Genomic DNA, 144,108 nt, shown 5'->3' on the forward strand with positions numbered 1-144,108 from the left:
TCTTCCCTCAGAGGGTGGTTGGGCACTGGAACAGGCTGTCCAGGGAAGTTGTCAGCAGCCAGGCTGACAGAATTCAGGAAGCGTTTGGACAATGCTCTCAGGCCCATGGTGTGACTCTTGGGGTTGTCCTGTGCAGGGCCAGGAGTTGGACTTGATGAGTCCCTTCCAACTCAGAATATCTCTATGTTTCTATGGTTTATACACAGAAGCTGTGTCAATAACCTTCCAAGTGCAGCCCCTCCATTATGGCTTAGTTGTAATCTGCATACAAGTTACATAACCCCAGCTGACTTCTGTGCATGCTCAGGGGAAGGGTCTTCACCTGTGCAGGGTCTTTTTGACCTGTAGGAGTGATTTTTGGTATAATAATGAAGATAGACCAACTATAAGGATACATGGACCTTGAGTCTTTTGCTAAGTTGGCAACATATGCATAGATATACATCAACATCTTGATTTACTGCATCCTTAGAGCTTGTAAGTTCCAGGATGTTCTGACTAAGGGATACTAGCTGCTATCTGTTCTACTGGTTAAGTCTCCTTTCTTGCTGATTGGACTTGAAAGTATATAAAGACCAAATATCAAAGTACATCCCAATTTAAAATAATTTTATATTATATTGCACATTTTGCAGTACTACCACATACCTTGAAACCCACCAGCTTCTCTCAGACTCCCTTACAGCCCAGATGTCTGAGCAGCTTTATGGGTATTTTGAAAATTCCCCTCTCAGCCCAGGCCAGGGTGTGCATGGCTGCAGCTGCCTGATACCATTCCCAACATTTTCTTCAGTTCTTCCATCAGTGCTTTCAGTGATGATAAAATGCACCCAGTGACTGTAAAATGTCATTTCCATCTTCAGCATTTCAGTCTGAATCCATGATCATGGATGCATTTAATTCATTTAGACAACTGCATGAGAGATGATCTCTGATGACTACAGCAATAACATCTCCCCAGGAAACCACGGAACCTTGCTTAAACCCAGGATGGCAACAAACCAGCCAGGGAAAGGAACATAGCCCCCACATTACTGCTTATTTCTGAGGTTACCGATTTTCAAGGGTCAAAGCATAGGTATAATTCTTTACAACACTGAGATTTTCAATCTTGGTAAAGAGCCATGACTGTTTGCTTCTTAAAGAAACATCTGACAGGGCTTCCTGTACACCCCAAATACTTACAAACCAGAAACCATGCAGCAAGTGCTTTGCTCACTCTTAAGCATGAATTCTCCAATGACCTTAAGAAAGTCTTCACACCCAGATAAAATATACAGCTTCCTTACATGCTCTGAAGTTGTTAATACAAAGCAAAGGCACAAGCTGTGAAATTCAAAAGCTAAATCCACTTAATCTTACACCAAAACACTGTTTCAGCTGAAAAACCGGGAAAAATTAAGTACATAAAGCACATTCTTCTTCTTTAACACCTATTTGCAGAAACGAAATGTGGACAAATGGAGGATGAGTCCCTGCAGCTAATGTGGGGCTGAAAAATGCTCTCTGTGCCACCTGAACATATGCATAAAGGGCCACTACTCAAGGAAGAGTGGTCCCGATGCTTCAGGCACCCATATAATCTTATGTACCTAAGAGAAACCACAGTCTGATAAGACTGCCTGTGTTAACCTCTTAAGGTTTATAGATTTTGAAACACTTTCAGGATATTACTCTTTTTTTCATACTTTATACAAAAATATATATTAGTATCTCACTTCATGATCTCCCATCGTCCAAATCCTTATTCCCATATCATAGTGTTCCCACCCATCAGGTGTTAGCTGTGTTCTCACCATGCAGCTACAAATTTCAGGCAAAACCAGTAGCTCCTTCCCTCCTGCATAAAAAGAGCTGTACAAACACCATGAACATGGAAGCAGAAAAGACAGTTTTCTGTATGGTCCTTCACTATCACTCACTTTTGTTACAGATGGATCCAGCTCCTGATATCCTTGTGCTCTTCTAGCTTGTACCCTATGCTTAGATAAGGAATAACACTTTCCCACCAGTGACTAATTCACATAGGCACAGTGCAGTTGTGGTTTATTCCGTTTGGAAAGATCATGTGCAGCCCCCATGGAGAAATAACTCCTTTGCTACTATATATGACCATCTTAAGAAGAGCTGTAAGATGTGCTGCCAAACCGGACAGATCTCCAACTCTCACCTAGTAAATAGGTTGAAGATATCTCCCCCTAGAACTACTTCTGTATTCTATGCTGAAACATCCTGCATGTTAGCAGGAAGTTACTCAGATGGAACTAAGTTAATTATAGGCACAGGAAAGTATCTGCTGGCTTCAGGATGCTCTTAATCATGACTTTTTCTGTGCAGTACCTTAACAATTTACAACACTTAGTAGCAGAAAGCTGTGCTTCATTTTAATCTCTTCAAATGAGTTTTTCACTAAATGCAGCAATGTTTAGTTCATGAGGACACTTCATACTCATGACTGACTCTGTTGTGAATGCGTATTTGAGAAAGCAATTTCCATTGCAGCCTAACTTCTGGTTAAAATGACAATATTTACCAGAGCTTCTAAAATTGCATCTGTAGTCCTTTGTGTTGGAATGGCAAGTATTTTTATCTCCTGTGATACAGATTGCTGAAAGAGAATTCTAAACACACAAGGCTCAAAAATGCTATTGCTACAGCAAGGCCTTTCAAGAGAACACCACACATTTCAATATTCCTCTAGGGCTGGATCCCTGGCAGAAAGAGATCTGTATGAAGATGTCTTCAAAAAGTTACACCATCTTTACAAAGTTTGTACCAAAGTGGAATTAATACCAGATCAAAGAAGAGAGAAAATGATGCAGTGTGAGACAGGAAATGATGGAAACAGCCCCTCTTTAGTAGTGGCACATCCCTTCTTTTCTCTAATAACCTCAGCTCACATGCTAAAAACCTGCAGGTCCAGGATTCTCAGCCAGCTCTGACATACTGTCACCAGCCAACAGAAACTGCCTTAGCAAAGTCCTGGTAGTCAAGTTTCAAAGAGAAAAAAAATGTGCACGTATGGTGCACACTTAGCCCTGCTTCTTTGGAACCGCCAGTTAAAGCAGCAGCTTCTTCAAAGCGCTGAATTTGATTTCTCAGTTATGAGGTTTCCATTTCTCAAGCTAAAAATACCCCAGTTGCCATATTCAGAAGTAGCACTCATCGGGCAGCAATATGCTCTGAGATGGAGGATTTAAACTGCTAAGCACCTTTCCCAAGTAACAAGAGGCTAGGCTTGAAATACTGTCTACCAGCTCTACTGAAAAATAATTATATACATATACTTGTATATAAGCTCTAGAAAACAAATTAAATAAAAGCGATTTTGAAGTTGAACATTCAAAATAACAGTGTAAATGCATGCAATGTATATTTCGCAATCTAAAAGGAGAAACTGCATTAAAATAATTTTGTTCTTTATTAAAGACAGACACCAAAGAATTCAGAAAAACAAGTTCACTTTTTTTAAACTACAGTTTAATCAGATTTAAAGACACAAATTAGAAAAGAACATTTATAGGCAAGTTAAAAACACCTTTAAAACATAACAGCATGCTGTTTCTGCAGCACTGCTGAGACAAATTAGAAATAAGTAATTATTAAAATATCACAATCACAGTGTAACTAACAGTGGTATTTTAATTTTACCATACACCAACACTTAGTTTATGGATCTGTTGAAAAATAACACTTTTTAAAAAATATATATTTTGGAATAATAAAAATGAAATTCACTGACAATGTATTATAATCTGAACCAGGAAAGGCAAATTTAGGAATACTGTAGCTATCCACTTTTAGGGGTGTTCTCTCACCTTAACATATGGGTGGTTGGAGGCATAACTACTTCTGCATTGAGGTAAAACTATTCCCTTGAATGTGTAACCAAGGCAGGAAAGAATAAAGTTCCATATTTAAAATTCTTAAATTGAATAACTTATTACAACATCTTTGAATAATGCTATATTACCCATCTTAAAGTATTTTTCATCCAATACATTTTGAACATTCTCTTCTAACTGATCTAGAACACATCTGAGGTCTGGGATTTAAGAGTAACTACCTAATTACTATTGTAGCATTTTGACACCTTTGTCACAGTAAGACACATCAGCAGATTCTTCATAGAAATAGTCAACACCACTGGACAAAAGAAGGTACAAAGAAGAGATGTAAAGAGAACTGAAAAACAGAGAAAGGCAAAAGATGCATAGGCAAATACTCCTTAACTTATTGTGATAATTGTTGCACCTTTAACACGCGGTGTTGCACTTTTCTGATTACCAGTCTCTAGGCACCCTGTTTCTCTATTTTTTTGTTTCAGGTTACATTGTCCCAATTTTCAAGTCTAATCTGGCTAGAGCATGGATCACAGCTATCTATTCATATGACATACTGTAGTGAAACCTAAATGAAAATCCAGCCTGGGGTACTCCTCCCTTAGAGAACAAAAGGAAGGAAGAAGATTGTGCAGAGGTCTCTTTTGCCAAGAGGTTTGTTTCAATAAGGTGCTGGATTGAGTCACTAGTAATACAAAACCCTTCCTCCAGAAGTGGCCCTACCTCAGATCTCAGTCTGAAGTCAAGTTTTCCATCATAGCCTGCAGCAGAATAACCTATAAAAGTTGGTTTTGCAACACTGTGAAAGAAGCCTTTACTTGCCACTTAAAGTGTAACCAACAGATTCTGTTTTCACTTTAGAAAGCAGGAAGCTCAAGTACTCCGAGAATAGAGCCCCACAGCCTTCAGCTGTAATGTACAACTGGAGGGCTCAACACCAGCCTCATCTGAATATTGATATAAGCTGTTTTAAGTGTTTTTATTCTTATTATATGTAATGACAGTTTGTCAATTCAAAGTTTACACAATGTTTATATGGATATGTACACGGGTTCAGAAAACCTAAGATCATCTAAAACCAAGACCAGGTCTAAGTCACTGGACACACAGCTAATGCACAAATGATGATAAAGTGGCAGAATTTACTTTTGCACATTTGTATACTTAAACTGAGCAAAATTATGTTTTAAATATTTGATGTGACAAAAATTGATACATTTGATGGTTAGATTTTGTAAAAAACCTATAAAAAGCCCATTCTGAAACAAGTGTATAAGAAATCTTTTTTTCATTTAGTTTTGACCATAATAAGCAAGTGTTGCAATATTTGTAGTTGTAACTTTGCAGGGTGACTTTGTGGATGCCTGGATTTCATGGTGTTTGCAAAATGCCTGGGTTAAGACAGCAAACATGTCAAAAATCCAGCCAGATGTAGCAAAGAGCAGCTGCAGCCTGGGTCACAAGCAAGTAGAACCTCTGTCAAGCTCTGCACACAGGGTTAGCTCCCTGCAGGAACTGTGTGACAAACCCTTCCAGCCACAGATGGGACACGCTCTGACTAGAGACTTCTCCACTGCCATCCTTTTCCACCGTGGCTGTGAAGAAGATGAAGACCGACAGTGCAAACTAGCTGAGATGCAGACAGATCTGGTAATCTTATAAGAGTAGGCTCAATTGACTAGTGTCTGCTTACTTATTCAGAATCACATTTAAATACTTATTAAAGTACTTATTGTCAATTGATTTTTAATCAGGAAAAATTAAAAAATACACCAAGTGCAGTTCAGAGTATTATTGGATCTAAATAAATAAAGGTTAATCGTGTAGTGAAATGCTGTGATGAATCAGCACAGAACTAATGTGCATTTTTTTATACATAGAGTCTGCATCATATTAAAATCCTTAAATTTATTTTCATCTGTTTTTCTAACACTGACCACTTTTCAACATAGATGGTGTTATTTCAAAATTTTCAATGAAAATTAAATTCTCAAGCCTGATTTCAGAACTCAATGCAAATTACAAAGTGAAAGACTTAAAGATAAGGGAAATGAAAGCCTAAATTACAGTAACTTGTGCTTTTAAATTTCTTTATCTTTCAAGGCCAACTTATAAAGTTGAACATGTGAAAGTTTACATATAAGCAACAGTTACACATTTGAATGCAAACGTGAAGACACATTTGACCATGAATTTAAACAAATTGTCAACAATTTGTTTGCAAAGCTTCTGAGAGAAAAAAAATCTAGATTTTGTTAAAATTACTTTTGATATTAATTAGACAGGAGGTGATGATCTCAAACATCTCCTCTGCATCAGAGGACATTTTACCACCATCCAAATCACTGCCATCGAAAGAGGCAAAACTACCTAGTGTGCATCCTGTCATACAAGCCTAGCATTTATATTAATATTACTTATTCCCCTTGGGGAAACAGAAAAAGTCCTTTAAGTGTAAAATTCTTCTAATAAATAATATACTATATTGGTAAATCTTACACCATATGTCAGTGTAGAGTAGGGAATATACTAAGGTCTCTTCATGGTCTTCTCACTATAGTGTGATTTGTAATCAAGAGCATATTGAAATGCATACCAATATTTTTAGATGCAATGCATTTTCAAATGTCACCAATTATTGAAATCTTGTCTACATGTCACCTTAAGGGATGGCCAGGGAAGAATAAGTTTCCTGAATAAGAAGGACATATCTGTAACTGCAAAGCTAACAAAGCCTTTTTGATTACAACAGTAGTGGGCACCACTGAATGTATTATTTAAATATGTAATATAAATCTCTCTCATTAGCACAGAATCATAAAAGTTAAAAAAAGTTAAGCAAGCAAATAGTTACTATCAGGGTGACTACATTTACTAACTAACATTAACTCATTAAGTGCCTGAATGAACTGTTCACAATAGGCATATATCTGCAAAGCACCATAAAATTATGAATGATATGTTGTATTTATTTTTCATAGTGTGCTGATCTGCAATACAGGAAACACTTTTACCTTTTGGATATACATTAGTTAATAAGTGAAAGAATACTTAAAACCATGTTTCCTTCATGTCCAAAACATTTATAGGAAATATACTTTCTACAGTTTTTCTCAGGAAGAGGAATAGTAATCACTACCATCCTTTCAAATTCACTATTATCAAATGATGTGTGTAAAACCTAAAAACTATCTAAAGCATTGGGGCTGCTCTTGACTTTCCGATCGAATGGATAAAAAGGATCCGGTGCGATAGCAAGGCAGAAAACGAGTAAAGCAGAGGGAAAGAAACATCAAAACCCCAGTTTTACTAAAATCAGAGTGCTGCCATTAAAACAAAACACTTCTTTCCATAGTCCCCAAGAGAATTCATTTGCGTGAAGAGCAGATTTTTGTTCAAAGTACTTTTATATTTAACAATAGCATTTAAAGGGTAAATTCTAGGACATTATACTTAAATTCTGTGCAGAATTAATTGTCATAATTTTCTTGTTTTGCAATTACTTAATGAGTTCAAATAATGAAAAAAGTCATGTCCAATTTCGAAACCTGTATTTTGCCACTTGTGCCCAATGAAAGCATAAATGTATTTTCTTAGTTGTTTTAATTTCCCTATATACAAAAGTTCTGAACAAAACTGTACCTCTGAATTAATTCACACTGAAGTACCAGTCTGCACTACCCTAAACCTCCTTATTTTCTGGGAGCCCTGACAACTGTTTCCATATTTCATTAAGAAGAATTAGGAAGTCTCCACAGCACACATGGGCATGCATGCCAACACAGTAAAACAAGAGTACCAGAACATAAATAGGAAAACAGCACATTACACTGGCATCCAAAAGTGTTTGTTTGAATAGATTTGGAGACTGCACCAATAAGATGAATTTATATTCAAGAGTAACAAATGCTGAAAGAATCAACCATATTTCTACTTACCCACCCAGAAATGTGCAAATCTCATTTTTTCTTTTATGTAAATGTCCCTTCAAGTACAGAAAGCAAAAAAATGTCTTTCCTGATTCTGTATTTAACAAGGATGATCAAACAAACTAGCATGCCCTTACTTATTAGCAAGAAGAAAACCATAATGCGGTGTCAAAGAGGCACATGACAACCACAACCTCATGTAAGAGGAAGTCTACCTGGGCAATCAAAGGAAGGATTTAGAAGTCAGATTACTTTATCTTAAAGATAATACAGCTGGCACGGAAACAATGAACATCCCTGCTCATCTAAACAGACTCATCCACTCATTTCATATTCAGTTCCCCCTTTCTGAGTAGATTAATTAGAGCTAACCTACATATATGGGAAGTTATGTTCTCCTCCTGTAGTTTTATGCAAAGAGCCAAGGGCCAGACACAGAATTATGTCAGCAAGGAAACAACTCTGACCTAACTTAGGGTCTGGTTCTTTAGGGAGTTCTGTGATGATTTTTGCATGGCAATATCCCCAAAGCTGAGGACCATCATTGTACTTCTGGTAGTAAGAATACTCATTCAACTGGTGCTAAATATTTGATGAAAACTTAAAAGTTTCAAAATATTATGACAAGATTTCCTCAATCATTTGTTAGTTATTAATCTACCAGCTGCATTATTTTTCTCTGGTATTACTTTGTATCTGGTCTAAAATTAAAAATAAACCCCACATGGATAAACAGTTTGTGTTTACTTAAAAAAATTATACGAAAATACAGAATATATGCAATTAAAATATAGCCCTTTAACAGTAGTACTCTAGCACTGACCATCATCACAATAAATGGTCGGGAATAGATACAACCACTGCACTGTTTCCTTGACACACTGCCATAATTCAGACAGATATTCTGAAGGATTTTCTTTCATTATGTTACCCAGAAATATGACATGAAATTTGCATCTAAAATTCTAATTCAAAGAAAAAGCTTTTCCTCAAATTCACACACTTCTTTGGATAAAGGTTCATCAATTATCAAACATACAGAAATTGGTTATGATAGTCATTTCATGTTTGACTACCTATGTGCTGGAGCTTCAAGGTAATTTTGCTATTTTATACTGAAAGCATCATCAACTAACTGATGCCTGAAAATTCAAAATAACTTTAAGTATTAAAAATCACTTTTTGTAAAACAGTTCTATTCTAGAACAAGTATTTCTGGTATTTAAGGGCAAAACTGCACTTTCCTTGAAATCCCACTGCTTGCACATTGTCTTCTGTGCCTTGTGGCTGCCTTTCTCCCTCTGGCTGCAAAGCCCACTTGGCAGTGTTTTATTGGGTTTAGGTACTTTAAAGTAAAAGAAACCTACATTAGAACTAGCAATCCCTGGAAAAGGTAAATCTTGAGGTGTTTTTAATCCATTCAGAAGGGCCATTTTAATCCATTCAGAGTAATTATACTCTTTATCAAAGAAACCTAACTATAATTTGGCATCAATGTTTACAGTTCTGTGATGTACTCTAATAGTTTGAGATACTTTAAGAAAACCCTCCAAATACTGAGATGCTTATTGCAATTCCCTTTGAAAGATTCCAAAGTCTTCTAGTGACTTTGCATTTCCTACTTTACCTTCTTTATAGCACATAGTGTTATATATTTGAAACACTTTCCACATAAAATCAAACTTGAAATACCCACTTAGAAACAATATTTCAGTAAATAGAGGGTTTAAGGCAAGTCATTCAGTTGGAAAAATTAATTTCCATTTGTTAATCCTAGATTGACACAATTTTGTTCCACCCCATCAGTGCCTTGGGATACACAACGTACATTCAGCAAAGGGCACACATATGACCCTATGGACATACGTTGCAAGTCCTGAGTGCCCATTGAAATAATGGTAATATCTTCATATAAGGCGTGACCCACAGGGACATGGCATGGGAGGGGTTAATTTGTTTTGTTTCCAGTCTTGCTATTGTATGTGATTTTCCTAGGTAATGCATCCTTTTCTTACTAAATATCTTTGCAAACAAATACAAACCCCTTTAAAAGGTGCTAAAAATGGGTTTCTGAAAACATACAAAATATATTCATCATAATATTTCCTCAATCACTGTTTTAATGCTTGATATCTGCAGGTTATTTCTTGTTTCTGACTGAAACTATTATTTGTTGTGGAATAACTGTTCTTTTGCAAAAGACTTTCTCCTTCTAGTTTTCTGGACCACACGGGCTGGACATTTTCATGCTTTTTACTTCCTTTTTGAGTTCTTTTCAATGGAAATACCAACAACACCAAGATGCTGGCAATATGAAGACAGAAATAGCAGGAGCTAAAAAAACAAACAGAAAAAATATATCAATAAAATTCTGACACTCTTACAGAATACTTTGCATGCAAGATATGAAAACATTAATATTTCCTTTACAAAAAGTAAAATAAGGGGAAAATCAGAAATTAAGTCTTCCCTCACACTATTTAGTACTGTAACAAGGGGTAAAGTGAACAGAAGTCTGCTTTCAACTTTTTTCACAAGTTATTTCTGGGAAGTCAGTATCTAGCCTCGCTGTAAAATAGTTCAACGGCATACAGGAATGTCAAAGGTATTGTCTGCTTTTGGTTTTGGTTAGGTTTTTTCCCCTGCCTCCTGAAAAATAAGTCTGTTATGACAGGAAAATGTGAACACTCTTTCGTACACAAGACACACTATGTTTAAGCACTAGAACAGAAATACAGTTTGCTCAGCTACAAATCTATAATTATATCTCTAAAATAGCTTCAGAAATCATCTGCCACTGCAAGTACTTCTCTTGTAAGTTAAAGAAAAGGAAACAGGTAGAATGTGCTTACCTGTAAAAGGTGAAAGAGGGTTTTACAGAGAGCAGTACAAATGGCACGACTGTGTAACTTATTGCTGCTTGAGTTGCCATCCATGTTACAATATCATAACATAGTTTAACAGCAGGAGATTCAACAAAATAGTGTCTGATATTGTTTCTGATCTGAAAAATCAGGTAATACTACGTTAGCTGAGGAAGAAACCTTGAGAGCTCAGAGTTTGTTGCATTGGCACAAAAGTCACAGGATGAATTTAAATGCTACAGCTCACTCAAATATGTTTGAACTGTTCCAAATGTGCATCACCTTCAACAGGAATTGGCTCAAATTCCCTGCACTTCTTTCAGCATGGGAATTTAAGCATTTATCAATTTAAACAGAGTTTAAGTAAATTAATTCTACCCTAAATCCAATGCAAATTTGCACTGCTTGTCTGAATAAGGCAGACATTTTATTCTATCAAGCCATTCTATAAACATAGAGGTTTGGAGTAAGTGAAGGCCAGAATGCTTCTGATGAAAGCTTCTATATGGTAAGCCATTTTCATACACTTGTTAGTAAAATATATTTTAAGACAAGCAGGGTATAAATCAGAATATACAAAATATCCATTCTGATTACACATTTCAGGAGTCTTAACTTCTAGCAAGTGGAATTATTACAAAATGACTAAATTTTCTATGCTAAGTCTTCTTTTGTTCTAAAATTCTGCTCAAAAGAATGAATACCAAAAGTATTTAAGAAACCCAGATACAAAACCCACACAGGTTTGGGTTCAGTTTTATGTAAGTCTATAATTAAGACATCAGCAAATCTTTGCCTCTCCTTGCTTTGACAGAATTGTTATCATTGCTCACACTCTTAAGTGCTGACAAGCCAAGATGGGCTCAATTCAGCCTTTGACCCCAACGTGATATCACAGTTGCCACCTCCTGGTCACCTGCACTAAAGCAGTCCTCTCTGAAAAGTTGCACACCAGAGTAGACTGTTCAGCTTCCACAACCCTCAGTTTCTTTAGAACTCCTTGTTCCAAAGAACATATCCAAGGCTAGCTCCTGCTGATTTAATTCTTTACATTAAAAACCTTTTTTTACCCTTCTTTTTCTTCTTATTCTAATTGCCCTGTAGATACCACATTCCCACTCAGTCTTTGCTTAGTTAAGCTAAGTCAAACAAGTAATTCTAGCTACATGTCCTTCATTCTGCCATCTCACTCTAGTTTATTCTTATGGTCACATGCAAGGACTTGTTCCTGAGTTTAGTAGAACTCAGATGAAGCTTCACAAAAGTTCTTGTAATCTATATTTTAGGACTTGAAGAACAACTTTTAATATAAATCTATGACTGCCACTAGTAAACACCTGATTATGAAATGTGTAATGATTAAAGGCGGCAAAATAAATTGGATACATGCTTAGGCATAATACAACAAAGCATGAATCAGAGCTGCCAAGCTCTGCAGTTAAAGGCTAGTAGAGTTAAATAATAAATATGCTGAAGTACCTCTAACATATCTTAGTTAATATTAAGTACCCGTTGATACAGAAATTCAAAATTTTTTTTATAGCCTATTGATTGATACATATGAAACATTAATACAATGTCGTCTACTAGAGAGGCCCAGGATGAAGGGCAGTGAGCACTCCAATTTACTGGACTCATCTCACTAAGCAAACAACTTTTATCTGTGAACCATCCCCGAACCTTGGTTCCTGGCTGATAAATGTCAAAAGTTCCCTGTGATAGAGTCTGGAAGGAGAAGAAAGCTGTATCTGTTGTAAAGAAAGGAGTTCATTCTGTCAAACAAGGACTATAACCACATCTTCTGAAGAAAGAGAAGCATCTGTTTTATTGATGTAGTAACAACCTAAATCTGAAGTACCACCTTCCCCATGTTATTATAGAAACCATAGAGCAGTCTATTTAATTTCTCACTCTCCTGGTTCTTTCAACAAAAAAAGTGCTCTGTTAGGCTGCTCTGATCTGAGGTGTAATTTGTTCCTCTTTTCCACTGAGTGACTGATAAACCTGTCTCTGTTCTTACACAGCTTTCTAAGGCAGAACTGTGAGAGATTTCTTGGCAGATTTGCTGGTTCCATATGGTTCTGAATAGCAACTGCAAAAGCTTGTTAACGTAACTGCACTACTGGCTGGACAACTTGAAATAGTAATTGCACTAGAGATTTTTATGTGCCACTTGAGAGGGAACATTCTTTAGTTACCATCCTTACAATAGTACTGGACAGAAATTAGGAATGAGGCAGACTCTAGAAATATATAGCATTGACACCCGAATTTTAAGCTACTCATCATCACTGATTTTTTCCAAATTATTTTAGATTACATCAACCTGTTCAGCATGCCACAGTAACACACCATCAGTTAATACACAGGAAGAGCTTCCACAAAAGATATGCTACAAAGATGTTATAGGCTGTGTACAGTCTTGTTTGTTTCCACCAATCAAGCCCTCCTTTTAATTAATCATTCCCATTGCTCTCATAACTAAAAAAGTAAACACCACTATCAGACAGATTGTTTATAAACAGTAAAAGACATCTCTGGACTACAGAACATGATCAATTTGCTTTTACAAAACTTACTATTTAAGAAGATACTTGGTTGGTACTTACAGCTCGTGCTGCTAGTGTCATTAGTACTCCTGTTAAAAATGTTAAATAATATCCTGGATAAACCCCATGCCAGATGGCAGAAAGGATGAAGGTTTGGATCGTTGGGCTGAAGGTGGCTCGCTCATAGCACACTCTAGCAAGTCAAAAACAACTCAAGATAAGTAACACAAAGCAAATCACCCACAATCTTCTCAGCTATTATTTATACTTTTACCAGTTTCATCTGCAATACAAAAGCTTCAATGCAATTGCAGTTTTCTATTATTTAATAATGTTGTCACTATATTATGGCTTACAGAAAATGCTTAAATCTATTCACAGCTCCTGATTCCAGCCCTGAGTGCTAAACTGTGCTCAGTGCCATCACACACGGTCCTTATTCCTAATGAAGTGATACACAAGCATCCAAAAATGGGTGTTGCCATTAATAAGGGATCTTGAGCCATCCAAGAATGTGGAAAAGATCCATTGATCTTGGAAAACATCCAAGAATGTTGAAAAGCTGCACTGGAAGGCACAAACCACCCCCAGACTCTTGGGATGAGTCAGGTATGTTTTCCATAAAATAAGAGCAGCTCATAGGAGCAGGGGAAAACTAACAACCACCTTCGATTTTGAATAATAAAGAAACAACAGTTGAAAATGTGTCTGTGTGACAATTAGGTGAGCATGATGATGAAATTGTAATAAATACTCTAGTGCCAAGAGAGTATCAAATAAGGAGAATGATGAACTCTGTGTTATTTTAAAATTGAGATGCTGAATTACTAGACAAGGACCTATAGTAAGGAATTCTAGAAGGAAGAAGGGAAAAAGGAATCCAAGAAAGGTGGTTTCTAGAAGACAACATTATATGACACAATGACAAACCATCATGATGTGGAAGAATGATAGGAAACATGGTAAGGTCCTGATATGGCTTCATCAAGAGTTTTTTAATGATCTGAAAACTAAAAAGCAATAGAAAATATGGAAACAGATACAAACTAACAAAGCAAAAATAAACAGCACAAGCATGCATAGCAAATCTATGGCTAGCATACAAAAATGAATTTTAACTAAAAAGGCTATAGGCACCAATATGTAAAAAGGTTTTATAACCACATAGCAAGTAACAGAGAAAGAGAAGAGAATGCACATCTGTTATTCAAAGATGACAACCTAATGATACAGAGAGCCACAACATCCACTACTAATCTAACTACAGCAACTACCACATAAAGGAAAGCTTACTGAAAGCTACTGATGGCAGTGGATGTTGAAGAACAGAAGGTAAAAAGACAGGATGTGAATAGGGGCAGATTGAAAGAGTAATTTGCTAGTTTAGTCCAGTCAAATAGATGTGGTAAGTTTTATCTTATGAGGTCTTCAGTGGGATATGTACACAACCCCCTCCTCTTGCTAAAGGGCTTCACTCACAGTGGCCATTAATATGAGAACATGGGGCTGGTGTAATACTCAAAACTATCTGAGGACATTTGCCCAAAACAGATCACCTTAAAGAGGAAAGCAACATTGGCCAGGGATGAATAGTAAACAGAGACATTTTTTACAAAGAATCTGTCAGCCTCGGGTATAGCAAAGCATTAGGAAAATTTGCAATGAGTTGGGGAGACATCTTGGAGCAAAATACTTTTCATCAAAACCTGGTTTGACACTGCCAGAAGTCCGCCCACCAACACCATGACCTCTGCCTTTGCCAAAACAGAGCATCCCTGGTAGACACAGAGTAGCTGCATCCAGACAGGGGACTGTCAGTGCAGTGCATCATGCCAGGGAGCAGTGTCTCATCCCTGTTGGCTGCTGGCACATGGATTTGTGCCAGGCTTTTCTAGTGGGCATGTGAAATCAGCGGGTTCACACCAAGCTGGAGCACCCACATCTCCCACAGGCACTGCATGCAAGCAGGGTTTTGTATCCCACACATCCTTGGGAGAGGAGGCGCAGTTTGCATTAATTGTCTACGTACATGTGTGCTTTTTAAACTGCTTGGGATTAGTTACAGAAGAGTGTTTAAAAATGTTTATTACACCAGAGCACTAATCACATACAAAATGTTATGTGTTCTAGTACTGCTATTATTTCTAAATGTATATGACTGGTGGTTAATTACATCTCATTAATAAAGTGATACATGTCTTCAATCTTTATTTGATTTAAAGTACTGAAATTGTCCCCTGAAAAGCATTCAGCAGCAAACAAAACTCACTAAATTAACTAACCAAATTTCAGCTGTGTCAATGCAAGTGAGGAAAGATAAAGTACAAAAAACCAAATCATCAGACTTCAATTTCAAAGGATAAAAAGAAAACTTGAACACTTCCATAGATTTAGCAATAATAAATCATGTTCAAATGCTTCAAGGAAATATGGTCATCACAATAGGTTGAGAAAATCTATTCAAATACAGGTGGTTCCGGTTATCTTATCCATAATGCTCTGAAAGTGGGAAGATGCATCAACTGTTCAATAAGGTACTGTCTTTGGTCTGGTTCTATAATTTCTTTAGTAAGTTAGGTGGTAGACTGAGAACTATATTTTTCCACCTTGTCTTCCCTTCCTTTGTTGGTGGGGATGGATGAGATTGGCATTGTTTTCTTAGTAGAGAGCACTAGAATCCAAAATTATCTTGGCAGACTTGAAGGGTGTTCTGAAATCAACAAGATGAAGTCCAAAGCATAGAACATCTAATAAGAAAAGTGGAAGACACAAACCAGTACCATTCCTGTAACATTACTGAAAAAGTGTAGCCGAGTATGACTACGGATCAATAGTATGAAACACTGAGTATCAGCTAAGCATGAATCAACAGTAGATTGCTGCTGCAAAAAAATTACAGATGTAACATCCTTTCTAATACATCACAGTATTACCCAAAGAAAATAATGATAACGAATCCACTCCTATTAATCAACTCTGCTTCTAAAATGCCAGGGAAAGATTTTGAAGGTCTTAGCAAAAGTACTACATCCACTCTAAGAAGACAGAAGTTTGCGAAGATTTCAGAATTGAGCAACAAGAACCACAGAGGTTTTGCAAACATGACCAAAGACAAATGAGATTAGATGGTTTCTTTAGAAAAGAGAAAGAATAGGCTGAGGGGGAACATAGAGCTTTCCCAGTCAGGAAATGTTATAATGATACATTTTGTTGATATATGGTACTATGTAAGTATCTATTTTCACTTACATGCTTGTAACAATAATGCCTTTGAATTGCTGTATATTATTATCTACACTAAATATTTACTAAACCTCTTTGTGATCTGTAGGTCCATTAACTGTGTTTTTTACAAGTTTGTTTTTACACACAATCAGGGGTTAACTGATGGTTCAGTTTCTCTTTAGGGAGTATCCAAAAAGAACAGAACAAATGCTGATGTCTGGCATTTCATGTGAGATAAATGGCTAAAGTTTTAGGTACTTCTATAAATGGTAAAAAAGTGAGGTATTAAAAGTGGATGTTTAAAGTAATCCATGAGCAAATCCTCTATGCAAATTGTTGGAGCATTGCAACTAACCAAATGATTACTAAAAAAATATATATTCTCTACCACTATTTATGGAGCTCATATATAATCAATTAAAACGATCTTTTACTTGCAACAAAACTTTCACCAAACATCCACCTTTCCACACCCTTTCACTTTGACAGAATCAATTTAGACTATCCTCAAGGATTCTTCTACTATTGTTTTAAAAAATACTTTTTAAAGAAGACGCTTTTTCTTCATATCTTTCCATTGTCACCCTGAGCAATTGATTTGCATTTTTTTTTCTTTCAATTATCAACAGAAATACTGTGCCCCTTCACTAATAATTTTTGTTTAGAATCATTCAATTTAGGAGATTTGAAAGTCTGTTGAAATACAACCTTTTCCTATTATGTTTTAATACTGTTAAACCTCTGTTCTCTAACTAAATTAAAATAGCTAAATGACGTATTTGCTTTTTGAAGTGCTACGTTTTATTACCTGCAAATATACAATTTTTTGTTGACTGTCCTAGCAATAGATTCCATTGACTATTGAGCCAACCAGAATAATCACATAAAATTCAATTTCTTTTTTAAACTGAGTGAGCAAAATATTTAGGGATGAAATTATAACACACTATGAAGACATTTGATGGAAGAGACACCCTGTTGCCAGCTATCCTAGAATAAGGGGTAAAGTCCTCTAAGTGATCCCAAGATAGGGTCTCAGTTAAACTTGCACCTATGGATAGGAGATGAACTCAACAGTCGGACTGGAAGAAGGGAAACTACACCCATGCACTACTCAGGAACACTTCCACTTTCTCCTTACCACAAAGAAGCAGAATGATGTAGTTCACAGGGCACTGTACCTGTTCCCCAGGCAAGGAAAAGGAGTGCAGCTGAGAGGGATTAATTTGGAAATTTTGCTGACAGCACATTGTAGGGTTTGATGTCTGTCATGCACTCATAATGGAAGGAGTGCAGAAAGTTCTCTCACAGAACGTATGGAAGCTCCTGTATCACTCTGTGGCTAAAAATAATGCAGAGCTTTCAGAGGCTGAGATGTACATTTTGCCTGCTGCTCTCAGCAACATGCCCTGGTTGAATGCTAAGAGAGGGAAAAAAGAGACCTCTGCAGATTAACAGTTTTAGGTTCCCTATGGCCGGTGAAGAAAAACAGTTTCTATCCTAACTTGATAGTTTACACTGAGAGAGAAGTCCTAAACTCAGAGGCTTTAATTCAAGTATTACAAGAACAATGTCCCGTGCAGTTGCTAAGCAAGTGATGTTCTGTGGGGGTTAGCTTTAAATGCTATACCATCTTCAAAGAAATATTTATCTAAGAAACTTCAGTGGAGAAAAGCTTTCCTTTAAGAAATAAATACCTTTTGAGCCAAAGAGCTGTTTGGATATTCCAGTTATCAAGAAACATCTTGAAACTCGTGGAAAACTGTAAAGCAAAACAAACTTATTATTTCCATGATTGCAGTGTGTCACAATGTGTTTCAAATTTCTTGTGTATAAATTATAAATCCTCCCACCCAACTTTGTGATGAGTTGAATAAGTTATTTACTCTACTTATAACTGCAAAATATTTTGGAAGTCAACTGACAAGTAGAACATGTTCAAAACAGGCTATTGTCCACCCTATTCTAAAGGTGTGAACACATCCTTTCTGACTTAGAATATATTCACTATCTTAACAAATGAACACGTAGGAAAAGTTACTGAAATTAAGAGCAACTACCTACACAGGCATGTGGGGTTTTTTCAAAAGAGCCAGAAACAAACCTCTATTTGCTGAATTCTCAGATTTGATATTAGATCCCAACGTGTAACTCCATTTTTATCATAGCCTCTAAAACCAAACCCTGCTGCATTATTAATTGCATCTGCTGCAATGAGACAAAAAGAAACAAATTATTAACCGTCTGTATTACAAATGGTGCATCATGTAGTTTGTTCAAAACATTTATCACATTTTAAAGACTACATTTATTTTTTCTTTTAAATACTGAGGATGACTTGAACAAACAGAAAACAATCCAAGCAACACCAGCTTCCAATTCATAAACTTGTACAAAAGCGTAAGAATGAGAGGTAGCAGTAGCTACTTCACAGTACAGATGTTCGCTGTCTCCCATACCACCTACTTGGACTTGCTTGAGCAAGCAGACAGAAAAACAAACTCAATGAGATGCATCAAGACCACAAAACAGTGGCTGGTTGTAATGATTTGAGACAGCAGCTCAATGCTCAGATGCATGACTTTGGTCTTCATTATGCAGCAACAGTGATACTTAAAGCATAAAGATTAAATTGTGTGATTCCCTCCAAGCAGGTGCACATTCACAGCACCTCACACAGAGCAGCACAAACCTAACAGAAGAAAACAGTAATTTTTTACAATTTCCTCAGCTGTATTTTTCAAATTAGGATGGCCACGTACAAGGCAGTGAGGTGTTTTTGAATTTATAATATTTTTACTTCCTTGTGAAATTTTTTTTAAAACATCTTTGAAAGCGACAAAATTTGCTGCCTTACATCTGATGTCATTATGTCAACTTCAAACACTGGGCAATAATTTTATGCTCAATTAGAAACAGCTGGAGACACAAACTCCATAATGTTTTGCAAGCTAGAATACAAAGATGATAACTAGAGTTAGACTACAACTACAGTTAGTAATCATTTTATTAACTAGCATTTTAGTATTTAAGTAATTCATTTCATTAACACATTTTTTTAAAGTGCAAAGAACAGTAATGTACAACTCAAAGGTGTAACACTCAGTAAAACTTTTAAAGCCGCTCACATTCTGCTCCTACCAATGTAAGTTTAGATGAGACAAAGGGGAAAGAAGGCAAAAAAAAAGCTACCTAACAAACTAGAAGTACAGAGCTGGTATCGTTTATTTTCTTCAGTATTTTCCAAAGGAATGCTAGCTCTACACTGCTAGCAAGTGCAGAAGGAGGAATCCAACTGAAGTATTAAATGCAAAAAATAACCCAAATAAAATTATTCACTTTTCAGATAACTACTACTATTTACAGATGATGATATGGGTATGTAAGACCACAATATACAAAAGTATTTCTTTCCACAACAAGCCCCAGAATTACTATATCCAGACAAGCTGAAAGCATTTTATTCATTTACCAGGAATGAAACCAACAGCTGTAAATGAGTCATGCTGCTCTGCTACGCTAAAGCTTTCTTTATTGAATTGTTCCCACAGATTCTCTCTCAAAAGAATTATGAGGCAAATATGTAAAACTGGAGAGGAGGAGGAAGCTGATGAAATCTGTTGTGTGAACCACTTCCAAGATGTCAGCTTACTTAAATAAAGCATCTTCTTGCTGTGTCATTTTTTTACAAGTAACATGAGGGGAAATGCAAAATATTCTATAAACTATATAATCTATTCAAGTGTCTTAAATAAGTTACTAAGCACGTTGTCCCACCAGTCATTCAAACTTTTAGTAAACAAAGACTAAAACTGAAGCGTCAACCCATCAAATTCTGAAAATGCCACCTACTATTAACAGCAGTATCATGCCTCTGAATTCCAAAGTATTAATTTTCCTTCATGATTGAATAACATCAAGCAAATTACTGATAACTAACCACAGAAAGAGGTTAAAATTAACTTTGAAGATATGCCAAAAAGAAAGGTATCAAAATAAATTTTAAAAAAACCACAAACAAACAAAAAGAAGGATTTAACATCAGACCAGATTTACTACTAATTTTTTTTTAAGTTCATTGTTCACTGAAACACTATCACTCTCCAAAACTCCTTAGGTTTCACTCAGACTTGTAAAGGAGACTATGATCTCATTTGCAACACTCTCCCAACACTGTGCTTAAATTTCTGGTAGCTTTTGTTTCTCAAAAAGAGAGACACTATTCAATGTACTTAATACCTCGAAATACTTAAATACAACCAGGTTTTCCTAAGGCCTCAAGAGAGCACTGCCACTTGTTAATACACATTTAAGTGTGCACATCTCAGATGATTCTCAGTACATGCTCTTTCTGTTATTATTATATTTTAAAACATATACTTACCTAAAGTCCATGCAAAATAATACTTGGGTCTGGCAGCCATAAGAGACACATATAGGTAGAAAAACCGTACAGGCCATGATGCTGTAGCTCTGAAGTTATCATCAATGTTGTATTCCACAGGCAAAGTTTTTGTAATAGTCATGTGGAAGAGTAAGGACAGTCCACAGATCAAGAGTTTCTGTGCCACAGCTATCTGAAAATTTAAGATGGAGATTTTGTAAGGTTCATTTTTTTGTTTATCTTCTAGAAACAAAGGAAAGCTATAATCTTCCTTCCCTATAGAGATATAGATATATATATGTTAATTTTTTAGTAATATATACACTAGCAACTTTAAAATAGTTTTTAAGAAAAAATCTCTATTTTATAGATCCTCAAGGAATATTGTTATATTAATCAAGGTGTAAGCATCACTTCTCCTGGCCAACACAACAAATCCAGTCTGACTGCAACGAGCCAGAACACCTTTTGCAACTCAAATTTTTTTTCTTGTCAAATTACTGAAGCAATTGAACTGTTAAGACATCATAACACAAAACATATAATCTAGGACAAGATACTATTACTACTGCAGAGATCCAAAACAATGGCAAAGCTTCAGTTTCTTTTCAGGAATCTTTGCCATAGTGCAGGTGTTCAATTGCTGCCCAACTCAATACATCAATCATCTCTGTTGGATTATTACAGCATCTAAATTCTAAACCAATTAAAATACTGAAATGATTTATGAATTTCAGCCCAAATTTCAGTCAATCAGTTCTAGACAGACCTGTTTTCCCAAACAGAGTGATCAAGCTATAATGGGACAAATAATATGCTCACAGATATGTTAAAAGTGTGTTGTTCAGGTAGGACCTACTCAGATTTACTTAAAACTCAGCTTCGCTATAACCACCACACCGAAGAGTATGCATTTTTAGTAAAACATTTCTAAGGTTCTATTATAAAACAAACAGAGCAATAAATGCCTGACACTGACTGTTCTAAGTCACTAGTCTGATCCACATCCCAAGGGCAGACACCATGTTTTGTGAAAGTCCCCAGTAACATACTAAACCAAGCACCTACAAAAGAGAAGTTGGAGAGCTAATTCATTTAAATGCAATTTTCAGGTTTTTATTTTATGTAATCTCGATATTTAAACATTACAGTTTTAATTTACATTACAATTCTACAGATACTAAACTTGACAAGAAAACAATCAATCTACTTTTCTTTGAAGCATCAGAACAAAAATATAACCAGAATCTTTCTGTGTATGCTGCTTCCAGTACACTCGCCCAAAGTTTTAAGGATCACATCCTGTTTCACTGAGAATTCAGCTCCACATGTCTAGTTCCAAAATAAAGGGCAATTCTGTTCCACGATACAGAATGGAGCATTAAATAGCCAATTGAAAGCACACACTTTGGCAAGATACATGGTATCAAAGATTCACCCAGTTGCAGAGACATAAGAAGTGGTACAACCTGATAAAAAAAATAAGACTTGGAAAAGCTGTAAAACAGTGAGGGTATTTTTGGATATTGCATATATTTCACTTGGCTCATCTCAGAAGATATTTCAGAGAGGATCAGGAATCCCAGCTATTTAAAAGAAAATCAGCCAGATAATTCAGGAGGCAACTACCTACTAATGGTTAAAGCTGGTGTTTAATTATTTGTTTCTACTTGCTTTCTAATAAACTTCATGTTAATACTTTATTCTATTACAAGAGTTCAACCTGAAATGATCTCTCTCTTTGCTGCAGCAGAGGGAAAGCTCAGTTGGCTTAACACCTTCAGGATCTTATATAGAAATGAACGTTCACAAAATCAGTGACTACTAAAACTAACGAATCTTTAGTTCTTGTATGTAGTATCTGACAAACGCAAAAATTTGGTATTTGTAAATATCAGAAGGCATCACCCTGAAGTTCTGAAGACATTTGCAAGGATTTAATTTTAACGCCTAAGCCATAATTAGAAGTCATGCTCAATTTTGCATGAGAAATATAAGCATGAATACATAAAATAGGTGCTTTCTATCCGAAGATGATCACAAAGTCTCAAAAAAATGTTTTGGCCAGTTATAATATAATAAATAAATAATGTTATCTCTGTTTAAAGGCTTGCTTTGTGCCACTGTCTCTATTTACCAATTTTTCTGTTAGTAAACAGAAATCATTCATCTGCCTATTCAATGCCATATATGCTTTGTATTTCTCTTCTAATAATAATTAACTATATTAATAACTAAATTGACGAGGTGAAAACACCTCTTTTGAGGAAAAGCATCAAGGTTTCAACAAAATTCATTTTAAGAAAAAATAATGAACTCATACAAGACTCTGCCATAAAGTAAACTTTTTTATTTTAATTGCACTACTTCATTCAAGAATTGTAAATCCCAGCATGCTGATACCATTTACAGGGATCAGAATCAGGGATATTAGTATCCCTAGAAAACTGTGATGGAGATAAATCTCCCACCTCTACAAAGTCAGGGAGCTGTTGTTTCCAGACTGGTTTAAGCAGAGTTTCTGAAGGCCAAGCCAAACATAGGCTGCAATGAAAAGCAGAGTCCTGCCCTGCCTCCACTCCTTCACTGGAGGTTTGGCTTGTTCTCCCTTAGGCTGAGTCAGACTAGAGAAACAAAGCAGATGAAAACCTAGATTTTCGGCATTTTGTTTGGGGTGTGTTTGTTTGAAATTTTTTTGGTGGGAAAGTGTGGCGGTGTGTTGTTTGGTGGGTTTTGGTGGTGGTTTTTTGTTTGTTTTTTACAATAAAGTAGGTTCAGACTAGATCGAATTATCTGAATAAGACTACGACACTGTACACTGACAGCAACAAAATCATTGTTCAATTACCTATAGAAATGCATCTGGTAAAACATTCATTCACTTCCTATTACTTAATTAACCAGGTTATTAATAAAACCCTCTTTGCCAAGGCATAAATGGGCAATTACCAAATTGCAGAGTCACACAGGAGGGTAGGTCAGTTTTTACAAGGATGAAGTAACTTGAAGTTTAATTTCATTTATTCTCTAAAGTTTTCAACATAGCAAAATAACTGTTCTGTTAAGGAATTAAAAGACCATAAGATGCAGGATAAGTTTGACCTCAAAAGAAGCAGGATATACAAATTATTTTATAACAAAAAGGTAAAAAGACCTGGCTCATTTAGTTTTGATGAACTAGGCGTACCTGTATAAAAATATCAAATATGATCAACACCAGGAAGGGAAAAAGGTACTTAAGCTAGAAGACAATGCCAGGACAAAACTAAATGTGCATAAATTAGGTGGGAATATAATTAGGTTGAAATCTAGATATCTAATTGGAGAAAGGGGTTCAGGAGCAGCTTTCTAATTGAAGAAATAAGGGTAAAACACAGAGCTCAGAAATTTTAGAAATACATTACTGCATAAACACATATCATACATAAAAACAGATTAAAAAAGTAGGGAGGAATCTTCAAAAATTTTATTTGAATGAATTTGCTCTTAGGTTGATAAAGAATCAGTACATAATACGTAATATTGGACTGTATTAAAGCACATTATTCTGGGGAGGCTGGTACCTCAGATAAAAATTATAGAGAATTAAGCAAGAACATTATAACCTGTAGGAAGATTCTGCATAATAAGCAAGAAAGCAGGTATCTGCTGACAGGAATCTTGTACTTTAAGGGTAGCCATAATAAAAAGAAACTTACAAAGACAGATATTAATTTCTGAGAGTTGACACCACTTTGAGCACCAACAAATGATAGCTTGCAAAAAGGCACAATAGGAGGGATATAAGAAGTAAGTTTTAATATGGTGACTCGATTCATTTAACATGCAATGAACACAGCAAAAGTACTAAACCAAGTTAACATCATGCAGTCAACACACAGTAGAAAGGAGGAGGCTGGCATGAACTACTTTGGCTATGTAATTATATTTAACAAGAAATGAAACTTACTGTAACTCAGCTCAAGGATTATTTTATTTATGACATTAACATTTGCTGATCCCCACTACAATTCAATTTTTTTGAGTTACCTAAAAATTTATTCTTCTTGAAATAATAAAAAATTTAAAGTATTCATATAAAGTTAATGGTATTTAAACATTCTTCTAGAACAAGACAATATTTTAATTGATGCAGCAAATGCAGTGAAATTGTATCATTCATCTTTCTCCAAAAGCACACAATACTCACTGGTGTTATAAAATGCAGCCAGATTTCTCTAACACCAGTTGGGAGATGAAGTACCAGGAGCATAAACAGCTTCTCATTGTTTTTATGTCAAAAGCTAATGCAGCATAAATCACAAAAGTTTCAAGCATCTTAAGAGCAATTAATTTTGAAGAAAACCACTTACCTGAAAGAAGCAGCCATCATAGGTTTACATTTATTTCTATTGACCTTGTCCAGATTACTAGCAAGATTATGTGGTAAAAAGCCAGGAAGTCCTATCAGGGCAATCAGGAGATATGTGTTCTGCAGTACTGATATGGGCAGATTTGGTTTACCTCCACTCATTTGCAATAATTTTACTACCTAACATTTTTCTGCAGAAATAGGATTTTAGTACACAAGACTTTCCTGGGCCAAAAAAATGTTTATAAAAGAAAGTGTCTGCAACTTTGTCAGTACAACACATCAAAGCAGAGCATGGGCCATGTGATGCCAATCTACACAGGGAATTCTCCCTGTGTCTTTCATCCTTCCTAACTTGCTCCACAGCTCACTTGTGTGAGCTTACATGCTCTGTCTACTTGTGGAGCAGCTTGAAGTGTTCATCCTCCAGACACTAGTTTGCATTCCTGTTGTGCAAGTTACTACAACCACACAAGATGGGTAGAATGGAACATGCAAAGAGTCCTCACCTGCTTTGCAAGCATGGAAGTGGTTGGAGATGCCCCAACTGATTAGGAAGCACTCCCTGTTGGCCCAGCTGTGGGGCCGTAGCCTCTTACATGGTAGGACACAACAAACAGCTAATGTGGGAACACCTTCATCTGTTCCACCAACAGCTGGTGTCACAACATGAGCAAAACACGGGCAACAGGTGCTGGAATTAGCAAAAGCCATCCATGTGAAGTGTTCCAGTTGACCCCATGATAATTCTGCCTCTTATGTGAGGTAAGAACTATCTTAGGCACATGCAAATTTAAATGCCCAATACATTACTATTTAAGACAATATGAAAAAATAATATTCAGTACTCTGAGCATTAAACTAATTGGACTAAATTTTAAAAGTAACAAGTTTTATGAGCTTTTTATTTAAATTCCGGTCATACAATCTCTCCTGTAAGGCATGATGAACTGGACTATCTTCTCTACGTATTTGGTTTCTTCTCCAATAACAGACCAAAGGAAAAAAAAGTATTATGTGGCTTGGAGTACTATTCATAGTGTTATGGCCAGTTCATCTTACTACACCTTCAGATCAAAATCCATCTCTAATACCTCTCTACATGACTGCAAGCATGAAAAATGAAACTACTTGCAAGACTTTTTCCATTTGTTACATATGACTGGGTTTTTATGCACAGTATATGCTTTGAAGTGAACATGCATGAACTGTTTTAATTTAAAGAAGGCTTTTTACCATATAAACTTGTTAGGAAGCTCCAAATTAATCTGCTTTTATCCACAAGAGCCAGACTGGAAACCATGAAGAAAACCTGCCTTTAAAAAATAAGCATATAACATTTTGAACAGGTAACCATTCTGTTGATGAATGAACTCCAGATACAGCTCAGCAGTTATGCCTGTAAATGAAGAGTGCAAACCAAGCTTTCCATGCAATGATTACATAAGCATCAGCACTGCAAGAGTCATACATCTTACATTTGGGGAAGGATCCGTTTGTTCATATTTTGTATCTTCCTTCCCATTTGCTTCAGACTGTTGCAGCTGGTATGATCTGCCTTCAATGAAAGTAATATAGTCTTTGTAAGAGCATAACGGGCCTGCCAGGATACCCATGAAATTACAGTTGTAACTTAAATACTCCAGTAGACTTGGCATGCGTCTGTAATTCAAAGACAAGCAATTCGTGAGATGGGTTGTGTAGCTCTTCAGGATTTCCACAGTAGGAAAAGTCATACTCCATGTTATCGCTTACTCTAACTGCAGTAAAAAACACACAGACAAGAGCAGTTTGTCTGTCTTTGCAATCACAGCTTGAAACATTCTACACACAGCACTTCTTCCCAATCCATACTGAGCATTTTCAGACAGACCTCCTGAACTCTAATGACTCTCTCCTTGTTCAGTAGAGGTGTTTGACTGAAGCTGAGCCTAAGGAACAAAAGGGAAGGCTGTTTTCCTACGTGTTTGTTCAACTGTATTAAGTTCTCTATTTTTTCCTCAAACATTGAATCAATAAATAAAGGTTTGTGTTAACTGGCAATAATTTCAATTAAAGCAAATGTCTCAACACTCGCTTGCCCAAGACAACACACTATTTTCAAGTGTCCTGAATAAAAAAAGGAGAAAAAGTAAGTTAAATACTGAAAAACAGAATTTAACAATGTTCCTTCACCAGCTACTTCACATGTGTACTGTTTACTAGTCTCCTATCTGATATGGCATTCATTTGCATAAACCACATAGAATGTTTTTTCTAAATAACTATAAAATCTACTCCTAGTGGTATTTTTCAGAAGAACAGATATACAAATCTAACTACAAATATACAAAAGCATGGATCTGTTTCTTGTACACTGTTTTGAATGTGAGCTGTAGAAATTGCCCAGAACATTAATAAAGCACACAAAACATCCCCAAAGCAGAATGTCTGAAAGCCTACCTTACAGCCAAACACCTCTGTGATGGAGTCAAGTCTTCATTTTTCCGAAACATTCCTAGGGAAGAGGACAGGAAAAAGAAAAAATAAAGAACAGCTAACCCCCCCTACATTAATTAGCTTCTTTACTCAGCAGAGAAAGCCTCATGCTGCAATGTAATTTCTCAATGCCTCAAGCAATTTCAGAGCTATTATGTCACATAACATTTTTGCTGGAGCTGGATCAAACAATTCTTACTGACAAAATTACAAACTTTCATATCTTCAGTTTTATCCAGCAGTGCCTAAACCTGAAATCACATGGATTTCAGGAAAGCATTAAGACAACCTGTAGAAAGTGTTAAAAAACCAATTCTCCTACATTGGTCAAGACTTTACAGTCTGCACGTTTTAAAAACCTTTATTTCCAATTCTAGAAACTGGACAAGCCCCAAACATTGCATCAGTCATTACAGTTTTGATGCATAAAATGAACACATTCCAAGAGAGATTTCAGCAATTCAAAACTTATGGCAGACCTCAAGAACAGCTTTGCACTGCAAGCAAAGGTTGTGACTAAGGACCAGTGAAGCAGGCACGGCAGTAAAGGTGCCACAGTCTTTTCCCTGAGCGCTAACAAGAAGCTCTAAACCCTGCTAGCAGAAGGGGGCAGTCCAAGTCTAAGTTCAGCAGCAAGACTGAGTTTCCCTTCTTGCTGTATGTGGCTATTTCTGAAATGCTGGTGACCTATCCCTGAAAAATAGTCTTCAAAATCTGTACTCCCACAAGAGAGAAAAGTAAAAAGTAAGACTTTCAACACTTTCATTTATTATGAAATACACTAATTCACGGGAACAAAAAAAGTAGAGATCCCTCCTTCAGACAGCCCTGGCTAATACCAGACAGCACTGCCTGCCAGAATGACCACTTCAGCTCCTCCTGCAGCCTTCTCTACTGGCTCAGACATTCCCACATGCAGCCATTTCCTGCTGTTCATATTTGCATTTTTTCTTTGCCATTGCAAGTACTAAAAACTTTATTTTTATGCACATAGCTTCCTAAAGGAAATCAAATTTATGGGATCACACATCAATTATCTTCCTCCACAGCAGTGCTTAAACCCAACAGCCAATTTCTAACCAAGTTTCATAATAGAGTAGTGTAATATAAATATGAAATCCCAACGTGCTTTATGAAAATACACGTTTGTATAGAAAATCCTCCTCCTCTCACAGAACAGTTGCCTTCAACCCCACTCCTTGATACCAGTAAATCCATAGAGGGGAGCCCTTATACTTGATCCAGGCATAAGGTTTCAACTGGAGCCAATTTTCTTTAGATATCAAAATCAGTCAGCCTTATGACAAAAAAAGATTGAGGGGCTGAGGGGAAGTAAAAGCTAATTTAATTCTATGACTCATGGAAACACTTGTTATCTATCAAGAAGATAACACTGTTGTCTTAGTGTGACCATGATCTACACACACGACTTCAAAACCACACTTTAGTCTTCAACAAAGCTGAGAATACAGAGGGGTTACCAACTTTCCATCTCCTCTCTTTCAATATGACCTGGAAAAATGTCTTCCTTGGTCCTGATCCTTCACAGTGGAAAATCATCCCCATTCATACCCATTCAAGGCAAGAAACTGAAGAACAAATTAGCACCCTCTAACTTCATGCAGCACCTTCTCTTCCTCATCATTACATTTTCACATCGTCTCCTTGGTTCTGTAGCAAAGACTTTTAATCTGATAAAGGTACTGAATAAAAAATGTGGAAGGAGCATTTTGAAAGATTCTGTAACCTTTAAGGTCATAATATTACAGTTCTCAGGTAGTGAATCTCTGAATTTAACACAAACAGAAATTTAACACAAAGACTCTAATAGATGGATGTAGATCCCACCACATGGCTAGTGCAGGGAAGTGTCCCATATAGAGCCTTCAGTCTCTCATAGCCTACACAATGCAAACTGACTGGAGCAGGAGCCTCCTTTGCCATTATATTCCATACAAGTATTTTACCCTTAAGTCAGAAAGAAGAAGCGATCACTCAGTGTGTCCAAATGAACTTGCATAAAGCCAGATTAGCCACTAAATAAAGGTAATTAGTCAAATGAAATACTGCACATCATTGTGTGTGGTATGAAAAAGGAGGGAAAAAAACCTCAAACCTGAAACAGAAGAATCTAACCATTAAAATATGATCTGTGGTTTTGGAGAGGTAGGAGGAAAGAACTGGTCTATTTAAAACAGGTTTTAGTTATATACACACATACATATTAAGTCATTTAAGGCCCAAATAACTTTGTGAGCAACACACTTGCTGTCTCAAACATATTGCATTCAAGTAAGCCTCCATTAACTTTTCATTTTCCTTTCTCACTAAAGTTCCTCTCCAGCCTGCAGATTCCTTGAGGTCAGGTTAGTGGCTTTCCCTGTTTTGGTTTTTGTTTGGTTGTTTGCTTGGGTTTTTTTAAATGCCTTTTCAGTGCCTTGAAGGCCCATTTATGATCTTTGCACAGCATGCAAGAGCAAGGAAACGTTGGATCTCTGTCATAATCTTGAAAGCTTTCAGGAAACTATCATTAAGGTTTTTTAAATCATAGAAAATATACATGGAAGAGGTGCTCTTCCACTGATGCTTATTTAATATGAGATGAATTAATATATACACATTCAGTATTTCCCAGGCCCATGGGAACAGAAGCCTCGTAAACCACAGCTGTTCCCTACCTACTACACACTGGAGATGAAGAATTCCCACTTCAGCAGCACGCTGCTGCTAGGGAACTCATGATGTTTTGTAACATTCCTTTGGTGATTATTAGAATTGCTTTCTCCTGTCCTAAAGCAGAAGACTACCGCAACAACTGCAGCTCTTAGTTACTACCAAATCACACAGCAGAGATTAGAGAAAATGGGTTTCATTGAACATCTGTTACAGAGGTGACACAATTTAGTCACTCAGCAACTATAACTCCATTTTCTCATCTGTAAAGCAGGGAATACCTCCTATGTTCCTTCCTTGGTAAAAGAATTTTGTAAATCATCAGTAACAAAATTTTTCCCAAGTGGTCTAGATCATGAGGAAGTTCTATCTTTACACTCCTTCTCTGGAGCCCATATCCTAATGGTAACAAACCCAACACCCTTAGGCACAAAGCACTGTCCTGCCACATAGGCTTTATTATGGGATATTATGACTGCTTCTGTGGTTTCACTACAACAGTGTTTACAAACACTGTATCATGGCATCACCCCAGCTTTGTGGTTAAACTTATCCACTTTTCTATTTGTATGGAAATCCAGCTAATCAGTAACTAATAATGCTTAGACATAGGATTATATATTAATAATAAATACAGATCCTATTGCAGGCTCGGTTGCAATTACAGTAAATTTTGTGGTTCTGAAATGAATCACCAGCTGAGCCCAAATGCATGTTGTTATTAAAACATTTTAAGATCCAAAGACAGACAGACAATAACAGTTTTAGTTGTTACACTGGCAGCAACAAAGGCAAATAGCTACGAATACCCACTGAGTAAAATTGGAAAAAACCTACAAAAAAAGCAAGAAAATTTATAAGTCTTAATATCCAGAGAGCCAAACAAGCAAAATGCAGGCACAAAACTATACTTGAAGACTTAGAAGGGGAAAAATACAATATAATTCCTTTAACCACTAAGGACACCTACTATAAAAAAATAATTTGGTAACTGATACTGAAACAATAATCACCATGCTATCACTATCATAACAGAGAGCACATTAAAAATTAAAAAAATAAAATTAAGAGGTAATTGGAGAAAGAGCATTAAAAGGAACTCCTAAGCATAATAAGAAACCAGCAAGTTAACCAAAAACCCCCAAAACGGCACCACACAGCAGTTTCACTGATATAATTAACAGAAATATTAGAAAGCAATGTTTTTTGTTAAACAGCTGCAAATTCTTTGTTCTAATAAAAAATACAATCCTTTTTCTCCCTTAACTCTGTCATTAGCTTGAAGTATTGCATAAATAAATCTAAATCTTGCCACAAAGAATTAATATGGACACCAGCAGTTTCCAAATACGTAAAACTATTTCTGCTTTTAGAATACACGTGAGATGCCAGGGATAGTCAGCAAAAAATACAAAGCAAATGTTAACACACTGACTACTCATTTTTGGCATTGCTCATTTGAGTAACAAGGAACTGGAAGGTAAGAACTATCAAAGACCAAAGTTCAGAATGTAAATCAGAACACATGAAAGGCGTACTTCAAATCTCTTCCGGTGTAAGTTTGTGATCCATGCAAACTTCTGAAAAGTCTGTATTATACTGCAAGCTTAAAGTACAGAATCACAGAATAGGCTGAGTTGGAAAGGACCCACAAGGATCATCAAGTCCAAATCCTATGCAAACTTGCATTTAATTTCCCTGCTTAAAAAAAAAAAAAAATCCCTTACAATAAGAGCACAGGGGTGTAACTGTTACAGGGGTAGCTGTTATTGTTTATGGGATTCCACACTAGCTTTCAACTTGGAATCAAGCATATCCACTTAGCTAGACAGATACTTGAATATGCAGCATGAGTGAGTGCCCTCTCTGGTTACATTCAGTTCACTCCAGGACCTTCAAATGAAACCAGCTGAACACAACAAACTGGCTGCCATGGAAAGATCAAGTCCAGAAGACTGGCCTTTACCACAAAACCAACCTAGCTACAACCGGAATCTTGACGTTTACCAGGAACTTCCAACACACCAACACTTTTTTTTCAGCTGTTTATTTTCATTACTCTCCTTGGATGTACTGGTAAAAAATGAGGGAGGAAAATAAAGTAATTGGTGATTAATATAGCCAAGCTGATGTGACTAGAGGCTCAGTGTGCCATTAATCACTTAGTAGAATGATTTTCAACATTATCTCCTCTCCCATCAGTATATCTCTAAGTAATTTCCAGTGGCAGCATGGACCTCTGTACAGTGAACAAAAGCTCACTGAGAGCAGGGCTTGTTTTCATTAACTTTTCATGAAGGATCCCTTTTAGGCTAAGGTTAAAAAACTTTGCTTTAATGGAATCTTAGCCTTCCCTGTATTTCTTTTCTTAGCATCTCCTGACACCAGACTATCAGTTGCTCCTGAATTCACACTGGTCACATCAACTTCTGAAAGTCCTGTTCACACTGCGACTGCGACATCCAGCTCAAAGATTCTGCTGAACTGCAGACACAATCAGAGAGAAATCTTTCCAATATACTGTTAGCTACTCCACACTGGCTGACAAAGACTTCTGAGGTCAACAAGGAACAAAATTTCAAGACTGATACTGAAAATTCAGTGGAATCTATACAGAAATACAAAAGAAAATACAAATTATCTGAAAAATCTAGTCTAGTTCATGAAGTAAGTTAAGAATAGCGCTGACTAAATGAAACATTTGTTTCAAGATTGCCAGGAACACTCACATGCTTGTTCCATACCACCACTCCACTGCTTGTGCATGATGTCAGCAAATTCAGAATAGCTCTTTCCCCTAGCAAAATAATAGTAAGAGGAAGCATTCCTGCTTGATACTAGAACTATTACTTCCTTATAATAACCTGTTTCCACTACACTACTGTGTACACAACTACACTGTTGTGTACTCAGTACTTCAGTTGATTATAGCTTGCAAGATTACTACTTCTGAATGTATTTTCTCTGGAAGTTAAACATCAACATCTTTAACCAACTAGATATGCCTAGCATTATTTATTTTCATTCATGCAAAAATACTTTAAAAAGGTCTTTTCCCAACTTTTCATATTCTGAATGTTGTTGCCTACAGGCTTCTCTAGACAATACCACTTAACAAGAATGGGAAAAAATATGAAACATCAACAGCACCAAAGGTAGGACGCATATGAGACAAAAGCACATTGAACTTCATGCACAAGGTTAATAAACAATTTCAGAACAGCAGGTGTCCTGATTCGGGTGTCTGGAGCTACACTCCCAAATCTTCAACTGGACAGGTTTATTAGATGACATTTTGAAACTTTAAAATGAAAATTACTCCATTGAATTTAAAGTAACTAAAAACCTAGCTATCCCTACCCACAAAAGCCAACATTAGGATTCTTTGTCACAACTAGGGCCCCCTTATCTGATGGATACATCTGACAGGAGAGAAGACAAATATAATTAGACAATCTCCCTGTTCACAGCAATATGTTAGCAGTGAGTGTAATTATAATACTAAACAAAGTGAAACACACAAAGGTTTTATAAAAATCAGCGTATATGGCACAAACTAGGGCAGTACTCAAGAATTAACATTTTAAAACTAAAGGAGTTCAACAACTGAAATTACATGTGCTTTTTCTATCCACCCATCAGCAACAGAGATATCTGAATCAGGAAGTTCTTTAGTTAACTCTCACAGTCAATACCCTAGCCCAAAACAGTATCAGTGGTCTTTAGACACTGACTCCAGCAGTGTCACTGGTCTTCTGAAAAGTCGTATCTTCTGTACAGTGTCAGCATTTTTAGAGCTTCTGTAGAGTCCAAGCAACATTTATCAGTACTTTCATTAGTAAGCATCAAAAGAAACAATTGAGACACAAAAATTTATTTTGCCTTGAAATAACAAAACTGGTCTAAAGTAATTCACTGAATCATCATGAACTTTCCTTAAATTTATTTTGTATGGAAAATTAAACACAGTGAAAAATCTTACCATCATGAATCTCAAATGCCAAACTAGTGATCTTCTGTGTAATTATCATCATCGGACTGTTACAAAAAAAAAAGGGAGAAAGAATAATTTAGATACAAATTCAGGATTTTCTTTCACTTATAAATACCAGGGGAAGTTTATATTGGGAGTCCCGGTTAACTACTCCAAGCTGGAAGATCTTCAATGCAAGGACAAGGTGATTAGTTTTTTAGCTCAAACCACTACAGTTTTCAATGCAATGAGAAGAATTAAAGCCTTAAATGTAGTATTTGATAACATCTGTGTTTTATTGCTGCATTAGGCTGTACAAATACAGCCAAAATGTTTCACATGTATTTTCTACTAACATAGTTGTTCTGGTTTTTTTTTACAGTGAGAAGAGTAAATAAAAAAAGGACAGTAAGATCAATTTATATTCATTTTAAGTTTCAGTAGCAGTAAACAAAGGACAAGAAAACTACAGCAAAGTTGAATATTAAAGTAAGTTATTTAGCTATGCAGACCACTTCCATGGTTTCTACTAACACCTGATCCTATGTTTGCTTTTTCCATTGAGAATTATTTTTTGCTTCAAGTAAACATATCTGGCAAAACAAAAACCCAGCATAAGTATGCTGGCTCCAACAGAGCTCACTTTGTTCTGAATTTGGTACACTTGGGTGAATCGTAAACTGTCCAAGAAATATTCTGCCCTGGCTAGCCAAGTCAGTTTTGTACTGAGAAATTATACCATTTTCATAGTATCTAAAAGCTTTTGCCTGATGTGAATCTCAGTATCACAAACCCCCTCCCTGGGGTAGGGAAGGGATAGGGAATGCAAAAAGTAAACTACTAGAATTTAGAAATTTAACTTTGAAATCAGATCTCAAAAAACATATCAGGAACTGTATTTACCTAGAAGTATCTAAGCTGGAGACCAAAAAAAAACCCAAGCCAAAAAAATAACAACCAAAAAAAAAAAAAAAAAAAAAAACAAACCAAAAAACAAACAAAAGCCCCCCACAATAAAATGATCATACTGTACAATGGGCAACTCATGTCTTGAGTGCACTTGGCATTTTTATAACACATTAAGTTGGCACAGTACTACAAATCCAAAAGCCACCAGGTCCTCCTTCATTAACAGGGCTACACCAGTATTTTTGCCATATGGTTCAGTCCATCAAACTGATAATTTTTTTTTTTTTTACGTAATGGTTAAAATTGGTTTCAAAGCACACAATTATTTCCAGTCCTCAAAATGTAATTGGGGGGAAAAATTTCTACTGTACCAAAAAATTTCTACTGTACTGTGCCCCAAAATCCTGGTATCAAGACTAGAGTGACATGCAAGGGTCATAAAGGAAGAAGACTAAACAGGAACAGATAGTCTGGTAAATCCCTCATACCTCTTTCTAGCATTTAAGCTGTAGGCCTGCCTGGTGCTGGCAGAAATCCCCAACTGACTCTAAATATAATGGGTTTTCTTTCTGTAGGCAGACATGTGACAGCATGGGTCCTGCCTGGTGGAAGGATGAAGTCCAGGAGGATCTCAGTCAGCCCTTACATTCATTCCAGATGATAAATCTGTCACTGTTATCATAGCAGACCCTGGTATTCTCATTTTGTTGATTTTTTTTTTTTTTTTCCCTCCTGAAGTGGCTATTCCTGTATCATCAAATATTTGGCTGAGGAGCAACAATCTAGAGACTAAAAGAGAAAGAGTCCTTCCTGGCACAGTGAGGCTGTGAAGTAGGATTTTAACAATCCCTTTTAGGTGCTGGCAGAAAGGCAAAGGAGGCAACTGGGATCTGTTAGTACTGCAGCCAGGACCACACAGCTCTCCACAAGCAATTGCATCTCCAGCATGAGGTGCCCTCAGCTTTCTCCACTGTCAGTGCAACTGAGACCTTCCTTCAAATTTTGAGCAGATTTTCTCAGCTTGGGCACCCCAGACAGGCACTGCATGCCAGGAGAAATATCTAGGTAAACACACATTCAAAGCTCTTTTGGGGCTAACCACTATATGAACCCATGCCAACATCTTTAGAAGAACTTGCTCATGCTGGAGTTCGATAGCTGGTTATGCAACTTTAGTTACTTTCTTGATCTTACTTTTTCCTTTCCCAGAACCAGAGAAAGTTTTCTTTCTCTGCCTGTTTTGGAAGTAATCTCTGTCTTGTGTCAAAGGAGCATATGCAGTGTATGCCAGAGATTTAATGTGATATGCATACATCAAGCTCCCAAGTTGGTGCATGAAAGGGTGATTTAAATCTGCCATCTCAAACATACAATCAGAATTGGATCTAGGCTTCAGAACAGTTCTGTCCAGAGCACAGAGCTCATAAATCATGGAATAGTCTGGGTTGGAAGGGACCTTGAAGATCATCTAGCCCCATCATCCCTGCCCTGGGCAGGGACACCTTCAATTAGATCAGGTTGTTCAGAGCCCCATGCAACCTGGCTTTGAACATCTCCAGGGATGGGATGTGGGAATCTTTGGACATGTTTAGACCTAGCAGAAATCTCTGAGCTACCACTAAACCATCAGAGCCACAAAGCCAGCTGCTATCTGAAAGCAGTACAGTCACATTTGAGCGATGGTGTGCTCAAGCTCTACTAATTATGTTGAGAACAAGAACAACAAAGTGCAATTACACTGCTTCCAGAGTCAGCTCAGAGCTTAGATCACTGCCAAGGTTGTACACTTTGGCCCTACAGTGAAGTGGAAGGGACAGCATCTGGATTACAGTTTCACTAGTAAAGGTGAAATTAAATTCAACATCAGTAAATCTAGTGTCTTTATGCATATGACTCTGTTGCAAGCTCTCATTATAGCCAGTACAGATGTAGTCAATAGAGTCAGGGGCATCTGACAAATGACCCAGTTCACACTCAGGTAGATACTTAGTGCTGGGTCAGCTGAAATGCCCTCCAGGCTTTACTGTCCACATCGATCACATCTCTGCTGACTACAACTGGAACTTGGATATCTGGCTTGAAGGCAGACACTTGGATGTAAGACAAATGCAGAAAGATGTTTCGGAAGGTAAGAAGATAAAGATGACAGAAAAGATGAACTCAACCGTAAGAGCTTTTGGCTTCAGCCTACCAGTTAATTTCCTGGACGATATGCCTGTTCCCAATAAAGACTGAGAAGTAACAAAGCTAACAAGTACAATTCTACCACAGGTAATGTTAAACTACAAAGACCACTGCCACTCAAAGTATCCCTGGAAAGTATTTAATGCATTATTTTAAGCAGACTAGCAAATACTCCCCCATTTCTTTTTTTCCCCTAGAATACACACTGTCCTTTAAATCAACAAAAGCACTATCACAGTAGCAAACTTGTTTATAAGAAATGTTGTGCTTCACATCTCTGGGTCTGCAGCAGAAAGAAGAATTACCAATATGGTTTATTTTTATTTTGCCAATTTAATTCTGTTTTGCTCCTATACAGTTCACTATATATAATGAAGGCACATAGAGACAAAACTTCCTGCTTCCAAGGAATCTGTGACTACCTCACCATCCAGGTACCTGTCTCCTTAGCTTTCTCCTTCTGGAACATTTAACATAAAACCCAAAAAGAAAGAAGCTAAAAGCTAAATTCCATAAAATATTCAGATTTTCCCCAAAAAGTAGTATTAGACTGTGCCAGGCAAGCAAGTACACCAGACACAATTCAAGGTTCATCATGCTGTCAAAGATGGTAGCAGAGACTTTAAGGGAAGACCCAAAGAGAAAAAATTCCCATAGTCACCAAATCGTTTATGCCATTCAGACAGGAACAGGAGGCAACAGATAACACCTTGGTGGTTCTAACAAGACACAGCTGTTAACAAAAATTCTCAGTTTGTATGATTAAAGCACAGTTACTTACATATTTGCATGTGTGCCAAATGCACACACATGCTCAGCTTTCTTCCAAAGTTTTAAAGGTTGACGCAATTAACTGGGGGGGGGAGGGGTGGAGCAACCAATAAAAAACCTCCCGCAACAACAGATACAGTATCACTGAGAAGGAAAGATTATTTTTCTCCTTACCCAGAAAAATCAGCAGAATACTGTCCATAATCAAAGATATAGACCCTAGTAATTTGGCACACAGTGAGGTATCCTAAAGCGAAAACAAAGCAATACCTAGAAAGAAAATGGGGAAAAAAATTTCAATTAAAAATCATAAACATTTCTCCACTGAATAAAGTACCTTTTAAATAGAGTTTAATCTCCAATTTTTTTTAGTGAATTTTACATAATAGAAATTTGTAATTACACTTTTATTCTGCCTGAGGGGTTTTTTGGTAATGTTTATTTTATGCAAGCATGTACTTTTTTATTTTAAAAGTGTGTAGTACAACCATATAAATTCTGTTGTCATTACCCAAAATATTTATTCACATAAATAAAGCCTAGAATTTATAATTTTAAGCACCACTGTAAAAACTGGAAGTCCTATACAGAAAAAATTATCTGTTGTTTTTGCAGTTCAGAGTTTATTTTTGTCTGTATGACTATAGAAGTTTGGAAAATGATATATCAAATAATTTCCATTGCATGTACTGCTATGCATTCAAAATTCAGTACCACAAATATTATTGCTGCTGTTTTTGAAGGAACTGGAAAAGGCAATTAATTTTAAAATACACATATTAAAACATAGCTCAGTGAAAAAGGAACAGGATGCCTTCTGTCTTCTGTTAAGCTGGTCCTGAGCAAATCTAAGAAAAAATACATATATGAACCACCTTATAAAAGTGTTATATGTATGATAAAATTAGTTTTACATACCATTTTCTCAACAACACACTAGTGAGAACTGATTTGATACCTCACAAAATCTGCCAGATATTCTTTGAAGTCCAAAAAGACAGTGAATGCCACCAGGAACTTAACTAATCCTTTAGGACTTTAATGTATGAACTGTACAGTCTTTATTTCATGTTCACAAGACTGATGTGCAATCCCTACAGCAGACCATATAATGCATCCAAAATCCAGTTAGAATGAAAATATTCATACAACAAACTGAAAATCACAGCCAGGACTGGATTTAGGTGAACTAGTGAGGGACACTGCAAGAAGACCTTGGAACGTGACTTTCCTTTCTTTTCCAGATAAATATTTCGCAAAACCTTCTTAACATAAGAAAATCTAAGGTCTTAGAAATTATTCTTCAATCTGACAGTTGCTACACAGAACACTACTTGCAGGTTAACCTTTAACTGAAAAATGTGCTAGATATATACCATTTAATGTATTAAAACATCCAACTTTGAAATTACAGATTACCTCATATACCATTAAATTACATCTGTTTCGGTGAAAAAAATAATTTTAGAGGGTCTGTTTCAGCAATAGTTTGTTTTCTGTTTTCATTAACATTAACAATTCAGAAACAGTATTCTGCTGGGTGACTAAGTGGTACAAAAGTGTTTGTAGTAAGAATACGCTGGCACAGGTCGCCCAGAGAGGTGGCAGATGCCCCATCCCTGGAAACATTCAGGGTCAGGTTGAATAAGGCTCTGAACAACCTGATCTAGGTTGAAGATGTTCCTGCTCATTGCAGGGTGGACTAGATGTCCTTTAAAATTCAATTAAAAATAATCCACAATTCTATGAAATAAATATTAGTCATCATGACCAACATGGTAGGGGTTTCTCACAACATTCAGTTAAATCCACACTGAAGTCATAGTGCAGAAATGTGAGGAAAATAAACCTAAACACCTAAACGTCTTGATTAGATTCCAAATTTCATTTTTCAGTCTAAAACAAAAGCTGTCTTCCAACAGAGCAGTGAAATTTGCTATGTTGCACTCTCCAAACACAGCTATGAATCTCAACTACCTTCCAGCTACATCAGCCACAGCTCCAAATTACACACCAATGGAAGACTGCAAATTTTTGATTGTTGAGTAAAACACAGGAACTTGCAACCCATACAGTGCTTTTCAACTTCCAATTGCATCTCTGCACGTTAGTCATGCCACATCACATCCTTCGTTGATGAGAAATGTCATTTAATCAGGCAAAGTGCAGCAATACGTTCTCCCTAAAAGAAACTTAAAAGGTTTACAACAGCTTACATCATTCCTGTTGTTTCTTCTGCAGGTTTGTAGTGCAACTTGCTGATCATCCTAACTCTCATATAAATCCACCTCTACTTTAAAAAATTCGAAACCAACCTAAAATGCTTTGAGAACTTTCTTAAGTACTCTTACTACATGTTTCTTACTCTCTTCAATGATTCATTCACCAAAAACTCCCCTTAGATCAGAAAATTGAGTAAAGTTTTGCAGAGCTCAAACACATCAAGTTTTACCCAACTACAAACTAATTACAGGCTGCACATAAATGCAAGTTTTAGCCAAGGCTAAAGTTTCTCCTCCAGTAGAAAAGCAATTGGTCTTGAAAGTCAATGAATAATGTTTTTGTGACCAGAAAGACAAAAGTATTTCACACTGAACATTAACAGCTACAAGCAAGTCACAACATTGTTACTATTACAAGTAACTGTTAAACAAACTGACCTGCAAGGAACACTGTACTATGTAACAGAAAGACACAAACACATTCATTTACAGTATGTCTAATTCCCAGGATCTTTGTCAATATGACCTTACTGTTATCTATCAACAGATGCAACAAATTCAGACATATCTGGGAAACACCATAGCAATGAAGCACCAGAAAGCAGAACACAGTGATATGTTTAACTCCTGATTTAAAGTTTTAAAAAAATAAAAATAAAGTAAACAATACTGGATAGCCTATTATATAGAAGGGCTTTTCTTGTACAGGTATTCCATATTACATTTCAATTTCTTACAATTCTAAACTTCTCAGAACACTAAAAACAATATTTAATATGTTCTACCCATAAAATTCTATCTTTCCTTTAAAAAGAAATACATCAAGTAAACTACTCGATGTTTTTTAAAAAGTATATTCTAACATATTATAAATGAAGTACCTTAAACTATACATGTAAATATTACAATATATAGAAAATACTAAGTAATCAGTCTCTCCATGTACTTCTTTACAGAAGGTGTCTATCAAGAGAACATGTCTAATTCTATTTTTTTTAAAAAGGCAAATAAATCTCTTACTAGCAAATGAAATACATTGTCCTATTCATTATTTTTTGTCTAGTCACTTTTTGACAAATAATATTAAGCAACATACATATCAGGAATTTTTACCTGCATGTACATATATAAAACCAAAAAGTTTCATTCTATCTATATGTGTATATATATACACACACAAACACACATGTACCCATATACAGGGTTCAGTTCCTTCCCATTACATGAACTTTCCTTTAGTCTCCAAACATCCTGATGGAATCTGATACACATTTCTATTACACTTTCTACTGCTAACATTGAGTAGACTCCAGAAGCACCATTTCTGCTAATGCAGAAAACTTCAATCTCATCCCTGTACTCCTCTTTTTTATTGCCCTCACAAGTTCAGCACAGCCAACAGAACATTCACACCAGCATTGCTCCTGCCTCCACCATCCACCCACCACCCACATGGTAAAGGAGAACCAGAAAGAAGAGGTGAACCTCATGAGTTAAGCACAATTTAATAAGTGCAACTAGATATCATAATAAAAAATATACTAATACTGATAATAATAATTGAAATTACAAGGAGGGGAAGAAAGAGTAATGGAACCTAAGAGAAAAGTGATGCACAGTACAATTGCTCACCACCTGCTTATGAGGAGCAGATAAGTCCCCTTCCAGGTAACTCCCCCCAGTTTATACACCGACTATGACACTCTATGGTATGGAATATCCCTCTGGCCAGCTCAGGTCAGCTGTCCTGGCCATGCTGCCTCAGTTTCTTGTGCACCTCCTCACTGGCAGAGCATGGGAAACTAAAAAGCATCTGACTTAGAGTAAGCACTACTTAGCTACAACCAAAATGTCAGTGTGTTATCAACACTATTGTCACACTAAACTCCAGGAACAGCACTGCACCAGCTACTAGGAAGAAAATGAACCCTGTCCCAGTCAAAAGCAGGACACAGCAACCATCCTGCCCACCACATCACCTACCACAGAGAAGGACATAAAGGCTCCACACCAGCGGCAGTACTAGCTCACGCAAAGTCTCCATCCAGCCCAGGATCCAGAACTGTGTCCTCCCCACAGCAGGAGCTCAAACACAGATGCCCAGGAATGCAGATGAGCAGAACAAGCACAGAAGATGCTTCCCAGTCTTCTTCCACACTCAAACAATCAGCACCTTATAGACCCAGATGCAAGCCCAGCATCCACATGTTTAATAATCCTCAGCATACTACACCTCTATCAACTTCTGGCTCCAATGCACACTCTCATCTTTACCACCCTCTGTTGCCCCAAATACACTTGAGAAAAAGCTGTTAATTTCTACATTTTCACCATAACTGTATACAAATTTGATAGTACTGAATGAGCCAGCAGAACTACTTATATAAAGATTCCACATATTTAAGAATATAAAGATTATGTATGTGGTTTAAAAGCAGAACTCCCACCTTTTACCTGCATTCCTCAGAAATTTTGGGTTGCTCGTTTAGAAAGAATATCCACAGGTTACTTCTAGAGCTTTGTATCTGCTGATGGGCAAGCTGAGCAGCACACAGACCCAGGCTAACAATCAGGCAATGTATGTTATGTTTTTGCATAACAAGGGGTGGGAGTTGCACTTTTATTTTATTTTACACTTTTGGAGGCCTCAGCATCTCAGTTATAAAATATTTTTTCCTAACATACCTATCTTTGTTTGCACAAAATACAGCAAAAATAGAACTGCGACCTTGACAAAGGCAGGCTTTGAGAGATGTCATAACAGCTTCTGTTATTTTAGGCTCTTCTCATGCAGTGGAAGGACAACAGCACAATATGCTATTTTGCTGGAAGAAAGCTAAATAAACCAATCAACGGAGGGTGCTTTTTTACCAGTTAGTTGGCACATACTACAGATTTAGCCTTGAAATAAAGGCTTCGTGTCGAGTCAAGATCTACTTCTTCCATTATGTTAGGAAAAAATACTTCTTTTTTCTTTAAATGTGTAATTATTCAGTTTCAAAAGGCAGACCTAGACACCACGTAACATTATACTGCATTGATTTTTAGAAAAGGTGACAGAATAGTCTCTGAGTTTTCCCAAGCCCTGTGCTGAAAGCTGCTGCCTGGGTTTGCTTGTTTGCTTTTCTACAGATTATGCCAAATTTAAAAAAAAAACATAAAAAAAAATTAAATTCTTGCATCTAGGGCCAGAACTGAATTCTTATTAAAATCCAGCTATATTAATTTTTTAAATTCTAATTATCATAATCAGTTTGCATTGTTCACAGAGAGAAATTAAACTCTATACAGTTAGATAATATAGTATTTTCTTACAAAACTTCAAAGGGAAAAATGTACATCAAAAAAAAGAGAAGTCCAAAGTGTCACAGCTAAACATCTAATTCTGCAATCATCCAGCACAAGCCAACAAAAATACCGATTAGAACTAGCTTCGTTTTGACTGTCTAAGAGCCACAAGGTAAGCTACTCTGCCCCAATCTAATGTTTTTACACCAAAAAGAGATGCCTATTTACACAATTCCTGTATTATGGATGCATTGTTGACATACATAATTGGTATTTCTTAGAAAATTTATTAGTTTTATAACGTAAACAATAACAGACTCAGAGTGTGTGTGCCTCTAAAATACAAGCAATATTAATCCTTCAGAGCCACTCAGAAGCCTCTGATTCACACACTAGTCTGTCTCTTCTGATTACTTCAAGTGGAGATCCAAAATGCATTGGAATAAACAACAATTAAAAAGACAAAACCAGACTGTCTGTGAGCCCATTTCCAGAGAAGGAAACATTCATACCATCATGCTTTGGTAATAAGCAATCTGGCTATCCTATTCCATTCATTTTCCACCCTCAGCTGAAGATTTTTGGGTCTGACAGCCATTTTAAGGCACATTTAACAAGTGGGCAGAGTTCTCCAGCATTTAAATCCAACAACAGCCTGACACCACACAGGGCAGGAGGGCTGCACATGCCTCCAGCAGCACTTGCTCAGCCTGCCATCACTGCAGTGCTGAGCCCTGCTGAGCTGGTCCACACCAGGCCCACACCCTGGCATTGGAAGCCCCACATTGGGTTTGTTCAGCCAGTAGAGAAAATGCCATCCAGGCCCATGGGTTTCCTGCATACAAACACACAAGGCTGGGGACATGAAGATTCATTAGCTCAATTGTCCCAGAACTATTTGTGACTGTTTGTTTACTGCAGATCAGCTGCTGACATTATCACTTTACTAATGTATTTTGATGTTTTGACACCTAATGGCAACATAATGGCTTGGTAAAGTAAATCTTTACCAAGCTAAATTAAATGATCATTCCAGTTATAGCTACAGGCTATATTCCAAATGCAACATTAATACATGACAAATGCAACACAGATATTCTCACCAAAAATGCATGCAAACCACTTCAGACCTTCTACATGCTCCCTAACTTTACATTCTCTTGCTTTCCAGCCTCTCACCCTGCTCTCTTCAATTCTGGAACATCTCAAGGACAAGGAGACCAGCTTCAGACTCTCATAAATTGGAGAAACATCTACAACAGAAGACAGGCAGGAGGGAGGGTGCTTTCACATCTTCCCTGGAACGGAAGAAACTTATTGTGCGATATATTCCTCCTGTAAGACTCCAAAAGGAACACAGAACTAGGAAGGGTGGGAATAAAAAACTTGATTTGATCCCCTAGAAAACTCGAAGCTGAGAGATGAAGTTGACTATGTCCAAAACTGTAATGTTAAACTAAGATGAGACATGAGGGGTCACCTAAGTGCTCTCTCACTTGAAAATCCACACTGTGTCATATCAACCCCTATTTCTGCAATCACTTGAAAGTATAACAGTAAACAACGCAGATAAGAGCACAAAGTCTGACCTTTGCATTTTAGAAAGTTGACAGTAGTATAGAGCACTTAAAAACACAAAGAAGAAAGCCTAACAGCTTCACAACACAAAATCTGTACAAGCAGATGCTGGAATCTACCTTACAAAGCCTTGATGAAGGAAGCAGAATCTTGAGATCTTCTAACAAAAATGAGTACTCATAACTCATAAAACAAATAGCTGACATGCTGGTGCTATGAATTTTCATCTGTTCACTCATTTTTCTACATAATATTTGCCTAGGTATAGGATATTTCAGCATCACAGCATGCAAGCAATTTTATGCTTCCTCTTTCTTCTATGTGATACATAAGTAACTTTTCTTCAAACACCAGAACTGTGCCCAGTATCATTAATTTTGCAAACCAGCAGAAACCCACAGACCACAGTCAGAAAATGGTCTCCTACTAGTTTCTGAGTGTATTTTTAAGGAAATAAAAATATCACACAACATTGACAATAATGGGACTACTGCAAGCGCTATTTTAAAGGACAGGCCTAATAGCCATAATGGTTTAGAAATGGTAAACTAGAACTGCTAAAGACAAAATATTTTGTAGGACTAAATAATTCTATTTCAGTGGACCAGTAAGTTTTATACGAGAACTTCCAGGTAGTTTAACAGAACAAGTTCTCTGACGGCAAAACAATAAGAGCAAGGTCAATCATTAAACCTATCACTGCTGTTAACTCGGTACTTGGCAAGTATCATCTTGGAGGAAGATAAGAGGGAGCTGTTATTTCCATTCACCCACTCATCACCCTGCTCTAGCTACACACCCCCTCGTGCCCCATGCACATCCCCACGTTCTGTGGGGAAGGAGCTGTCGCTCCTTCCTGGCTGAATGGAGCAGATTCCCAGCTGCCTCAGCCCCCCAGGCTCTGCTGCAGCCCCACATCTTTGCCTCGAGACACACCACCTGAGGCAGAGAACCGGTGTGGCTGCAACACTGCCAGGAGAGAGAGGGGAGGTTTGCTCAGTCACGAGGTGATACCAGCTGGAACTTGTGTTCAGCCAGCCAGGAGACATTTTCTGCATGTGTTAAGGATGGCAGCAGCTGGGAAACATACGGGATATGATTTGCTGAGAAGGTAGTTGTGCAGCCAGAATCAGTACACAGAGCAGCCAGCAGATTAATAAACAACCCAACTCCCTGCAAGGAGAGTGCAAAACAAAAGGCCACAGGAATCAAATTTAGTTACAGAAACCAAGTATTTTAATGATTCCAAGACCAAAGGAAAGCCAGGAGTTTGTGCTAACAACCTAATGCAGCTGCATTTTCTTTTAAACTATTTGCAAAAACAAAATGCCCTACAGAGGAGTATTTTATCAGAGGGGATGATGGTATTTTTATTTGCCACCCTATTTCTTGCTTTGCCTCTAGGAAGGAATCAAACAATTCTTTGTTTTCAGCAGGGTAGTGAATCAACTGCAAGCCCCACAGCTGGTCAGACCTGCACCAACACTGCAGCCCTATACCTTGCTGAGCTATTTACACCATCTTACAATCAGACACACATCTCAAACAGCACAATGGCCACAATAAAACATTTCTGAAACAAATAAAACCATTTCTGAAAAATCTGATTCACTTAAAATATAGCCTAAATGACAAGCCTGCTTTTCTCCAATGCTTAACATTCCTTTAACCTGGAAAGACCTATCCCTTCAGATGACTTGTTTCATTTCTGTCCAATCCCCGTCCCCCAGCTGCTAAGTTAAAGCACCGCTACAATTTCCTATCTTCTGCATCCTTTAATCAGCGCATGCCGATGTATATAACATTCACATGACGCATCAACGTCACCACTGTCACAGTATTTGTCATACAGTCCTGCAGAAACACACGCAGAGACTTAAGTCAGCTGTTTCCTGCTCTCAGTCAGGAGAAAACCTGTGGGTAGCTCCATTTTCTTTGCTCAGTGATAAAGCCTAACACAGGAATAGAGGATGGTAACTTCTATTCTTGTGTAGATTTTTCTCCCGCATATGAGAATCACTATTGACTATTTCCAGGGATGAATTTGAGATACTCCACAAAAAAGAATTATATGCAATACACAAGGAACCCATTATGAAAAAGCCTTGCATTTATTTTTGGAACATTCTTCATGCTTCCAATTAGCAATGGAAAACCTAAAAAAAAGAAAAAAAAAAATTAAACTACTCAGTGACAATCCAAGTCATGGTACAATCACTTATGGAACTGTCAACCACGGGCAAACCATATTACACAAAGCTACATTTATGATCTTTAAATTAGGAAGTAACTATGTTCCCCAAGAATGTATGTACATATAACACATATTTGTATTTATAGAACCCATACCTTTTAAAATTTTTGATTTATTGGGATACTGTCTTGATCCTATTTCATGCATATTTGACCTTAGCTGCACTTTTGGTGTACCATAGCCACTGAACTGCTTGCACTCTGTTTTGTCACCTCCCTGCTCTTCAGTAGAGACCACTCATGTTTGTCATTTTCTAATACCCTTCAAAAATTTCCCTTTAAATGCCCAGTGCAATCAAATTACCTCACAATTTATTAAAAATAAAAGAAATTTTAAAAATCAGAATGGCTCACTTTATTCCAGACAAATTAATCACATGATCTGTCCCTCACTAATAGATACTTTTGTGTAGATTTAATCACAACATATGCTAGTGGAAGATGCTACATTTCTGTTAAAAGGCAGTCTTCATGTCAATGCTAAGAGAAATAAGGCATTTCAGGTTGTTCATCAATTATCCTTTGAGAAATGAGATTAAAATCATGAATTATTCACCTATATGTATACCCATATTACTGCCATTTGTCTATCATTCCTCGTCAAGTTGTTCCATTACCTTCCTGAGTGATTCTCTCTCTTACATTTCCTAGAACTCACTATAGACCTCAACCTTCAGTTCATTGAATTTACATAATAGAGAAAAGCCACTTAAGATTCTCTGAAGAAAATAAATAATAATCAACCTTACTTCAACAATTTCTTTCTCCCAGCATTCAAACACTTTTCACACTCGCTATCTGGAAATTTCCTCATACTGCTGGTTTCTTCTGTTTTGTACAAGTAGGGATATGACCAAACACAATGAGTCATTCCTTATGCAGGCTAAGACCACTTTTTTTCATCACAAACAGGGTGTCCAAACAAATGAACTTCACACTCCCACATCTTTTGCAACACTGATTTATCAATGAACAAAATCTTCTGCTGCTAGCAGAAGTGTCTAGAGACTGCAAGTTACACACAAAGAAGACATCTGCAATCATTTTGCCAGCTCAAAGCTTCCTTTGTGAAAATTTTTATTACATAAGTTCTTTTATCTACAGGTAACACAAAAATCACAAGAGAATTCTAAAGAGACATCTATGAATTTTAAACCTGAAATACAAAAAAGAGACTAAGAAGAGAGTTCATCTTGATTTGTGCTTTTCATGACTGGTACAATTCTGAATTAGGAAATACGCTCAAATTTCTTTTTCATCCTAATTCTAGCCATTATACAGTGAAAAACTCTGTATTTATTAAAAGCCAAATATCACTTCAGAGTTTGTTAAACTTAGAGCAACAGTTAAAAAAGTAATTTACAAGATATAGTTTATAGCTTTTTGTTCATAGCAAGAAATACATGTTACATACGTATAGAAGAAGATTATTGATTACAGTGGGAAAGGTCCTACTGCACATTAGACAATTCACCATAACACCACTGAACAGCCAGCACAGACAGGCAGAATCAAGGAAGAGGACTCCAGCAGCCTGGGAAACCTATCACAGACTCATCATATGATTACAAACAGGTGGTTTAAACCAAGATCCACAAATGCAGTGTTCCTATTTATACAGCTGTTCTCTAGGCATTCAAATTCCCATTGTATAAATCCACAGAACTTTGATATTAAGTTGCTAAATTTACAGAGCTATTTCAATCCCTCTGACTGCCCCATCTACATAACACAAAGAGAAACACCTAGTGCACAAGACCAATCCATGAGCAAGTTATAGATATAGATTACACGTTACAGATGAAGTCTAGATTACACGTTATAGACTACGATTCATTGAACTGAATTACAGGATCATAGAATACCAAATTGGAAGGGACCACTAGAATCAACCTGATCCAGCTTTTCCTGGCAAAAGCACAGTCTTGAAAGTGTCTAATATTGGGGAATCCACCACTACACTGAAGAGATTAATGCTTGATTGTTCTCACTGTGAAAAATTTTCTTCTTATGTCTAATTGGAATCTCCTCAGGAGTAACTTGTACCCATTACACCTCATTTTTTTCTTTTTTTTCAAGGAATCCAATCCAATTTCTCTGTAGCCACCTTTTAAATATTGGAATATGGTGATAAGTTCTCCCCGAACTTTCTTTTCTCAAGACTGAACAAACCCAGTTCTTTCAGCCTTTCCTCATATGGCAGGCTGCCCAGTCCATTTATCATCTTTGTGCCCTTCTCTGGATCCTCTCCAGCCCGCCCACATCCTTTTTTGCAGAGCAGGGGCCAAAACTGAACGCAGTGTTCCAGATGTGACCTGACAATCAGTGAAAAGAGTGGGACAATGACTTCTTTCTGCTGGTGCTGCCCCTGTTGACCAGCATCATGTTGGTTTTCTCTGCCGCAGCAGCACAACTTTCACTCTTGAGCTGTTGTCCCTCAGGGCCCCCAGGTCCCTTTCCTGGAGCTGCTTCCAGACCGGTAGATCCCAGCCTGTGCTGCATTCCTGGACTTCGCTTTCCCAGGACCTTACGCTTGCCCTTGCTGAACTTCACAAGGTTCTTGTCACCCCACTCCTCCAGCCTGTCCAGGTCTTTCTGCAGGGTGGTGCTCTCTTCCAAAGTGTGCACTTCTCCACTCAGTTTCATTCCATCTTCCAGATGACTTATGAAGACATTTAAGTGCATTGGGCCCAATATCGAGCCCTTGGGGACCCAATTTGGGAACAGGTTGCCAGTCTGAAGAAGAGGCATCTACCACCACCAGGTTGAGAGAGCAATTTCTCGGTCACTTCCCCACCCACCACACAAATCACTTATCTAGGCCATCACACATCAGTTTCTCTAGCAAAAGCCCAGAGGAAATGGTATTGAAAGCCTTGGAGAAATCCAGGTAGACAATGTCCCTCCCTACTCCCCATCAACCAAGCAGGCTATTTCATCATAAAAGGCAATCACATTTGTTAAGCACCATGCTGGATTTTCCCAATCACCTGCTTCATCTGACTTGTGATAATCTGCAGAAGGATTATATAGAGAGAGATATTTTGCTTTCCTAACTGCACCTCTGCACACCCTGGCACTGTCCTTGTAGTTTTCAACAGGTGTACATCCACTTTTCCATCTCTGTTACACTTCTCTTTAGGTTTTAAACACACTCAGAAGCTCACAGTTAAGGCAAGGGGATCTTTTGCTCTGCTTACTCCCCTTGCCTTCGAAGGGGAGGAACTGCTTTTGTGCTTCCAGGAAAATGTTATTGAAAAACTCCCAGCACTCGCTAGCTCCTTTATGGATCTCCCTCAACTAAGCTCTGAGTAAGCTGAAGTCTGCTCTTCTCAACTCCAAAGTTTTTTTCTCAGTACTAGCCTTCAGCATGCTCAACCAAATCCCAAACCACAACATCGTGATCACTGCCGCCAAGGCTATCACTAACTAACACAAAACACGTTTTGTCCATTTGTGAGCAGCAAGTTCAGCAGTGCCTCACTCCTGATTGGCACACCTAACATTTGTATGAGGAAGCACTTCCCTATGCATTCCAGAAACCTGATGGATGACATGTCAACTGCTGTATGGTTCTTCCAACACATGTCCAAGTTCACCCATAAGAACCAGGTTCTGTTGACCTGAAGTTTGCTTAAGTGACCCAAATATTGCTTCATTGACCTTATCATCTTGGTTTGGAGGTCAATGGCAGATGCCTGCTGTAAGACTCCCCTTGGAAACAAGACCTCTGAGCTTGACCCAGAGGCATTCAAAAGGGCCTCCGTGATCACCAGAGATGGCTATTATACATTCAAAGTGCTCCTTAACATAGAGCACAACTCCTCCTCACCTTCTTCCCTACCTATCTTTACAAAACAGCCTATAGCCATCCATCACAATTCTCAAGTCACATGAGCTGGCCCACCACGTTCCAGTTATTCCTATGATATAGTAACTTTCTGGCTGCACAAGGAGCTCCAGTTCCTCATGTTCCCCAGCTGGATGTGATGATGTGAGCATTGCCACTTTGGACCCAATCCCTCAAGTCCTTCACTTTAAAACCAGTCTCGTTGAGTTGGTCAGCCTGCTGTCAAAGATTTCCTCACCTCTTCCAGACAGGTGGATCCAACCCCTCCATAACAGACTACAGTAATCAAAGAATGTCCCATTATCATAAAAGCCCAAACCCCCATGATGGCATCAGCCACAAAGACAGAAGGTAACTCACATCATATATCTATTTCTGGCTGCACCCTTTCAACTAACCATCAAAATGGAAGAAAAATACACCAATACTTTTCATTTAGACTCCCAGGGTTCTGTAGTTTTCCCTGATTTTAGTTTATGCTGAACTGCTTTATGGTTACTATTATAAGAACACCTAAACACTAAACTTGGCTACTCCCCAAAACAAGTTTTTGTTAGAACGGGTGTAACATACTTATAAATTGTGTTCAAGTTAATAAAAATCACTAACTTTGAGATAGAAGAGAACTTTTAATTTTATTCTAAGCATGTGAAATTCTACACTGTAAGTCTTCAAGCCTAAAAATAGTGTGATTGCCAGTCAGCCAGAGATTTAGAATGCATCCAGAAGTTCCTATGCTGCACTTGCCAGGAATGTCAAGACTTTGAAAAATCACATATATTATAACAGTCAAGACAAACTAATCTGTAACACAAGCACACAGAACACTCTGATTATTCACTACTGTAATGCCTGGCAGTGCCACTGTAGTACAGCTTCCTTCCGTACTTTCATTATAAACCAAATTTGAAGAAACATTCCAGCTAAATGTGAATGTCCTGGTTTACATGCCTTAAAAAAATACAGTTTAATATGTTTCGGGATTGTCTACTCCCCATTGTAACAAATTTCAATTGTTATTGAATACTTGGAGTACTAGCTCTTCAATCATTTATAATGCTCTTGTGCTGCTGGTAATGACTCTCCTCCAACTTTTAGCTGTTGGAAGAGTTGAGAAAAGATTCTGTGAAGACATTACTAGTCTGAAAGCATCTTCTGTTTAGGCCTTTCCGTTACTCAGAAAATTTCAATCACAGAATGGGTCAGGTTGGGAGAGACCACAGTGGGTCATTCGGTCCAACCTCCCTGCCCAAGCCATCCTGGAGCAAATGGCTCAGGACTGTGTCCAGATGTTTCTTGAGTATCTCCAGTGAGGGAGACCCAACAATCTCTCTGGGAAACCTGTTCCTGTGCATGGTCACCCACACAGTAAAGAAGTTCTTCCTCATGTTCAGGTGAAACTTCCTGCGCATCAGTTTCTGCCTATTGTCTCTTGTGCTATTGGTTAGCACCACCAAGAGCCTGGCTCCATTCTCTTTACAACCACCCTTCAGATGTTCATATACATTGATGAGGTCCCCTCTCAATTGCCTCTTCTCAAGGCCAAACAGGCCCAGCTCCCTCAGCCTTTCCTCATAAGACCAGACCCTTGACCAACTTAGTAGCTCTCTGCTGGACAATGGCATAAGTTGGAAAAAAATTTCAAGATGGAATGCTTTTCAAACTTTTGCTGGGTGTTAGGGACGAGTACTGTTTGCTGTAACAGCATGTCATATATAGTCTTATGCCAGCACACACATTTGAATTAGAAAGAGGCAACAGGAAGAAAAAGGTTGGTGGCAGCCTTGTGAGAAGACAACAGAATAAAAAACAAACAAACAGACTGTAAGATTCATATTTTGTTTAAGCGATTTCAGCTGAATGCCAGAACCTTGTCATACTTGATCTCTGGAGATGCAAAGATAACAAGTGTAGACTGAAAAAGGATGGGGGAAAAAAGAAACAACAGAAGTCATCATGAGAAAAAACATTCTACTTGAAGCAGCATCAAAGTGTAAAGGACTACAAGAGGGAGATGCAGTCCTCTCCCAATTCATAGAGAATTATATACTTAATAACTAAAGACAGTAGTCTTAAACCTTTCTAAACCTAACCAACTAAAAAAGTTGATGTTAATTGAAGTATTTTCAGTCTATATGAAGGCTCTATCACAAGGATCAGATATTTCTATTAAAATTGAAAGCAGTACATAGGTTAGCCTTCAGCTGCTAGTAAATTAAGATCAGTGACATAGCCAAAAAATCAGCAGTGTACCCCTAAGTTATTTGTGCCTTTGCCAGAGAAGGTATTTTAGGAGATCATTAACATATTAGCACACCTCTAGCCTAAACTGATTATTTTCACAAGATACAGACATGCTGCACTTCTGCAATGACTGATTTGTTTCTCAAATTATTTCAACAGCAAAGCAATAAAGCCTGTGAATGCAACGATGTATAAAAAAGTGAAAACATATGTCTCCTATAAAATCTACGACTGCAAGAATAAAGGGACAAAGATTTTAATCCAAATGAATGGATCCAATTCATCATGGCCCAAATCACACTGGACCATTGCAAAGCCATGGGACCAGGTTTACAAGGCAGAGAGGGAAACCTCAGACAACCAGAACTGTTGTTAAGCAGCCCACAGCTTTGCAGTTTGTCTTGTTAGCTGCAGAGATGTTTTATGAAGTGGTAATGCAGGTAATTTTAATTCAATGTGAATGATGAGCATGGGGTAGGTTTTTGTTCTCAAGGTCCACTTTGACCTTATATAGATCTACTCCTAGCTGATGATCAGCTTGAAGGAGAAAGCATAGGATGGCAATGGTTATCCATACCAAACAGGAAAAAGTTCTGAGTAACCTCATCTGTCCCCACCACTGACCCTGCTCTGAGCAGGAGGCTGAGTCAGAAATTTTGATGTCCCTCATTCTATGAATTTATTCAGTTTATTTAACTGTTAACATAACAGCTTATTAATTGCTATTTTTTTAAGATAAAACTAGAAAAAAAGCAATTTTTTTATTAAAGCTTGCCATCACATCATAATATATGTGCATTCCAAATATAAAACAATAGTGTTTAGCAGTTCTTTGTCCCAAAACAAGTTAATTTTCCTCAAATAATCCATATCCTGCCTAGGACTTTTGAGAGGGGCAAGTTGCACAAAAGAATACCACCGATGCAGGGTGAAGCAGACCCTACTGAAAAAAATTACACTGCAGCAATGAATACTGGAGCACAACTGAGATGTTGCTACATGGGATAAATGCAATAGTTACACTTTTGCGTATAGTTTCATCTGTACAGTATCTATATATCTCCAAGTTATAAAACATTGCTGCATTTATGGAATTGTACTAAAAGCCTCTCACTTTAAAATCCCAATATTTTAACTTAATAGTAGGAACATGTACCTCCTACACAAACTTGTGATTCCTAAAATGTTAATTTAAATAGCAGATTCTGTTGCACTGTAAATATCACAGTTAAGTCAGATTTCTCTTTCCACTCTAGCTACAAAACTATTTACTCCCAAATACATGTTTTTAAGTTGCAGAGGCTTGTAACTATAAGAGCAAATGTGTCATCTCAACTTTTAGTACAGGTGGCAGTGATTGTAGAAAAAATGATAATTTTTATTAAATATGCCAAACATTTGTAAAGATAATTTGAAATAAATAACTGGAAAATGACAGGGGAGTATCTGAGAAGAAAGGTATCAAAAAAAAAAAAATCATTCACTTTAATAACCATATGCTCCAACAGTCACTACGATTTGCTGTGGGGAAAACTTCAGTAAAAAAGCCTCCACATGTGAATGACCCAAACTGCTTAGTCAAAGGAGGACAGGACTTATGTAAAGCACCCAGAGTTAGCCACAGTTTTAAAATTATGTGTCTGGATTCTCACACTCATCTCTTCTTTATGCAGTTTTTGGGAATTGTTTTAAAGGTTTGTTTTTGTTTTTTTTTTTTTTTTGGGGGGGGGGGGGAAGAACAGACACAAAGAGGGGGAACATGACACACAATAAAACAAAACAACACACACTTTACTAGAACAAGAACTAGAAGCTTAAATTCCTACCAGAAAAATCTGAGAGCAAGTAGGACGGGCAGAACAAAAAGCACATCCCTCGCTTTGTTCATTGTGTCCTTGGCAGACAGATCCATACTTCCAGCCAAGTCTAGTATTTTCTGAACAGCAGCAGACTCTGCTCAACTACCCCAGTCCCTCAGAAGCTCTCCCTGTTTCCTCTGAGAACTGGCTGCCTGTTCCCATCTCCTCGTCACAGCCTTACAGCCCCTTAATGAGCCCTGGGCATCTGCAGCTCCCTCTGCAATTCTTCTTTTGCCACGCTTCAGCAGTTTCTCAGTCCCTTAACCCCTAGGCAAGCTCTCATGGGAAGAAACAATTTCTACCTCTACCTATCCCTGTCTTTAAAAGAAGAAACTAGTCACGATGTCTTTTGCTCACTGCTACTGATTTTGATACTTCTTAGGCAATTTTTAGGTTTTACATAAAGGATCAAACCCATGGCTTGCTTAACACAGTACCCTTCTCAGGAACAGATAGAACAGAAGCAGTTGTGAGAACCACATGGCACAGTAGCTCAGACTAGAAAATACCTGGTTAGAAGACAAATGTTACTTTCTTAGCAAAAGAACGAGAGTTCCATTAGGATATTTATTAAAAAAGCAAAAACCAGGCAGACATAACAAGAACTAATGCCAGGAATACAGCTCAAACCCACTCAGATTAGAATCAATAAAAAGTGATTACCAGAACCCAGTTTAATTAAAAAAAACCATTTTCTGACTCTTGGAATCTTCCACAAAAGCATCCAATCTTGATTTTGAAATACATTTAATTAAACAACTTATTGGTTTAACCATAGAAATATTATGTCTGTGCTACATCAGAAGCCAAGATGAACTTAAAAAAATCTCCCTTTAAAAGTTTATCTCCAGAAGACTATCTTTGTTCCTTATAGCAGGAAACCATTTTAGATTCTGACATCTAGCATTTACAATTCTTCCAGAATACTTTCTCTTTAGTAAGGATACTGAAACTCTTCTTGGCATTTTTCTAGTATTGGCCCCAGCAGCATCTTAGAAAATTAAAAGCTATATTTCTACTATGAACGGAGATAGACGCAAACGCCTGCCCCTTTTGAAAGTGGAATTTTAAAAGCAATTTGGATCTACATTCCTCCTGAGGTAAAAACTAATAAGCTGACTTTTCTATGATGTTCATATGCATCTCCGTTCATAGCTAGAACTAGGTATATCCTTAAAAATAGCTACATGCTTCAGGCAAGAAATTGCCACGAACAAAAATACTTATTTTAAGAAATGAGTAGTCCTGTTGAACAGGATAATCATAACCCCTACTTTTCTCAGCAACAGGAACATGAAATCCAGGTTTCTAACCCAGATCCCTTCTCAGTCTCCTCCCCACTGTTGTACAAGAGGATGAAATTTCTCTATGCAGACAAGCAGCCTTAGGCAGGTTACAGCATTACATCTCTTCTAATTAACTTCCTCTTCAAGACAGCCAACTCAGATGTCCACAATATCTCATCTGGGTTTTTCACACCTATTGTTTTTTTGTTAATTAATCTTCTCCAAATCCACAACAAATGTGCAGTACTCCTTGTGAAGTGAAGTCCTTGACACTGGGCTCGGAATGACACCACATCCTGTATCTATGTAACAACACTACGTCTTCCCTGTTATTCTCCATTTCACATAGTCTGCTTTATGAAGCTTCTCTTGGAGGTCATCCATGACATACAGATCCCATTCCTAATTTCAAGCCCTCATGTTGCACACACAATCAAACAGCCTCCATTTAAGTATGTATTGTTGGCTTTTTCAGTGTTGAACCAAGCCTGTCATTTCTTGTCCATTTATTCTTTCCTGCTAGTTCTGAAATTCTTCAAAACACTATTACCTGCCTCATTCAGCCAAACCTGCCAAAGTTTTGATTCAAGGGAGATGACACATACTCCCTATACAGCACTGCACAATGAGGCCACACCTGGAGCAGCAGGTGCAGTTCTGGCCTCCTCAGCAAGAGGGAAACACAGACTTAGTGGAGACACTCTAAAAGGCCACAAGGATAATGAAGGGACTGGACTTTCTCTCCTGTGGGGAAAGGCTCAGAGAGCTGGGACCGTTCAGCCTGGCGACAAGAAGGCTCAGGGAGACCTCATCAATTTATGTAAATTCCTGAAGCAAAGTATAAAGATGGAACCCGGCTTTTTACAGTGTTTCTAAGTGACAGAACCAGAGGCAATGGACACAAACTGAAACACAGAAGGTGCTGCGTCAACAGCAGTTAACATTTTGTTAGAGTGGCTGAGCACTGGCACAGGTTGTCCAGAGAGATTGCGGAGTCTTCCCTCCTCTGAGACACTCAAAAGCTGTCTGGTTATGGACCAGGGCAATATGCTCCAGGTGGCCTGGCTTCATCAGTGGGATTGGACCAGATGGCTTCCACAGGCTCCTTTTAACCTCAACCATTCTGTGAGTCTGTGGTTATTAGTATCTTTTTCAGATCATTAATAACCATAACTGAGTTGTGCAGTTACTACACTTCCACCCAGAAAGAGCCTATTTCTACCAGCTTCCTAACAGTAGATGACACAATTGACCGCAGCCTTTTCACTCTAACAAATGCTTAAAGCTTAAGAGCAAATCACAAGAAGCTGCTTTTGAGGTATCTTTCTTTTTAATATTCACAATGCATTCAAAAACATGCAAATCAAGTAGCCTGTAAATCATAAAGGCAGTATGGACAATTTCAGAAAACAAATAGAAGATAAGGTCCAGAAACAATCTGGAGAAGTTTGAAGAAATACAAGTAAAATCTATAAGATATTAAGTTAAATTATGGTTAGTCATATTTAATAATTGTCCACTGAGGAAAATTTAGCATGGGGGTAAACTGGAAAGAAAGGGCTAGATTTCTTTAGGACCTTGTCTAAAAGTAGAAAGGGGAACTCAGAAAATCATGGACCCTTGAACTTGAAACCAAATACTATAAAGGGTTTTGTAGGCTTTTTACACAGTATGTATTTATAAAGACACCTAGAAGGTAAACAGTGCAACTGAATCAAAAGCTTGTCCAGAATGAGTACAACTTGATTATATGACTGCAACTAACAGATATGGCCTGCCCCATGAGCATGACTGCCACCCATGATCAAACCTATCCTTAGCACAGTCAGTGTGAGGAACAGCTGGGACAAAGTTAATTTTCTTCCTAGTAGCTGGCACAGTGCTATGCTTTGGATTTAATGGGAATAATGTTGATAACACACTAAACTTTTAATTGTTGATGAGCAGTGCTTACTCCAAGTCAAGGACTTTCCAGTGTCTCATGCTCTGCCAGTGAGGAGGTGCACAAGAAACCAGGAGAGAACATGGCCAGGGCAGGTGACAAACTACTCAAAGGGATATTCCATAGCATAGAGCATCATGCTCAGGATAGAAATTGGGGGCAGCTGGCTCCAGGGATCGATCACTGCTCAGGGACAGGCTGGGCATCGGTCAGTGGGCATGTGCAATTGTACCAGGCATCACTTGTTTCTCTCCAATTTTATTTCCCTCTTTGTCTCCCTTTTTTATTAGTACTGCATGGTTCTTAGTTGCTGGCTATGGTTAAACCACAACATACATGTATGCATATAGACAGTTAGTCTGTCTTAATCCTAACATTTTGGCTGCTGGAGAACACCAACCAAAATCCAATTTGTACCAAAAAAAAGTACTAATGAAATACTATCAAATTATAAGGATGTATCGGATATCATTCCACTAATTCAAACCTATGAAAACAACAGGAAACATTTAAATATTTTGGTAACAGTAAGTACACAAAGCTTCAAGTAGATATTACATTATAAAAATTGCAAACACCTTTGATCAGAAAACCTTGGAAAAAAAATTAGGAAAAGTCTAAAAACCTCAAAAGGAAATGAATTACATTACATCCAAAGCACAATTTTGGCTGTAAATAATCAACCATAATAATCTGTAATGGAAACCAACTATTAGGCAGCATTAGAGCAGGAAAGGATCCATGGAAAGGAACAGCATTGCTAAACAGACAGAATTAGCCTTTTACTCTGCTTAGCATTACAAATACCTCAACCTGCTTTGAGAAGCACATCTCCAAATAATAGAACAGCTGGAAGAATTCCAAAAGCAGCTACACAAAAAAACAGAAAGAAGCCTTGAAAACACAACCTAAGAAGAGATTTAAATAGATTTGTTCAGGGTTTACTGGCCCAAAAGAAGACAATATAAATAGAAGATTCCTGCAAACACAAGGGAATACACTTCTCTACATAGATGAAAGGGGCTCAAACCACAGGTTATTTAGGCTAAACTTGGGCTAATTTCTAGGGCAACCTAACTGCAAGCATAGTTAAGCACCTGTACAGGTTGCCTAACAAGACCAGAAACACTGCAGAAATTTTTTATTATTTTTAAAGGTTCAAACTGACTTTGAGCAGAGGTCCAGATAAACCACCAAATCCCTTTCAGCCTCCATTTCCAGAATTCTATATTGGATCTTGTTTACCAAAGACACATTTTTCAAAATGAGAGAAAAGGACTCTGCCTAAAAAATTCTCCAGTACATAGATGAAGAGAGATCTGTATTTAAAGTACTTGTAATTTAAAGTCTGTTAAGAGGTCAGATGCAATAGGCAAGAAAAACAGCTGTGGGAGCCAGTCAAGATACTGATGCTCTGGCAAGACAAACTCAAGCACAGGAATGAGACACACCCACGGGAGCTGTTTTTGTGTCATACCATTCTAGTACTACTCAAATTTCTTTTAAATGCTTCCAATCTTGTCAAACCAAGGTAACATTTGCTGAAAAGATTTCACATTATAGTCATGTACTCGGTTTTGGACACATTCCATATGTTAAACTTTGTTTGATTAGGAGTTCAGCTAGGCTGTGAGGGCGGGCATTCTACACCTCCCTTATCTCCTTATCCATGCAAACAAATATTTTCAAGTGAGGATGAGCCTTTAGCACCAGTAAATTCAGAAGCCTTTGTTTGGTAAGAGAGACATAACCTACCATATCTTTTCCTGTCTTCTAATTTACAGATTGTTCAAATATTTTGTGCATTAAAGTTGTTTGCAATCAGTCACAGAACACATCATTAAATGTAAAAAAAAAGAGAAAGCAATGTAAAAAATTGAACTGAGCTGAAGTTCTCAACCACACTTTTTTCCTTCTATATGTATTGCCTTTACTCTACATGATTGCCTCCTTGAAAAGCCAGATGTAGCATTTCTTATTAATTCCTTTGGGAAAGCAGGGACTGCAAGAAAGCAGACAGAATTTCTGAAGAAATGCAGAAATCCAAAGACTATGCTTAGAATAATGGATTTGTTAACTTCTGTAAACAGGGGAAAATACTGAGCAAGATGCAAATCTAGTAATAGAACTATAATTTGATTCAGCACCATCCCAAATGGGGATACAAAGCTTGTAGCCAAAAGCTACATCGACAGCAATGCACTGTAAGGCAAGTTACTTCTAAAATTTTCATCAAAAAAACCCCAATTGTTCATATATATCTGGAGGACAGGTGTAGAGAAGTTGTGGATTTAGAACCTGAGTTACATTCCATCAGAAGCTTTGTCCCACCTCCTCAAGCAGAGATCTTGGACTCTGCAGCAGAACTGCACCCACACATTGATTCTCATAAGATGTGCCCTGATGAGCACAAGTAAGAAAGAAGAAGACAGACAAGCATGAAAATAGAAGAAGGCTTCTTCCTTCACAAAGGCTCTTCCAGCAATGTTAATCTGTTGACAAAAGTCTTACTGTTTTCTGCTTTTCAGCAACTCAGAGAAGACAGCGTAGGAAGAAATGGAATACTGTTTCTAGTCTACTTCTTACTTCTGCTGGCTTCTTCATAGTCTACCAAAGGGTATAAAAATAAAAACAAAAGTAATACACTTAAATACAGAAACTTTCTTTGCTTCTAAGGAGAAAAGACAAAAAACCCAAAAACACGAACAAAAAACCCCCCACATTTAGTTGAAAATACTTTTTATATTCTCCAGTTCAGAAAAAAGCCTTTGATTTTCAATTAACATTTTCATATCAACAGATCCTGAAGAATCAATCTCTTTCTAAAGTCTAAGCTCATCTAAAAGGAAGGTGTACACTTGTTTCATTTAAATGGTGACTTCCACATTAGTAGTTGGTCAGTGGACTTTCTGCACCCTGTGTTTTGGACAGCTTTGTGCTCTAGTGGAACACAAATGCTCTCTTGCTATCTAGAAGTGTTTCCTATGGATTTAATACTCTCTTTATGCAATCTCTGGAAATCACATTTCATTGTATTTATCTAGTTCAAACAGCAAGAAGATTGACATTTCATAAATAATAGAGCATCTTTCATTACTGCAGCCAAGTAACCTCCAAAATAGCCTATGATGTTTAAAGGGTGAAGCTACTAGTTCCCTTTGAGAAATTAAATCACCCCTTCCCCCAAGATTTAGTCAGAAAGCATGACACAAGGATTTAAAAAAAACCTCATAACTATACTGGTAGAAAATAGTAACATCTACTGAAGTCCCCATATACACTAATTAAGTCAGAGGTCCTGTTCCCAACTTGATTTTCATGCTGTCCTTCCCTCTTATTAGAATTTGGAATATTGAACTATGTCAGACTATAAAACAACAATAAATGCCCAAGGATTTGCATTTTGTTGTTGTTTGTTTTGGGAGCTTTGGGGCTTAGTTCTGGGATGAGGCTTTTTGGTTGGGGTTTTTTGGTTTTCATTTGGTTTTGGTTATTTGTTTGTTTGTTTGTCTGGTTTTTTTCACAATCAAGATACCCTAGCAACGAAGATTATTTCAAAATGATCTTTTAAAAGATCCCTAAAGGAAATTATATTCTGATAGATGCGGCAACAGCATCCTGTATTTGAGAGAGCAGTTAATCCCCTGGAAAAGAACAGGAGTATTAAAATAATGTGGAAGTAGCAGGCTCTCTAATTAATATCCTCCAACACAAAAGCCTGAAAGAGACATACAAAAAATTCTATCCTACCTCAAGCTTAAAAGGCCTTCCTCTGCCCAGACTTGAGCAGACACAGAAAAACACAAGAGTATGAAGTACAAAACAGCCAGATAAATATCACCAGTTCAAATTTAAAAAAAAAGAAATGAACACAGCTGTTGGGTCCCTCCCCTGCCATGGAGCCCTGGCAGAGGGGCCCTGAGGGCACAGACACGGGGTTTCCCTGCCCCTGCTCAGCCTCGTTCCCATGGGTTGGTTTGTGTTCCCTGCACGGGCAGAAGGACCCTCGGGTCCCGGGATTGAGCAGTTCCTCAGCAGAGCCCCGGCCATGCGGCTGGGGAAATAAACATCTCTGAAACATCTATCAAGAATCCGTCCATTATATTTCTTTCCACGGGCCTCGTTGTCTGATACATCATGTTGCAGTATCCCTACTGTAACAAATGGTGGTAATGCAAGCAAAACAATCCCCAGTCCCTAAGGACAGCAACTGATTTGTGAGTAAACCCTAGAACCTCTGGATTTCTCTTCTTGTTTTTGTTTTGCTATTCCATATCTGAACTATGGAGGAACCGTGGAAAGACTCTTGGCTCTCAGAGCCGTATATGGACATTTATCTTAAACTTGAAAAGATTCTTGAACAGCGATTTGTAAACTTTGGCTTAATTCAAGCTCAAAAGGAACTGAAACACTTCCTGGCATGATTGTTTAAGAACTTTTTCTATGTTTCTTGGGATTTAATTCTTACCAAAGACTTTTGGAAGACCGTTTGGACACAGTTAGTTTTTGAGTCAAAATATATGCCGATGGAAGAATATTTTCATATTATTTAATTACTGAGACTGTTGAGCAAGGTCAGCTATGTCCTGGTGAAGGGAAGCCTGCCTCGGGGACTGTGCGGCCATGTGGACCAAGCGCTCTGCGAGCAGCAGCGAGGCAGTTCCTGCGCACAGGTGGAGCAGCGCGAGCTGCAGTGTTGGCAGCAGAGCGAGGCATGGCAGGAGCGGCGCAACCCAGCGGTGCCCGCCCGGCCCCACACAGCGCATGGTGGAGCGAGCCCCGGGAACGCCCGACCGAGAGGGGCGGCGCGCAAGCAGCCGCCAGCGGAGCGGAGCTGCACCTAGCCGAGACGTGTGCTGGAGCGGGGCGCAAGGGGGCCGCTGCTCGGGGGCCTGGCCGAGACGTGGGTGCGGTGCCAGGCAGCGGCAGCGCAGCTGAGAGCAGAAGTGAAGACACACAGGGAGCTGAGTGGCCCGGCCCGCACGGCCCCGAATGCGACCCCGGGAAGAGCACGCAGGCACGAGCAGCCCCAACAGCTCCACAACGCGGGAGCAAGCGAAAACTAAACCGAAACCAGGAACACAGCGAGACAGAAAACAGCAGCCACTCGAAAAAAGGAAAAAAATCACCGTAGCTAAGGTTTTAGGGATAGTAAAATGGTATAATGTTAAACAAAATTATGGTTTTATAACAAGATGTAACAACCAGCAAGACATATTCGTTCATAGAACTGCTATTAAAAAGAATAACCCTGAAAAATGCATTCCAAGCTTGGGAAATAGAAAGGTGGTGGTGTTCAAAATTGTGCAAGGTAAAAAAGGGTTACAAGCAGCAAATGTTACTGGGCCTGGGGGTATTCCAGTCAAAGGCAGCCGTTATGCACAAAATTATAAACAATATCCATCCCAGCAGCTTCCCTACCCACAACCTACTTTCCCCTTTTACCCTATACCCAATATGTACCCCTTCCTAAGTTTACCCCATCCCCAGTTTATTCCTAATCGATTTTTCACCCCATGGCTTCCCTATACAATTCCCTTTCCCTACAACTCCTCTCCGATGCCAAGGGGGGGATGAAAAGGGGGAGGGAAGAAATTAAACCCTCTCTTGCCTCAGTTTTTCCACAAAGCATGCTCAGAGAGTTCTGTCTCCCTTCTGTCAGCCTTTAGATGTTCCGGAGAATCTGTTTGGATATTTAAACTCAGGAGGGTGGCTTGCTTTGTTTTGAAACTGTACTTGTTATCTCATGTTTATCCAGTTGTTTTCAATGTTAAGTTTTAAATTTCTTTTTGTTAAAAATAAATGGGTGAAATGTTGGGGCCCTCCCCCTACCATGTAGCCCTGGGAGAGGGGCCCCGAGGGGAGACACGGGGTTTCCCTGCCCCTGCTCAGCCTCGTTCCCCATTGGTTGTTTTGTGTTCCCCTGCGCGGCCCTCAGGTCCCGTGATTGAGCAGCTCCTCGGCAGAGCCCCGGCCATGTGGCTGGAGAAATAAACATCTCTCTGAAACATCTATCAAGAATTGGTCCATTATATTTCTTTCCACGGGCCTCGTTGTCTGATCCATCATGTTGCAGTATCCGTACCGTAACACACACCCTTCACACTGAAAAGCAGGGAAAGGTAGGGTAGTTCACACACAAAAGGTCAAGGCACCACACAATGTTCTACATAGAGGCAGGAGAGGCAAGCAGAAGGAAAACAGCAAGGAGTTGCACCAGTTCACAAGAACTGCAACCATTAGGTCTAGCTACTGAAAGGGAATCCTGAGCGTACAAAAGAATGGCAAAGTTTGGCCTGGAGGACACATCAAGTCCACAAGACATGGCTGAAAGGCTTTGAAAGCATCATGGATTTAGAGTGATCAGTACTCTCCTCACTTAGCTTCCAATTTTCATGACATGCAAAGAAAATTATCTTTAAAGAAGTCAAATTTATGCCCAAGATGATTGGTTCAATCAGCCAATTTCAAATGCACAAGCATAGCATTAGCTTCCATTCATTAAGGAATTGAAAACAAATCAAATGAAACCAACCACATATGGCCCATGATGTTCTTCCATTTTTAAGAATCAAAAGGAACCAGAAAGGGACTGAATTGTGGAAGAACAATTCATAGGATCACAGAATGCCTTGGATTAGAAGGGACCATAAGGATCACCTAGTTCCAATCCTCCTGCCATGGGCAGACACACCTTTCACTAGACCAGATTGCTCAGCACTCCATCCAGCCTGGCCTTGAACACTTTTGGGATGGGGCATCCACAACTTCTCTGGAACTGTTCCAGGACCTCATCACCCTTACAGGGAAGTATTTCTTTCTTGTATCTAATCTAAACCTCTGCTCTTTCAGCTTAAAGCCATTTCTTCTTGTCCTATCATTTTGTGCCCCTGCAAACAGTCCCTTGCTATCCTGCTGGCCCCCGCTTTAAGTACTGGAAGGTGCCCTAAGGTCTCACTGAAGCCTTCTCTTCTCCAGGCTGAACAGCTTCATCTCTCTCAGCCTGGCTTTATAGAGTTCTCCAGCCTTCTGATCACCTTCATGGTCCTCTGGACTTGCTTCAACAGTCTGATGGCCTTATGCTGGGGACCCCAGACCTGAATGCAGCATTCCAGGTAGGATCCTATAGGAGCAGAATCAGCTCCTTGACCTGCTCCTTAACTCGCTTCTTGTGATGAAACCCAGGATATGATTGGCTTTCTGGGCTGAAAGCACACATTGCCAGCTCATGCTGAGCATCTCATCACACAACATCCCTGAGTCCTTCTCAAGGCTACTCTTGATCCACTCTCCACCCAGCCTGTACTTGCATGGCATTGCCCTGACCCAGGTGCAGGTCCTTGCATTTTTCCTTGTTGAACCTCATGAGATCTGCACAGGCCCACCTCTCAAGCCTGTCCAGGTCCCTCTGGATGGCAACCCTTCCCTCCAGCAGTGTTGGCTACACCACAGTTTGATGTCATTGGCAAACTTGCTGAGAGTGCACTCAATCCCTTAGCACTGGTCCCAGTACAGACCTCCGAGGGACACCACCCATCACGGCTCTCCATTAGGACATTGAGCCACTGACCACAACTCTTTAACCCCATTAATACTAAAAAGGCGACCTGATCTTTGGAAATCTGCAAGTGTTTTCAGGTATTACTTTAGAATTAAAATAATAAAAGCAAAATCAAACATACTAAAACCAGTATAGCTTCAGATGCAGAAATTGGGCAAATAAATAACACAGCTAGAAACACTTCCACAAAAGTAAATTTGGATTGTTTTGAAGCTGCTAGACTTAAGTAGCTTAATAGCTTTTCCTAAAGAAAAACACTCTGGTGTTTACTTTCCAGAAGGAATGTTCCTTGTACTTATAAAACAGCCTATTTCATACAGAAGCCAGCTGCACACTCTTACCACAAAGACTAATGGCATTCCAGGCTGCATTAGGCAAAGTGTTGCCAGCAGGTCGAGGGTGGCGTCCCATCTTCTCTGTTGGGCACTGGTGAGGCCACATGTGGAATGTTGGGTCCAGTGCTGTGTTTTCCAGTACAAGGGAGGCATGGACATACTGGAGAGAATCCAATAAAGAGCCACTAAGATAAGGGACAGAAGCATTCTTCTTATATGGAAAGACAGAGAGCTGGGAGTGTTCAGCCTGGAGAAGAGAAGGCTCAGGGAGATCTCACCAATGTGTGTAAATACCTGAAGGGAGGCTACATAGAGGATGAAGCCAGGCTTTTTCCATGGTGCCCAGTGACAAGAATGTGCCCAGAGGCAATAGGCACAAACTCAAACACAGAAGGTGCTCTCCACACAGCAGGAAACACAGTTCAGTTCCCTACAACAACTCTCCCACCTTAGAGATATTCAAAAGCCATCTGGACATAGTTTTGGACAACTGGTTCCCCTGCTTGAACCCTGCTTGGAGGGTGATCTCTGGTTGAGGTTGAAAAGAACCTCCCAATCTCAAATTCCACAAACACTTTTCAGGCTGTTACAACTAACACAAGAGATTACTTCAGAAAATGTGCATCACAAAACCAGGACTTGCTCCCGTATGAGTCAACCCAGAACCCCAAGCTCAGAACTTCGCCATTAGAAAATAATATGCTGACAGAGCAGACTAAGCAATCAGTTGCTGCAGGGGAAGGCTCACTGCTGAGCCTTTAATGAGAACTGTCTGGCTGAACTGAGGCTACCATCCATTTTCTCCCTCTGCCTCCTGAGATTTCTTGGCATCTAAAGAATCCACCAACCAGCATGCATCTGGCAGGAGTCCTATTCTGGAATCCCTCAGGCTCTCAGAGATAGAGTATCCTGAACTTCTCTGGCAAAATGAATCAATATTTCCATTTGCAAAAGATTCCCTTTAACAGAAAATCCTTAACTGAGCACACTGATAGTTCAAGGATTGTCTGCTGAAGTTACACAATGACAATGTCTGATTACTCAAGTATAAGGGAGCGGGTCAGGACAACCATAAATACACAAAGTCCGTAATTCAAGTACCAGTTATTCTGTTTGTGTTGTTTGGTCTCCCTTTCCCACTCCATCTTCTCTCAAATGCATAATGAGCCACAATTTGCATGAGTTACCTGTTAATCACTACCTACTACAGTTCTTAACACACAGAGTCAGACAGGAACAGAGCAAGAATTTTCACAGTCAGGGAGGGGAAAGGAAGGTGACCTAATACAGGTTGCTCAGGTATCTGCTCAGTGACTTGACCAAATGCCATTGCAAACATATGTCACCACTTTTCACATCCTGTGGCATGAAAACTGAGGCAGTGTATCCAGAACAAACTGGACAGTGTCACAATGTTCCCATGTGTTTGCAGAAGATGGAGAAAAAGCACAATTAAGAAACAGAAGCTATTTTCTGATTGATCACATATTTTCATTCTATGACAGGGTAAGGAAAGAAAATCCAATATGTGATTATGAAACACTGGAGAAATACAGCATGGATAGATAATAGCTTCATTTCACAATGAGCACAAGCACACAGCAGGTCATTACCATTCTGATAATATACTTTAAACAAATGCCTATCACTACTGAGCTGAAGAATAAGTTTACAAGAATTATACTGAATAATGGATTTTCTTACACCAGTTAACACCTACAGCAGATGATTTAAAAGATTAAGAATTATTTTATTTCTTCATTGATTCTGCTCATAAACACAAAGTGGTGATGCCTGTAAGGAACTGATGTATTAGCAAACACTGGCATTCCTTCTACCATTGCCCATTTTACCAGTTTCAGAAAGCATCACTTACCTCTTTTCATTATTATTAACTGCTAAAACATAAGGGGTTTACTACTTCCAGCGAAAAGATTTCTTCTACCATAAGAACTGGTCAGGGACTGCATCTGATATTTGTGTGTTTGAGTTTACGTTGTACCTCATATTTCAATTCTTGTTCATAAGACGATGATGTTTAAGACCAGAAGTCATTTCATATTCCTAAGGTAACTGCACTTCTGCACTGCATAGGAAATACTTTTGCAGGATCTTTGAAAAATGCACAGAATAGCTATATGAATAGCAAAACATAGCTGGTGCAACAAACTAAACATTCTGCTTCTAGATGTCATAGGCTGCTTTATTTAGACCTTTCTTCTATTTATACAGATTATGTCACATATACTAATTGCCCAAACAGGAAGTATGGAAAAAATATCAGAGAAACTAACCAGCCTCCAAAAGCCCTATACTTCACATCAAACCAACATCAGAATAAAGCTTTATTTTAACACACTTTTCAGAAGCCACCCATGATTAAAGTTTTGTTCTCACACTTGAAAGCCTTACCTTTTTCAGTTTGGAGATATCCTATCTGGATATGGATGTTGATACTTTGGACATTCATGTAAAACACAGCAAGAGCCGCTATTCTGCTCTCCAGCAGCTAGGATTGATGAAGCTATTGGCTTCTGACTGCAGCTCTGATAGCAGCTTCGTAGTGAGGCCCTCACACCCTTCTGGAAAGGTCCCTTGGGTACAGTAATAGAATGTACCACATCATGGTCCCGTAGACTGAATTTTAATTTTGTTATCACATAAAATGGTAAAACTTACTGTGGGGACAGCTCTTTAGGTAATCACAATCACATTGCTTATATAAACTTCTAAAGCAAATCTTTCAGCGAACCTACTGCAGTCAGGACAATTGAAAACCAACACCCTCAAAACTATAGTTTTACATAAATATCGTCTCTCTGCAGAAGAATGTGCCTACAGCATGTACTGGTCAGCTTTTCAGAGCACCATGGTCATGCAGAAAAAGGGATCCAGAGGAGCCTGGACTCTTGTTTCATTAAAACTGGAGAGAAGTGGATACTGCCGATCAATGAGACCTCCTTCCATCTTGTAGGAAAAAAAAAAAAGATATCTCTATAGGTTTTTCTTTTGTTATAATACATTTACCAACTTTTAGTTGATATCTATGCATCTTAAGTACGGAAATGGTAAAAACTTACTATTCAATCTCACGGTACGCATACCACCTCATTTACACCTCACAAGACGTCCTTAAAGCATTCAAGAGATTAATATTATTTGAAGACAAAAAGCTCTCTACAGAAACACCTACCACCAAAAATAGCACTCCGTATCAAAGTCAGAAGACAGTGATTCGGCTCATGGTTGATGACACAGCATATATTAAACATGGTATCACAAATGGATACTATGGTAGAGGGAAGCAAAGAGGAAAGGCCTGATGAGCTGAAAAGCCTGACACTTAAAAGAGTTTCCAGGATACAGGATTTAAAATGGACACTCCTAGAAAGAGCAGAATACAAAGAAAAAGAAAGCTACCCATGCGACTCTTATTTAAAATGGTGCATTACTTGTATGCATTGTGCATTACCATGTGGTATGCTCTATTAATAAAACAGATTATTCACTCTAAGTAATCACACACCAAATTACCCAGAGCTTCCTTTTGCAAGCCTACTGACTTCACAGTTCCTGTTGTGCCTGTGATGAGTAATGACTGCAAGAACTGCTTAGCACTTGGCTATACTAAGCATTTTTTATTTCAGTATTATCCAGTTTTGAAGATTAACACCATGCTACATTGTCTAAGGTACTTGCATCTTCTTACCAGATGTAAACACACAGCAAACCTGCCACACAGCTAAAATTTCCTAAAATAGAAAAAAGAACACCAGAAGTTCAGATTTAAGATAGAAATCACAGAGCAATTTACAGTACCTGTCTTTATTTACACACTTCTCTTCCAACATAATCCAATGCAACTTTTAAACAGAAAGTTTGAAATTTGCTGTTTTAAAACAGTAAGCTTCTCAGCTAAAAACAATGTCAACCGATACATAAGGGAATTGGATTTCTTGCACATAGCCCTCCTGAAAGCAATTTGTTGATACTGAAGAGAGTACAAGTAAATCAACTGCATACCTTTTTATAGCATCACAGAATACGGTGAGTTGAAAAGGACCCACAAGGATCATCAAGTCCAACTCCTGGCCCTGCACAGGACCATCCCTAAGAGTCACACTGTGGGCCTGAGAATATTGTCCAAATGCTTCTTGAACTCTGTCAGGCTGGTGCTGTGACCACTTCCCTGGGGAGCCTGTTCCAGTGCCCAACCACTCTCTGGGTGAAGAACCTTTTTCTAATATTCAACCTAAACCTTCCCTGACAACTCTCAGGCCATTCTCTCAGGTTCTGTCCCTGGTCACCACAGAGACCAGATCAGTGCCTGCCCCTCCTCTTCCTCTCGCAAGGAAATTATAACTGCAGTGAGGTTTCCCCTCAGTCTCCTCTTCTCCAGGCTTGAACAGACCAAGTAACCTCAACCACTCCCCATATGGCTTCTCCTCAAGATCCTTCATCATCTTTGTCAAGAAGAAAATAACGGATTTCTTGCTTGAATACTGGAAGAACACCTGCCTTCAAACATAACTGAAAATTTAATTCAAAATAAAACCAACTTGCAGTGTCAAATACTCCCTTTGACATTTCTTGATTACTCAGCCTGGCTTTCACCTGTTTCTACTGACTTAAAGACACAAAACTTCTCTACTTTTTCTTGGCATAGTCTTTGTTTCATTTGCCCTCACCCCTCTTTTTATTATTGATGCTACATCTTAGAGAAAAGGATAGAAAGACATGCTACTACTTGTTGCCTAACATGATCTCCTCCTACCAAATTAACTGTCTCAATTACAGCTAGTTTATTTCACTTTAAATTGAAATGAGCCTGATAAATTTAAGTTAATAATACCAAACCTGGACAATTGTTGGGTGAGGGAAAATTAAGCATAAAAAGTTTTCATGCAAGTTCAGATCAGATGAGAACACTAAGCTGCATGAAGTCACCTCAAATAAATTTTAAGCTATAATAGACATTGAAGTAAGACACCAAAAGGAAATGGCTAGCATGCTTATGACAACTGGAATTATTCAGGATCATGACAGTACTAAGAAAGACTTGGGTTTCACAGAGCAACCTGCTCTAGCTGATCCTGCTTTGAACAGGCAGGCTGGAAGTCAAACACTTCCCCTCCTCAGCTATTCTATGATTCTGTGAGCTTGTCTTTAACTTCCAGTAAAGACATTTGATCTGCAAAACTGATCAGCTTTAAAAGCTATATGATACTTAACATCTTTAATTGAGACACTGGATTTTAAAATTAAGACGTTTGTATTTTTTAAATATCAATGCTCTTTATTCACATCCACCTTCCCTTATAGAAAAAAAAGCCCTACAAATAGAATTTTTGCAGTTTGCTGTGCATTGGTATCAAGGGCCATGATCTTTTAGCTCCAACCCAGACACTTGATACACCATCACTTGCAGTTCTGCAGGCAAAATTGACTTGCCTAACTTACAGCCAGCAGTTTCATCAAGAACAATGAAATTATTGTTTGCTGAGCTAGTCCTAACTAAAGTGAAATTTGTCTCAAATGCAAGATATTTCACCAAAGAATAAAAAAAGATGCATAAGTATGCTCTTAGAGAAGAAAATTTACTATAGTACATGGTACCCTTGCATGTAATCTCTCTATCCCAAGCACTACTGGCTCAATTCATTCAATGCCATGCAACCAGAATTTTTAATCAACTCTTATTAGCAGCTATCTTTGCCAGGAGCTGAAGAAGAACATAGCTTTCACTGAAATCTTCTTGGTACAATTTATTCTGCCACTTCATTTTGTAGGGACCCTGATTTATTTGACATCAATAGTTTGTTGAGGTAATAAACCATGCAGCAATGATACTATGACTCAGAGCTCATTTGCTAACAGCCAAGTTGCTTGGCAGCATGACAAGCAGAGTAATGTGCCTTGAAGAAGTATCTGTATAGATGCTACAGCTTTCAGAGATTACCAAACAAATAGAGCCCAAAAACATGACTTTATCAATTTTGTTTTGATTGATTGAGCTCAGCTTCACTTTGAGCACAAAGATTAAAAAAAAAAATTTAAAAAAAATTAAAAAATATTTATGCAAGCCAAAAAGCTACTCCATCACAACAGATTTCTAACACACCCAGGCAATTTTACACTACTGCTTCCTTCCAAGAAGGGGTTGTCCTCTATATGCTTACAGAAACCAAGCACACAGTGTAGTAAGTAGGAGAACCCTCCTTCAGGTAAACACCAACATAAAGTATAGCTACTTCATACAACAGAAGTCCAAGTTTTCTTTTCACCTGAATTTTCAAGTGTGATGAAAGAGGTTTTATATGCCAATGGCATAATTTAAAATCCCCGTTCTCCTGAGAACTCTGTTAAGTAACATCAGCAATCAAGTGAAAAATAAAATAAAATTTCAAAACGGGGTGGGGATTTAACAAACAGACTGATTTAGACTCTTCTCTCTGGAAATACAAAGTATATAATCAGAATTTTTTCTAGTTGCATTAAGGCAGCATATGTCTTTTTTGTACCAAACCAGCTGTGAAGACTACAACACTTCAAAAATGCCCATGCATTGCTACTTATTATATTTTTCAGCCTCTCTACTTAAGCATCAACCTTTGCAAATCTGCAGACACTGGATGATTCCTATCTTTCTTTCTCCCTATATCTATAGGGACACACACACTTCCCAAAGATTAAATATATTTATTTAACTTTTAATAAAAGTACAGCAAAAAGGGATAGGCACTACAGGTGAGAAAATTGTAGTTCTCTTTTCACTCCATTCCTGTAATTACAAAATACAAGCTCATTAAAGGCCTTTCTATTCAAACATTCCAATTATAGGAAGGATAACATATAAAGTTATTTTTCAACTTATACTTTTATTGTTTTAAGTCATACATTGAGTTCTATTCAGGCACAGCCGGGAGTGTTACAGGAAGTTATCAAAGTGGGTGAGCTTGTAATAGCTACTTAGAGCAAATACTTTTAGAAGAAGTTCATAAGGATTACTAGGAAATGCCTTCACAGCTGTTAATTTCAGCAAGTGCTTACTTCTCAAGTGATTGAAGACAGACATCCATTTACAGGGTTATTTTTGTAATCATCAAATCTCCAGCGTACAGAGAATCACTGCCTGGTGCTAGTCAGTGTTTCAACTCACAGTCCTCAGAATACAAGTCTGATTTCTAGGTAAGCATCAGAAAAATCATGTCATTCAGCATTATTAAACACCTGACTGAAAACTAAGTGCCACAATTAACATGCCAAGAGAAATAGCTTACTCAGATGATCAAGACTTTTTGGCTCTGAGATTTCTAAGATAAAACCATCAAATCTCCACCACACCTCCTTTGCCACATCTCCCATTGTTTGTCAACCCCACAGTAAGGGGTGAAGGCAAAGGGGAGCAAGGCATTAGTCAGTCCTGACTCTGGCTAGGAGCATAAGGGAACTTATCGAGGACTAACGTTCCAAAATCCCACAAAAAGGTATGCCCAGGAAGCACCTCCACAGATACCACACCAGTTACAACCAAACTTTCTTTAATCAAATTTTGTTTAAATAAAAACAAGCCAAAGTTTGTTTACTCAAATTCTAATCTGTCTTTACATTACCATGTTCAAACAGCTTACGTACATGGGCTTAGGAACAGTACAAAGAACTGCATGTCTATCAAAACAAAATAGAACCACAGAATAGCCCATGTAACAGCTACCACGAAAGGTAAAAGTGCTTTGGAGAATGCAAAAGATTATCAAAAAACACTCCTTGCTTCAAAGGGTAAGGAAGCCTGTATACCCAGTGCACAGCAACTGAACTGATAGCAGTCTAAAAAATTTAGTTGTCTCTTACTTGTTTAAGCAATTTTTAGAGAGGCTTGAGAGACTGAGGAGCTATATTAGAGGGTAGGGAATGCAGGAAGGAGAGGAATAATGTTTTTCCTATCTGTACACTCATGAAATCTGCAGGACAGCAAGCAGGGCAGGGAGAAGAAGGAAACCTAGGTCAGTGAACGAATTTAGATAATAGACAAAAATATTTTGTACAATATCTAAGTGCTTTTCCAATACAAAATCCACTTGAATCCATATTTACATCACATATAGGTATTTGAAGTTTGACTCCAATGTTAAGATGCTTGTGGAACAATGCAGGTGACCCTCTAACTAGGGCTGTCAGCCAATGGGTCCCTCTGCAATACAGAAACTAAATCCCAAACCTGGGGCTATGCAGGCAAATACAAGTACTATGATTAGTTGTACATACACACATACCCCCACTAAAACACTGACATTCTCCAGTCCTGAGGCCAGCTGATACCAGCTGCACTCTACTGTACAGCACTTAACCTTCAGTCTTCCCTGGGCTCCATGAGACACATTTCATTGCCTGAAGAAAAACACTTAGGTGGGAGAGGAGTAATTCGCATTAGTTTCTATTCAGACTGTCAAACAGAAAGCTGTAAGTGGCATTTTTCTGACAGAAAATTAAAAGTACCTGGTGCATTCCTTAGTTAAAGGTATAGGCATCATCATTTCTGGGATACTCCAGTAATGTAGGAAGCAAACCTTGTACAGTCTTGCCTGTATCACCTACTACAAGTGGCTCCTTGAGTTTCCCATACAGCATCCAGACACTGTCCACAATTTAAAGTAAAAAATGATTCTGTTACATTTTTTTCTTCCACTGAAAGAAGAGGTTTTTTAGTTTTATCCAATGGCAGACTAATTCATATGGTGACAAAGCAACATAAGCTCTGTAATCAAATCTAGGTTTCCCCTCACAGCTGTGCAGTAACAGCTGTGTATAACACAGCAAAATCTCAGCAGATCAGGCCATGCAGTTAAATCAGCTGGTATGAATTAGGAGGATCAGGAATTAGTGTTCCCTTGCCCCCATGCAGGAAATCTGCCTACCTGTCTCACGCTCTTAGGAATGTAAACCACTGCTGGATTTCCATTTATGAGAAACCTACGTTACTTGTTATGATAAAGACCACAGTGTTCCTGACTGGTACCTCCATTTGCCGCATTTAACCACATTAAAAATGTCTTTAAAAATATTAAGTAACACAAGTTATAGATTACATTGTTAAAGGTCTAAAGAGAAATTGACATTAACAAGTTGCTTTACAACAACTTGTAATAATAGAAACTGTTTGTCTATAAACCAGCCACCCAACCAAATGAGGTTCTTTCACATCCACAGTAGATTGAATACATGAGGCTCTGATGAAAATGTTGAAGATAAGAACCTAATATGGGACATTTCAAAAGACAATAAAATTACATTCACTATCACGGTACAATGCAGCAGAGTATTCTAACAGGTAGGATCATTAACTAAGGCCACCCTGGCTTCCTTTCTTTCCTCTTTGTTTCTTCTACCAGCATCTTTTCTAACAGCCTCATATACTTCAGGAACCTATTCAAGCAAGGATTTGCTGTTTTACTAAACATTTATGCAGGAATTAACACAGTGGGAACCTAATTTGATTCTGATCTCTAGGCTAGTGGAATAGTAAAACATATGCATACAGTAATAAAACAAACGTCTGCCCTGCTTTTAAGAACAACAGAAAAAGAGAAGTAAGTGTTATTCTATATAGATTCAGATATTGCTAATAAAATCAAGCACTCAAACTTAAAATAATGCTGTATATGTTTTATATAAATGTATTCTTAACCTAAGACAGCATTCACACTGTTATCAAAAAAAGGGGAATTATAAACACTTAGTACCTAGAGAAATGTCTCACACAAATTCTCTTCCCTTCAGACATCTTCCTTCTACTAGCATTGGCTGTTTTCAAATTAACATTTGTCATTTGTAAACACCCAGAAATACTTAGGATTAAGTAACAATGAAAAAACAAGAATATGTAGAACACAAAAGATGTCTCAGCAGGGTATTAATTTTAACAAGTTTTAGGTATTTCAAAAAGCTGGCAAAAATTCCCAAATAAGCCATCCTCTCTCCTGAAAATAAAACCATGGTTAGAGAATTCAAATACTGAAATGTTATGGTATATGTGCACCTTTAGGATTACGGTATATATGCACCTTTACAAAAAAAAGGTCTCGACAGTAGCCTTCTTATAAAAGCAAAATAAAATAAATTTTAGAATGGAAACTTACTTGTGCATATTTTCCACTCCTATAATGATCATGATATAGTAGGAAATTCCACTTTGTATAACAAAATGTAAGGCATACCTAGGGGGAGAAAAAAAGTAAACCCTCATAGCATTTGCTTTAATGACAATAAACCACATGCATTTATTGTGAAATTAAACAGGTTCAAAGTTTAAAGCCATCACTTCTCCCAAAGAAAACGCCCCTTTTATTCTATTTAGGTTTTCTGCTACCCTTCCTTCTGTTGAGAACTTCTCCCTTTAGCATAGCACAGAGAGCAGTAATGAAAACTAGACACTGAGCTAGAATGCTCCAGCTCAATCAAGAATATTGCTAATTCTTACAATGCAAAGAATTTGCCTCATAATACTTCAATTTGGCATTATTGCCTATGTAAATAACCATAAACAACATGAAAATTTTGTGGTTTAATTTCTATACTCATCTTTCTACCCATTTGCAACAATAGATATCTCAGTTTAGGCCAACAATTTCTTAGAATCCACAATATGGTAAGATTTCCCACTCAACAGAAATGGTGACTGTGTCCAGCCAGTCTTTGCCCCAGATTGTCAATAACTAATAAAGGGATGGTGGTGATGATAGTCACAAAAAACACAAACAAAAAATCCCTACACATCAACAAGCCACAGATTTATTTCACAAAGCTGCTCTAAGCTCTTTTGTTTGTTTTCACAGCTTACCACCACAGCTATCCAAACACCGTGGCTTTGGGGGTTTGCTCTGGTCTTTGAAGGAGTTATACTCCAGTAAACTGTAGAGCACTGGTATCAAAGCAGTGCCAGTGAATGGGGAAAAGAGCTGATCTTCAGTAGCTTGCTTTTTTTTCATCCTGGTACATTAAGTGCCTCAGTACCACACTTACATATGCTCAAGTGACACACTCACCTAATTCAGGATTTTTTTTTTCCCATAAAAAGCAGCCATCATTTTGCTACAGTGATGCTGTTTTCTTTTGGATTATCACCAACAATTTCCTAATTTCACTCCTCCTCTACTTACAAGGAAATGCCTTCAAAGACTTTCAACAAGAAACCCAGTTCTATCCCACTAAAATCCTTCAAAGCCTACACGTGATGAACTAAGGCAAAACAAGTCACTTGGACATGAATTGACTTTGAAAATCTTGACTTTTTATGGAAGATCTAATCTGTACATGCTCCCATGCTTCACTCCTAGTTAGCCTCATCTAAGATAGGACTACTAAAATTCAAACATGGATTTTAATATAGTAATTGTCAATTAAGAAAATATTTACTTTCTTATCAGCCAAGTATTAGCAATATTGTGTAGCAAAGACAGGCATTAGTAAATGACAAACTTAAAAGGTTTGCTTCTTATACAGAGAAAGGATACTAAGATATCAAAACCTGAAAGAGTGTGGGTTGGCATGGAGTACCTTATTAGGATTACAGTCACTGAAAACATTTCTCTTTCAGAGCTGTTAACAATAGCAATATGATTGATCTTTGATTCAAACAATCCAAGGGATATATTGAAATACCACATGGAATAGTAACTTTTAACTATATACACATGGCACATACTCTGGGCCTTTTATGCTGTTTCCTATTATGCCAAGGGAATTACTGCTTCTCTTCCTTTCCTCTACCACCATCACAAGTATTACAAAAGTGGCTGAAAACTAACACACTCAGACGACAACATAACTACTACTAAATGCCCTTAAAAGGGTGCAGATTCCAAACTACTTCCCACATTTAAATTTGCATGATCTTATCCATAAATCTAGGCTTACTAGTAACACTATGTAACAAAACAGTAACAGTTTCCTTCTTGTTATATAGGTTTATAAGACGTGTTCTAGCACAATCCAAGAGTCACTGAAGATGTATCACAGGCTTGTAACCTGTACGCATACCTGATTCCCTGGGGAGCGGAACCAAAAAAAACCAAAACCCTCAAAAAACCTGCTTGTATAATATGTACTTAAGCAAAAGGAAAAAGCATTGGCAGAAGCATAACAGAAATACCAATTTCTTAAATAATGTGTACTTTCAACATCTCATATGATGTTTCGTCATTTTAAAATAATTTTTAGCTCCATAACTGCAAAATAGAAATTAATTGCTAATATAATAGATTTAAGTGTGATCCAAAACAAAGTAGAATAATGTGCATTTCTACTATGGCAGAAAACATCTTTTTTTTTTTTCCAGGGCATATTGCCTGTGAGAGGTTTTCACAAATTTTTATTTATGTCTGTTGGGAGTAAAGATCGTTTTTTTCCAAAATCTCCCATACCCAAAATTCATATATGAATATATTAGTAACTCTTTCTAATTAAAAATTACAATTAATGGTTTCTCCTTCTAATGCAATGGTTACAGAATGTGCTTCTAAGCTTACATAGCCCTCAAAAAAGCCCTCACATAGCCCTCCTATCTCTCATATCATCCTCTTTATTTGTGGTGCTAAGACTGGAAGTCTTTGAGATCAGATCATTCTCTCAAAGCAGAATACCATGGCCAAACATTTAAGAAATGGATGGGAGTTGCAGAGTTTTATATGAAAGTAAATTGTGCATGTAGATCTAAAGAATAAAGGTTACTGATTTCTTTTCCTAAAATTTACAAACAATATATATCAATTAATGTTGAGAGGTCTCTGCAACATGCCAGTGTAGAGGCCAACACACTCTGCATGTGCAGAGACAGATGCATGCACACACTGTATGCATCTTCCCACCTGCACAACAGCTTGATTAATTCCCCCAGCTCAGTAATACTCTATTATAGTCAGCATAAATAAGTCTTTTATACACTTGAAGCTAAGTAAGCACCTTGCTTACAATGCAATAAAATGAAACTGGCACTTAATCATAAACCATCTTGGGAAGATGTGAGCCATTTAGTATGCTAGTTTTTGAGGAAAAAAAATTTCACCAAGCTAAATGCATACCCTTTTCTAACTTTACTAACATTCTGTCTTGCAGCACTGTGAAAAGATCAAGATATGCAAATAGAAGTCACACAAAATATGTGTCTGAAAAACAGCCACATCTTACTTTCACATCATTAAAGAAAAGAAATCATGAAACAGTCTGAAGTCAAAGCCAGCTTCTTTCCAGGTACTTTACACTAGTAGGATATATTTTACAGTTCCAGCCACTCTTCCTAAAAAAGTCAGATTATATTCAATATTCAGAAAAAGACATTGAGTTATCTCATGCCATGAGTATTTATGGGGAATTAACTTAGCCACCACATCTGTGCTATGCCTCAAGAGAATACTTCTCCAGCAAGTTTACAGAGAAAAAGCAGTACAAGTTAAACAAACTGCACCTGCTTCATCTTCCCCAAACCACAGACAGCCAGTATGCTAGTTACCAGTTTGCAAATAGATTATCTTTCAAAATTTGTGCACCTCATCAGAATATCTAAGCTAATTTCAGTACATTTGTAGCAGCTAAAAACCCTACAGAATTAGGTAATGAGGTTTTTCATAACAAAGAAACAAAAATCTGCAAGTTCCTGAAAAATGAATTTAAGTGCAACTTACCATCCAAAACAAAAAAGTGCAAGATAAAGGCCCAAGAGTGTTGCAACAACATGTCTTATAAATGGGCTAGTTTTGCTTGAATGAAGGTATGTTCGAAACCAAACAGCCGCAAGCAAGGCAAACAGTTGGCACGCTACAAAGTTGACCTGCATAAAAAAAAGCAAAGAAAGATGATCTCACACAAGTGTGTATTAAAAATTAACACAAATATCCACACATTTTCAGCAATTTGCAGAACCTTTGGCTTTGCCATGGCTTTTACCACAGCACGTCAAAGAGCTTCTCCCATGAGTCCCTCCCCAGCTAAAGCACTAACCAGTGCTCCCTGAGGAGCTCAGAAGAAAAGATGTATCAAGCACGTGAGGCAATACACACACAAATCAAGAGAAGAAAATGACGTATTTTCCTGTAGATTTTCTAAATACCAAACCACTCTATCAACCATTAAGTCACTTCTATTCTCCCAGTAATGCAAAGATCTGAGCTGTGGTTTTACTTGGTTTTTCAAGTGAGCAGGCCTTGAAGCTATATATCAGCTCCAAAAAAATCACTGACAGATCCCTTGCGTAGCCTGTGCAGAAGTAGGGCTCAATGAAGTGCATTTCAGTGCTATGTAATCAGATAAACAGCTTGGTTGCACACTGCATTTTATTCTTGTACATTCAAGTGGTATAGTTTCAGAAATTCTTCCTCCCTTCAGGCCATTTATTCTAGAAGACAGAAAAATTCTTGCATATTAAATATTTAAAGACATTAGGGCACTGGAAGCAAAAGTGGAATTAAATACAACTAAACCACTGAGTAAAAAGAATTGTTCTGATTGTGGCCTGAAAAAAATTTAACAGTAAGGGCACAATAAAGAAAGAAATTCCTCAAATCCAGTAACCACTACTAAAAGTGGCTTAAGCTACAAAAAGCTGGATAAATTACTTTATTTAGAAAATAACATTTCTCGCTTCATAGATTTTATTTTTTGCTCACACAGAAAACTGCCTAACAATTTTCCATGTCTAATACTGACATCCCAAGTCATCACAGGCAACAGCTTGAGAACCACTGCTTCAGGTCATAAGCATTTCAATACAAGAAACTTACACATCCTGCATGCTTGACCCGTCCTCTGCACAACAGTGTTTTAGACCGTTTGATGGCACTTAGCTGAAATACATACTTATCTTAGCACCACAGGGTACAATGACAATATTATTTTTGTGTTCCTGACAGCAGGCCTAATATTAATGTTTGCAGCAACACAGTGCACACTTGCAAACATTAATTCAGCTTGTCCATTCCTTTATCATTTTTCAACCAAGTTTCAGGCTATAACAGGTAAGGGTCAGAGTATGCAAACATGGTCATTTTTGAAGTAGCAATTAAAACAACAACTACAGAATTCTCATTCTTGTAACAACTGAACCACTCAAAACCTGTAATTCCAAGTTAAAACGTTAAATGCTAGCAAGGAAAGAGACTCAGAAGGCAGGGCTGAGCTTTTTAATAGGAGCAGTTCCCTAAATTAAACCATTCCCTAAACCGTCATGTATGTTTTTCCATCCATTCTCTTACTTCCACATTTCTATTATGCTTTTAACAGTATTTGAAAAATCCTAAATAAATGAGGAGATATTCTTTCAGGGCATAACTTGACCTGTTTTCTCTCCTTTATAAGCAATGATGCAAATGAAACAGAGCGAGGTTTATTACTCAAGATGATTCTATGGATTTAGTGGAAAAGTTTCATACAAAACAGTCAAGTTAAGCAAACCACTGAAAGGGAAACAAACTGAATGTTTTAGAAAAGAGGGCAAGAAAGAAAAATTAAAGCAAAAAATTGTTATTAATTCAGTATCAACATTTGTATGAATATTTATTACAGAAATTATGCTATATATCCCACAAAGCATGTTTCTGACCCAGAGAACTCACACCCTCCAGAGACTAGAAAGGGAAGGGAGACAGAGAAGTTTGCACATTCACAGATACATAGTGAAGTTGAGGTAAAGAAGGGAAATGAGCATGAATACCTGTCCTGAAATGGACACACTTGCATTGCTGGTTTTACTGAAGGCCCAGACATTAGCGCTTTGACTGCTATTTAGATAATAAGATAATAGCAACTGGTATCACAGGGTGTCCTTTTTCAGATTACCACTAAAAGCAAGGTAGAAAGGCCAGGGAAAAAGGAAAGTCATCATCTGGCTCCTACTATTACCATGACAAAGGGTAGAAGTGCTTGGCATTTCTGACCTGTATCATCAACTCTATAGGAGCAGACACTAACAAAACAACAAACCTTGAATCTCAAAATTCAGGATGGGCCTGCAGGTTTAGAAATGTGTAAAACCCTCACACAAAACACAAAAAGAAAACCTGAGAAAGGATTCAGCAGGTAGGGAGTGAAAAGGGGGTACCTTTCTTGGTCACTTGCTCTTAGTTTAGCTATTTACTCAAATGATCAAATGTCTATCTGAAAAACAGTAACCCCTTAACTAAAAAACAAACAAACAAAACCCCACCCAAAAAAACCCCTAAACCAAAATACCTTCCCCAAGAAGAATATTTTGAGAACAGCAATAAAATGCAGGAAAACATACCTTTAGATCAACCCCACAAGCCAACTTCCAGGCATGTGAATTCATTATGTCGGTTTTTCGAACACAAAACAAAGTGACCCAAGCAGCACAAACCTGTTCCAAAAGCCTTCCTCACAAATGAACCCAAAACTGCCAGTGGGTATTTTTAAAGTGCTCTTCCCAAAAAGTGCACAAACATAGTCATACTTGGAAATCTAAGGCATTACCAAGATGGTCACACACCACCCTGTATTCCTTCTGTACTCTTACCAATCCCATCCTTATCCTTGTCTCACAGTGCACCAAAATGCAGTTTACAAAGCACCAACAGCTCTGCAGAACTTGTAAAGCTCACAAAGCTTTAAATGTATACCTGTAAAACCAAGCTATGCAGCAGTTAAGATCTGAAAGCCATGCAACTTGAGTTTAGCCTTTATACATACCTACTTCTGACTATATTCTTTCTGCTGCTTTATTCCATTTTCCCCAGCAGTATTTCTGATTCATTCAGCAAATGGACAATTGCCCAGTTTTTGCCCTCATCCTATGACCCACTAAATACTTACCATCTTCCTTCTACACTGAATATAAAACCCTTACATTTCCCCATAGACATGTTTATGCAGCTCTGTCCATAACATGGGAAGACTACACACAATAAATGTAAATTTTGCAATAATTTTGTAAGATCAATATTCCTATTCTAAAGGTGAATGACTAACACAAAAATCATGAAAGCCCAAAGGGTAAAATAAATACCCATGAACTTTGGTTGCCCAATTTCAGACACTCAGTGCCTAGTTTTTCAGGCAGTACTTTTAACAGAACTTTAATTGGAACTGTGTTTTGAAAATATAAATTCAGCTGCTATTTTGATTATCCAGCATGCCTATAAATCACACCCAAAGTATCTCAAAGTGAAAGAAAAATTTAAAATCATCACTACAATCTATTTTTTTCTATTGTTTTTCCAGCTCACAAAAAACTCTGGTTTACTAGTGGTTTGCATTCCAAATAGAGGAGCTCATATGGAAAGAGTTTGTGAGCACTGCTGGACAGTGTTACAGTCACAGGGGTAATCTTCATCTGACACTTATTCTGACTTTTGAGCATCTGCTATCACAAGCTATATATTCACTTGGTAAACATCTTGAATACTTGACTTCTTATATTTTAAAAGAATACACGGCATTTCTACAATAAAAATCAAAACTTACCTGTTTGCCATTACCTGTGGCTTTCAGTCCAAAGCACTCATTTCTACCACTTGTACTCATTCCTACATGGAAAGAACTTTATCCCTTGCCAATACTACAGGAAGTAGAATGAGAAACGGACTCTTTGGGCTCCCAAATTCCATGCCATGCACTTCCAGCTCCAGCAGCGAGATAATACATGCACCTACACAGTGTTTTAGTTCAGATCAGACAGGGCTCCTGAAGCCTTCCAGTTATTTGCACTTCCCATGCTTTGGCAAGTGCTGTGCAATGGTGTCTGAATACACAAACCAAATTTCTTTTAAACTAAACTGAATTGAGTATCTGCTCCAAAGGCAAGTGAGCGTTTACCCATGAACTAACATAGGCAAAAGTAGCATTTCTCAAAATTATTATAGCATCCATGTTGGATCCTCAATGCCAACCACTTCATCCCACAAAAACACTTTTCCTGTACTGCACTACTTGGTTTAGTAAAAAATGCCAAAATTTAACATTTAGCCTTTTCCTAACTCCATCTCCCATCTTAAGCCACACTGACCAGTGTGGAATTGACAGACAGCTTCATTGTATCTACACACTGAGACAGACGAAGAACTGAAGATACACAGCTTGCCTTGAAATGGTGACAAAAATTATCTGGCTGCCTAGGAGACAAAAGGAACAGACAGCAAATGAGCAGGAACAAGGACAGAGCTGGACATCACCACCTTGAAAGCTTCCATGAAAACCAGGCACTTAACCAAGCATTGATTTGGTTGGCAAATGTTATATACACAAACTTCAATGCCTGGGAATGGTATACTTGTGTACCTTTTCAAAACTTATGTCAAGCTCTCATAACACTGTAAGTTTGGGCAAAATACAACTTTCTAAATACCACATGACTTGGACAGATGTGAGCAGAAAACCCACAAAGAACAAAGACAACATGTTCCCTAAAGCTGTATGATGCATTCTTCAAACCAAATTGTAATGTACCTCCATAAGGTCATAAAACCTGTTCCAATAAGCAGCTTTAATTTTATAGAAGAAATTAAAAAAACAAAAACAACCTAGGATCAATTTAAAGCTGAGACTTCATAGGGGAGAAAAAAAAAATCCTGCCACAGAATGGCAAGCTCCACCCTGAGCAGCTATAATTTAGCACATGTATAAGAAAACAAAGAATTTTTTATTCCTCCTCAGGTACAGGATATCAACAGCTCAGTCAATGAGACTAACACCTCAAAATCTTAGAGAGAGCAATGTGTAATGGAAAGTTATGTGCACATAAGAATAAAAAACATACAACTATAATGTAAATTATCAGCACTAGTTATTCAGCAATGAATAATGCAAGTGTGTGTCAGACATACTAAGCTATTACAGATCCTACTGTGTGTAGCCTAGCAATTTCAAAATTAAATCCACTATTTTGGTTCAAAACTAGTCTGCAATAAAATACAAGCACTGCATTTTATAGGCACAACTCATGCCAAATGTAACAGTAAAGCATGAGCACAAATTCAGTTTTAATATTTGGAGTAGCTACATAAAATGCAAATCCATTATATCATTAACTGCATTCAGCTATCTATATAACAAATTTTCCATTTGCATGGCCTCTGCAAAACTCAATAGAAAGGATATAACTTTTTAATACACTTACTTTCGTATTTTAAAAAAATTAAATGTAAATTATGCCATGCTTTTGTAAAAACAAAGTTATTGCTTAGGAAAAAGTATTTAAGGAATCAGTTCTTAACATAGAAAAAAAAAGAAAAAGGTCACTGTCACAAGGATTTTCATCATCAAGAAGAAATTCTAGCATAACATTGCATTTGAACAGCTGAAAGTCTCCAACTTTACAACACAGGCAGCATCTTTAATAAATCATTAAAAAGAAATGTAAGTCCACATTAAAAAGAAATACAGAAGAAAACTTTTTTCTTCTACAAAACTAATTTCAATATATGCAAATTTTATCCACTAATTCAGATTTTAGACTAAGCTTCCTCTTCATATCAGCTATATTTTAATATTAAAAGCCACTTGCTGCAGTTAAGGCCTCCAGAATCCTGCTACTTCACAGCACAGAAGGCATTTGCCTCATTCAGAAAAGCAGCCAAAGCAGAGAGGGAATTTTACTGATACAGATAATTCCTAACTGGATGGCACAAGTTAGTCATACAGGGCCACACAGCCTACTGATAACCCACTGAAAAGCAGCAACACGATGGCATGAAGTTTTGCTTACCAGCTGTAGCAAGGTACTGAGAGACACACAAAGAACAAACTTACAACAAAGGACCTCACAAGAGAAACAGCGGTTTACCAGGTGAAGCACCAAAGATAACTCAGGAATGTCTCACTTTACTTTATCTGCCAATGACCCACACAAACTCTTTGGAAGTTACCTTGTCTTGCTGCTTCTCTATTTTCTCATTTTTAACAAATTTTCTCCAATAAGAAGAAAAATAAGTATTCAAACCTTTAAAATGCAATGAATGCCTGTAGCCTCAATAAAACACTTTGGATGAATTAAAGCTGATGTGGGGGTTTTGTTTGATTATTTTGTTTGGGGTTTGTGTTCTTCTGTGGATTTTTTTTTTTGTTTGTTCTTTTGTGGGTTTTTTTTAAGTTATTCTTGAAAAAAATTAAGAAGGTACTTGTGTTCTTATTGTTGATGAATTAGGCTTTGAAAAAAGATTACCCAGATAGAAGCAGAAGCACTGAAGCCTACCTGATCATGTGTACAGCCTAAAATAACAAGTTTAAGATGTTTCACAGACAACAGTCAAGAACCTGTGGCTATGACAATTCTGCAGATAGAGATTTAGGAGTACTCCCATTCCCCCTCTTAACCACACTGTGGTACATTTCCTCCCTGGAATTCAGTCTCTCTGAGGTGCAAGATGCCAGCACTACTTGTCTCCCTGCCTATAGTAATTTTTGGCCCTCCATTCTACCACAGAAACAAAGTTATCACATATGCTTCCTCCTTCATCTGAAAGGGCCTGTGAGCAAGGTGCACTAAGCAGCATTCCTCTTCTCCCACCTTTAGCTCCTTTTCAACATCTATGGCTATTAGAGAAAAAAAATACTTTTTAGGGAAAAAATAGAATTTAAACTACAAAACCACTTTGAAATGAGCTCTTGCAAGAGCTAGAGGATCAAGACAGAATGATGTACATACACCTTAAGAAGACCTTAAAGCTGAGGCTTTAATGTTTTTTCTAAATCTGTAGGGCTACTCTAGCAGTAACATTTTAAACACAAATTTCTTCAAGCACCATGTTTGTTGACACATACTTGCCAAAAATTGCCAAACCTTATCACAATTAATGAAGCATCAGTTGTGCCTTGTTCCTCAAACGTCATTATTTTCTTGTTCCTGCTCCAAGTTAAGTCAAAACTATTTCCCTTTCCCACCAAAACAATCAGTTGAGGAATGAAAAACATCTACAAGAGTTCACAAAAAGTTGGTTATAACATAGGGGGGAGTTAATGTTTTCTCCACAGCAACCAGACAGCAGCACTGATGGATATTCTCCTGTTGAATTTCTAACCTTCATCAAGCATAAAACCAACTTGTACAATCATCCAATAATTGCCTAATGCCAGACAGCTAAGAACTGAAAAGTGAGAATGACCATTATTTGATACCAATGTCAATTTTCCAACTACTGCCTGAAAGTTGCTGCACTAATATTAAAGGGAGAACAATAAAAAAAAAAAGAAAAAAGAAAATAACATTTTGCACAATAAAGCTGAAAGAAAGCAATTCTATTACAAGAATCAAAATCAAACTCCTTGGTAATTTTCTTCAATTTATTGGGAAATGTCAGGAACAGGAGTTCAGATACTGGCAAAGGTATTTGATAAAGTTGACAGATACTTAAGAGTAGTTCAGAGAACCTTTCTTCTCTGAATGATAGGAAGAAACAAGATTCCTCTTTCAACTGAAAGGATCATAAATCTTGCAAAAATGTTTCCAAAATCATTTTTTATTCAATTAATACTCAGTGCCTTACATGACAAAAGTACAACTAATTAACACTCCTGCCCTGAAGTCTCAACCTTGCTTCCTGGGTGAAACATGAAGAAATGGAGGATAAGCAGCAGTGGCTCTTTTGAAATCATGTCAGTATGGGAGATGTTTGTATTACAGCACTATGTTCTTTGTAGCAAAGAGTGTATTACTGAGTGTTTAAACAGTATCCAATGTGCAGGGACACATTTTTCAGATGAAAACTCCAAGCACAGCCTTCTAATACTAGCCACTTCCTTCAAGTGTATGCTCTAACCATTTGTGTTAGTCAACATCAACATCACTGACAAATGCTTTTTAATACTACACACATATACCTCATCTTCCCAATAATTTATTGGCAGCTGAAAGGACTTACTCATAAGATCCTAAATGTTTTTTTTCCCAAGCTGGTTTCAGTCCAAAACATCAAATCCAGTTATGACATAGGTTAGTAATATTATTTCTATTTCCAGTATTAACTCCCTGTTTCCAGTTTGCAATTAAGTATGTTACGGAGAGCAAAGCACATCATGAACAACATGATGTAGGCAATAGTAATCTGGTTTGTGCAATAAATGAGCATCAAATCCAATAAGCTTTTTCAAAGACGACTTACTATATCATTACTCAGAATTACTCTAAGAAAAACTGTATGACTAAAGATGTAAAATGAAACATCAATGTACACATTTTATAGTGAAAACAACCAAAACTAATTTATTAAGGATAGGAAGATAGTGGCTGAAGGGTGTTCTCTCTGACAGGCTCCTAAGGATTCAGCATTATAGATACTGAGTTGTCAAACATAAAAGCTATTTATTCATGGAAATACCCAATCTAGGATGCAAGTTTGGTTCAGAGGTGAAATAGGAATGCTGGCTTCCATTTTTTTGCTTGTGCGTTTTGTTTTCTCCTCTCTTCAGAAACAATAAGGACGTAAACCACTTGCTTCTGTCAAGCAAAAACTGGTTTGGCCAGTTAAGGATTGCAGATCTCAGACTACCAGAGAAAAAGAGTTTACAACATCAAAATACCACAGACTGGCATTATGTTGGCAAAACACAGTTCCAAACAAAGACCAACTCAGTTACTGTGCTTTTAAAACCATGGGTTTTTATCACACGCTCGCAGTGCACATGCACACAGTGGGATGAACTCGAAATCTCTACTCTGTCACATGTATCAGCAGTACAACGATAACAAAATCAGCTGGAAAATAAACTAACACAATTTGAAGTATTAGAAAGCAGGCATTCTTTATTACAGTGCTGGACACTTTCAGAGGATAGTTCCTTTAATCAAATGTGTGTCATGAAACTACAACAGGGTATTTATTCCATCATGATCATACATATTCATTACAGAGTACTTCCTAGCTAATAATAAACATCATTTTTCCTAGAACTAATCTGCATGCATCTGCCTCCTACTGGAAGCCCTTTTATGGTCCTAGAGGGTCATCTAAAGGTGTCTCTGGTGGTCATACTCAATGAGTGCCTCAATATTACAGGTGACCTTCCCTTGAACTTTTCTTTGGGCATGTGCTGATACTTCTTGTTACAGAACTTTGCCAAAAGCCCCACTACATTGCTCATTATGTGTTTATCCACTAGCTCTGTATTCCTCATTATGTGTTTCTCCACTAGCTCCAGCTATGTTTATCATCCTGTGTGCCTACTCTTACATTCTTTTATCCTTTTTTTTTTCTAGTTAAGCTTTAAGCTCCATCTAGCAACTCCAGGCGAACTGAAAATTTCTATTCTTTGTGTTATCTATAAATACAGGGTATTCAAATGTGTATTTGAATGACAAGTTTTTATTTTAACATCCAGAGAACCACTACAGTGTCTGAAATTTTGCAAAAGCTTTACAAGCTACTCACTTTCCTAGGCATTTAAAAATAAAGCAAAATAACCAACATCTATGGAGGTATCCTTCTCAAATGCAACCAGAAACTGACATTTTCTCAATTAATATCTACTTCACTACAATTATATTCTCCTGGTATGTGAGAAACTGAAACACATCTTAAAATAAGCAACAGACATTGAAAGTAAGTCTCTTGTCCACATAACATGCAGAAATCTGGTAACGACAATAGCCATTTCAATCAGCAAGTAGAACAAATATTCCCCATCTTTAAAATGGTCAGCTTCTCAGTGCTCTCCTTGGGAAGGAAAAAAAATAGGAGGGAGCTTCACTACACTCCCCCTTGAGCAAACTACTATCTAACTCAGTCTGTATTCCTCCATGTCTACTATCTTCCTGCTCTTCCCAATTCTGGAAGCATCCCCATCAGACCAGCCAAGCCTCACCTCCAAGCATCACAACAGCAGCCCTTTAAACATCTGCAGTGTGCAGCAATCTGTACAAGTAATGGACACTACTTTGAGATGTTACATCTTTTCAAATTAACTCCATCTTAAATAATATTTTAGTAACATTTAGAATTATACTTCAATATTAAAATATTTTATCTGACTGCTTACGTTCAATTCCATTACAGAAAACGATTTGCTAATGTATTCTATGGGTAGATCTTCTATAATCATAGCCATCACTGAACTTCTAAAATTCCTGCAGACCTGTGATGACCTCAAATTCTTTCTAGCCTTTCCACCATGAAGACTAAGACCCAATTCATTATAGCCTGGGCCTTCAGTCCACTTTTTCAATGACATGCTTAGTCAATTGAATAATTTGGGTTTTATGTATGTGTGCATTTATATATATATATGTAAGATTGAGAGGAAGCAGTAGAATCAAGAGCATTACTCAGCCAAAAGGCAGGTCAGAAAGGTTAAGAATTATCTATACAGGTGGCATTACAGTATAGAATATACCACTGTAGTTATACAACCAGTATGCTCACAAGCCACATTTCAGAATAAGAACACCTTCTGCAGCTTAGGTCACTTTAACTGGAAATAGAAGAGAAGACCAAAATCCCAGCTACAAAAAAATCACACCATTACAGCCAAACCAAAATAGCTTCTTCACCTTTGGATATATTATTCTAGAATAAAAGGCAGAGCTATGGAAGTTTTCCTTTGCAAAAGATGGCTTAGCTACGAGAATGATCACTTAAAACAAGTAGGCATAACTAGCACTTATCTGAATTTGCAGACAAACTGAAATTCTCAAACAGATCTGTTCACTTGAACAAGTGCTAAAAGACTTGCAATGTTGATTCAACTGATGTTGAATTTAAAGTACTTCCCAAAGTAAAGAAGGAAAATGAAATATCCATACCAAAGAGTTACATCAACTTTCCTTGTAACACAAATACTGTGAAGATGCACGCATCAAGCAAACAGATTTTCACTTGGGTAAATGTAGTTGTTCTCATTTTCCAGGAGAAAATAAAACTCCAGTCTGGACTCCCTCATTCAAGGAAAACAAGTAAAAAAAAAAAAGGGCAACTGTTACTCAGGAAAAGTGCACATTAGTCAAAATAATAAATGTGAAGAAAGTATTCTGTAATCAAGGCTGCAAAGGATGTATCACAGTGCTTCATTAGGTCAACATGGGAACAGGCAAACAGGAGTTAAAAGTCAACAAATGTCAGGGTGACTGAATGATAAAGATGACTCATCTATTTCAGTTGTATCGGTTTTCAGAGCTCTTGCATAAACTCAGCACAGTACTCAAGAAAAAGCCCACAGAGACAAAAGATCAACACAGATGTGGTATAACAGATTTACAGCAGAAACCCTTCAGAAACAAAGCAACACAGTGATAACCATGTACTCAGTAAAAAGTGACTCTTGTTACCTTCCTAATGCCTTACTATTTTTTCTTTATTAGACTTTTTGTTAAGCACACTACTATTTCTTTTCAACATTCCTGAACTGCAGTATTTTCATAGCAACTTCTGAACCCCATTTTGGATTCAGATATGAGTTGTACTGTCATGAGCACAGGTAAGCGTTCACATTTACACCACCTCAGTGACTTACCTAAGGATGTGAAAAACAATGTGACAAAATAAAACAGTTGACTATAAGCTGTTCAGGTAAAGAGTGTTTAGTTTAGATGATTACTGTAGAAACCTTAGGTGTAACTATATTTGAGTTTTTCCACTGCTTTGCAAAAAACTGGAGAAAACATACCCAGTATGAAAGTGTGTGAGAGAACAAAATTCACCACTGCTTCTGTAAAAACTAAAGAATTAAAGCAGCTATGTAATTTACATCCTCACAACAATATTAATGAACCTGAATTAAAGAGATGTATTTCTTTCTTGCACTAAATCTTTCTATCGCTTAATAAACGGCCCGTCTTTTCTAACACTGTAACCAGTGTTTGCTTTCTTTTCCATCTCTGTTCATGACAGATTTCACCCCTTCCTTCAAGACAGTCAGTTTCTCTTGTCAATTTTTTCTCTTATCCCAACAGTTTCATCCTTCTCTACATATTTTTCATTGCAAAGTCTTTACCTATTGTTTGTTGAGTAAGTCAACACCTAACCACTAATAGTAAGACCTGGGAAAGGTGTCACTGCAGACGACCCTTCTGATGATACATTCCCTCCCCTCCCATAGTTCAAAGGGAAGTTAAGAAACCATTAAAAACTTGGCTAGCAAATCCAAACAACTCAAAACATCCAGTCACTGAGAAGAGCACATACAGAATGAAGAACAGAACTTTATTTCCAGCTTCTTTTCACCCACTACAGTCTCCATCTGATCATAGAAGATCACGCTTTGTCATCCACCCTTCATTCTCCCGACTGCTGCTAGCAGCACATAAGGAAAGTACAGGGCAAAGTAGGGGCACAACTTGCTTATCCTACCACTCCCTTACCTTCAGTGTTTGCATTTTACACACCCGTGAATGCTAATTTTACTCACATCTACTACTTGTAAGTTTCCTGGGTCACATCTGAAAAACCAGTAACAAGCTGCTCTGTGTTCCACAACCATACACAAGGGCCTAAGAATCAACGATGAAAGAAGGAAACTTGGGACGGTATATTCTTTTTTCTAGTTTGATAATGCTTCAGTCAAGTGTTAGGCCATCTAAATTCTGGACAGTTATACAGGACAAACATTTTGATATCCATTCCATATTTAGACAAAAAGGTTTTTATCAGACTAAAACATTTCAGCCCTCAGGAGGTTATGTTATATTGCCTTGGCAGAAAGCAAGGGATGATAAGGCATCGCTAATGCTCAAAATTTTGTGAAATAACAGATCGACTAGGATACATACTCAGATGTACCCTGTAGGCAAATCAGGCACATAATGCTTCACAGCAAAATTCCCTACACCACCTCCAAGCCTTGCCTTTTCCCCAAACTACAGCTGCGCTCATCTCTAAGGCATCAAAATAAAGGAGAAAAAAAATGTTAAATTGCTTTCTTACATCATATGCATGTAAGAAATAAATATTTCATAGATATATACAAGGAAAAAATTCCTACCCACTCTCCTTGAGGACTTAAAGGTGAAACACAGGCTCAACATACGTCAGTGCTTTTATGTGGAACCAAGTGTGTTAAGGGCATGATGAAAGCAACTTGGTTAACTCTCTGCACAAGGAAGGGCATGCAGAAAATTATGTAAAGCCAGCAAACTGGCTTATAATCACTAAATGAAGGAAGTTTGTGTAGTTTATACAATTCATGTTTATGAGGATTTGAATTTTTATGTCTATTCTTGATAAAAAAAGGTCAGTTTAGATTCTTTGAAGATTGATGGCATTTGTGTAGAAAATTGTATTTATTCTACACAAATGAGCAGACTTAACAAAACAAAAGCTAAAATTAGATTGGAAAAAAACCCCGAACCAAAAACCAAGAAAAGTGTAGAAATGCACAGAATTTTCTTTTTTCTTCTCTTGAAAAAACACTGCTTATTTTTACATCCTGGAGTTTAAGTCAAGTGCATAATCATAAGCATGACATTTTATTCTGTCCACATATCTTCAGAGAACTACACTGTTAGCAGTTGGAGCCACATTCTTCCTTTTCTTATCTAGAAGATAATCACTGAAGCTCAGACTGATAATCAGTTCAGACTGTATTTCAGGATCTCAAGATCAATCTCTTAGACAACTCATGTAAAAAGCTGATGTTCACATATTGTCATAGCCAGTCTCCTATCTCCCCTGCTCAACTATTCCTCTACTACAAATTATCTATTTCTATAACAAATGAAGGGCAGTAATAACCTCTATGATTTCTGTCCATCTTCAGTAAAAAAATTTTGCTCCCTCTGGTGGAAGCAGTTAAAGCAATGATAATTCTCTGAACTCCCCTAGCCCCACAGAGACCAAAAAGAAAGCTTTGCTCTCCTAGAATCATTGTCACAGCAAATTTAAATCTTTCCAATTTAATTACAAGTAAGCTGACACATCAACACAGTAAGTCACTTGTCAATAGAAAATCAGCAAGGTAGTGATAGAATTAGACACAGACCAAGGTCCAACACATTATTTGTCAGGCTTCACCTTAGAGAAAGAAGGAAGAAGCAGAGGCACAAATATGACATGCAAACAGGGAAAATACAAGACTAGGTAAGAGATATAACTACAATAAAATAATTCAAGTTACAGCCTCAATGCATTATGCAACATGTGACACTCTAGCAGCCAAGTTTTTATGATAAACCTTCCCATACTTCTCTTGGGAAGTTGTCCAGGTGGGAAGGACATGGCTACTTGGATTCCTTCCCTCCCCTGAGAGGACACAAGGAATATGCAGTACATTAATATTAATTCACTCATTCATTAACTTTAAGGACCTAATGTGCCACAGCTGTCAACAGAATGCTTCCTTTGCTGAGCAGCCAACTTAAGTTCTCCAAGACGTGAAAAGAAACAGTTTTTATGAGGCTTTTCACTCCCAAGAACTAATTTTTTTTTCTTACTACAAAATACAGAGAAAGGCAAGTTTGCTGTAGGCTCTTGCTCACACCAAGCATCTTCTTCCCTTTCACCAAATGACTGAAAATAACAACAGAAAAACTGGCCCAAGAAGCCTATAAAGAACACATTAACTTTTCCAAGTAGGTGTTTCAGTAAACTTGGTGCAAGACAAAACGAGACCCAAAGGAAGTGTTAACACAGCAACAAGTTACTGCACAATACCTTGTTGGGGGATACACACACAAGCAGAAAACAAGTTCTTCTCCATTCCTTTAGCTACCTAGTACTCTAGTTCCAAGAAAAAATGTCTAGGAACAGCAAATTGTTAAAGCAACAAAGCTTTTCTTTTTGCAACACAGTTGGGCACATGGAGGAGATGCTGTGTTAAATGGCTCTGATGCAGCTCATCCTCCATCTTTGCACTGATCTCCAACCACGATATAACCAACACTGTTCTCAGATCTCTATCTCTAGTTCTGCCAAGCATTAAGTAAAAAAGTAACCAATTTCTCACACTTGATCCACACAGAGATGTGGATCTGATTGATTAATCTTAGAGATAGCAACTTCACCTTGAATTTAAATTTCTACTTCCATCCACTGCCAAATAGACAAGGTTCTCAATTCACTGGTTTGAACACCAGAGTAAGGCAACATGGACACATGCTACCTCAATTTCTCTTCCAAGAGTTACATGCCTTAGCAGGATAATTAGATAGCAATGGGTTAAACCTAGACCACAATTTAAGCAACATTTTGGGTAAAGATTAGTACCTACTTGTGGTCAAAACTGAAACTTGAGTGGAGGAAAAAAAACACCCTACTGATCTCCAGCAGTTCTGAGTGCTGGTATTACACCAGAGCACCTATTTCAAGCAGCTTCTATATTGGTATGACTGTAGTCATAGTACGGATTTGGAGCAAGTAGTAGAAACAATGTACGAATCAAAAAAACTTCATTCTTCCATTATTTTTTCAAAGTAGTGCCACATTTTCATTCTGAATACGCCTATAGTGTCACCAAATGTCATGCATAATCTTTGAGCAAACACACCAAAGAGTATCAGCACTTTCTTTTTCTTCTCTGCCCTTATTATCTCCTTCACTCCCTTTGATTCGATTACACTGAACACAATTCACATTCTTTCTGTATTACAAACTTACTATCAAGAAAAACTCTTGAGCTGAGGTTACAAAAAAAAACTTTGCTTTTTTTAAATCAGATTTTTTTAAATAGATGTGTTCTCCTCAGTGCAGCATAATTTTGAAGCTCTTCGATTCATACTCCAGTTACAACCAGTGCTCTTCATACACAACTGGACCTATATTATGTACAATCCAGTGATGTCCAAAAACAATGTTTGCCTGACTTCCAACTGCTTATAACAAATTTTCTAAACTACATATTTAGCCACCCTCCAATGTGATTATTCCCAAAAGCTCCAACAGACCTCAAAGTGTACTTTATAAAAACTTCTTGGCTCTACAGGAACATCTGTTGCAAAACATTTAACACAGGGAAGTTTTCCAGGCTTTAATAAAAAGTAACTTCATTATCATCAAAATGCCATACCTACAATAGTAAAACAATTTTGGTAGTAGCCACACTATGTTGTAAATGAATTAAATTTATGAGTACTAATACGAGTAGATAATTATACGCCACCAGCATCATGCCATAAAAAGATGGTCAACTCTGATGTGTTTTACAGTACCCTGTACAAGGCGAACATTTTATGGAAGTAAACACAGGGCACCTGGAAAGAGCAGCTTACAGCCTGCAGGTATGAGGCACCAAGCCACGAGGTGCCATCGATCCCAGCCAGAGGTATCATTGCAAGGGGTGCCCAGTATCCATTCCAACATAGCAAGCTCAATTTCAACTTGCCCGTTTTATGAGTTTTCTAGAAGGTACTTTTTCATGTATATCCTTAACCATGGCTCCATTCAAACAAATGGCTGGGGAACAGGGAAAGAAAAAAGAAGAATGAGTGTGTAGCTCAATCATCCAAAACACTTTCACTAGGCATGCTCATTCCTCTGTATTTCATTTCCAGTTACTTCCCTCACCTATTAGGTGTATTTTGTAAAACCAAGCCATCAAAGTCTCCCTCCACTGAAGCACAGACTGTTTTCTTTGATGTGTTTCACTCATTACATACATTAATGGAGCCATTAAAAAAAAAAATCCTACTATGAAATTTCTTGGTGCTGCAAAATTTATATGCGGAGTTACTTCAGATTACTTTTCTTATGTATCCATAAATACATAAATATTCTGTAGATTTAGGAGGTCTAGACCACTTCCCCATAAACAAACATTATTGTCCAACTTCAGTGATAAAACTCAGCAAACCTCAGTTTCCCAATCTTATTTTGTAATCTTCTGATGTTTCGTGAAGACACCAGGATTAACAGCCTTCAGGAATTTTTATATCACTTGGACAATAGATACCACAGAAACGCTCTGCCTACAAAGTACATACGAATTCCCAGCAGCATTGTGTGCAGCGCACATTATTATTTAACACCGCGTGTAAACCCCCCTGGCAGGCACATCCAGGCGCAGCGCGCTGTTTTGCATTCGCAATTATTACCCAACCTTTCCATCCCTTGAGCTGATACCGGCCCCGTTCCCAGCTGCGGATCCACATCTGGCCGACGCACGATGCCAACAAGTTGGGGCGAGGCAGGGCCGGGCAGGACAGGGTGGGATGCGGGCGGGATGCTGGACCAGCCAGGGCGGGCGCGGAGCGGGGCGGGCGCACCTGCCCGCGGAGCGCGGCCGCCGCCCCGGCGCCCCCGCCCGCGGGTGTGGAGAGGAACCACGGCCGCCACCCGCTCCGGGAGCCGCCTGCCGTGCCCCGGCCCCACGGATGGATGGAGGGGCCGCGGGGGGGGACGGGGCGGGGCAGGACGGCGCGGAGCGGGGGCGCGGTGCGGTCCCTCCCCGGCGAGCCCGCGGGAGCAGCGGCGGGGCAGGCGCCTCCCCATCCTCACCTGGTCGACGGGCAGGCGTACGGCGTTGCTGAGGGGCTGCAGCAGCGTGGAGCCCGTGGTGCTGGTGGCCATGGCGAGGCCGGGGAGCCGCTCCCCACCCGAGCTCCCGCGGCGGCGGCAACAACAGCGGCGCGAGCGGCCCCAGCCCCGCGCGGCGCCGTGACAACAAGGGGCGGGCGCGGTCCCGCCGATGACTGACAGCGCCGCTGGCCAATCGATGCACGGCGGCGCCGCGGAGTGACGGGTGGGCTCACCCAATCCCCGCCCCCCGGCGGGCTGGGCGGGACGAGGCGGCTTCGCGGCGGCCGCTCCGCGCTGAGGGCGGGCGGGAGCTGCGTGCACCGCGCAGGTACCGCGCAGGGCCCCACGCCGTCTCGACCCGCGCCAGGGGACATTCAGGTTGGACATTGTAAGGAATTTCTTCGCAGAAAGAGCGATTAGACATTGGAATGGGCTGCCCACTAGTGTCTGCGGTGGTGGAGTCTCCGTCCCTGGAGGCGTTTAAGGAAAGACCACTCAGTGCCATGGTCTAGTTGACACAGGCTAGACTCGATGGCTTCGGAGTCTTTTCCTACTTGTTCGGTTCTGTGATTCTGAGCACTGACCTCCGCCCCGATGTGTGGGGCGATCACTGAGGGCGCGGGTGGGTGAAGGATGCCGGCAGCTAATGGGAAGTGGCACCTTCCTGCGCGGGGTGGGCAGGCACAGCCGGACAGGCACAGCCGGACAGGGAGCACAGTGCTGGCGGGGTCGGTGCCCAGCGGTTCAGGTAGCCCCTGAGAAGGTGTCTGTCGCTGAGGGTTGTGCCAGACCGTGTGGGTCCAGATACCTGTTGAGGCAATGAATAGCTCAGCCCACGTCCAGCTCTGGAACCTTCCCTCCTTCGCCCAGACGGGCACATGGGCGCTCAGCAGGGGCGTACGCAGGGCGGTATGAGTGATGGGTACGCACAGGGCATGAGGTTGGCCTGGAACTCTGAAGAAGTGGCAAAAAAATGCGTGAGGAAACCCTATTCTTACAGCCACCCATGGACTTAAGGTAGTCTGTCTATCGTGGCTGTAAGACAGTTTTTAGTTTATTATTGGCCTATTTCTTGAATACAGAAGCATGAAATGGTAAAAGCATCAGTACTTCTTCAGTGGGTTCAGTCTAGCAGTGCTGTTTCCTAAAAGAAAGCAAAAAGTGATGTGGTGAGGGCAATAGTACTGAATTGGTGCACAGCACCAGGCTTCCACCTGTCCAGTCAACTCTATCCAGTGTGAAACAGAGTAAGGACTTGAGTGAATGCATCACGTTAGAGAAGTGCAGAAAACTCTGCCTGATGAGCTTGTGCAGTAGGCTACTTACCAAGCCATTCTGGTTTAGTGCTCTGCCTGCCTATTTATATTAAAGCTTTCTGTAGCTTTTTTTTTTTTTTTTCCTGTGAAATAACTGAAACATTAATTGTTCTAAAAGACATGGTGAAGGAGGTTCCAAAGGAATATTCTGGTCTTATCTATAAAACTGCTCGAGAACCCTGTGTCTTTTGAGATAAAAGTGCACGTTTTTTCTTGCCCTTTATCAAATTTTTTTTACAATTATTGTGTGTTGCACCTCTAAACCATGCTGCAATCACCGATTTGCCCTCAACACAAAAAATGTCACCATTTTAAGCACGTAAAAGATGAAATACATTGTCCAATATCATGCTAGTAGTCTCAGTGTGTCTGGAGTAGTGGCCAGGTGTAGTGATTTACATAGCCATTTAAGTTCATGGTTAATGCTAATTGCTAATAGCAGGAAAATGGAGGTAAGTGTAATTATCTGAAAACACACGTGTTTTCTCTTACTGAATTGCAGACTGCACTCTGTACTTATGTTTTAGCTTGTGGTAAGGTCTTTTGTCTGAATTTAAAGAGACTGGTTAATAGGTGCAAATAAGTGATTTTAATTAGATTTCTTCACTGCATGACAGGCAATTACAATTGTGGTAGCATCTGCAGCTGCTGAAGCAATAGCATAATGTTCTTGTAGTAAAGCAAAAAGAGCTGCTTTCAGAAAGGGGAAAAAAAGCTCCGAACTTTTCCCAATTAATTCTGAATCAGTTTCTTAAATCTAAACCTGCAAATTATGTATGTATGTGTGACTATAGGAGTGCAGTATCACTAGGCTCCGTGCAGTCTGCATTACACTATACATATGTATATATGTATATGAAGACTCAGCTCACTTTATCTGATTTTCTTTTGTTAAGAAGATACATACCTACACACAGAGATCTTTGGAAATCTTAACCTAAACATTCTCGAATGAAGCCACAAAAAAGCTGCTTTAGAACAGGCTGATAGCTAATTCTGAATCAGTCTAATCACAAGAAATTATTCTGGTGTATCTGTATAAATCCATGGAGGTGCCATTACTGACAATTTGATGAAAATACTTGCAGCAAATAATTGACCTGCTGAATGAACTCCTTACTTCCAATTAACAAAATGCCTGAGAACAAACTCATGACAGCCCAGCATAAATGTTGCTTGGATTTAAAACACAAACTTTTATTTTTCTGGTAAGTTTTATTCTTTTGTCAGCATATATGTTCTTGCAATGCTCAGAAAATAGCAAAAACATTCTTTCCTGGATGATTCCTAGGTTCCTAGGAGTTCATCTGTGAAAGATACATCTATACTATGTATCACAGTAGTATTATAAATAGTTTGCACCTTTGTCATTAAGTTACATAATTATGTCTTTCGCAAGTTTTCAGTGGAGAAATGTGGTGTTTTGAGATTTACTTGTGCTCTTATTTAGGAAGGCATGTGTTGGGGAACACAACATTACGGAAATACATCTTGATAACAGTTACAGAATAATAGTCTCTTTGTAGAAACCCAGCCTTTGTGGGGGAAATTGGTTACATGGAAGAACAAAAGGTGTCCTGCCCCACAGAGCTGAAAATCTAAGTTTTCAATTAAAAGTGAGGTGTGCCAATGTTGCTCAAGAAGAAAGTAACAGGAAAATAAGCAATTCCTGACAGAGAAAATGTAGCTTGTCTTTGATGTTTGCTATATAAATGTATGGTAGGAGCTGTCACTGGCACTGCAGTAAAACTAGGTCTTCTGCTTTTCCTATTTTTTTTCTTTGAAAGAAGGTTTTATTACAGATGTTTTCAGAGAACTTCCTGCCTGTATGACAATACTGAGTGTGGGAAGGTGAAACAATTTCTGGTGGCAGGTAGTGTTCTGCATCACATTGACACAGTGACAATGCAGTTGGTCCTGAAAGGTAAATGATGCTGTGAAAAAGAAGGCTGGTGAGTGATACACAGAAGCTGATGTACTGAGAGTAGTGAATCTGTAAAATTTCATGGGAATCGGACAGTTTTCAATAAACATGACTTATATTCTCACTGTTCTAAATATTTTCATGTGAGAGAACAAGAAGTGGTACTTCCACAAGGAAATTCTTTCCACCAAAGGCTGTCAGGCAAAATGCAGGAGGGTGTGGTGATTTAAGTAATTCCAGGAGAGTGGCTTGGCATACCACAAACAACTTCTGATGTTCTACTTCTGATTACGTTTTTATGGTCCCATAAATACTTATAGTTCTTGGGTACAAAAATAATCACAAAGGCATCTCAGCCCTACAGAGATTCCTCAGTCTGTCAGAATGAAGTAACAAACACTACAGGCTTCCCATCAACTTTGTTTATTTGAATGATAATTTAAGATACTCAGGTGCTAACAATACCAGTCTTCCCATATGACACTCTACCATAAAATAACAAAATGAGAAGTATTTTGTGGCAGAGGACAGGAAGGGATAAAGCTACTAGATGCACCATTGTGTACAGTTCTTGTTCCTCTGTTTAATAAGGCCATTCTAGGAACACATTCACAGTCAGAAAATAGGAACAATTACTGAAACTCCTTTTAGCAAAATAAATGAAAAGGAAAATTAGTTTCAGTGTTAGAGAGTTGACCACTTTTCCACAGTAAAGTCTTATTTTAAGATTTTCCTATGTGGCTTGCTTAGCCTGAAATATTTGAGACTTCTTTCCAAAGAGAAGAATGTTTCTGCAAAGGTTGATGCCAGTCAAATGGAAATACTTTTAATTTAAAAATCTACTATTGAAATTTAGTTATTTGTATTTTTGTCTCACCCTTCCTGCAAAGCAGCATTTTGCTATATCTTCAAATATTCTGCACAGCACAGTAAGCCTCACATGCATCAGCTGTTTTCTGAATTAATATAACCTTTAATAAGCCATTTCTGCTATTTTAGTAATTTAGTGCTCAGTGCAATTCCTTAACATTTGTAGGAATTCTTCGTGATGATACTGTTGATTGCTAGTTCAAGTAACATTTGTTTGTCTCTCTCTCTCTACTTGAGGGAAAATATAAATACCTTTCCACAGTTTAGATACAAGGTAGATAAAGTCTCCCTTTGGCTCTTTTAGCAGAATGCTTTGGTTTCAGATTTTTGACTTATTTTAGTCTTAGAGCTGTTCCGAGAGTGAACAACCTTCTCTGTTATTAATGCAGCAATCAGTTTCAATCATAAAATTGATTTAGATCAACTTTTTTTCTTCTAAGTGCATACATCCTGGACATTCTCTTATGGAGAAATGCATCAGTGTCTCTTGAAAAAAAGTCATGTTCAGCTCAGACCATTTTGGTTTTTAATTGTAGCACAAAGTCTGTTAACAAAATCGGGCAGAGCTTCTAAAGAAGGATGAGTGAAAGCTGACTAAAGCTTATTGTTCAGCTGTAAATACCAACTCTTATGTACAGATCTTGGAAGTTGTAATTTCCTTATAAAGGAACTTCCTGCTTTCATGACAAGGTCAAGCCAACTGACTGCAACAAGAAGTTACTCTGATAAATGGGTTACCTTTTAAAAGCAAATTCTACTCAAAAAATTCTTTATGGAGAAACAGTCCAAACTGACAGTGTTTCAAAATGTAATAACCAGTGCCACAGGCAGTTGGGGTTTTGTTGTCACTGATAATTGGAAAGTTTAGGGAACAGAAGCCCTTTTTTCAGAACTGAAATAAAAGCAATGAACTTCAAAGCTTGGTTATGAGTTTAAGAACAGTTATTTTGAGCTTAATTAAATATTTATTATAGACTGTGGGAGATAAAGTGGACGGGAGAGGCTGGTGATAACCTTGCAAGGAACCCACTACTATAAAATAGTAGTAAAGAACTGGCAAGTCTACCTTTTTCATTGATTTAACTGTTAAAAAAACCCATATTCAGATGAAATGTATATAAATAAGTGTGCAGTGAATATATAATTTCGTTTTATTTCCTGTCGTACTGTAACAGCAGGGCATGGAAATAACAGCTTTTACAAGTTTCTCAGGTTTCTGGGCTGTCTGTGTATCGTGTCTCCTTAGCTGAAAGGGGAGACCTGACTTTCCTTGATATCAGATATTACAAGTTCTCAAACTGATCCTTGCTACTAGAGAGCTCAGTTCCCAAGGTTCCTCCCACTTGCCCTAGGTGAGTGTAACAAGATAGGACTAAGATTCTTGTTTATTTGGATTAATTGTTTTTCAAATAATAATGGGCCTTATTTATCCCAAAGTTGCTTTAGAGTTGCTTTTAATGCCAAGATAAGCTTCCAGAATAAAATGAGTTTACTTTAAGAGCAAAGGTTGAACTGTAGGAGGGGATGCAAAGGAAATAACAAAAATGCAATTTAAAATTAGGCTTACCAAGTAAGTTTTCCTTTTGGATACTTCAAGTTCACAGTTAACTTAAAGGTGAGAAAGGGAGAACTATGGCTTTTTCTTTTTCTGTATCCCAGGACTGGCTCGCACTAAATAGCTTTCTCAGCCCGTATGGTCATTGGTACTTAGTTTGGGGTGGTTCTCCCTGTTCTTAGGCATTATCATGTTCGCTCTTATAATATTTCTGTTCAGGAAGAAGGAGGAAATTTTCCTTCGCGAGTTTCTGGTGTTAGTCTTGTGTGTTCATTTGAGTTTAAATTATCCTCCTATTTTTGAAACATTTTGTAAGTTTTTGTCATAAGACATCTTCAGTGTTCATGCACCTTATTAGTTTCATTGTCTGCCATTCATTTTAAATGCTTTATTACAATTGCACAGATCAGCGCTAGAAAGGATAAGGTTGGATGTACAACACTTCATTCCCACTTCTTGCATCATTCCTATTATCTTCTTCTCCACATACTATTGGGACTCCTGCTCTTAAAATTCCTCCCTTGCTGCTTCTGACTCCAACAACATCAGTCAGCACAGCTTGAGGTGCCTTCTCTTTGACAGCCACTAGGTCATGACAGACTTCTTAGTCATCAGAACTGGTGGTGTGTGGCAGAACCAGGTTGAGTGGCATGATGAATGGAAAGTAGGCAGTTGGGATGTTCAACCTGTCTGCTGCAGCCAGAAACAGCCCGGTGCAATTGAACTCGTCACTGGATGTTTTTGCAATTGTTCTGGGACTCACCTGCTTCGCCAGTGCCTTTCTCTTGCTTTGTACAACAAGCGAGAAGCTGTTGCTGTCTGTCCTAGTGGTTGAGCCTTCACTGTTCAGAGCAGCAGGACAGGCTGGTCAGCTCAGAGATCTACAGACCTGAGAGGAAGTGGACCAAGAGACTCACACTGTCAGCCACTGAACATAGAAATACTCCACTAAAGTTTAATTTTGTTCATTGTATCTTAGCTTGATGTCTGCTGAGTGTCCATCTGCAAACATAAGGGGATATGGAGCATGAGCCATTCTCCAAATACAAATTTGTGAGGTAAGTCATAATAGCTTAGTCCTCCGAACAACATGCCCAAGACTTTAGTAAGTAAAGTAAGTTCTGGGAAGAGTAGCATTGGGGTTTAAGGAGTTCTTGTGTTTTCTTTTTCTCTTAAAGAATTTTCTCTGTACACGTTGCCAGGGGGACAAATTACTGGGTGCTTAAGAAAGACAAAAGACCTGGCCACAGAGGGAGGGGTCCAACTGTAGTACTCTCTTTCACCTGGGCTTGTGGGCTGTTAGTTCCCGGCGTTTGGACGGAGAGAGAGGCTGGAAGGAATTCGTCAGCATGGCAGGCTTCTGCTTTTTCAGCTGCCTTCCTTCTACAAGAGAAACCCCGGGATTCCCAAGCCCACCTTGCCCTGCCCTCGCCATTGCTTTGAGCCCTCGCTACTCTGTAGCCCCGCACGCCCTGCCTGCCCAGACCTCCGGGGTTCCCGCAGTTCAATACATCTTGTCTGCCACCTGGGATTTGTGCTCGACCCTGCCGTTCCAGCCTGCCGCTCCAGCCTGCTGTTCCCGAGGGTCCGGCCGGACACCGGGATCGGCTGCCCAGGGGTTTGTGAAGCCTTTGTCCCATCCCTTCCCGGGATCCCAGGCCGCCAGTGCCGCGTGCTCCCCGAGCTCGCTCCGGAGCGCCCCCTGCAGCCGCGGGGGAACCATCGCACCTGCCCTGCTCACCGGGAGCCGCCAGCGCCCCTGCCGGCTGCGAGCGGAACTGCACCCGAGGGGAAAGGGCCCGACAGCCGAGAAGGCTGGGACTGGGTTTGTGATTGTTTGCTGGTACTGCCAGAGTTATTGCTGTTTGTTTGACTGGTTATACACATATATATATATCAGTAAAGAACTGTTATTCTTATTTCTCATATCTTTGCCTAAAAGCCCCTTAATTTCAAAATTATGATAATTTGGAGGGAAGGGGGTTGCATTTTTTTTCATTTCAAGGGAGACTCCTGCCTTCTTTAGCAGACACCTGTCTTTCAAACCAAGACAAGTAGTCAAAGATACATACTAGTGTTCAGGTTTATGAGAGTTATTTCAAGTCATATACAAGCTCAGATATGTGTTCCATTTATATAAGTGGTGTTACTTGCATTAGTGAAGCCATTTGCATAAAGTTCAACCATTCAGTCAAGGAGCACTCTTCCTAAAATTGCACTATGTTTACCTGAAACACTTGAGGATATAAATTTATTTTCCAGAAAACCTATCTAGGAAACTGAAGAAGCGTTTTATTAAATTGAATATACTCATTGGTATATATAAATTCTTTTCTTTTTCCTTCATAATTCGGTTAAATCATCATCAAATCATTAGATATATTTATCCTGCTGTGCTTCATTCTTTTCACCCTTTACATTGTGTGTAAAAGCAGGATTTGCTTATTATCTCCTCCATGGTTTTTGAGATAGGTGTTTATGATGAAAGTAAATTTAATGTTTCTAAACTACTTTAATCAAGGGGTGAGTATTTAGGGCCATGAATGATTAAACAGCCTGAATGAAAAGGCAGTATTCCACCTCTTTCTTCAAGTTGGTAGCGCCTTCATCACTTCTCTGAAAATCAGGATTTTTGTCTGCATATAGCAAAATCTGTTCATAACATCAACTGCTATGCAGGTCAGAATAGTCCATTTAATGATGTTTTGTCCACAGATCTTTGTTGTAGACAGCAAATCTGTCTGACATTGCTGCTTTTTGATGATCCTGCTCCTAGTTTTAGCATTTTTATTGACCAATTATGATTACATTTACTTTTAATAAAGAATTGACTATTAAAGATTTTATAGAACTGCTGTATCTCCTTGTCTAGAAGTTTTGTGAAAGAATGTAGAACAAACAACAAATTTAAAAGTATGTAGTTATTCTTTGGAAATCACTACCAGAACAGAAAAGCCTTCTTAAATGTATTTTAAAAAATAAGAGCTACAGTACAGAGAATTTAAAATCACAAAGGATATAAATCTTTAAGCCTTGGACTTTTAGTTACTAAGCTAAGCGATTACTGCTCTGTCGAAGAAACTTATGTGTAGGTTATTATGTAATTGACTTCTGAAATTTTTGCACCTTTTTGAAAGATACTAGGGAGAGACAGGATGCTAAAGCTAAACCACTGATCAATTCCCTAGTGCTGTAAAGTTGTTCCATCTCTTCCCATTTCAGTTGGAGAGTTATTGTGTCACAGTGAAGAAATACTAACTGCAGGATCTTGCCATGTATAACACTGCAGGGGACCCTTGAAGCTGACTGGAGCCCTGTTCCTGCAATGCTCCAGTCAAGTTAATATAATGAACTGTGTGATTGATGTTCTCAGGGCTGCATCCCCTGCTGCTTTAAACAGGAAGCTCTTCCAGTGTTGCTTCAGCTCAGTGAACAAGGCCACTTCCTTAACAATACAATAACAGGAATTTGATCAGAAACTTCAAAATTCAGTTCTCGAAGGCATGATGATGATTACTTTTATTCTTGCATTATCTGCAGTATTTAGGTATAAAAGTTATGGATTTTGAAAAAAGAATGCTTTCCTCATATTCTTTTCACAAGGAGGGATTTGGCTTTTTTATGATAATTAAAATATTGTTCCAGTATTGTGAGAGATTTATCATTCTTATTTCTTTCCCTAGACTAGATTTATGTTGCCAATATCACAGTATGATTCTGCAGGAAAGTGCCCTCCGCTACTTATAGCAGTTTTTCATCTTTCAGGGTCCATGTTCACCACTAAGAACAGTAGTTTTAAACAGATATTGTTCAGGTACAGGATGCTCAAGAGGCTGGCCTCAGTCATTGCCTGCATTCCTTTGCTACTTCTAATACAGATACAAAAATATTACAGCTAAATAAAACTGAATTTTTCATACCACAGAACTAAATTACTTGCCTTGGTTTTTACTGGTGAGATTTGCTTTCAGGTATCCTAGGCCATGGAGATTGTGGAAAAGTCTGGAGCTCTGCAGACTTAACCTCAGAAGAGGAGGATTGAGTTAGGAAATGTTTAAATAAATAGAGCGTACACAAGTCAGTAGGATTTGGTGGGATTCAACCATGCATGGAGGGCTGCTCTCAATTGTATCTGAAAGGTTGTGGAAATCAGAGGAGGTTCCTGGGGCCTGTAAGAAAGCAAATACCCATCCTGTATTCCAGAAGGGCAAGAAGGAGAATGCAGGGAACTACAAGCCTGTCAGCATCACCTAAACCCCTGGGAGAGGGTAATACAGCAAATTCTCAGGAAAATTATTTTCAAATATATCATGGACAGGATGATTAGGAGTTGTCAATATGGATGTAAATGGAGGAAACTTTGCCTGAGCAACCTGGTGGCCTTTTGTGATGGAAGAGCTGGCTTTGTGGATGAGAGGAAAGTGGTGCATGTTGTTTATCTTGCCTTTAGCAAGGTTTTCAATGCTGTGTCCATACAGAGAAACTGACAAAGTGCAGACTAGATAAGTGAACACTGAGGTGGACTGAAAACTGAATGAACTGCTGGGCACAAAGTCCAGCTGGAGGTCAGTCACTAATAAAGTACCATGGGGATTGATATCAGGGCCTATGCTGGGTGGTGCTGTCAGAGTGAACCCACAGCAAGTTTCCACACAATACAAGATTGAGAGGAGTGGTTGAAACCAGATGCATGTGCTGACATTCAGAAGGACATTGACAGGCTCAAGAAATGGGCCAACTCTTGTTCTTGAACCTCATAAAATTCATCAAAGGGAAATGCCAAGTCCTCTAGCAGGTAAGGTTTAACCCTATGTACTAGTACACATTGGAGCCTGGAAAACAGCTTTGCAGAAAAGAATCCAGGGCTCCTGCTGGGCAAAATGTTGACTGTGAACCAGCAATGTGCAGTTGTAGAAAAGGCAGCCAACAACATCCAGGCATTGCCAGTAGGGTCAAGGGAAGTTATTCTTTGTAATGAGGCACTGGTGAGACCACACCTTGAGACCTGTGTCCAGTTCTGGGATCCCCAGCATGAGAAATACATGCCCATAGTGGAGAAAGTTCAGTGAAAGGTCATAAAGATGATGAGGAGAATGGAGGATGTGTCATACAAGGAGAGGCTGAGAGAGTTGGAATTGTTAACCTGGAGGAAAGAAGGCTCAGTATGTCTTATCAATGTGTGTAAATACCAGAAGGGGTTAAGGTAGTAGAAGACCACAGAACCAGCATCTTTTCACTGCTCCCCAGAAAGGACAATTGGCAATAGGCACAAATTGAAAGACAGCAAATTCCACTTAAATATAAGAAATAACTTCTTTATGGGGAGGGTGGTCAGATGCTGAAACAGGTATCCCAGAGCGGTTGTGGAGTCGTCAGCCTTGGAAGTCCAACTGGATAAGGTCCTGCGCAACCTGCTGTAGTTGACTAAACTTTGAGCAGGGTAGGGCCTGAACTCAACATTCTGACGATGTCCCTTTATAATTCAACTATTGCTCTTCTGTGAGTCTGTCAAATCAGGCTACTCAGAAAGGTTTGAGGTAAATTCTGTCATTTACAAATGGAGCATAAGAGCATAAGGAGCAAGGTAAAGCCTCGATAAATTGTTGGCTAGGAGTTTCTATTCAAGAATACAGGATTTGTGTACATCAGGAGTGCAATATGTGTAAACAGACAAGTGCTTGCAGAGCAGACTTAAACTGTTCCTTTTGACATTCTGTACTAATTTGCTAATAGATGCCATGCAGATTGGGATTTTTAATTGTAGAGAGACCTTTGAATGAAAAAGTAATTTAAAGTCCTTCTCAATGTCTGTTGAAATCTTTTAATTAAAGAAGCCTGCTGGGAAACCCTATTATTCAACCATGCAGAGATTTCTATTTTTAATATGTTTTTGAAGGACTCAATTCAACTTCCAACTCCAAGAAATTGCAAGTTGTGGCTTTTATGTATATGTGCAACAATGTCGTTAAATAAAGGGGAAGCAGCATAAAATGCTTCTTTCCACCATTTTATTGAATCTTTGTTTAGTAGCTCCCATATACTTTCTGGATCTTGGAGTTGTTTCGGCTGGTGGCAGGTTTTGGATAGTGCCAGGTACGGCGCTCAGGTAAATCACTCCTTTTCCTGCAGTTTATTCTTAGCTGCAGTTATACTGGATTAAGTTCTTTCCCCTTTTTTTATTTTTTTTTTCCTTCTTTCTTTTCCTGTGTTCTTTATTTCACCACCCATCTCCTTGTGGGGAATGGCATGTCACATACCTGGAGACACACCACACTTAAGCTTCAGGTTCTCCCTTGGATAAGAGATTCTACAGCCATTCTTCAAACATGAGACATTTCTCTTGGATCCACATTGTCAGCTGTGTGGACTTCAGCAAAGATTCAGCAACTTCGCTTTCCTTTCATCATAGGCTCCAATAGTTTCTTTTTGGCCAACATGCAGTTAGTGTGTCCAGAACAACTGCAAAGGCTTTCCCTCCTTGTTTTTCAGTAACAGATGAGTGTTACTGCTTGTGTGTTTGGGAAAGAAGACAAAGACTGGACATCTATTTCTCAGCCATCTGCTTCCTTATCAGCCTCTTTCTTTAAACCATGTTATGGAAGAGTAGCAGGGTCTCCAGCATGATGGTTCTACATAAGTAAATAAAAAGGCGTGGTTCCTGCTCAAAAAATTTACAGTAGAAGGAGAGAAATGCCAAGAAAATAATTGTTGAGGCTTCACACAGGTATGTAAGTTGTATCACATATCATAAAAAATATTAATCAATCCAATATTTGAAGTAAATATCTAATGTATACAATTCCACCATAGATCCTAAAAAAATGCCAGAATTTTGTTTTTAAATTTTGGAGCACTACAGAAGACTATGTATGTGTTTTATAACTGATACGAAAAAGCCTGTTAACAGATGTGCTTGTGTAGAAGGCACTGAAAAGTCTGTGCTGTTTAATTGCATTATTCTCCCCCTTGCTCATGTAGATACTTGGATTTGTCCTGCAAACTGGAAAGTCCAAAGCTGGGTTGTGGGGTTTTTTTGTTATCCCCACCTGCTTTCTGAAACTTTTGTAAAGCTGTAATAGCCATGTGCATGCTGTGCTGCTTGGAACTTTGGTCTGTATTTTCCTGGGAGGAGCATTTCCGGTTTCCTATAGGGCCCAATAAAACAACTTTCTCCCCTTGGGAAAGTGATTTGTGCTTTTTTATTAGTCCAAAGCTAGAGGCTATTTTAATCCTCCAAAGCCTGCACTTTACTGAACTAGATTCTGACTTTCCTGCTTACTAATGTAAATTTGAAAAAAAAAAAAAAACAAAAAAACTGCAACAAAAGCATGGATCTTCTTTATGTCTGCAAGTCATGTTTTCATGACAACACACAGACACTGCACAGAGGCATTACAGGACTGAGGAGGAGATAAAACAGGAAGGAAGGAAGCAGTACAGATGTTGAATACTTTGTAGGCTTTTCAGAGCAGGAAAATCTGCCTGAAATCTCTAGTGTCTTAGCCAAGAAATGGTAGACACTGGCTACCCTGGACTAACATTGGAAGTAGACTGTTAGACTCAATTGCTAAGCCATGTCATCAGGAACACACCTGAAATATTATTTAGTTTTTAGAGTGTTCTATTTATAGGATACAAATATTCCCTTAATTGCACTATTTGAAAGAGCCAAGTTATCCTCAAATAGTGGTGTTCCTCTGTCCCACAGGATTAGGAGACTGTTGGGGAGCATTCACAAGCACCCATTTGGATGCAGCCTCTGCTTCAACATGTTCTGAAACAAGTGAGCCCACACCTTCTCGGACAGCCAAAACCTACAGCCACATGTACGGTTCTCTGTCACAGTTTAGGGAGAGCTCAGTCTGTCAGCTTCTGATGTGGCCTGAAAGCAACCTGATGCAATATGGGAGGTGCATAATATTTTAATCTTAGTTGTAACAGAGTTCCACAGTCTTAAAACTGTCACCTAAACAATGTTGACACAAGAGGCACTAGTGAAATTAATGCTGAAGTTTTTTAATTCCCTGCCCTTTACAGGTATCTTAATAAGTAGTTGCCTACAACCATGTACAGTGTTAAGTTGCAAAATACCTTGCAACACGTCCTCCTCATTTCTTCCATGCTGTGTGGTCTATATTTGCTTAAGCTTCTATTGTCTGTGACTGTTCTTCTGCCCAGGGTATTCTGTCACAGATTAATTCCCAAAATGTATGAGAAAATATTTAAGGAGTTCCATCAGATTGCTAAGAAAAAGTAAATGTACTTTAAAACGGTGGTAATGTATGCAAACAAGCCAAAATTCAACTTGTGAAATGCTTGGACTGGGGCAGGAATTTTAACTTCTTCTGCATTTAAGGGGGTTTTTTTCCCACAGATCATTTCCTCATTTGGCATGGACTATGGCCACTATGTGAGGTCACACAAGCACATCATAAAATGCTCATCTTTGCCTTTTTCATTCTCTGAAAAGCAACAGACCAAAGTTTCGTAAGAGTTTGGGATGCCTGCCTCTGAAACTGGAGGGGAGCTTGTGAGATGGGGTTCATGTGTCCCTGTGTCTGTAGGAGCCTTTTTTTCTCAGAGCCTGGCAAAAGTGCCAGCGCTGGGGCTTGCGCACACTCTTGTTTCTGTGTGTTTATGGACCTTCATCACTGAGCCAATGCTCAAAGTGTTTCTGGTCTCCATCCACAAAAGGATTTATCTTTCAAGAACCGTGACAGGGTTTCCAATTCTCCCATGCCTGCAATAATTTTTGTGATTTTTAGCCTCTTAATGTCAGTAAGGGGTGCATTTTCTCCTGGCCTCACACTGTTGTGACCATGCTCCTCTGTTTTTACAGTATTTGCAGTGGGAGAAACCAGTCTCTTCAATATTCTTTTTCACAAATCAAGACCTGTATTTTCAATGTGAGAATTAATGACTTTTACATTACAGGGTTTAATTTTATTTTGTATCTTTTCCCCTTTGAGCTCAGCAGACCTCCGAGGTTTCTGGTAAATTTTATCAAAGTGACAACAGATCGTATTGTGAGAAAGTGGCTTTTGTAATTTGTTGCTTTGTTTAAATCACCTTTTATAAGCTTCCTAGATTCCTATGGAAGTGGCTTGCCTTTTGGTATTAACGTGCCTAAACAGATAACTAGCAGCTTAGCCTTGGGCCTGTTTGACTTTCTTAGAGCTTGGGAAACCCCTTGGTGATATTTATATCTTAGAAATGCCTGAATGGAGAAGAGAGGGAGTCTTGAAGGACAGCATGGCCTGAACATTCTCTTCAGGCTCTGCAAAGTTTTAGAACAGCCCTCTGAACACATAATATGTAAATAAAATGAGAAATTTTCTGAACTACAGAAGCTTGAACACAAATTGCACTATTATTTGACCAAATCCATTGCCTGGAATGCTTTTTCCTTAAATTTGTCATATTACTTTATATATGGATCTGGAAGAGTGCTGCTCTGAAGTAACTGCTTTTTGAATGATACCAGCCAACCAGCATTCCCACAAGAATGGCTTATCTGCTGCAGCAGAGGGGGCAGAAGTGAGTTGTATGTAGTTTATCACCAGGACCTCCCTGGTGATACAGGTCTGCCACTGTGGCTGTTCAAAGGACCCCCTGCCAAAAAGCATTGGCTGCTGCATTGGCTGGGACTGCTTCCACCTAAAACAGACCAGCAGAACAGACCTCTGGTGACTTTTCATGTTAACAGATGTCACCCACTGAAGCAGCCTCACAATTTAAAAGTTAATCAAAATTTAAGTTTGCTAAAACTTTTCCTTAGACTAATTCACGAGCACTATCCTTACACAGATGATAATGACAATTACTATTAATGAAGTACAGGTTGCAGAATTTACCACACACCACAAAGCATCTTCACTTAGGGGACAAGCCTCTATAAAAACAGATATCACCATATAAATTAACCTTGGAGAAAGAGATTTAAGGAGACAGTTGACTTAACAGTTCTGCAGCCCCTACTGAGACAGTGTTGGGGAAGGTGCTGTGCCATTATCATGGGGTTTGAAACAGCATGTCCATCAAGGATGTCTCACTGTGAAGAAATTGGCCAACTATACAAGGCAATTTCTTTTAGGGGAAAAAACTGGATGAGATTATTTCCTTTGTAGATCACTGTCCCTTACCTGGCTGGAAACACCATTCAAACCAAGTAACACAGCACAAGCCGTCAGATTCTTCTGAAATCTGTTTCCCATGTGACCTGACTGTACTTGTCTGCAGGTTCTGCAACCATGACAAAAACAGACTTCTTGTGATTTTAATATTTATACACATAATTGCGTATTTTAAAATATATTGACCTTTTGTGGCAATTGCTGAGACGTGCTTTATTACATAATTTAAAAAACCCAACACTATGCAAATTCAAAATGATACAATCGTTCCGTTTATGTATATCAAACCCCCTCCTACTGGCAGTCATCCATGCAAGCAGCAGCCATAGACCTCTTACTTGGTTTCTTCCATTTCTAACTGTAGATTGTAACTGTCTGTCCAGAAATCTCCTCCCTGTTTACAGAGACATTCCTCAAACAGTAGCAAAGTCAGTGCTTGACATTTTGACAATGTTACTCAGAGCATGGAAGGATTTCTTCCAGTGCATCAGGTCCCCCAATAATTCTTCCAGCATGTGGGGGAACTGTTTGTTAAGGAAGTTGTTCCAGATCAGGTGTTAGGATAAATGGCCATGTTTGTGTTGTAGTAACACTTCATGGAATGCCTTTCTACTCTCCTCTCATTTTTCTGTCCTTTTGAAAAAGTGACTCCTGAAAAAAAAAGGATTTCAGAAAGTTTGGTACTGAAGACAATATAAACACTTTATTGGGCTCTGCTCAGCAAAGACTGGAGGTCAGGGTGTGTCCAGGCACAATTCAGATCCACTGCCTTTCAGTAGGTTAGAGACATATGCTTGATGCTCCCCTCAAATTGCTATGTGCACCCTCGCTCAAAATGGCACTGCTGCAATGTGCTTAATATATCAGCTGAAGTCATGGGGCCCATGTGTCCCTGCCGGGATCTGACCAGGATTTGACTGTACTCTTCCTACTGATGACTGCATGTCAGGAACGTGCATGACTCGGGCTGACAGCCTGGAGCAGCCGCCGGTAACGAGAGGCTGTAGGTCAAACACAGAGTTGTACAACACTGCCTCAGTAAAGCAGCAGAATGGGAAAGTTTGTCCAAAGAGCAGGAGATTTGGGGATGGTGAGTGAAGGATGTACTGGCTGAACTCCCAGCAGCTCATGGTTCTGCTGCAGCTACGGTGCAAATGAGCAGGATGAAGTGGGGCCAGCAGCTGAAGCAGCTGTAGGAGTGAAATCTGAGCACCCCGAGTCAGGCTGCCCTTACGCCACAGAGCGAATATAGGAGCATGGAGGTGCTTGCCGGGTGCTCTGGGCAGAGGCGTGAGCAGGCACTCGCACCCAACCCAGCTGGGCATCGTTTCCTGGTGTGTGCTCAAGGGCTGGATTATACCAACAATAAATTCTTGCCTTTCCTCATAAGGAATGCTTTTCTTTGCCCATAAACAAGATTGTAAACACAGCAAAATTGGACACACATTTTCTTTATTTATTGTTCCTTTGTTTGTTGTTTCTTTCTTTATTGTTGTTGCTGTTGCATCATCCCAGGAAGGCAGGCACTCTCCTGAGTTTGTGGAGCAGTCCAAGTCCTTCTCAAGGAATGGCTGAGAGGGCAACTAGCAGGGGGGAACCAGGTAGCCACATCATCTTGATTCATCCAGCACGTTTTCATTATATGACTACATCCTTTTTTCCCACTAATGATAAGCCTGAGATTTCTTAATTTAACATATGATCTAATTATGAACTTTTTATACTACCATAAAATTAATGTCCTTAGTATTATTTTTTCTCTTCTTTCCAGTGCTCTGAAGCAGAACTTTAGATTGAGCACAAGATTACTCAGGAATTCAGATTTAAATGCTCATTTTTGTTTAAAGATAAACAGTAATAATTACAACTAATTGTACGTGTACAGTTCTTATTATACAGCAAGTCCATAGCCCTTTACAAGTATTGATAGAATTAGAATAATAGTGCCAAGATAATGTAAGTAAGCATAAATTTAGGCACTCAGCATGAAACAAAGCTGGTAATGCATGTGTGTAATAAAAGTGTGTCATGCTTTATGCTGATTTACTAAGCCTGTTGACTCACTGTGTAACCAAAATCCAGTTAAAGGAACTGGGGAGTGACTGTGTAGGACAAGAGTTGAGGACTGTACAGGCAGGAAGGGTTTGATAGGGTGGGACACTGTAAACACAAGGCAGAAAGTTTTTTATTTCCTCATTTTATTTCTTTTTTATGGTTGTCAGATTCCAGAAAGGGACAAGTTACACTGATTGTGTCATTGAGAAGGCTGGGCACAACACCTCTTCATGTAAGAACTATATCTGCTTTGAGATGGGAAATTTGAAGAAGAAAGCGTAAGAGTAACACCGGAGTAGTGTCACCTCTGCATAGCCAGTCTCTGGCTTTATTTGACAACCACATAATATATTTCCTTCTATAAATTAAGCAAATCAGTTTATAAGCTCTGTTATATTATTTGCCCTTGTAACTCCCATTGCAAAGTTTTTTCAGGAACTCAGTAGTTTATTCTACTGTCAGTAAAAATCAACTTGGGTATCTTGACACCTACTGTGTGCTTTCATTTGAAGAGCACACTTCCTCCTTTCATCTGCTTCTTTAACTCAAAATTTACTTTAAAGTCCCATTCCCACTGCTGGCCCTGCGCTGGGAACTACCCTTACAGGGCACCTGGCATTGTTGCTGTTTCCAGTATTTTAAGTCATCTGTGTGTTGTTTTTTTCAGTTCTTGCCAGTCCTAAAGTAATCAGTACAAGTCATTTGCTGTAAATACAACAATTTAACTACAGTGAAGTGCATTTGCCATTATTTTGCTCTGTGTGTTTTAAAGGTTTTCTTTAACTATTCCGTTCATACATTTCTGCATTATTCTGAATTAGCCACTCAGCATGCTGGATTGGATTGACAGCCCAGAATTCAGTGTTCACTTGTGCTGCCTGGCATTACAAGATTTTTTTCTTTTCCATTGGCAATGTTCATGGATCCTTAGCAGAAAGAATGGAGATCAAGTTAACAAAGCTGTACACTTCCTTTGCTGGCATTAAATCAATGCTGTACATTTGGAGACATTTCAGCTGTTCAATCCACTTTAAGTCATTTTCAAACTACTGTCAGACAGCCAGAGGAATCTACTGAGCTCTCCTACACTTAAGAAGAAAATGCTGCTTTTGCATTTAGAATAACTTTTACTAATTTTGCTTTCTAAGTACAGCTAAAAATCAGATGTAAAATGTAATTGAAAACCAGGCCATTATTTTCTAGTGCTACCTGACATAAATCACAACCTGTGACCAGCCAAGTGACTGGCTCTGTCCCATGAGACAGGTGAGTCCTAAGCATAAAGTCCAATGCATGCCTCATGCAATGCAGATTGGCTTTAAGATTTTCCACTATGAATTCTTCCTTCACAAACCTCTCTAGCTTTCAGAACTTTGTCAGGTTCTCAGAGAGTAGTAAAGTTCTTACCCTCATGATTTTAAGTGCTATGGAAAAGCAGAAACTGAGGTTTCAGAAGATAAATAGCCAGGAATATATGAATTCATCAGGATCTCAGTGGCCCAATTAAACCGTTTTCTTTATGAAGACTCAGCTCATGAAAAACTGAGTATACTAATAAAACTGTGAGTCATCATTCCTTTTTTATTGATTCTTGTTATCTTTCTGTATCTGAGGCAACAATAAACATGATTTATATGCACTGCCTTTAATTTCCCGTGGTGTTCTAATCTCGCAGTGGTGTGGGGGAAAAGTCAATGAAGATGGATGGTGAGCAGACTGCAAACTGGGAGGCAGGCAGCAAATTTGGCCAGAAATTGGGGTAGGGGGGATTATGTTGCAGAGATAAGTAACTTTTATCTCTAGAGCTGATGCCATTTAGAATATATTAAAAAAAAAGAATTATGTGACTGGTAAGGCAGGAAGATGGTCCTGTCTGTACCCACTAAAAGTGCTCATTTACATCTCCTTGTGTGGATGAATCATAACACGATGCTTAACACTTATGAGCCTTTCTTCCCTCTGCACACTGATGAGCAGGGACAATTTCTGTGAAGATGTCTTCTGCAAGGTCCAAATAATCTAATTTATATTGGTGGAATCTGCTACAGCAGTTCTCCTTGCTGAGCCACATGGACAGCATTACACACATGGCATCACAGGAACTTCCAGTGCCTTCATATACATTTTTGATGTCACATGGGTGTTTGATGGAAAGCTGCCTGGAAATAGGCTGTAGGCTCCCTGGCAGCACTGTTTCCCCCCCCCCCCCCCCCCCCCCCAAAAAAAAAATTAAATCTTCTAAAATATAGGCAGACTAGAAGAATATTACTACAGGCTATTTTCTGGTTCCTTCCATTTGGATCCATTGTTGGAGCCTTTTTGTTTTGAAACAGCATTGAATTAGGCTGTGAAATCCTCCCATTTCATTTATTGTCTCTGATAACATCCTCTTTATGACTGTATTCCAGTTACTGCTGAAATGGTGCCATTTCACTAAATGCTATTTATCTTTGCAAAAGGGATGGTTAAGCCTGCAGCTTCTGGCAGAGCCATGACCCTCATGCCTCCATAAGGACCTTTGCATATGATACAAAAGAGGCACCACTGACTGCCTGTGAGAATCTGAATGAAGATGAGATACCAGAGCACTTGGCTGAAATGGGAATCAGTGCTGAGGACAGCTACCAGGAAAGTGCTTAAGAGTGCAAGTGCAGATACTTACTGACTTCATTCCTTCTAAAATTACTGTGGCTCAAGAAATCAAGAGCATTGGTGTGCAAACAGGTCAGTCATGGGCACAGAAAATGTAGTAGCAAAGCAACTAGACTTCTAGAAATTCTGTATACCTCTGTAGAGAATGCCTCAGGGAGGAAAAAGAAAGCCTTTCCAAGGAGCAGCTCTTTGCAAGGCCATTGCAGCAATTGTAGAGGGATATCCCTGGAAGCACAGCTTTGTCTCCAGTTGTCGTTATTGGAATAAGAAAAAGGTCACATTCTAAGGCAACAATAGTGTAAGCCTTTATGAGTAGCTCCTTCTTTATGGTTCATTTTGTGGTCTCACCAATAAATTATTTTACAGTTTCTTCCAGAGAAAGGCAGCCTTACAGTTAGAGAAAAGCCCTTTGGGTTCTGTTCCTCAGCTCCACTATCCCTCTCTTCTCCAGTGAACACAGAGATCCTTAACCTACTTTAACATTATTATGAGGCTCAGAGCCTGTGCTGCTCCCTTTGAGGACAACTGGAAAGCTGCCACTGACTTCAAAAAGAGCATGGGCAGGCTTCTTGTTAGTTAACATTCGTAAAGTGCTTGGAGGTACTTAGACAAGAGATATTACATAAATGCAATTAATATTGTAACTTGGCTGTCAATACTGCAAGGCTCTGCTGCACCTTGGTGAGCAGGATCTCCACTCACACTCAGCACCATGTGGCTGAGGATTAGGGGTTAGTTAAGTGCAGATAAATAATCTTCCCAGATTCAGTGCAACTATTTATGTACATAAATAAAGCTTCTACCTTTCTCTAAATAAGGAAGTCTTGTTTGTGTGGAAACCCTTTAGAAGTATATATTAACACTAGCTCTTTTTTCTGGTACAATTATAAAACATAGCTGCTTGTTTAGGTGTTGTCTGTTTGAATCATCACAGATGCCCTGGGGATAGCAATGTAACGATAGATACAGAAGGTAAATGCTATTTAATACTGACAATTCAATCTTTTATGTTAACCTTTGCTATTTATTTGTCAAAATTAGCTTTATCTTCCAGTGACACAGAGAAGTCCACTAACACTGATGAGTTTTTTTAAGTTACATAAGTACTTTGGCGCCATTTGTTCCTTTCACATTCCATGAGAACAAAGTTATTTCCTTATCATTTTACAGAATTCACATCAATATTTCAAATTCTATGGGCATTTCTTAGTGGTTCCATAGAGTAACCTTCAAGTTAACTTTGGGCAGTATTGCTTGACTCTATCATCTTGAGGCCACTACAGCCAGAGATTTGAAAAAGAAGTTAGAGGCTTGGAAAGAGAGTCCGATGAATGCAATGCCTAGACATCACCTGCTGACATGGAATGGCAGCCAGTGCTGGCAGGGAAAGGTGGATATGCTCCCCTGGGAAGGATCCATGGCAGAGGGCTGGTAGAAAGAGGCAGATTTCCGGTGAGTCTCAGCTCCTTGCACCAGTAATGGCAATGGGCTTAGCAGTGAAATCCCATGGCTGGAAGGCAGTAACAAGCACAAATCCCTGTCCTGTGTAGACAACTCACATTCATGACACAGGCTTTATGTTGTATGAGCAGAGTCATCATCCATTATGAGAACTAAAATATGTACTAACTGATTGATTTAATTATGTTCCATGAACCATTGACTTTCTCCCTAAAAATTCGATCCACAAGATAAAATCTAACAAATATTTTGATGGGTTTTCTAATATGATGTAAACTTCCCCTTTTCTATCACACCCCTGCAATTCTCTATCAGCATTCCTTATGCATTTTTGTTACTGAGAGCCTATAATTAATACTTTATAGTGGTTCCTTTTGTGTATTGTGAGCACTTCGTTGTCATGTGCTGCAAGTATTAATCAGTTTGGTTATTCTTAATAAAAACAACGGCATGTAAATTATTAACATGGCTGTGTATCTATCATTTCAGATTCTAGTTTACTTGTTTGAGGTCATTACCAAAGAAATCTGCAGATCATCCATGGATAATATACTTAAAGAACAAAACATTATTGTAAAAGTGAACATAACTAAACTACAAAAATAAAATATAGTGAGTAGAGAGGAAATCTACTGAGTGTTTGAAGGGGAAAGTGTAACACACTTTATCAAATCAAATAGTCAGCATTTGTATTCCCACATTTCTTTCATGTCCATCACATAAAGAATGCAATTATTGATATAGACATCTGGTTTAGTAGTCTTTAAGTGATGGAGAACCTAGGGTACATGGATAATTCAGACAAATATTTGCAAGCAGTGCAACAGATCTGTGCTTTTCATTTCTTAGACACATAATGTGAGATACTTAGAGTGTGATTGGAAGAAGTATTTAGCCCATTATTCCAGTCGTGGCCTGGCAATCATAATGCCAGTTCATGCACCATTGATATATTTGGTATTTGAGTCACAGCCTTTCTACAAAAGAGGATGTTATTCACTATAATTGCTGTTCACTCTAACTGCTGCTTTGCAGCCACTTTCAAGGTTAGTGTTTACAAAGCTGCTGTTCCCTTCTGTACAAATATGACTTTTCATTCTCTGACTGTATTTGTCAATATTAAAATGTGGAATACCTCTTTCCACTCTGTTCAGCAGGTGCTGCCTATAAAAGTTAGGTTTGCATCCTCAATTTCCACTCCATCAGTCTTTGTGCTGCACAGGGATATTAAAGCCAGCTCAAGAGGAGCTCACTACAGGCTCATGTTGCTGAACAGACCCAGCTGTCTTCAGGCTTCACCAGTTCCCTTCAGCCATTTACCAGCTCCAAACCTCAAACCATTTCTCAGCCAGTTCAATGACAGATGAGGAGCAGATTGAATAGAGAAGTGGAATGTTAATGCTGCTCTCTGAGTTAGTCAGAAGCTTCTTACAAAATTTCATTGCACTATGTGGACAAAAACTTTCTTTCTCTCTAATGCTTAAGAGCAACTATTTTATGCAGTCTTCAGGGTGACTGATTTAAAAATTAATGTATAGTTGCTTAAATAATTTAAAAGCTGAAGTGTGTTAAATCATCAAACTGGGTAATAAGGATGGGTATTTTCTCTACCCTTCTTCTATTCAATTCAGCCAACTCAGTATTTTATGCCTGAAGAAGATTTACACTCGCATTTGAAGAGAAACATTGAATATATGTTCCTTGTTAAAAATGTGTTCATAGAATCACTAGAATATCCTGAGTTGGAAGGGACTTGCAAGGATTATGAGTCCGAGTCCAAATCCTGGCCCTGCACAGGACAAGCCCAGATCACACCGTGTGCTTGAGAGCATTGTCCAAATACGTCTTGAGCTCTGTCAGGCTTGGTGCTGTGGCTGCTTCCCTGGGAAGCCTGTTCTAGTGCTCAACCACCCATTGGGGGAAGAATCTTTACCTAATACTCAGCCTAGACCTCCCCTGAGTGAGTATTGATTAAGTGATAAGGTCAGTGATTGACAGCACCTGACTATAATACGTTGAACCTGAAGATCTTTCAGACTGGGCTTCCATTTTGCAGGGAGAAGACAAAAAAGCATTTCCCTCAGTTCTGAATATGTAGGGAGAGCTGGCTCTATTTTTCCTATTCACCTCCAGCATCCATCGTTTATAGATATATACAGTCTTTGCTCACAAGAAGGCTGGAGTCATGCTGTCATTGCAGCATCACCTCCTGCATAAAGCGCCACAGGCTTGCCCAGCATCAGCTGTTGTCTAAATTAGAGCACAAATATGCTGTCTTGATGTTAAAATTGACAGAAATGAACAAGGAACCTGCAAAAAGGTCTCAGTGTTACAATTGTTTCTTGTTTACAGTGAGACTGTACCTAGCACCAGTGTCATTTGCATGTAATGCAAAGGGTTATTTCTCCTGGCCATTTATTAAGACAGACCCAGTCCTGCCTAGAAGCTACCAGTCAGTCATCCCTTGTGCAGCTGCACTGAAACACATGGAGTTAGCATCTGCTGAATGTAATCTACCTTAAAAAACAATTCTGCAATCATGTCTGGATCTTAAACCTCAAGTAATTTTTCTTTGTAGTTTTTAAAAATGTAGGTTTTTTTAAAAGACATTTTCAGTTATGTAGCCTCTTTTCCTCTACAGCGCTTCACAGGAGTGGACAGCTCTTGACTTGGAAGTGGTCTGCAGCATAAAACACTGACTTCATGGTTGAAAAACTACATGGACTTGTCATTTCCAGCAACTTGGTTTTTTCTTTGAATAATTATACTCATGAACTGAAGCAAGAGAAGTAGAATATAGACCAGCACAGAGACAAAACCAGCAGCTGATTGCACAATATGGACAGCTGGTTTATGCTTTCACAGAACATTCAGGAAGTATTTTGTTATACTTGGTATAATTTTATATTTATATATATAAATTTGATTTTTTCATTCAAAGAGGCTGTAATTTATATCAACTAAATATTATAGCAGTAAAAGTCCTTATAGCAAGCACAACAAGTTGGAGTAAAACAAGAGACGCAAAAAGCTGTCCAAAACATTTTATGTCAGCTAACAAATTTGTTAGAGATGATTTATTATTGACAGTGGCTACCTATACAGACTGTTATTCATTTTAATTTTAATAAGGATCTTAAATATATGTAAAATCCACCCAAATGCTGAATATTCTCTTTCTGATCCCAAAGCCCCACTCGCTACCAAACAACAGCTCCAACTTGTTGAGAGAATACCTTGTGCTATGACTGCAGTGGGCAGAGAATCAGATGTGACCATTATGGAATATATTAACTCCTGGGGTTTTTTCTGGATTTGGACACCTCTCCCACAGGTGAATGGAACTATTAGTTTCAATGCTCAGGTTCTTTTTCCTTGAGCTCTTAAGAGCACATGACCTGCATCATTCCTGTTATAATATCTAACTACTGATGTGCCTACCAAGAATTTTTATGTGAACCTTTTTCATTCTTCCTTTGCTCATTTCAAACTTAGCTTCAATCCTAGAGAAAAAGCCATATAGCCATTAGCAAGCTTGGGACAATATTTACCAAATGTTGTGATTTGCGTGGATATCTATATCCCTTTCAAATCACACCTAGTTTGGCAATCATATGGGTGCACTATTTGTAATTCGCCAACATTCAGTTATACATCACATTATGAAGTTTACTGCTGAACAGTTTCCTATTTCTTAGTTTATTTTTGATCAGTTTACTGTTGTAGTTAAGAAAGGACAATACATACATGGACACTGAGATGAGACTGACTCTGGGCTGTAAAAGGGGGCCAACATTTTTAATTATATGCTCAGGTTATTATTTCTTCCCCCTAGCAGAAAGCTAGCATCCAGACTTCAAAATAAGATACTAATATTTTATTACTAATGGTGAGCTGGCTATGGATAATTGATATAAACTGTTATAGCTCTAATGACTTCACCATAATACCTTAATTAAGCAATTGAACCTGACAGGTAGTGCATTGTAGAGGAATTATTGCGTGCCTTTAATAAAACATAAAATAAAAAGAAAGGAATTTTAGCTACCAAGAAACCTCTGAAAACAAGTCTTCTGTCTACCTTGTTGTAAAAAAATTAAACCAATGGAATTTTTGGAAAGCAGAAAAGAAAATAGGTCAGTCTTGCATTTAGCAGTCTAAGGGTATTTATCACCACTCAGAAAAATCTGCCCAGAATACTGTATTTATTTCTCATAACCCATTGCAGGATAACTTTTACCCTGGAACCAAAAGAAAAGATTCAAGCAATGGTTTAATGTTAAGATACTTTCCAGGTATTCTGATGAAAAGCAAGAATCATTAAGGAACTGACCTCAAGGTATTCTTTTGAGGGGTGAGCAGAGATGGAGACAATCTGGTTATTAGGTTTGTCTGCTTTTCTGGAGACAGCTGAAATGACAGTGCAAAGATAGTATTAGCAGCCAAGAGTTGGTGGGACAGAGCCCAGTTTACTTGAGCCAAGCCCTGTATAGCTGTCAGAACTTTGCCAGCTGATAATATGGTTTGCAGCAGATGAATTTTTATTGACTAAAGACTTGGTTCTAGAGCCAGTTATACAATACAGAAATGCCCAAATAATTTATTTCACTAAAGCAGTGAGGAGAGCTGAAATTCTGCCATGCTAACAAAAACCTAGGAACTTATCAGAACCATTTTACTGACAGGGGCTACCAGCACAGCTGTACTGTAATGCTTTCCAAAACTTTACCTTCCAGTATTTCATATCTAAATGTAATATGTCAGAAAGGGAATGAGATTAGGCCAGGCAAGGCCAAATTAGGAGTTACTCTCCTTTTCTGAGCTTTTGAGGCTAGCATGCTGAGTTCTATATGGAGAAATAATAAAGGCTTTGTTTAAACCTCTTTCAATCTGGAGCAATGAAAGCAAGAGTAACATGGAGGGTATTGTGTTGCAAAAAGGTTTGGCTTTCTTTTGATTGCTGCTTTTCTATCTGAGCTCTACTATGAGGTCTTCCTGGGCTATGTTCAGTTTTCAGTACCTGAAGGGCACTGATTGTCCCTGTTAGATGTGGATCAGATGCCTAATCAGTGTCAAATGTAGACAATAGTTAGGTATCAACATATTCACTCAGCACAGACTCCTCACTGTATCAACAGTGTATTGTATTTTGAAGGCTATTAAAAAAACAAACCATTGACTTCACCTTCTGCTTTCTTCCCACCTCCTCCTTGGACTTACCAAATATATTGAATATCCCCCTCCCATCTTATGTCTGACGTCAGTGACAGACTGTCTTCACAGGAGCACATGCTGCCCATTGAAGATCAGAAGACAAAACAATGACGTTGTTTGACTGATCCTAGAGTTAGCACGTGGTTGAATGAAGAGGATGCCATTTCTGTTTAGTTTACTGGCACCTTAACAACCACTGGTATACGAGTCAATGCCGATGAAGGAGGAAGAGAGCTGTGAAGGTGCCCGATGAACTCCTTGTGGCAGTCCTTATCTAAATGCCATAGAGGCATTACTGCCACTTTGGCACCAGACCAAGGGCTGACATTCCTTTTGTTTCCCTTTCCAGTTATCTCTCTGATATGCTTTCTTCCTTGAGCTGAGGATAATCACATTAGGAACATACTGTGCTTCTATGTTTAGGTCTCTAATTAGTTTATTCAACAGGGTAAGTATAATTATCTTCATTTTGAACCATCGTAAGAAGATGAAACAATTTGCTCAACATCTCACCCCAAATCATTTAGATATATGCTTTTATATCTTTGAAAGATCCCCATTGTGTTGCTTTTGGTAATAGCTTGTCACAGTTAGTTCCACACCCTGTGTCCCACATCTCACTTCCAAGCATTTATTTCCAAGTAAACTCCATACTAGACTTCAGCCCACATTACACTGTGATGTGACTGAGAGGCACAGCCTCACACAGCAGCAGCAGTGAAGGAATCTGCCCCATAGGGCACCTCACTCGTTCAGATAAGGAATTAAAACTTTGAAAATTTCCCTGTTTACTCTGAAAAAAAAAAAAGAACAGATATATATTGACATTTAATCTCTCCTAGTCAGTTATTTGTAAGCACGCCACTTCTTAGAGCAAGTATAATGTTATGTGAGTAGAGGTTCAGTAATTTAAAACAACAGTCTGTAGCTGCTGAATCCCAACACAGTTTTCTGTTCAGTTACCATTCTTTGCTATAATGGACTGAAAAGTTGCACTCATAAGCCACAGTCAGTCAGAAAGTTAATATTTTTTTTTCAGCTCTATTTTATGTGATTTTTTTAAGGAAGAGAAAATTTAAAGGAATCTTGAAACGGTTTTTTGGCAATTGCCTCCGCAGCAGCACATGTATTCTGTTCAGCACGATCATTACACTGGAGCCCACAAAACCCCAGCTTTCATTTGTCAGGACTGGCTTTTTCACCAGAGCATACAATTTGGTCTGTGTGTCCTCTTTTGTGGCCATTATTAACTTGCAGTGTGGGCTATAAACCCAGGCTTCCTCATCTGGTGCCAACTGGCATCTGTCACCACTGTCTCCTTATCTACTACCTCTGCCAGTTCCCAGTGTGAAATGAGGCCACGCCACGCTATCATTGGGATTAGACCTAATGCACTGAGTTCTGTCTGCCCTGTTTATTTTTACCAACTTATTTAGATTTCCAGTCTGGGTATCTGATGTCCAGAAACGCTGGTGTTTAATAAGCAGTAAATCCACACAGATGCAAAGCCTGACTATTTACTCTTGCATTTTTTTCGTGTGTCCTTAGAGAGCATGGAGGAGATGCAAAATCCTACAGCACAGAAAGCCCTGAAAAAATTGCTTCCATACCGCTGCCAGGTGTGTGTCCAGTTGCTAGAAGAACCAGGGGACACAAGGAAGGACAATTGCCTGACTGTGATGAGAGGCACCTGGAGCCAATTGAGCTAATGCTCTGCAGGTATTGACCAGAGAATAGTTCTGCTACTGTTTCCTAAACTAGCTGTATCTTTATTAGATAAAGGGAGATTAAATGGACAAGCAATAAATGGATTTAAAATTTCCTCCTCTAATAAATAATGATGATTAGATAAAAAACATTGTGTGATCCATTTATAACCCTAATATGAAACTGATGGAACAAAACCCAAACTAGATCAGATGCCAAAGCACAAAGAGCAGGGACACAAACATGAGACGTGCAGTTTGGTTCCCATGTATGGAAGAACGTAAAGGAGCTCACTGCAGAGAGGGAAAGCATCTAGTAGCTATTTAATGCCAATGCAGAAGTATCCTCACCCAGTCTTTCCTAAGGGTTCTGGTTCAGCCCGTTTTTAGACACAACCAATCTCTTACTAGGTATTTCAGATAGGAATACATTGCACTGTTGGACAGCATTTTTCTTCACAAGCTAAACAGAATTCTCCTCATTTTCTTCTCTTTATTTTTTTTCTTATTACTACACAAGATTTTTGTGCATCATGGGTGTTTACACCTTTTTTAATACTTATTTGCCTGTTAAAATCCCTGGTACCTTCTTTACCTTCCTTAAATTAGCCACCACAACTCGCTAGTCAGAAAGTAATAAAAACATCAGGCCTTCATTTAATAAAATAAGGTTAGTAAGGTTAAGATAAAAATGTAAATAAGGCAAGCCTCCAAAGCAGAAAGCTTCAGAACACTTCCAGAGGGTGTTACAGACTTCAAAATTTTATGCATGTTCATAAAGCAATTACATTCATGGAAGAAAAACACTTCAAGGGCTGTGAAAAGAAAGATGTCACCTCTCAGCAAGTCAGTTAGTTGCAGAGCTCTAAGGAATGGGGGGTGAACTGGGGAAGAATCACCCCATGCTTCCCAAGCACCTTGTGTCAGCCACTTTCAGGGAAAGACTAATGAACTAGGTGGACCTCTGTCCTGGTTCAGTACATCAGTCCTTACAGTTTTTTATTATCCATTTGGGATGGGTGGATTGTTTGATTGATGTAATTTATCTACTGTATCACACAGAAACTCTGCCAAGAAAACAAATTGCTATATTCATCATAATGTTGCTGTAACAGAGGTCAACAGTGCAGAGCAGCACTTCTGGGCTGATAAAGGTACAGCCTGACAGCCTGGAAAAGGGTTTCAGAGAGAGATGCTCTTGATGTGGGCTCGTGTGGGGGAGAGATAGAGTGAGTAAGTGCACAACAGCACGAGTGCCACTCAGGTTTTTCTCCTCATTCACTTCCCATGGCAGATCCCTCCCTGGGCAGCTTCAGTGAGAAGCTGCTGAATGAGGAGATCGAGGAGCACTGCGCTGATGGGGGCCCGAGCGAGCTCCAGCGTCAACGAGGGGGTGCTTGCGGAGCTGTGAGGTGGGGCTGCCACGGAGCTGGGAGCAGAAGTGCAGCTCAGCTCCGTCAGTGTCTGTGCTGGCAGGGTGCCCTGCTTACCGAAGCCCAGGGCAGTGCTCCTTACGAGCAAAACATCAGGACCCTGCAAGTGCAACAGTGCTTTAAGATGCAGAGGAGTCATGTTTTCCCTGTGTGAAGTCCGTCAGGAGGAGCTCCAGGACGTTGGCCGAGGTTCCACTAACTGAAACTTGCGCTTTCAGGCCATTACAACCTTAGGATTGTACTTTCTCATGCACACATTCATCTTTCCTCACTTCACTTGCTGGCTCACTCAACAGAGATAGTCGGCTTCTAACATGTGCAGCACAAGGTAATTGAGGGCAAGTGCCCTGAGCTTAGGGATGGTACTTGGGTCAGAAGAAGGTGAAACAGTTGATGGAGACTGCCTATGAAGGAGTCCAAGCCTCCTCAGAGGTAATAGGCACTGAAGCACAACTCTCCTGGCACCCCAACTACAGATGCTGGGGTGGAATATCTTGAGGTGACTTTATGATCTCCTATCGTCCAGCCTATGCCATATATGAGTTCTGTGCCTTTAAAGCTAGGTCCGGGAGAGTGGGGGAAGGCGGCGGAATTATTTCAGCAGCCTATGTTCAAAAACACAGGTAACTCTCTCTCTTGCTCCCCAGCTCTCGGCTCTGCAGCAGGGCAGAGAAGTGCATTCTTTTGCTTTTTAGCTACCTTCTTGCTCATTAGCTGAAGCAAGGAGTCTTCCCGGTACTGTGGCTTCTTTTTTCTTCTAGAACTGTTCAGCAACACCAGAACATCACTGGGAGGCCCTACACCACGGCCCAGAGGGGCCCATGCCACACCCCAGCTCCGGAGAGAGCTGAGCCACACCTACAGAAAGGATTCTGAATCTAACCAGGTTTTCTCCACAGCGAGAGGTTGTATTATTTAACATTATTCTTTTTTTTTCTTCCCTCTCATGCCAGCATGCACACTGCTTGTTAAATAAAAAGGGTTTTTTCACTTTCCTCCAAGGAATTTCTTTCTGAACCTGGTGGGGGAGGGGCTGCTGAGATCTGCCTTCTATTAGAGGACCCATTCATTTCAGACATTTCCTCATAATTTGTCTCAAACCAAGACAAAGACTCATGGACACAAACCAGAATGGGTTTCAGATCTCTGTTTTCTTATCACTTCAAAGAAAACTACATTCATTTATTTTAAGGAAATGAAATGTAATATTGGAATTAATATTTTTAAATTTTTCAGTAATTAAAGAAATCAGACTACTGAAGTTTCAAAAGTAAGTAACACTTGACTATTCCTATAAGTTTAAACAAGCAGTGATTTATTTAGAAATACTAAGCCCAAACACTCAACATATAGCCCTTGCTACTGGGAGAAGAATTGTCCAAACCAGTCAACCTTCAGCTTGATTCATTACTATCCAGAAAAACAAACCTCTGCCACAAGCAAGGCATTGCAAACTACAGTCCTTGCCAGTCAGCTGTAGTCTCTGACTATATTTGTCCGTAAACAGGTCTAGTAATCACAGCCCAAATAATTATTAAATTATTGGAGTTTATTGGTTTCGTTATTTAATTTTTATCTTTAACTAATTATAATTATTATTGTATTTATCTAGCTGTCTATCAACACAAAGAAAGCAGGATTCGTAGGCCAATTACTGTTTTCTTGATCATTTCATATATTCTGTGATTGCCTAACCTGGGCTAAGATAGAGAAAAACATCTGTGTTTTTTCATTCAGTTTGGCATGGTTTCCTTATTTGTGGAAGGGAGGAAAATATTGCCTCTATCAGTTCAGTGCTCTGTTCCTATCAGTTTCAGTGCTCTGATGCATTTCACTCCTGTTTTTCTGTAATTCATTTTCCTTTCCAAGTTATAAAATATTTGGCCTGGGTACTCTGCTCTAAACTAGTATAAACATGCTGAGGACAGATTTCAAGAGTAAAAGAACCTTGTTCATCTATTTGTTTTCACCTTATGAAACCAAAGCCAGATTGTATTATGTATTCAATTTCATTATAATCATCTTAGTGCCTGTGTCTGCAGTAGTCAGCAACTCACAAACATATGCTTATACAGATAGCTTTATGCCTGAGATATTTCCAGTGGTTTTGGGGGTTGCTCCAGTACCAACATCCTCGTATGTGTGTGTGTGTGCAGGCTCAGGGTCACAGCTTTCAGGGAAGTAATTTCTAAACAGGAACATTTCACACTGTGACAGATCTTGTAGTAAAACTCAAATCTTCAAGAAATATTCTCACAAGAGTGTGACTCAAACCGGCCTTGACTGTCAGCACAAGTAAAGGATCAAATCCTCAGGAAAAAGAAGTATCAAAATGAGAAGCCAAAGCAGCATAACTATTCTTAGGTACTTCAGGGCAAAATCCAGCTGCCACCTGGCTGACCTAAACATGGTGATTGCCAATTAAAAGGAAAAATGAAGATAATAAAGAATGTTAGATGGAGGACTAGTTAAGGAGTTTACATAACCTGTCTTTGGCTTTCACCAGCCTCATTTTGAGGTTTGGTGTTTCTACCACAAGAGCATAGCTGTGATGTGTGGGGTATTATCAGTATAAAATATTTTTCATGGTAAAATCTATTGACAAATACATATTTTCACAAAGCAGGACTTTCTTAAAACATCTAAAAGTTTTTAATCAATACTTTTAATTTTCTACTTTCAATCCCATCTTTAGAATTATTTTCCAAACTTTGCATTCTTTAATTTTTTTGTGAATGTAGCAGGCTTTCTACATTATCTTTACTTGATAACTTAAATTTTTTTCTCTCTGAAGTGTCATAGGCTGCCTTGTATGTTATTGTACTAGACAACTAGAAAATATTTTAAATTCAATCAGTGTAGCCGTATGATGTCACAAGTTCCTTATGACTAAGGAATATGTTATCCATGAGGCCTTGTGCCTATGTTCTATGGATATGCCTGGGATATCACATGATATTGTCTCTTTCTTACTGAATTTACCCTTTCATCACTCTCCTCATCCTTACCTTCCATCATCTGCTCATCCTATCCTTTCATCCTCCTCTCACCAGGTGAAACAAGTACAACTCCTTTAAGCTTTCCTTGTAGGCGTAGGCCATTAACAATCCTGGCATCCTCCCCTCCATTTTCTCTGCATCCATCCTAACTGGACCAAAAAACCCTCCAGAAAGCTGGATTTCAGATGGAGCCTCACCAACACTGAGTAGAGAGAGAACAAGGCAGTGGGACAGAGAGTATGGAGCCATGCAATGTAAACCTGACAGACCTGGACATTTTCACTCAGGAGTAAAGAGTTTTTAGAAATCTCTAGCAAAAATGCATCAGGGTAAGATCACCCTCACCCTGGACAGGAGCAGAGCATCAGGGCAGAGCCCTTTGGGGCACTCGTAGCAGGGCTTAGCACTTCCTCCATCATGATTTTTTTTTTAATGTTTTTAGCTGATAAACTTCCATGAGTGCACCTTTAATGAGCTGGTATGAACACTGCACCAGGTGAGCACTGCTGCCACACTGCAGTCAGGGCAGGTGATCCAGGCAATGCTTCTCACCACTCACTCACCAGCTGATCCTGGTGGCAAGGGTGGAACAGGCACCCTTGGTCAGCACCAGTAGTTATTCCAGATCCAAAGGACAAATGGAGTGATACAGACACCTTACTGGTGGCAATAGTGAACAACTACCAGGTAGATTAAATTAACTCTTTGTCTACTACAGATAATATTGAGATTTGATCAGCTCTTACCCATCCCTAAGGGAGTCTGAGGCTCTCTGGTTCTGGTCCTGCTGTTTGGTGTAGAAGAGTAGTTTTGGTCATGTTTATTGTCACCCTTGAGGATGTTTGGTAAGGACCATCATTTCTGATGTTTTTTGACTGCCGTCATGGATAAGGTGTTAGGCAGAACTGTGTTTCTGCCCAGCCAGGGGCTTCATCATATCTGCCATGGGCAGCCAACACTCCTTGGCATCCCCTCCCACTTGTGATCTTCAAACTGCTGCAATTTATGCGCTTGCTAGGCCAGTTCAGTACAAGTAACATTCTGGAAAAGATGTGGTTGTTTACCAGTGCTCATCCCAGGAGAATGGCATCTCAAAAATACTGTTATAACATATTTTCATTTAAATAGATATAACCACACACCAGTGAATTTAACTCCCCGAATTCAAAACACATCCATTTCTGGCTTTGCCAGGGATTTGCTTCTAGTTTGAATCATCTTTTAGTGACCACAGCTGTTCCTCCATGTCCCTTTATGCTTTTTTGAGCTATGTAAAGAATTGCTAACACTTGGTATGGTCTACATATCTAGACTGATAATTCAATGTTGCTTTCTGTTGTGATGAATGATTACAGACCCAATGAAGGGTTCTCCAGATAACAGGTTACAAGTTCTGTGAAATCTGGTTACAGCTTTACCCATGACTGGAGGGATTGGGATGTTTTTTCCAGGTAAGAGTCTCTCTCGATTTAAAATGAACTCGTGCTGCAGCTGGTTCTTCAGCCATGGTGTTTCTAGCTTCCCCCTCCACGCCCTGATCATCTTCTTTCACGAAACATTCAGGAATTCCGTGTGGAATTAAGACAGCAGATAGGCACTCGGGTTCAGATGGGCAGGATCTCCCTCTGGAGGCCTCCAACAGCAACTGCTTCTCTCCGTTGGTTTCAGAGACCTGGGGGAGAAGCGCTTTAGCAGGACCAAAATGCTGTTGCAAATCAGATCTCTCACCCCGGACAGGATGCCCTTGCTTTCTGATTTACCTTACACCACCAATCCTTCTGCCAAATGTGGCTGCAATTTGCCAGCAGCTTCAAAAGCTCTTGGACTGGCACTTCTCCCCACTTCATCTCAGACGGAAAAGCAGGGAGAAGAGCTGAGGCGTTTCCATGCGCTGCCCGGGCGAGCAGTGCCCGCAGAGCCGGGCCTCCCTCGGCGCTGCTCGGAACGACCCGACCCAGCTTATCTGACAGGAGCACCGACGTGAGGGGCTACTAAAGAAGTCTGATAGAAATGAGTCCCACGAAGATGATAAGGAACCAGAGAAAAACACTAAACCAACCCATAAGGAAGTTTCTAATGCTAAGGTTTAAAAAGCGTACAAGAAGGCCGGCGCGAACTATGGAGGGCTTTAGGCATGTTCAGGGGTTAGTGCCACATGTGTTGTTAGTGTTACACATCTACTTCACTGCCATAGTCCCCCATTTGAACAGCTGAATCACTTTTCCCAAAACATACTTGGCATAAAATTAAGTATTTCTGGGCATACGAAGGAAGATATGCAGGCTACCAGTTTTTCCAAGTGAAATATTCTGGATTTTATAAAAGATTAACAATTGTGATTCTAAAAATAACAAATGTGCCTTTTTTCTGTTAACTGGAGTAATTTGTATCAAGAACTTAGAATAAAATTTTACTGCAGAAACCATGTGGAATTAAATGAGTTTCACTTAAATACTTTCCACTCTTCTTATACTTTTTTTCCCCCACTTTCATGAGTTTTTGAACTCATGTTGATCAGGTCTCCCAATAATAAACTACTCTCCACCACACTTGTAAAGAATGCTATCAGACTGAAATCCAGCAAGAGGAAAAGGTTGTTTGAAAAGTTGTATTTTAATATCAATACCTGTGTATAAATAAAGGTTTCCATTGAATTTCAGCCAGCTAAGCTGGTAAAAAATTCCTGGCTAAAGAAGAACTCAGACTGCAATCTCTTTGGAAATTCTACTGGTTAGCAAATCAAATATCTTGTAATAAAAAAGCATCCTTGATAGATTTAAGGTGGGAATTTGTTTCAGTAACAGTTAAAAGATTTGTTTCAGATTTTAAAAGTATAGCTAAGCTAAAAAAAAGTAAAAAGAGAAATGTCAACCCATGACCTGTAGCGGAGATTGTAGTGCAAATCCATGCCTATCCATAAACACGACAAAAACTGTAGCTTGAATAATAAAAAGACTCTCAGATATAAGTTGTTGGAAGCTAAAATGTTTGTCTGCTGTGTTAGTGGCTTGGGAATCAAGGAAACGGAAAGGTAAGCAAAAATATTCCTGCTCCCGTAGTAGCTAAATGCAGACTTGACTTCCATCACTAAGAGGCGCTGCTGCATCAGGCCCATGGGCGACTCTTGCTCGTTACACGGTGAGGTGGAGCCAAGAGTAAATAAACACCTGCACACATAGTTTTGGAGGGTTTTTTAATGCTGGAACGTGTATGTATTATCTATCTATCTATCTATCTATCTATCTATCTATCTATCTATCTATCTATCTATCTACCTCTTTATCACTCTGAATTAATATTCTTCTTTCAATTAAAAAAAAAAATCTTTCATCTTAAAAAATACACTTCACTGAGTGGGTGCTCTAACTTCCATCAGAAATATCCTGTATTTTCATTAATTTGTGAAAGTTTTTGTGCTGGACTTGTGATATTGGAAACTGTTCTGAAAGTTATGATGATGCAGACAGCAAATTCTTGGTGCCTGAGGCTGTGTAAGTCCTCAAGCTGGTAATGTACATTAAAAGGAATTTTAGATCTATAGAGCCAACTTCCCTTTCATGAGAGGATCTAAGAACAAGCTTAAAGTGCTTCTTACTGTGATACACAAAGCATGTTAAGCAATATTTTACTCCTTCATTTGCAAAGATGGAGTTTCAGGAGGGGGCATAGCTAAGCCAGAAATACACACAAATATTGTTAAAACTGTTCATGCAGGTAAGGGGGCTGTCACCAACTGGTAGAACTTGTTCTAATTTGGAAATGAGGTTTTTCATCAGTAAGCTGGATGTGGACTGGGATGGAACAGGGTAGGAATCTCAGAAAGGATTTGCAGTTGATGAGGGTGAATACACCTTGTACAAAACCTGTACAAGACTAAAATGATCACAGCTCCAGCATGCAGCAGGCCTAGAAAGTACAGTTTGGGCTTACTAGGCTTGTCTTGGTTTGTTCTTTACATCCTTGGACACTCAGGAAATCCTAGAGATGAAAATAATAGATTTCAAGATGGTTAGTGGTCCTTATGGCTCTTCCAAAATGGTTTTTAAGAAAATGAAGGGAAACACAAACAGTACTCTGCCCTTTGAAGAAATGCAGAGAAGAATATCAGTACTGATTGAGCAAGAAACTATCACCTCAAAAGAGTGCTTGACATATAAAAATATGACAATTTTAATTAAATTGATTTACACTTGTCACAATTGCTCTATGAACCATTCTCCTCTCAAAAGCTAACTTAAGAGCTTTTATTCAAAAGAAGACACAATCCATTAAAAAGAAATGGGAGATAAAATACATTTGTAAAGGCTGTGGCAGCTATAGGCTCTCACATTTTTGCATTAGGAAAAAATAAACTCATTAACACAGGAGAAAGTAGTAGTTACAACCACAGCAATGTTTACTGTTTCCCATTCCTTGAAGATTTTTTAACAATTAAATTAGAAGAGAAACATTCTTCTTTTGTGATTGGTGATGTTGGAACTATAAACCAAAATACTTTTCGAAGAAATTAGTGTAAGGGTATGGTTTCAAACACAGCAAAGCAGCCTGCCTCCCCTTACCCACCCTTGGCTTTAGCCCTTGAGCTGGTATGTGCCTGATCAAATCACAGGCCAGTTAAAAAAATCTAAACTGACAGAAAATGCACTACCCATTGCAAAAATACTAATCAGTGCATTTTTGCTAGTTCAGCTCACTTAGCTCAGTCACGAGGTGATCAGACAAGCTCCAGTGCAAAGGAAACTATGGGAAGAGATGGCGGGGATGGGCTCAAGTGTCCATTTGGGCAGCAGTTGCTGCCTCAGCTTACATGGATCACCAAATTGAAACTTAGCCCTTTTGGCCTTCTCTTTTCCATGTGAAACTGATTTTTGGATAGCCTTCCTCATGTGCCTGAAGTTTTTGAAGTTTTGTCTCTATGATTTATCATAGAGTAGAATCATAGAATCATAGAATCATAGAATCATAGAATCATAGAATCATAGAATCATAGAATCATAGAATCATAAAATCATTAAGGCTGGAAAAGAACCTTGAGTCCAACCTTTGACCAAACACCACCCTATCAACTAAACCACAGCACTAAGAGCCATGTCCAATAATTTCTTGCACACTTTCAGGGATGGTGACTCCACCACCTCCCAGGGCAGCCTGTTCCAATGCTTAACCAGACTTTCAGTGAAGAAATTCCTCCTCATTTCCAACCTGAACACATTATCCTGGCACATCTTCAGGCTGTGTCCTCTTGCTCTGTCACTGTTGCCTGGGAGAAGAGACCGACCCCCACCTGGCTACACCCTCCTTTCAGGAAGTTGTAGAGAGCAATAATGTCACCCGCAAGCCTCCTCTTCTCCCAGCTAAGCAAGCCAAGCTCTTTTTCAGATGTTAGCTATTATAATATCCTTTTGTCTTCAATGGGAAGATCAGTGTTATTTCCAATGCAATTTCTGCTAGTTAACTTGTACGAAAAAAAAAAATCAGTTCCAATCAAGAACTTAGAGAATTTATATATATTCTTCCTGTTTCTTTTGCTACATCAGCATACCAGAAATGGTCAAGAGACATTTTGGACTTCCGAGTTACTTTCTCCAGTTGCTTTTCAGACCTGTAAAGCAGATTACAAAGATGTGCTGCCAAGATGCTTGTTCCTTCTCCCACTGCCACTGCTGGCAATGGTGTTGCATGGAGAGGAGCCTGACCCGGCAGGCCACGCCCAGGTCCTCACCATAGCCTCACTCTCCTCTGGCAAACTCTGCATTCCAAAAGGACAAGTTATGAAGGAGGCAAAGGGCATTATACCAGAGGTCAAGAAGACACAAGATATGACTCTAACATAGCAGTGGTACAGCAGTGTGTGATAACAAAGAGCTGAAAAGCACTTCAGCATGTTGCATTCTCTGACTCTGTAAGTGTCAGGACAGGAAGGTAACGTGAAGGGTGGTTTGTATACTCTTAGCATTCACATCCCATGTCTCCAATTATCCCTGTGAGAACAGAGATTTGTTTCCTTTTTAAAATTACGCTCTTCTTTTGGCATCAGATGTCTGAAAGTTACTAATATTATTTAACATTGTGCAAAAGAGAAAAAGTCTTTTGTGGATTTAAGTAGGAGAGAGCGGCAGAAATCAAGATGCAAAATTCAGTTCATACATAGAACAGAAAAACAGGAAAATGGGTCAGCTTCTTCAAGTAGAGGGGGATTTATAGTTGTCAATATGTAGAGCAGGAACATAGCAAAAATATTCAGTAGAATTTAACTTTTTAAAAATTTCAGCTGCACTTTAGTTATAAAAATACTAAGGGTATGTGAAGGCAATTCTGCCTGATTTCCAGTATATCTTTGTGTAACTGTTTGTCACTGTAGCAAATCATTGAGACATCATCAAAGCAGACCAAATGTAAGACTTGTATTTCTGTCTTCAGCAATCACAATAAAGCTGCATATCCCTTTAGAAGGGTAAGGGCATACCAGCAGGGATGGCATCAGAATTTGTTTTCATTTATCAGCATTAAGATTTTGGTGGAAAATATTCTAAATAATAATTAATGGATGATGTGGTGATTGTGTTTGTGTGAGTACTTTGCTTTCCCATGAGGTCTTTACCACATCCCAGTATAGCATTACCAGTGTCTGTCTTTTGCTTTATTGTTCAAGTTCAATCATTCTTTCCATCTCCAGAGCCACCACAGAATTCATAATTGAACAATGCCATGTAAAGGAAAAGTGCCTTCTGCCATAATTAAACATTCTCTCTGTGCTGCAAACATCATAATAAATCAATCAACATGCTGGAATTTTTCAAATTACTATAATTCTTGTATCACAAACTCTTATAAGAGTCCTTTAATTTCAAAGCCCATAAACGAGGTTAAAGAAGAAATAATCTAAAAGAATAGTAAAGGGAGGAAAAATATAATTTCTCTGAAAATATAATGAAAGTGTTGTATTCTCTCCAAAATATCCAGTAAGAGCAAGACAGTGACTGCATGTCAACCACTGAGCAAACCCCATAGCATTTCTCTTTCACCTTCCCATGGTATAAAATTTGGAATAATCATCTTGCTGCATGTTGCAACTTCCACTTAACTTCCACTGGTTTTTTTTTAATTCTGTAAGGATCTAAAACACATAAGCTCTCCTGCTTGTCCCCAGCTTTAAAAAAATCTCATCAGGTGATGAGTAGCACAGAAGTATTGTGGAAACTCCACGCTGATGTTCATTATGGTTATAATTTTTTTCTGTAGCAAGTGTGATCAGAAACTAACCCTTAACTGATATCCAAAATTACTCCTCTATCACTTCCAGAACTGAACATGATGAAGATAAACAATGATCCTAAGTCTTGCAATAAAATCAGTAAAATTAGCTCAGCATGGAAATGTAGCATATTAGGAATATCTTATGCATGAAGATGGAAAAATATAGTACAAGAGGTAAATCGACACATAGAATGGCAGTCACTTCAAGATTAAACAGTTTTTGTGTCCTGGGAATTCTTGTCAGTACTGATTCATCCACACACCACTTATGTCAGATTCTTTTTTCCCAATTAAACAGAATGCAGTCTTATTATCTGATTGTTTTTCTGGCAAAGACACTGTGTTTTCCTCTTGTGCTTCTTAAATAGAGATGCAGATTCTTAAACAGCTGGACATTCAACAGAAATGATCTCATTCTTTAAATCTGTAGCATCAAAACAAGACAGAAATAACCTTTGAGTGCAATGAGTATTTTTGACAAGATTAAGGCCCCATGCAGGAAATGGGACACTGAATTGTTTTTAAGATCTTTAATATGTGTCTGTCAGAAGAAATCTAAACTGACTTTTGGAAAGGAAGGACGATGTGGACTGAGCATTTTCTTATTGCTGTACCATAATTAAAGTTATTGTTGCCAGGCTAATTTATAATCACTGAGAGCCTCTGCTTTCCCCTTTGGCTGCATGAGGAATTTGACTGCAGGATGGAGTAAGTTTTTCCAGTAGCCTGGGTAATCCCTGTTTTTCCCACCCATCACTAAAACCATTCTTTCCATTAGTGTGGTTTTCAGCTGCACTTCAGATCTGAAAGCAGAACTCTTATCAGTTACAGAAAGAAATTCCAAAATATTGTGACTAATGCTACTGAGAGAGCTATAAATCCTCATGCCAATAAAGGGTAAGGCATAAAAAAATTATCTTTGTATTCCTAAGACACTAGGATTTTAATATAAATCCTGAAGTATCAGGGATTTTCAGGGCGTGTTGTGGGTCCATGAGTGCAGGAGTCCTCAGGAAGGAATGGAAGCAGAGACAAGGTATGTGTGCAACTTCCCAAAAGGTCCTCAGCACCTGCTTCCTGCACACCTCTGCTTAGTTCCAAAGCACTAGGTGATTTTTGGAAGTGGATTTTTGGAAGCTTGCTTTCCTCAGGAGTTTTGGACAGGTGGGGTTTTGTTTTGGTTTGATTTTGTGGTTTGATTTTTTTATTGGGTCAAGAGTTTGAGTAAATTTTCTGGGTAAGCTGGAACATATTAAACCTCCAAGGTGAGAGACAGCTGTCAATGGAAGAAAAGTTCCTGCTCACAAAGGCCTATCTTTCTCACATTTACTTGAAAATTAAATTTACTTGAAAAGTAGTCCTGCTTCTATACATGTGCCTGTGTACTTCGGGAAATAATTTATTGTAATAACAAACAGGATACTATGGTCTCTGGGAACAGCTGCAAGGGGCTTTGGAGCAGTGGTGTGGAAAGAGCTACATCCTTCCTGCAGCAGCCAGCAAGAACAGCAGCCAGCCCAGCACAGAGCCGGGCTACAGTCAGCAGTCTTGGTTAATCTCAATCTAAATCCCCCCGGAATGCCTGCAGCAAACAGTTTTTGACAAACTCCTGTGATGAATCTGCTACAAAGGCCACTTATTACCTGAATTTATGCCTGAAGTTCCATCTCTTCCCATCATCCTGGCAGTTCCCAGGCTGTGAAATGGGGACTGAGTGCACTTTCTCTTTTGGGGAACGAGGAACTTTAGGAGGATGCAGCAGTTTCAAACCCAGTAGCTGTGTAAAGAGGACCGCTGCTGTGGGGAGGTGCAATTTCCTCAAAGACCTGACAAAATTGCTTGAAAATAAAGAAGCTCTGCCCATATGTAGGTGCAGATAATGTCATAAATAATGAGAACTGGTCAGAAACAAAATCACTGAGACCTTTTTAGTATTTTGCTCTAAATCAGGACATTTCTAAAATCACAGGATCATAGAATCATCAATTGCTTGGGTCGGAAGTGACTCTAAAGACCATGTAGTTCCAACCCCCTTGCCATGGGTAGGGACACCTTCCCCTAGACCAGGTTGCTCAGAGCTCCATCCAGCCTGGCCTTCATCACTTCCTGGGATGGGGCATCTACAACCTCCCTGGGCAACCTGTTCCAGTGCCTCACCACCACCACAGTTAAGAACTTCCTTCTAATATCTAATCTAAATCTACTTTCTTTTACTTTGAGTCCGTTCCCCCTTGTTCTGTCACTACAAGTGCTTGTAAAAATGACAAACTCTCAAATATAAGAATTATAAATATAAGAATTATAAACAGGCATTTTACATAGACGTGAAATGCTTCCTTCCTTAGCACATTAACCTTTCAAATAGGCAGAAAAAACCACTATTCATTTGAATTTTTTTTTAAGTTTTTTTTCCACTTACAAATATTCTTTTTAACCTGACATTATGCTATTTTAGAGGGAGAGCATTGAAACAAAGCAATCTGTTTCAAACACCATCACCATGCAGCCACTAGGCTGGGCTCTGATCAGGCACCTTGTGCTCTACACCTGCACAAATAGACATATCCCAGACTGAGTTTCTGAGACGGGAAATCACTCCCTTTTAGCTGATCAAGAATGGATCATGGAGATATGAAATGGGCAGAGCTATGACCAAAAGCTGAAAGGGCCTTGCCAGACCAGGTTTAGCAGCCTCATGCTCTCACACAAAGTGCTCTATGAGTGGAGATTCACCGAATCTTTAGCCATGGGAAAAGCTGTGCAAATGATTTGCATATTCCAATTTTTTATGCTTTTCTATGAACCAATTCCTTGGAAAACAGTTTTTCATGTAACTTCTTCTGTCAAGAGCTCACTGAAGAATGAAATCTAAATGTGAGGAAACCTCAAGTGCAGTAGGATGCTGCCTCAAGTCCAGTCAATTATTCCACCTTTTTTAAAGTTTTCCAGAATTGTTCTTCCTCAGCACGGGACCCTGAACCACTACTTCTTAACATAGTCCACGTGTCATGGAAAGTGGTGACTGGTTTCATGAGCAGCTTCTCACTGACCCAAACCCCCCATAGGAACATCTCTGGTAGATTACAAATACCGCAAGAAACTACCAAGGCTCTACAATCAGAGTAAGTTTCTGCTGCAGCACAGAAAAGTGTTTTTGGAAGCCAGCACTCGAATATATTCTTGGATTTTAGAGACTGAAAGACTTTATGTCTGCTTTTCTGACTACTTATCCATCACAAGCCTTTAAATGGAAGAGCAAAGTTTACATATTTTGTGAGAGCCCATTTTGGTCAAGTTTTTTTAATTCAAGCCCTTCCTGCAGGACCTTCAGCCTGGTCCTTGTTCCAAACTCCCTTTTCAAATTTAAAGATGGGTATGAATACATTTGAAATAAGTCCCAACCACTGTCCTGGGCTTAAGAGAAGATGAAGAAGGAAGGAAAAAATTCTTGCCCAAGCAGTTATGAAAAGGGACATTTTGGCTGTTGTTCTCTTCTGTGTTTCCAAAGTAAATCTTCCTGTCTCTTGACTGACTGTTCATACACATCCTGGCAGTTCTACCTGACTGACACCATCTGTTATTCCTATGCTTGGGGAGAGAAATTAGTCTCTTCAGTCTCTGTAGGAAAAGATATAAAAACAAATGCTGAAAATGTAGTGGCTGTCTATAATATACTGCAAAGGCCTAAACCACTGGTATTTACATCTTGAGCCACATTAAATTTAGGCTGTGGGCAAATGCCCAAATCTTTTTGCAAGATGTTGCAAATATTTGTTGACAATAAATATGTGATGTATCCAGAATGTCTATGAGGAATTGGTATTAAAACAACATTGCTGCAGATCACTGTTCATAATAATGCCTTGGAAACTTGTAGCTGAAGTATGTTTGCTACCTTGATATAATTTATAGATTTATCTTAAAGCCTGAAATTTAGGCTTTAAGAAAATATTTTAAAAAAAGAAAAGAAGTATTTAAAACAAACAAACAAACAATGAAGTAAGGCCTTCAACGTTTAAGCAAACAGAATAAGTGTTGGTTGTGAAGAGGAACCATGACTCTGAAAATTAACCACCCCTGCCCTTATAGGATTCCTTGTCTACACTTTGTCTTGTCATCTGGGATGCATCATTACTGTATTGTGTTGCTTTGGGTCAAACAGATTTTTAACTGAACTGACAAAGAAGTGTAAATCCTTAAGGCAAACCCCCCAATATCAGTTAATTTTATCAGAATTAACTAGCTGGATTTCATGAAGAAACTTGCTGAGAAGCTTCAAAGGGTTTTTAATAAAAGGATACTGTAGTTACTGGGAGCTAAAAAATTAATGAGTGCTTAAAGCTTGAAATCTTAGATCTTATTCATAGAAAGTCTGGAGGGTGGTAACCTACAATAGCAGTTACTAATATTTCTACTTCCTCTGCTTTAAGGAGATATATCACCATAGCTGTGAAATAAGCAGCTTAGAAAACTCTTAAATTACATCCTATGTAGCTTTATTGGCTGCTTCATTCAAGAAAGAGTAGGCTGACACTGCCATAGTAATGTCAGATGTAGTTTGCTTAATAAAATGTCTCTCTGATTAGACTGTGGGCAGATATCTTGGCACTAAAACGATAAGATTGTGGTGGATTTCACTGAGTTTAAGAATAAATTTTTCATAAGCATTTTATTTCTTCTTTCAGGCAGTAAAATCAGAATTAAACATATACTCATCTTTCTATAATCAAGGCATATTGTAAAGGACCTCCCACACAGCCCTTACTGTGACTGTGATTGTTTTCTTGCTTGCAGGGGTCAATAACCAAATAACACAGCTTCTCCAGGAGATATCCCCTTAAAGAGACCTTGAACATTTTTCTGAGAAATCTGTTCCTATTTGGAGCTGTTAGACTAAATTTCTCTGTTTCAAGACAGCAGTCTTCTGTTGGTGGCTGGGGGTTTTCTGTTATTTTTTTCCTACTACTTTCAAGTAGTGGGGTAGTATCAACATCTTTCTGGAAGTTCTCCAGCAGTTTCCAAAATCCTAAGTCACAATTACACATGCAGTATCACACTTTGTGGATCTTCTGCCACAGGGGAAGATCAAGACTTAAAGCCTTTCTGCCTGAAGATGTTTTTCACCTCTGCCTGGTGAGCTACTAATTTATATCCCAGAAATTGACTATAAAATAGTAAATATCAGAGTGGTATCATAATTAACCTTGATTTTATAGCAACATGTGTTACCTAGCAAGGTGCAGGGCAAAGAGGATTCATGTCCCCTGTACCATACTGACATAGCATCAGTGTGCTAAGTGATTACCAGATATAACACCTAAGTGTAACACAATTTGAAGGTCATTATCATGGTCTGTTACAATGGTGCCTTAAAAAACCATAGAAGTTGTCAACAGACACTACATTATCGTTAGCAAGCAGTTTGGCTAAGAGATTTCTGTGAAGACTGAAAATGGGAAGCACTGTCCAGTCATAATTAACTCCAGTACTGTGGACAGTAAAGGTCAAAACTGAAATATCTGGCAGACTCAGAGACTGACTGCATGTTGCTGTGACGTAATTCTGTCCATCTTACTACAGAGACTTCTTTATCATCACCAACAAAATAAT

At 38.7% G+C, this 144,108-nt stretch overlaps 1 protein-coding gene across 1 annotated transcript; it reads right to left on the bottom strand.

Annotated features, from left to right (window-relative positions):
• Positions 1-9,882: 9,882 nt before the first annotated feature.
• On the bottom strand, positions 9,883-97,974 carry MBOAT2 (membrane bound glycerophospholipid O-acyltransferase 2; the record flags this gene model as incomplete). Its single annotated transcript, XM_082300439.1, has 13 exons — positions 9,883-10,105; positions 10,624-10,775; positions 13,245-13,377; positions 18,107-18,171; positions 18,514-18,617; positions 20,794-20,986; positions 26,623-26,806; positions 27,587-27,641; positions 34,278-34,333; positions 38,307-38,402; positions 76,687-76,764; positions 80,227-80,372; positions 97,903-97,974. The coding sequence occupies 13 exons, from the start codon at positions 97,972-97,974 to the stop codon at positions 9,883-9,885; spliced, it is 1,557 nt and encodes a 518-aa protein (XP_082156565.1).
• Positions 97,975-144,108: the final 46,134 nt, after the last annotated feature.

Source organism: Coloeus monedula (assembly GCF_965178545.1).
Source record: "Coloeus monedula genome assembly, chromosome: 2".
Classification (NCBI taxonomy): Eukaryota; Metazoa; Chordata; class Aves; order Passeriformes; family Corvidae; genus Coloeus; species Coloeus monedula.